This window comes from Bos taurus, chromosome 10, assembly GCF_002263795.3.
Source record: "Bos taurus isolate L1 Dominette 01449 registration number 42190680 breed Hereford chromosome 10, ARS-UCD2.0, whole genome shotgun sequence".
NCBI lineage: Eukaryota > Metazoa > Chordata > Mammalia > Artiodactyla > Bovidae > Bos > Bos taurus.
In genome coordinates, this window is record NC_037337.1 from 21,887,846 (window position 1) to 22,026,335 (window position 138,490).

The 138,490-nt window shown below is 47.8% G+C and overlaps 8 protein-coding genes and 1 non-coding gene across 52 annotated transcripts in view; 4 read left to right on the plus strand and 5 right to left on the minus strand.

Annotated features, from left to right (window-relative positions):
• The window catches only part of HAUS4 (HAUS augmin like complex subunit 4), a 9,286-nt gene extending 934 nt beyond the window's left edge, over positions 1–8,352 (plus strand). For 5 of the 7 annotated variants that reach the window (XM_005211388.4, XM_005211391.5, XM_005211390.5 and 2 more), the window contains exons 2-10: positions 916–1,000; positions 3,509–3,651; positions 3,743–3,874; positions 4,215–4,349; positions 5,754–5,850; positions 6,771–6,916; positions 7,182–7,312; positions 7,665–7,733; positions 7,875–8,346. In XM_005211388.4, the coding sequence (XP_005211445.1) occupies positions 946–1,000; positions 3,509–3,651; positions 3,743–3,874; positions 4,215–4,349; positions 5,754–5,850; positions 6,771–6,916; positions 7,182–7,312; positions 7,665–7,733; positions 7,875–8,058 (1,092 nt within the window). In that variant the 5' untranslated portion in view covers positions 916–945 and the 3' untranslated portion in view covers positions 8,059–8,346. Of the gene's footprint in view, positions 1–551; positions 567–913; positions 1,001–3,508; positions 3,652–3,742; positions 3,875–4,214; positions 4,350–5,753; positions 5,851–6,770; positions 6,917–7,181; positions 7,313–7,664; positions 7,734–7,874 lie in introns of those variants that run through there. The other 2 variants (NM_001206190.2, XM_059890628.1) reach the window with 2 other exon arrangements.
• Positions 8,353–27,708: 19,356 nt separating this feature from the next.
• TRNAR-ACG (transfer RNA arginine (anticodon ACG)) lies at positions 27,709–27,781 on the minus strand. Its single transcript has one exon. It is a non-coding gene; the product is annotated as a tRNA-Arg (tRNA).
• Positions 27,782–27,944: 163 nt separating this feature from the next.
• Positions 27,945–35,826, plus strand: PRMT5 (protein arginine methyltransferase 5). Of its 4 annotated transcripts, none has more exons than XM_015473033.2 (17): positions 27,945–28,043; positions 28,910–29,028; positions 29,339–29,424; positions 29,582–29,716; positions 30,069–30,181; positions 30,514–30,563; positions 30,770–30,933; positions 31,378–31,539; positions 31,715–31,792; positions 31,885–31,943; positions 32,031–32,153; positions 32,236–32,411; positions 33,255–33,364; positions 33,612–33,705; positions 33,887–34,003; positions 34,307–34,371; positions 35,279–35,826. In XM_015473033.2, the coding sequence occupies exons 2-17, from the start codon at positions 28,926–28,928 to the stop codon at positions 35,429–35,431; spliced, it is 1,788 nt and encodes a 595-aa protein (XP_015328519.1). In that variant the 5' UTR covers positions 27,945–28,043; positions 28,910–28,925; the 3' UTR covers positions 35,432–35,826.
• A 1,231-nt stretch (positions 35,827–37,057) lies between these two features.
• RBM23 (RNA binding motif protein 23) lies at positions 37,058–85,229 on the plus strand. Of its 17 annotated transcripts, XM_024997464.2 has the most exons (16): positions 37,058–37,244; positions 39,679–39,709; positions 40,600–40,675; positions 41,245–41,402; positions 41,875–41,922; positions 42,052–42,225; positions 42,472–42,525; positions 42,676–42,793; positions 42,890–43,042; positions 43,127–43,264; positions 43,795–43,860; positions 45,311–45,506; positions 45,593–45,724; positions 45,811–45,895; positions 59,565–59,632; positions 84,981–85,227. In XM_024997464.2, the coding sequence occupies exons 3-16, from the start codon at positions 40,610–40,612 to the stop codon at positions 85,181–85,183; spliced, it is 1,659 nt and encodes a 552-aa protein (XP_024853232.1). In that variant the 5' UTR covers positions 37,058–37,244; positions 39,679–39,709; positions 40,600–40,609; the 3' UTR covers positions 85,184–85,227.
• On the minus strand, positions 46,813–58,532 carry REM2 (RRAD and GEM like GTPase 2). Of its 5 annotated transcripts, XR_009496051.1 has the most exons (7): positions 57,353–58,383; positions 56,874–57,215; positions 56,584–56,657; positions 55,660–55,867; positions 54,351–55,269; positions 52,666–52,848; positions 46,813–50,525 (listed from the first exon to the last, which is right to left on the minus strand). XR_009496051.1 is itself a non-coding variant. In XM_059890457.1 (6 exons), exons 3-6 carry the CDS (start codon positions 57,112–57,114, stop codon positions 54,974–54,976), a joined length of 819 nt encoding a protein of 272 aa, XP_059746440.1. In that variant the 5' UTR covers positions 57,115–57,215; positions 57,353–57,438; positions 58,430–58,509; the 3' UTR covers positions 54,228–54,973. The 5 variants fall into 5 exon arrangements, 3 of the variants coding, with proteins under 3 accessions (XP_059746440.1, XP_059746439.1, NP_001179637.1); XR_009496050.1 differs by having other exon boundaries at positions 46,813–52,848; XM_059890457.1 differs by lacking the exons at positions 46,813–50,525; positions 52,666–52,848 and adding an exon at positions 58,430–58,509 and having other exon boundaries at positions 54,228–55,269; positions 57,353–57,438.
• Positions 62,207–68,018, minus strand: LRP10 (LDL receptor related protein 10). 2 transcript variants are annotated; one of them, NM_001100371.1, is given in 7 exon segments: positions 62,207–63,322; positions 63,419–63,548; positions 63,900–64,917; positions 65,033–65,223; positions 66,341–66,476; positions 66,971–67,015; positions 67,418–67,885. In NM_001100371.1, coding segments are annotated over 7 exon segments (2,139 nt in total). In that variant the 5' UTR covers positions 67,449–67,885; the 3' UTR covers positions 62,207–62,734.
• Positions 81,405–89,884, minus strand: MMP14 (matrix metallopeptidase 14). The gene is given in 10 exon segments (NM_174390.2): positions 81,405–81,739; positions 82,100–82,215; positions 82,661–82,811; positions 82,934–83,072; positions 83,453–83,613; positions 83,889–84,050; positions 84,600–84,907; positions 85,252–85,374; positions 85,640–85,788; positions 89,724–89,884. Coding segments are annotated over 10 exon segments (1,749 nt in total). The 5' UTR covers positions 89,829–89,884.
• A 1,725-nt stretch (positions 89,885–91,609) lies between these two features.
• On the minus strand, positions 91,610–96,530 carry MRPL52 (mitochondrial ribosomal protein L52). 6 transcript variants are annotated; one of them, NM_001110180.2, is given in 5 exon segments: positions 91,610–92,160; positions 92,526–92,590; positions 96,165–96,232; positions 96,309–96,369; positions 96,480–96,515. In NM_001110180.2, coding segments are annotated over 5 exon segments (375 nt in total). In that variant the 5' UTR covers positions 96,508–96,515; the 3' UTR covers positions 91,610–92,007.
• A 5,274-nt stretch (positions 96,531–101,804) lies between these two features.
• The window catches only part of SLC7A7 (solute carrier family 7 member 7), a 37,269-nt gene continuing 583 nt past the window's right edge, over positions 101,805–138,490 (plus strand). Inside the window, exons 1-11 of one of the 9 annotated variants that reach the window (XM_059890248.1) lie at positions 101,805–102,082; positions 102,778–102,849; positions 104,921–105,032; positions 109,049–109,591; positions 133,481–133,606; positions 134,646–134,790; positions 136,213–136,336; positions 136,577–136,680; positions 136,952–137,048; positions 137,788–137,937; positions 138,145–138,328. In XM_059890248.1, coding sequence (XP_059746231.1) covers positions 109,093–109,591; positions 133,481–133,606; positions 134,646–134,790; positions 136,213–136,336; positions 136,577–136,680; positions 136,952–137,048; positions 137,788–137,937; positions 138,145–138,328 — 1,429 coding nt within the window. In that variant the 5' untranslated portion in view covers positions 101,805–102,082; positions 102,778–102,849; positions 104,921–105,032; positions 109,049–109,092. 9 annotated transcript variants of the gene reach the window in all.

Here is a 138,490-nt window from a genome sequence, read left to right on the forward strand (position 1 = left end):
ACAAAACAAATGAGTAGTTACTTTGATGTTACTCATAAAACCAGGAAGTAAACCAAATGTTCTGTGAACATGAAGTGTTAAATCCTAATAACCTATGTTTGTTATGTTTTGGGAGGCTCAGCTGCTCTTTTAAGAGTTTGATACGTTACAGAGAGGGGGGTTGGAGCAAAAAAGAAAAACGGGGGGGGGGGGTGGCGGGAATAATGTCAAGGGAAAAGTTTTGGCTCTAGAGTCTAAACTGTGCCCATCCTTACCTCCTCTTTGTGTAGCTGGCATTCTTTTCAGTGTACTCGGGGTTCTGACTAAACACTCAGGGCTGAGGGCTCACGTGTCCAGGCCTCAGCCACATGAACACACCTTTGCGTTCCTCTCCTGGCACTGACCTCCCTGTCAGTCTTCCTGTCTTGCTCTTTCCTCCGGGTGCTCTTTCCTAATGCTGTTATGTGAAAACCAGTTGTTTTCGTTCAAGTGTGGAATGATGTGTCACTCCTGAAGGATGTTTCTAGAGCTAATGATCAAAAGCTACCAACAGATCTCAGATGAAAGGACAAGTTAAAGAAGCACAAGTAACTCTTGTGGAATTTGATAGCTGAGTTATTTGGAGGAAAAAACAGACGGATTTCTCCCCCCTCCCCTTCCCCAGCTCACTCATAGCTAGAAAGCAGCGGCTCAGTTTTAACCTTAGACATAATAGTAGGGGGGTGGGGGGGGCATCCTTCTGTTTAGTGAATTGGAAAGTTTTCTTTCCCAAGGAGGCTTCTTTTCAGACAGGACCCAGGATGTGTGATATAGTACTTCCCTGTAAGAGGTGTTCCTCCTCCCCAGCTTGTAGACAACAGAAATTTGAACCCAAGGTAGTTGTCTCTCTGGGGCAGCCAAGCCAGTTTATATATCTTTTTGCTTTCTTTTACTCAGTTGAACAGATAAGAATCACCAGAAAAGCAGATGGCATCCGGCGATTTCTGCTCACCTGGAGAAGGGATGGAAATGCTACAACAAGGTAAGGGCAGTCATTTGCAAGAGGTTTGAAGAATTATCCAGAGAGGTCTTTTTTTAAGTAACTAATTAATTTCGGCTGTGCTGGATCCTCATTGCTGCACGTGGTCTTTCTCTAGTTGGGGTGCAAGGACTTCTCATTGCGGTGGCCTCTCTTGCTGCAGAACACAGGCTCTAGGGCACGCAGGCTTCAGTAGCTGTGGCCCATGGCTTAGTTGCCCTGTGGCATGTGGAATCTTCCCAGACCGGGGATTGAACCCATGGCCACTGCATTGGCAGGCAGATTGGTAACCATTGGACCACCAGGGAAGTCCCAAAATGGTGTTATCTAGGGTATTGTCTTCTATAATAAAAAGGGGAAATTCCTTGGTGGTTCAGTGGTTAGGACTTGGCACTTTCACTGCTGTGGCCTGTGTTCAACCCCTGGTTGGGGAAATAAGATGTCTTGAGGTGTGGCCAAAAAAATAAAAAGGATTTATAATGTTCACCAGTACGGTTTCTCTCACAGAAGCATAAGTTCCTAGGGAAACTAGAATCCTTGAAGATTCTTAAACACTCTTATTGAAAGACAGATTATACAAACGCCTGTTCAGTACCTGCTAGTGCAATAGACTGAAATTTCAAGATGTTCCCATGCTGTGTTGGCAAGCATATCCTGATGACATGGGTGGCCAGTGAACTTTTGAAAGCTGTATCTTGAATTTTCTCATATCTTACCCTCTAAAGTCTCAGAATCCTTCCATATTTGAATTCTTTGCGTATTGAAGATGTTTTCTGTATCTTGAGTCCTTTGAAAACGTAAATCTTCTATATTTTAACCATTTCCATATTGATTTTTTAATGCCTTGGGAGAAAAAAAAGAGACTTTTAATTTTCTAAAAGGACTTTGGTATGATGGTCCAGAGAATTAAAATGTGTTTGGTATGTGAAAGTAAAATAGAAGACCCCAGCAGAAAGCATGTGGGAAAACAGATGGAAAAAAAAGCCCCTTGAGCATATGGAATCTGGCTATGATAAACTTAGACAACATATTAAAAAGTAGAGACATCACTTTGCTGACAAAGGTCCATCTAGTCAAAGCTATTAGTCAAGCTACTGGTTTGTCCAGTAGTCATGTATAGATGTGAGAGTTGGACCATAAAGAGGGCTGAGAGCCAAATAATTGATGCTTTCAAATTGTGGTACTAGAGAAGACTCTTGAGAATCCCTTGGACTGCACGGAGATCAAACCAGTCAATCCTAAAGGAAATCAACCCTGAATATTCACGGGAAGGACTGTTGCTGAAGCTCCAATACTTTGGCCATCTGATGTGAAGAGCCGACTCAAAGACCCTGATGCTGGGAAAGATTGAAGGCAAAGGGAAAAGGGGGTGGCAGAGAATGAGATGGTTAGATAGCATCACTGATTCAATAGACATGAATTTGAGAAAACTCTGGGAGATAGTGGAGGACAGAGGAGCCTGGCGTGTTGCAGTCCACGGGGTCATAAAGAGTCAGACATGACTTAGCAGCTGAACAACAACCTGGCTTCTTGCACTTTTTCTCATGCGTGTACTGTTCTGCATCCACATGGGGTACTCAGTCTATTTACAATAAGGAGAATTTAGTTAGTTAATTTTTTAATTTATTCTTAAGAATATACCCTCTCTCAGTCTTGCTTATGCGACCAGAGATCACATCCCAAGTTGGAACTGTACATGTGTTGTTTTTTTTCCGTCCCCCAAAACTCTAGTTATTATGTGTGAATGAGGCATTTTAGGTAGTGTGATGAGTCCTACCAAAGAGTCCCTTATTCTTGATTCTCTTTGTCTAATATTTTCCAACTGTATTTCCATTTTCTAGGCTCTTAGCTTTTTTTAAGGCTTGTTCTCTAATTCTTGGTTAACGTCCTTGTATATAATATAAATGCTTGTTACTTTGAGAACTGCCTTTAGTTTATTTGTGGATTTTTAAATTTTTTACTTGTGCCACAAGGCTTGAGGGATCTTAGTTCCTTGACCAGGGATTGAACCCCAGGCCCTTGGCAGTGAAAGGATGAAGTTCTAACCATTGGACTGCCAGTGAATTCCCTATTTTTAAAAAAAAATTTTCATTTGATTTAGAAAACTTCCCTATCAAAAACCTAAGGGTTTTTTGGAAGTGAATATTAAGCTGAGAGTTATGCTCAATTATGGGGACTTCCCAGGTGGCTCAGTGGTAAAGAATCTGCCTGCCAATGCAGAAGCCTAGGGAGATGCTGCTTTGAACTCTGGGTTTGGAGAACCCCCTGGAGTAGGCAATGGCAGCCCACTCCAGTATTCTTGCTTGGGAAATTCCATGGACAGAGGAGCCTGGCGGGTTATAGTCCATGAGGTCGCAAAGAATCCTCATGACTGAGCATGAGTATGTCCACTGAACATGGACATGACTGAGCTACTGACCCTTACCTTCCCATATCTTATGCTCGATTATATAAATTGAATCCATACTACTATCTTTGCTTTTTGGTCCCTATGGGGGACGTCTCATTAAGTGTGCAGCAAACAGCTTCCTCCTTGTAACCTGAGTGAAGAGGACCTGTTACAGAACCCACACTTCAGCCAACTACTGCTCAGTCTCTCACAACACGTGGACGAGAGTGGTTTAAGCCTCACGCTGGCAAAGGAGCAGGCTCAGGTAAGGGCACTGGGAGAAGGGCTGACTGGGAGGAAGAAAAAAATCATCTGAGAGAGAGGGGCTCCCACCTGGGATTTTTTTGGTTTTCCAGGCGTGGAAGGACGTTCGACTGCATAAGACAACATGGTTAAGGTCTGAGATTTTACAGAGAGTCATTCAAGAGCTACTTGTGGACTACTATGTGAAGACACAAGATGCAGATTTAACTTCTGAGGACAGAAAGGTGAGGCAGGAAGCAGGAAGTGAGCGCTGGGAGCAGCTGTAGGAATGACGGGGACAGCTGTGGCTTCCTTTGATTCTATGATATGGGGGAAATAGGAGTTTTGAGTAACGGGTATCAAGAAAGACAGGGACTGTAGTTATGGGGAAAGAGGTGAGTGTGTTGTCAGGGTTTTGAAAAGGAGGATTGACAGGAGAAAGCACTGGCAGCTAGAAAGTTGCCAAAGGGGATGACATGTTTGAGGACTTTGAAGATATGTGAAGAACTGCTCGTGAGGGTGGAGGAGGTGGAATGGGGCAAGTTTTATAGTAAATTCTTTTTTGCTTTTTATTCTCTCTCCCAGTTTCACGAGACCCTTGAACAGCGGCTACTCGTGACTGAGCTGACACGGCTCTTAGGTCCCAGCCAGGAGAGGGAGGTGCCCCCACTGCTAGGGCTGGAGAAGGCGGACCTTCTGGAGCTCATGCCACCCTCAGAGGTCAGAGGCTGGGGGGATAGATGTTGGGACCAAAGAAGGGAAATGGCTTAAATTCTCCCATGTATTGAAACATTTCGTGGTTAAACTTTCTGTGAGAATGACACTTGTTCATGGTGGTAGAACTTAAGTAAATAAGAAAGAAAAACATTACAAGGAAGAAAGTAAGAGCTGAAATACTAAGTCTAGAAATAAATGCAGTATTAGTATATATAACTTGAAATATTGGGTTGGCCGAAAAGTTCATTTGGGTTTCTCCATGAGATGTTGCGGAAAAACCTGAACAAACTTTTTGGCTAACCGAATAAATGGTATTATACCTCCTGTGCATATATAGAATATAATCTGTTTTCACTCAATATATTTTGGGCTTATTTTCAAGTATATGGTTATTTTCAAATATATATTACTTTTCAAGTTACTCTAAACAAGATGATATCCTCTAAGGCACTCTTATTTTTTCTTTTTAATTGAAGTATAGTTGATTTATAATGTGTTAGTTTCAGGTGTGCAGAAAAGTGATTCAGTTAAGCCTTATATATCAATTCTTTCTCAGATTCTTTTCCTTTAAGGGTTATTATAAAATATTGGAGTTCCTTGGGCCATATGTAGGTCCTTGTTGGTAATGTATTTTATATATAGTAGTATGTATATGATAGTCCCAAGATCCTAATTTATTCCTCTCCCCTTCCTAAAGCACTCTCTGCACAGTATCCAGGCATATAGTTAGTGCTCGTGTCCTTATTGTATATCACCAGTTTTAATCACAGATGGATTTCATTGTATATATGTAGCACAATTTGCTCACCCTAATTGATGGATATTAATTTAAGGTTGTCTCCACATTTTTGCTAGTAGAAACACTATGATAGGAATGTACTAGTTCATATGTGTCTTTGTATGATTATTTCTCAAGTGTTAGTCCTTAAAGTGGGATCGCCAGGTCACAGGCCACACACATAGAACACACTGGTACATATTGGCAAACTGCAGAGAGGCGCTTCCAGTGCCCTAGGTCCCCACATTTTCATCAGCATGGGATCTTGACAGCCACTGTAGTCTTTGCTAACATTAATCTCCCTGGTGACTTGAAATTAAATCTCCCTGATGACTCTCGATGCATTTTCTTTTTTTTAAATTTTATTTATTTATTTGACTGTGCCCATTCTTAGTTGAGGCATGCAAGATCTTTAGTTGCAGCATGTGGGATCTAGTTCCCTGACCAGGGATTGAACCCAGACCCCCTGCACTGGGAGCACGGAGTCTTAGCCACTGGACCACCAGGGAAGTCCCTCGATGCATTTTCTTTGGTTATCACTGAGATTGTTATCATCACGTATTCATTGACTGGATCTTCCAAGTTCCGGCTGTCTGTCTGCATCTCCCCCTTCTCTTCTGTGGCTGCAGGATTTTGTATATATGAGAGCCCGGCTCCCACTGGAAGTGGAGGAGCAACTCAAGAAGAAATGCTTCACTGTGCTCTGCTACCACAATCCCAGTTCAGGTGCGTGCTGGCTGTGTCCTGTTCACGGCTGGCCTTCAGGGTTCCTGGGCTGCTCTTTTGAGAATAATGTGTTGAGTTTTAGATTTGGGACAGAAGCTGGGAAGCATTGGAAATGCTTACTTTTTTGTTCCCTTGCTGGTAGAATAAGAGTGAGGAATTTTGTGTGGATTCCCTTCGTTTGGCCAGTGCTGAGTGGCAGTGTCCTCTTGCCACACGGAAGGATGAGTTCTTCTTAAGAGAATCAGAATGAAATAGGGAGGAAGGTTCAGGCTAATAGGTGTCCACCTTGTCTTTGTTGTTAAGTTGCTAAGTCGTGTCTGACTCTTTGCAACCCCAAGGACTGTTGCCTACCTGTCCACTTCTCCTCTGTCCACTTCTGTCCACTTCTCAGGCAAGGATACTGGAGTGGGTTGCCATTTCCTTCTCCAGGGGACCTTCCCCACCCAGGGATGGAACCCACATCTCCTGAATTGGCAGACAGATTCTTTACCACTGAGCCACCAGGGAAGCCTCTTGTTTTGTCTTTATTTCTGTGATTTAAGAATCAAGGGTTAAAAAAAAAAAAAAAGAATCAAGGGCCACATCTGGAATTCAGAGTGAGAGTGAAAGTGAAGTCACTCAGTTGTTTGCGGCTCTTTGTGACCGCCAGGCTCCTCTGTCCATTGAGTTCTTCAGGCAAGAATACCCTTCTCCAGGGGATCTTCCTGACCCAAGGATTGAACCCCAGTCTCCTGCATTTCAGGCAGATGGAGAGAACTTAATTATGAGAACTGGGCTGTTTTTATCAGGCCATCAGAAGAAAACCTGTAAGGAAGACAGAATCTGTAGGGCTGGATGTAGGAGAGGGGTACTGAGACATGGCTTTCAAAAGGCAGGAGCAGTTAGGGTTTTCCCATCCAGCATTCTGTTTCTTTGCCCAGATTTGGACAGTGAAACCCTGAAAGCAGCAAAGGTGTGGAACCTCGCCGAGGTTCTGGCAGGTGAGAAGCAGCAGTGCCAGGCTGCCAAGAGCCAGCAGGAGGAGCAGATGGTACTGCTGGAGAAGAAGAGTGCCACCTACTCCCAGGTCTGGCAGGGCAGTGGGGCAGCCTCCCTTCTCTTCTACCCTGACCCCAGGGGCCCCTCTAGGGAAGCCAGGGATTTTTTTTGGTCATACCGAGTGGCATATGGATCTTCCTCAACCAGGCATCGAACCCGTGTCCTCTGCAGTAGGAGCACAGAGTCTTAATCACTGGACCGTCAGGGAATTCCTAAGCCAGGGATTTCTAATCTGCCTTCTTTTCTGCTGTCTTTTGTGGCTGCCCTCTTCCTCCTGCCTCCTGGGGGCTCAGGTGCTACTCCGCTGCCTGGCCTTGCTGCAGAGGCTTCTTCAGGAGCACCGGCTGAAGACTCAGTCTGAGCTGGACCGCATCAATGCCCAGTACCTGGAGATCAAGTGCAGCGCCATGATCCTTAAGCTGCGGTGAGCTGTGACCCCTGTGGATCTGAGAGACTCCGTCTCACACCCCACCCCTCCAACCCTCTCCCTCATCGCTTTCCTCCCTGCCGTGCGTGACACCCTGTGGGTATGCAGTAAATGTCACATAGCCCTGTTAGCCTTTGGATTAATCTAAAGCTGTCAGCATTCTTGGGTCTTTCATTTTAAAGCCTTCTGAAATAGGTGCTTTGCTGTGAGCTAAATTGCTCAGGAATTTGGAATGACTGCTTGTCACTGCTCAACCCATACGTTGACCATGGGCAGGTCCTGTGTCCCATTCCTAAGTCTGCTGCTGTCTAGGATCCTCAGCTTGACATTTCTTTCCTCCTCTGGTCAGGATGGAAGAGCTAAAGATTTTGTCTGACACTTACACCGCTGAGAAAGTGGAAGTTCATCGTCTCATTAGGTGAGAACTCCCAAAAGCCTGATACAGCTCTTCCACACACCCCATACCCTCCAGACTCATTCATTTTTGTGCCTTCCCAGTTTTGTGTATTTTCTGAGGAGCCAGATCCTTATATTGTATCTCTTGTGCCTGGGTTCTTAGGGACCGTTTGGAGGGGGCCATTCGCCTACAAGAGCAGGACATGGAGAAGTCCCGACAGGTCCTGAACACCTATGAGGTCCTCGGGGAGGAGTTTGACAAACTGGTGAAAGAGTACACCCAACTCAAGCAGGCGACTGAGAACAAACGCTGGACCCTCCAGGAGTTCAACAAGGCCTGCCGCTGAGGGTGGGTGGGGCCAGGAGGCTTGGCTTCTGCAGAGGAACCATCTGCTTGTCTTCCTACTGAAAGGACCACCTCCACCAGAGGCCACCTTCACTCAAGGGCGTGTGGGGACCCTTGTCCAAAACACTATAGTCCTTTAGGCACTCTTCTGGTTTTTCTTCCTTGTTTATAAGGACTGAGTCTCTTCTAGAAAATGTAACAGATTTGTATCATTTTATGTACAGTGATTTGTGTCAGCCCTGTATCCTATTTGATTATCTCCTAAATAAAGTGGTGATGTTGTACCTTAGGACTTTAGTCATTTTTGTTTGGACAAAGATAGAAAAAGAACATCAAAGTCTATATGGATAAGGAGGGAGACTTGAGTGCATGCAGAGATGGCTCCCTAATGCCTACTGGAAGGGTGAGGGGTAAAAGGGCCAGCCTGGCATGTGGGGTTTTAGAGGCTTCATTCTTAGACAGCAGAAGTGGACTAAAACTGGGCTTGCTCTTGAAGAATTCGTCTCCAGACTAGTAGTAGACGCTCAGATGGATAGGAAACTATTCTGTCACTATGGCTCTAAGTGGGGCAGGTATGATAAAGCTGCTGGGCACCCAGCTAGGTTACAGGAAGGGACACAAGGCATTTGTGTTCTCGCTTCCCTCTGATGTGGTTTGAGGGTGACTTCTTTCTCTGAGAGCAGAGGGTGGGCGAAGATTACCCTGAGGAACCAAGTTCCCTGGTCTGTTTAGCTTAGAAAAAGGCAGGGCCCTGACTGGTGGGGACCACAGGGGACTTCCCTGGTGGTCCAGTGGTTAAGACTCCATGCTCCCACTCTAAGGGGCGTGGGTTCAATCCCTGGTGGGGGAACCCACTTCAAAAACAATCTGAACAGGAAAAAAATGTCAGCTTTAAAAAAATGCTGAGGTTGGGGGTTGCTACAAGCAGAAGCCCAAGACCACCCTCATTTAGAAGGCCCTACTCAGCTTCTCAAACCACTTTCCAGGGAGACTGTCTCAAGATGCTCTTTTGCTAAGATCATATAATGATGGTTTTGGATTGATCATAGTAAAATTAAGGTCTTTGACTGAGCTTTAAATTTTTCTGTACATTGTGCTTACTTCCATTTATCTGTAAGTGCTGGCCCACACAAAATGAACAAGCAATTATGTTGTATGGTCAGGCCATTCAAGATAGCTGTTCTCTTGCTTTCTGTATCTTCCCTGCTTGACCAGTCCCTGCTTCACCGGCACCCGACTCATATGAACCTGCTTACCGTTTAGATCAGAAGGGCTCCGCCTGCTAGCTTATTAAAGAAAAACATCTGCCTTTCTAGGTTGTTAACCTGAGGGGCTGGGAGGGATGTGGCCCAGCTACTGGTTTCCCTGGTAACTGATGATCCAGCCTGACTTAATTCCCCCTATAAATGGTAACCTCCTCCTCCCCCAAGTAGTGAGGACTGCTGTTATGTCCGGGCTGCCCTCTGCCATTGCAGGGGTGGGGGTGTTTCTCTGCCACCCTTGGCTGTGGATATGTAAAATTCCCTGTCCAAGAAGCCATTGATGTCTCTGTCACTGTCTCTGGGCTCTTTCTTTGGTTTCAAGGCTGGGCTACTATGAGGCTTGCAGGCCTGTGAGGTCAGCCCAGTATCGATTAATGTAAAAACTCTCAAACAGTCCACATTGCTTAGTTATATGTATAATTTTTAACCTGTTTCAGGGAAATGTTTTCAAACCTACAGAAAAGTTGAAAGAATATTATGGTAAGCACCAGGATACTCTTTCTTCTTCAATTTTTTAAACTTTTAAAATGTTTTTTTATTTTTTGGTTGCTCCACGTGGCATGTGGGATCTTAGTTCGAACCTGTGCCCCCTCCATTGGAAACAGGGTCTTACCTGGACCACCAAGGAAGTTTCTGTCTTCAGTTTTTAAGTTATAGTTGATTTACAATGTTGTGTTAGTTTCAAGTGTACAGGAAAAAGTGATCCAGCCTTCCTGTTCTATACAGTTGGTCCTTGTTTTTTATCTATTTTACACATATCTGTTAATCCCAAACTCCTAATTTATCCCTGCCGCCCTTTCCCTTTGATAACCATATGACTGTTTTCTACATCTTTGAGTCTCTCTGTTTTGTAAATAAGTTCATTTGGATCACTGTTTTAGATTTCACAAATAGGTGATATCATGATATTTGTCTTTCTCATTCCAACTTACTTCACTTAGCATGATAATCTCTAGGTCCATCCACGTTGTGACAAATGTCATTTTTCATTCATTTTTTTATGGCTGAGAAATATTTATATGTATATATATATGTCACATCTTTATTCATCTGTCGATAGACATTTACTTTGCTTCTACATGTTAGCTACTGTAAACAGAGTTCCTATGAACATTGGGGTACATGTATCTTTTCTTTTTTTTAATTTATTTGACTGCACTGGATCTTAGTTTCAGCCCTCGAATTCTTAGTTGCGGCACATGGGGTCTAGTTCCCTGACCAGGGATTGAACCCAGGCCCCCTGCATTGGGAGTGTGGAGTCTTAGCCACTGGACCACCAGGGAAGTCCCACATGTATCTTTTTTAATTAGAGTTTTCATCTTTTCCAGATATATGCACAGGAATGGGATTGATGGATCATATGGTAACTCTATTAGTTTTTAAAGGAATCTCCATGCTTGTCTCCACAGTGGCTGGTATCAATCTACGTTCCTACCAATAGCACAAGAAGCTTCCCTTTTCTCCACACCCTCTCCAGCATTTATTGTTCGTAGATTTTTTGATAGTGGCCATTCTGACCGTGTGAGATGATACCTCATTGTAGTTGTGGTTTGTATTTCTCTAATAATTAGCAATATTGAGCATCTTTTCATGGCACCAGGATACTCTTAACCTATATTCAACAATGACTAACATTTTGCTTTTCTTTCTCTCTCTCCCTCTTTTGTCTCCTCCCTCCTCTCTTTTTATGGTGGTTTAGTTGCTAAGTTGTGTCAGACTTTTTGCAACCCCATGGATTGTAGCCCACCAGGCTCCTCTGTCCATGGGATTCTCCAGGCAAGAGTGCTGGAGTAGGTTGTGGGTTCCTTCTCCAGGGGATCTTCCCCACCCAGGGATTGAACCTGGGTCAACTGCATTTCAAGCAGGATTCTTTATCAACTGAGCCATCAGGGAAGCCCACTCTCTCTTTATAGAGTTATGTAGACTTTTTTTTTCCTGAACCATTTTATAATAAGTTGAAGACGTCCTGACATTTCATTCTGTAAACACTTAAGCAGCCAACTCCTAAAAATAAGGGGACTCCCTGTATAACTAATAAAATGGTGGTCCAGTGGTTAAGATGCTGCACTTGCACTACAGGGGGCTTGGGTTCGATCCCTAGTTTGGGAATTAAGATCTTGAGCACTGCAGCCAAAAACTAGGGAAAAAAATCAATAATTTCATAATAGTTATTATTCAGGCCATATTCAGATTTCTCTAGTTTTTTTTCTTGGTCTAGGTTCTAATAAAGATTCATACATAACATTTGGATATTCAGTTCAGTTCAGGTGCTCAGTCGTGTCCAACTCTTTGAGACCCCATGAACTGCAGCATGCCAGGCCTCACTGTCCATCACCAACTCCCTGAGCCTATCCAAACTCATGTCCGTTGAGTCAGTGATGCCATCCAACCATCTCATCCTCTGTCGGCCCCTTCTCCTCCTGCCTTCAATCTTTCCCAGCATCAGGGTCTTTTAAAATGAGTCAGCTCTTCTCATCAGGTGGCCAAAGTATTGGAGTTTCAGCTTCAACATCAGTCCTTCCAATGAACACCTAGGACTGATCTTTAGGATGGACTGGTTGGATCTCCTTGCAGTCCAACGGACTCTCAAGGGTCTTCTCCAATACCACAGTTCAAAAGCATAAATTCTTCTGTACTCAGCTTTCTTTATAGTCCAGCTCTCACATCCATACATGACCACTGGAAAAACCATAGCCTTGACTAGATGGACCTTTGTTGGCAAAGTAATGTTTCTGCTTTTTAATATGCTGTCTAGGTTGGTTATAACTTTCCTTCCAAGAAGTAAGCGTCTTTTAATTTCTTGGCTGCAATCACCGTCTGCAGTGATTTTGGAGCCCAAAAAAATAAAGTCTGACACAGTTTCCACTGTTTCCCCATCTATGTCCCATGAAGTGATGGGACCAGGTGCCATGATCTTCGTTTTCTGAATGTTGAGCTTTAAGCCAACTTTTTCACTCTCTTCTTTCACTTTCATCAAGAGGCTCTTTAGTTCTCTACTTTCTGCCATAAGGGTGGTGTCATCTGCATATCTGAGGTTATTGATATTTCTCCCGGCAATCTTGATTCCAGCTTGTGCTTCTTCCAGCCCAGCGTTTCTCATGACGCACTTTGCATGTAAGTTAAATACACAGAGTGACAATATACAGTCTTGATGTACTCCTTTTCCTATTTGGAACCAGTTTGTTGTTCCATGTCCAGTTCTAACTGTTTGACCCGCATATAGGTTTCTCAGGAGGCAAGTCAGGTGGTTTGGTATTCCCATCTCTTTCAGAATTTTCCACAGTTTATTGTGATCCACACAGTCAAAGGCTTTGGCATAGTCAATAAAGCAGAAATAGATGTTTTTCTGGAACTCTCTTGCTTTTTCGATGATCCAGTGGATGTTGGCAATTTGATCTCTGGTTCCTCTGCCTTTTCTAAAACCAGCTTGAACATCTGAAGTTCACGGTTCAAGTATTGCTGAAGCCTGGCTTGGAGAATTTTGAGCATGACTTTACTAGCGTGTGAGATGAGTGCAATTGTGTGGTAGTTTGAGCATTCTTTGGCATTGCCTTTCTTTGGGACTGGAATGAAAACTGACCTTTTCCAGTCCTGTGGCCACTGCTGAGTTGTTCAAATTTGCTGGCATATTGAGTGCAGCACTTTCACAGCATCATCTTTCAGGATTTGAAATAGCTCAACTGGAATTCCATCACCTCCACTAGCTTTGTTCATAGTGATGCTTCCTAAGGCCCACTTGACTTCACATTCCAGGATGTCTGGCTGTAGGTCAGTGATTACACCATCATGATTATCTGGGTCGTGAAGATCTTTTTTGTACAGTTCTTCTGTATATTCTTGCCACCTCTTCTTAATATCTTCTGCTTCTGTCAGGTCCATACCATTTCTGTCCTTTATTGAGCTCATTTTTTTTTTTTAATTGAGCTCATTTTTGCATGAAATGTTCCCTTGGTATCTCTAATTTTCTTGACGAGAATTGACGAGAATTCTAGTCTTTCCCATTCTATTGTTTTCCTCTATTTCTTTGCTTTGATCACTGAGGAAGGCTTTTCTTATTTCTCCTTGCTATTCTTTGAAACTCTGCACTCAAATGGGTATATCTTTCCTTTTCTCCTTTGCTTTTCGCTTCTCTTCTTTTCACAGCTATTTGTAAGTCCTCCTCAGACAGCCATTTTGCTTTTTTGCATTTCTTTTTCTTGGGGATGGTCTTGATCCCTGTCTCCTGTACAATGTTAGGTTTCTTTAATTTTTTTTTTAAATAGATCATTCCTCCCACTTTTTTTTTAAATAAAATTAACTTTCTGAAAAAATCCAAGCCAGTTACCTTATAGAATGTCCCATTGTCTATTTCCTGTGGTGGCAAAGTTGTTCCTTTCCTGTCCAATATAGTAGCCACTAGCCATAAGTAGCTATTTAAATTTAATTAAAATGAAATAAAATGAAACTTTCAGCAGGTTGGTGGTTACTTTATTAGTGCAGACAGATAACATTTACATCATTGCAGAAAATTCTATTGGACATAGTGCTATAAGCCTACATTTCCTGTAAACTGGAAGTAGGTCTTCAGGCTTTATTAGATTCACTTTAAACATTCTTGCAAAGACTACTTAATAGATGATATTATGTACTTCACATTACATCATCCTAGAGCCACATCAGGTCAGAATATCTCACTATTACTTATGCTGAGTTTGATTCTTGGTTAAGGTGGCAACTGCTGGATCTCATAGATAAAAGCACATTTTCCTTTTGTAGCTAGCATCTGGAAATGAATATCAATAATCTCAAAACAGTTATTCATGATAATTTACTATGGCATTCAGCATTTCCTCATTTAATTATGTGTTCATCTTGAACCATACTAGATTTAGGTATTTGAAATAATAAAGATAATAATGAAACAAGAAATGGACCCTGTGTCAATATTCATAACCTATAGACAATAGTAGACACACAAAAAACACCTAAGGATATCAAGTAACAGAAAGTGCAAATAAATGTCACTAAAAACCAAGAGAATTGAATCAGGAATCATAAGGTAGAGCCATGGTAGGGAAAGGCAGATTTGATTTGGATTTATACAGGCAAGTTTGGGATAGAATTTTAGAAAAACTGACAAAGATGAAGAAAAGGGAAGGAGTAGTATGTGAAGGCATGGAGTTAGGAATGAGCAAATCACGTACCAAAGAAAGCCTTGTTTGTCATCTTAAGTGAATAAAATTCTAGAAACATGTCCCATGGCTTCAATCAAAACTCTGGAAAGCTGGTGTTGGAGAAATGTTTAGATACCCAACCGCCTGAGAAAGCAAACTGGCTTCTAAGGCAGTTGTTCCCAGCCTAAGCTCCCTAAATGGCATGGGGATGGACAGTCAGGTGTTTCTTCTGTTTCTAAAAGCCTGATGAAAATTCAACATTCGCCTGCAACAGGGGTGCATAAGCTACTTACAAAAAATCTTCATAGGCTGAAAAACAAAAATACTGTGCTTTGAAAAAATTTTTTTAAAAATTCAAAACAAAAGTATACAGGGACTTCCCTGGTGGTTCAGTGGTCAAGAATCTGCCTTGCAACAGAGAGCTGTGGGTTTGATCTCTGGTCTGGAAATCAAGATTCCCACATGCCCCAGAGCTGCTGCTGCTGTTGCTAAGTCGCTTCAGTCGTGTCCTACTCTGGTTTAGCTAAACCTGTGCACTATAACTATTGAGCCCTCAAGGATCTCGAGTGCTGCAACTAAGACCCGACACAGCCAAACAAATAAAAGAAGTGTACAGCGTAAAAGACTGAACCACACCCCCACTAACACACACACACCCCATTACTCCTATCCACCTCCTTAGAGCAACCAATTTGGTGCATATAGCACCAGACTTTTTCTAAAAATATGCAAACAAACATACAGAATTATCAGCTCATATTACTGTTAAAGTATGGCTGTATCATAATTTAACTTCCCTTCATGATGGATATTTAGATTGTTCCCAATTTGCTCTATTACAAAAATGTTTCACTGGATATCATTGCATATGTATCTTGCTCAAGCGCCTTTGCTTTTTTTGGTATTATAGTAAATTGGTATATTAATTCTAGCTATTTCATGAAAAAGTAAATTAATTCCTGAACTTACGAAGGTAATTTGGCAGAAAAAGTCTTTCAAAACAGTTGCATGGTTTGAAGGGACACAAAGCCGGAAAGGGGCACAAAGAGTGTTCAGTGCTCCTGAAGGGAGCCCTCTACGGTTTGTCTTGGCCCTTTCCTTCTTCACAGCGACTGGAGGTTAGTAGGCAGAAACTTCTCTGTTGTGGAGGTGAGAGGGGAGGGCAAGCAGAGAAGCTGAGTGAGAGCTGAGGGTTAGCATCTTGGACCTTCTTTGCACCTCTCCCCCTCACACTTTTCGGAAAAGATTTGCCTTTACAGTCTCTCCTTCATTCTCCCACACCTCTGTCTCTCTTGACTTGTCTCTCTTCCATCTGATCAAGAATCAAGGAGTCAACTTATCATGAATGAGGTTAGTGAAAGTGAAGTCCCTCAGTTGTGTCTGACTCTTAGCGACCCCATGGACTGCAGCCCACCAGGTTCCTCCCTCCATGGGATTTTCCAGGCAAGAGTACTGGAGTGGGGTGCCATTGCCTTCTCCGATTTTACATGCAAATTACTCAACAAAGATTTTTAAAGCACATCCTGTATTAACAGAACAGGTCCTACAAACCTGTAAAAATAATTTACCCTAAAGAATCTTTTATATTCAAGTGGCCAAGGTCCAGCCACAAAGTGGTTAAGGCCTGGTCTCAGAAAAGTACAAGTGAAATGTAGAGAAACCTAAACATACTATGCCTGCTGAAGAGAGAATGTAAAGCAAACGTAAATGATTAACCCAGAGTTTAGAAGAGGGTTATCCAAAGAACAAGATCGGGGCTCTCCAGAGACTCCAGACCACCCAGCTGGAGCCAGGCCCTGAACCAGAAGATCTCCCCAGAATCCTGCCACCTTGTGAGACCTGTCGGCATGCCTAACAGACACCCTTCCCCTGCCCCTGCCCTCCCACCCCGACTCAGGTCCTCATTCTGTGCCCCTGCAAATTGTTCTAACTCTTCCTCCTCTCATACAACACTGCCAAGTTAATGTTTATGATTCTGATTTGCTATTCACAGGTAGTTTGTGATTTGCACTTCATGTTGTCATTTCTCTGTTGAAACTATATCAGGTCACTCTACTGTGTACCAAACATAGCACACATGGCTGAACTGGGGATTCAAGCCCTCACGGTGCAGCTCGACTTTGCAAACTTTTCCCACCACACACATTTTCTGCTCACCCTAAGTCACCTCCCCAGTGGGCTTACTCACCCTTCCATGCTTTTCTGTGCTTGCTATGGTTCTACCTACCTGGCTGGTTCTATCCTCTGCTGGAAAAATCCTATCATTTTGGAGGCCCACCTCTAGTTCTGTTTCCCCATTATCATTCCAACTAGAAAAGGTCTCCGTGTCATTTTACATCCACTTCTTTAAGGTGCCTGTCGTCCAGACCTTGAATTTCATCACCCTATTGGGCAGCATGTTTAATCTTATCTATAACATCAGAGAGCCGCTGGTTGTAAAGCATGTGTCCTCAGTCTTTGTGGACTCCTTTACTCTCTATGATTTTTAAGGACACCAAAAGAGATTTTATTTATGTTAAGCCTTATGTATAGATATTTATGATATTAAAAATTAAAACTGAAAGACTATCATCAGTCTTTTCCTGAAGGATATCAGGGAAAAAAAAATTATTCGGTTTTACTAAACACAGAGGTTTTTTCAATATAATTCTTTGCCGAGACGGAGTTAGGCAGTATCTGAGCTCTAGTTAGTCACAACTGCTTTGATATTTAAATATGATCTTGATTAGATCTCAGTTTTATAAAAGCAGAACTCAATCCCTAGTGGCAAACATAGAACTGAAAGTGCTCTATAAAAAATTTTTTTTATTGAAGTATATGTTGTATTAGTTTCAGGGATACACCACAGTGATTCATACATATATATAATATATGAATATATATACTCATATAATATATGAATATATATATAAAGAATGTATATATACATTCATATATTGTATATATATGTACACACATTCTTTTTCAGAGTCTTTTTCCTTATAGATTATTAAAAAATACTAATATTTTGTAATATTACAAAACAGTTCTCTGTACTATACAGTAGGTTCTTGTTATCTGTTTTATATATGGTAGTGTATATATGTTAATCCCAAAGTCCTAATTTATCCCCAACCCCCTTCCCCACCATAAGTTTATTTTCTATGTCTGTAGGTCTATTTCTGTTTTGTAAGTAAGTTCATCTGTATCTTTTTTTTAGATTCCACATAAAACGATATCATATGATATTTGTCTTTCCAAAAGAGCTTTATGAACATGTCATACGTAAGGAGGCAGCAAAGAGGAAGGCTTAAATGGTTTTCTAATATTCCTTGAAATTTTATTTTCCTCCTCCTACTACAGATAAAATGCCACTGAGTAATATCAAGTAAATGAATTAAAAGCCTGTCTTTTTAAAAATATATATTTATTTATTTGGCTGCACTGGGTCTTAGCTGTGGCATGTGCGATCTAGTTCCCTGACTAGAGATCAAACCCTTGCCCTCTGCATTGAGAGTGTGAGTCGTAGCCACTGGACCACCAGGGAAGCCCAGGACTTAAGAATGGGAACTTTTTATTCAGAAAAAGTTGAAGATAATTGCTGGAAGTTTACTTGAACGTTATTTTTAAAACTATTTTAAAGACTGAAGAGATGAATACAATATAGAATGGTTTTAGTTGTCCTTGTTAGAGAAAAGCAAAGAAAAAAATCCAGGTAAATTACATTTGGCTTTGAAACGTGGTTTGACATTTACATGTTGAGATGATGTATCTGACAGTCCAGACATTCACAATATTTAAGCAGCTGAATATTTTCCCGATCAAAAAAGGTTTCAAAAACTGAGAAAACATGCACCCCAGTGTTCATTACAGTATTGTTTACGATAGGCAAGACATGGAAGCAACCTAAATGCCCATCAACAGAGTAATGGATAAAGAAGATGTGGTACTTTCCAATATCCAGTAATATTAAATGGAAATATTACTCAGCCATCAAGAAGAATGAAATAAATGAAATTATTACTCAGCCATTAAAAAGAATGAAATAATGCCACTTGCAGCAACAGTGGACCTAGAGAGCATCATTCTGAGTGAAGTAAGCCAGAGAGGGAAGGAGACTATCCTATGACATCCCTTACATGTGGAATCTAAAAAGAAATTACACAAATGAATTTGCTTATAAAACAGAAACAGACTTCCAGACTTCCAGAAGGAGCTAATGGTTACAGGGGTTGGGGTGGGGGAGAGGATGAGGGGCAGGGATAGTTAGGGAGTTGGGATGAACGTGTACACACTGCTATATTTAAAATGATGACCAACAAGGACCTACTGTATAGCACATGGAACTCTGCTCATTGTTATGTGGCAGCCTGGATGGGAGGGGAGTTCAGGGGAGAGTGGATACATGTATATATGGCTGAGTCCCTTCACTGTTCACTTGGAAGTATCACAGCATTGTTTGTTAATTGGCTATACCTCAGTACAAATAAAAAGTTTTTAAAAAATTAAAAATAAGTAAATAAAAACTGAAAAAATTTTAAATATTAATTCATTAAAAAAATAAGTCCATTGCGTGTTAACATTAAATAATACATTTTAATTAAAAAACTGTATTTTCCAAATCAAAAAGAATGTATGAGAAGAGTGATATTGTTTTATATTTTTGCAAATCTCCTTGGTATCTGACTTAATAGAAGACGGCTGGATTCTCATATCTGCTTTCTGTTACAATAAGTGGCTCTAACTGAATAAAGTAAGTCAAATCTCACACAGACATGGAGGAGATCCTCATACACTTCCTAAAAGAGTCTAAGAGAGCCCCAGGGTCCTTATACCACATTTGGGGAAACATCATATTGTAAAAGAAAAAGCAATGGGTTGAGAATCAGAAGAAATGGATTCTTATTCTGGCTCTTCCTATATAGCTGATGCATAACTTTGTTCAAAACACTTAACCTCAGTTTTCTATCTACAAAATGGGTATATTAATAAGTTCTAGTATGTCCTGAGCATTAGGTGAGATAATATATTAATATGTTAATACTGCATGTGGTAGAGCTTAATAAACATTAATCTGTCCAGAGAAAGACAAATGCTGTATAATCTCACTTATAGGTGAAATCTAAAAAGCAAACTCATAGGAAAAGAGATCAGACTTGTGGTTGCCAGAGGTGGAGAGCAGGAGAAGGCTGAGTTGGAGGAAGATGATCAAGAGGTACAAACTTCTAGGGGCTTCCCTGGTGGCTCAGTGGTAAAGAATCCAGCTGTCAGTGCAAGAGACAGGAACTCAATCCCTAATTCGGGAAAATCCCACATGCCTCGGAGCAACTAAGCCTGTGCGAAACAACTGTTGAGACTGGGCACCCTAGAGCCCATGGTCTGCAAGGAGAGAAGCCTCCCCAATGAGAAGCCTGCACACCACAACTAGAGAGTGGCCCCTGCTTATCACAACTAGGAAAAAGCCTTCGCAGTCACGAAGACCCAGCACACCCCAAAAATACATAAATACGATTATATGTTTAAAAAGAGAAAAAAAAAAGAGGTACAAACTTCCAGTTATAAGTTATTACTAAGGATGTAATGTATAACATGGTGACTACAGTTAACATTGCTGTATGATATATGCTATGCTATGCTAAGTCACTTCAGTGGTGTCCGACTCTGTGTGACCCCATAGACAGCAGCCCACCAGACTCCCCTGTCCCTGGGATTCTCCAGGCAAGAACACTGGAGTGGGCTGCCATTTCCTTCTCCAATGCATGAAAGTGAAAAGTGAAAGTGACGTCGCTCAGTTGTGTCCGACTCTTCGAGACCCCATGGACTGCAGCCTAACAGGCTCCTCTGTCCATAGGAAAAGTTAAGGGAGTAAATCCTAAGAGTTCTCATCTGAAGGAGAAACATTTTTTCCTTTCTTGTTTCTTTTCTTTTTACTGTATCTATATAAAGTGATGTTAGCCCAACCTGCTGTGGTAATCATTTCACAATGTATGTAAATCAAACCGTCATGCTGTATGCCTTAAACTTATACAGTGAGGTATGTCAATTATTTCTCAATAAAACTGGAAAAAAATGAAAAACAAACAACAAATCCAAAAATAGTAGCGTGTGGAGGAGGACTGTTAAGGTATTGCTATGAGTGAGACTGACTACTGAAGATCGGAGAGCTAGAGGGTCCTACAGAGGAGAGAGACCTTTGATAGGTCTTCAAAAGAAAGAAGACTAGAAACAAGCAGAAAGACCAAGGAAAGATCACCGATTTTATACATACTGGAAAAAAATGTTTCCCATATAGTAAAAAACATGCTTACTATAGAAAACTGAAAATACATTTTCTCTGCACATACTGACGTTATTCTGTATCATGAACATTTCTCCATATTATTAAATTTTCACTGACAACATTGATTTTAATGGCTGCTTAAGATTTCATTGCATGGATGATTTATTTGACCATACTCCTATAAGATATCCAACTTGTTTTACATTTTTTGTAATCAGAAAAATGTCACACTAAGCATTTCTCTTAATGACTCTTTGTCCTCAGTTCAGTTCAGTTCAGTTGCTCAGTCGTGTTGGACTCTTTGTGACCCCATCAATCACAGCATGCCAGGCCTCCCTGTCCATCACCAACTCCTGGAGTTCACTCAGACTCATGTCCATCGAGTCGGTGATGCCATCCAGCCATCTCATCCTCTGTCGTCCCCTTCTCCTCCTGCCCCCAATCCCTCCCAGCATCGGAGTCTTTTCCAATGAGTCAACTCTTCGCATGAGGTGGCCAAAGTATTGAAGTTTCAGCTTTAGCATCAGTCCTTCCAATGAACACCCAGGGCTGATCTCCTTCAGAATGGACTGGTTGGATCTCCTTGCAGTCCAAGGGACTCTCAAGAGTCTTCTCCAACATCACAGTTCCAAAGCAACAATTCTTTGGCGCTCAGCCTTCATCACAGTTCAACTCTCACATCCATATATGACCACTGGAAAAACCATAGCCTTGACCAAATGGACTTTTGTTGGCAAAGTAATGTCTCTGCTTTTCAATGTGTTATCTAGGTTGGTCATAACTTTCCTTTCAAGGAGTAAGCGTCTTTTAATTTCATGGCTGCCATCACCATCTGCAGTGATTTTAGAGCCCAGAAAAATAAAGTCTGACACAGTTTCCACTGTTTCCTCATCTATTTCCCATGAAGTGATGGGACCAGATGCCATGATCTTCGTTTTCTTAATGTTGAGCTTTAAGCCAACTTTTTCACTCTCCTCTTTCACTTTCATCAAGAGGCTTTTTAGTTCCTCTTCACTTTCTGCCATAAGGGTGGTGTCATCTGCATATCTGAGGTTATTGATATTTCTCCTGGCAAAACTTGATTCCAGCTTGTGCTTCTTCCAGCCCAGCATTTCTCATGATGTACTCTGCATATAAATTAAATAAGCAGGGTGACAATATACAGCCTTGATGTACTCCTTTTCCTATTTGGAAACAGTCTGTTGTTCCATGTCCAGTTCTAATTGTTGCTTCCTGACCTGCATATAGGTTTCTCAAGAGGCAGGTCAGGTGGTCTGGTATTCCCATCTCTTTCAGAATTTTCCACAGTTTATTGTGATCCACACAGTCAAAGGCTTTGGCATAGTCAATAAAGCAGAAATAGATGTTTTTCTGGAACTCTCTTGCTTTTTCCATGATCCAGCAGATGTTGGCAATTTGATCTCTGGTTCCTCTGCCTTTTCTAAAACCAGCTTGAACATCTGAAGTTCATGGTTCAAGTATTGCTGAAGCCTGGCTTGGAGAATTTTGAGCATTACTTTACTAGTGTGTGAGATGAGTGCAATTGTGCGGTAGTTTGAGCATTCTTTGGCATTGCCTTTCTTTGGGACTGGAATGAAAACTGACCTTTTCCAGTCCTGTGGCCACTGCTGAGTTGTCCAAATTTGCTGGCATATTGAGTGCAGCACTTTCACAGCATCATCTTTCAGGATTTGAAATAGCTCAACTGGAATTCCATCACCTCCACTAGCTTTGTTCGTAGTGATGCTTTCTAAGGCCCACTTGACTTCACATTCCAGGATGTCTGGCTCTAGGTGAGTGATCACACCATCGTGATTATCTTGGTCATGAAGATCTTTTTTTGTACAGTTCTTCTGTGTATTCTTGCCATCTCTACTTAATATCTTCTGCTTCTGTTAGGTCCATACCATTTTTGTCCTTTATCTAGTTTGTGAATATTGTCTAGGATAGCTTTCTAGAAGGAAAATTAGAGATGGTATGTCTTAAGGTTAAGATTAAAGGCTCTGAGTCAGTTGACCTAGGTTTGTACCCCATTTAAACCCCTTCTTAGAGGCACAAGTCACTTAATCTCTCTAAGACTTAGTTCCTTTACCCATAGATTAACATTTCCTACATCACCAGGTTCTTGTAAATGTAAAGTGCTTTTCATAGAACCTGACACAAAATAAGGGCTCAATAAATGTTAGCTGTTATTATTATCATAAATTGAATTCATATATTTATCACACATATATACACAAGCAACTGGTCTGTTTCTAGACTATTAGTTTAGCCTTTTTATTCTGTCTCTTCTTGTACCCACTGCACATCGTGGCCTTTTATTTATTTATACATTGCTTGTCTCATAAAGGGTTTGAAGTAATGGACTAAAAATGAAGAGCAAATTCCCTCTCCTTCCTCCTCTTTATAAAAATTTTTCTTTGCTTTCTTGTCTACTTTTTTAAAAAAAAACAACAACAAGTGAATGTTTGTATGCTAAGTCGCTTCAGTCGTGTTTTGACTCTTTGCGACCCCATGGACTATAGCCTACCAGGCTCCTCTGTCCATGGAATTCTCCAGGCAAGAATACTGGAGTAGGTTGCTACTTCTTGCCAAACCAAGGATGGAGCCTGCATCTCTCACATCTACTCCATTAGCAGGCAGGTTCTTTATCAGTAGCGCCACCTGGGAAACTCAGCAGTGAATGGTAGAATCATTTAGTAAAGTAAAAAAAGATTCCACTAGAATTGTGATTAAATGTAGAAAAAGTGAGAAACTATTAGGAATTGACATCTTTATAAGATTCATTTTTTTCTAAGAACATGGCTTGTCTTTCCATTTTTTCAGTCTTCATATCTGTCAGCAAAATTTTAGGTTTTCTGTATATAGTTTATTCATATTTTCCACTAAGATTATAGCTAAGTATTTTATGGTGATATTATTGTTACCTCTGTGAATGGGTAAGAAACTAATCACAATAGCTAATGTATATTGAAAGCTTCCTATGTGCAGAAAGGTTCTAAATGCTTTACAATATTAACTAATGTAATGTTCATCATAGCTTTATAAGATAACTATAATTTACATTTTTGTTTTGTAGATGAAGAAACTGAGGCCAGAGGAGTTAGTTCAAATGGTTAGTAAATGGATAAATAGGGCTTTAACCTCTTGCCACCTGGCTCTACCGTCTATGACCTTAACTACCATGTTATTGGGATACTTTTATTAGTTACGTCTTTTAACTGGTTATTCTTAGTTTATAAGAAGGCTAGGATATGTTTTATATTTGTCTTGTATCAAGTGGTGTCTCTGAATGCCATTATTAATTCTCATCATTTTTGAATTGGTTCTTATGGATTTTCTATATACACAATCATATCATCTGCAAACAATGATAAATTTGCCTCTCTCTTTCTAAAAGTTATAACTCCTTTTTGAAAATTTCCAGGCTTATTGTATTGGATTTTTTTAGAATAATATTAAATAACACGGTGATGAGATAAGACATTCTTGTATTATTTTATATTTACATGAATTGTTGACTTCATACACATATATATGTGTTTATGTATAAAGAATATTAAGACTATTAAGAATGTTTTAGAGGGACTTCCCTGGTGGTCTAGTGGCTAAGACTCCGCATTCCCAATGCAGAGGGCTGGGGTTCAATCCCTAGTCAGAAAACTAGATCCTGCATGTGGCAACCAAGACCCGGCCCATCCAAATACATAAATCAATAAAAATAATTTAAAAAAAAAGAATGTTTTAGAAAATGGAAATTACTTGCCATGTTCTCTTTGATGACTATTACAAATGATCAAATGTTTTTCTTGTTTGCTTTACTTTTGACTTATCATATAAATAAATTTCCTAATACCTAACCTGTGTTAATTCCTGGGATAAACCCTGTTTCTGGTATATTATTATTATGTTAATATACTATTGACATTTATTGTTAATCTCAAATATTATAGGATTTTTACATTTATATTCCTAAGTTAGCTAAGTCTATAGGTTTGCTCTTTTGGAAGGTCCTCCTTCTGACAGGTTTTGATATTAGGTATATTCTGGCCTCCTAAACAATTGGGTAGTTTTCCGTCTTTTTCTATGTTCCAGAACAGTTTCTACTTTCTATTCATTTTGACAGATAAATACTGTATAATAGAGATGACAAGGAAGAGAATGCAAATTGGCACAGATTATTTTGCCTCAGTAACTCTGCCACTTTCATAGCTGGAGGACAGCCTTGATTGTGAAGAAGCAATTTGGAGCAGTAGGAGGGTCAAATGGGCCATTATTTTGGGGTTGAAGAGTGCGGCTGGCTGGGCAGGCACAGAGGTAAGTGAAGGTGGGCCTGGGGAGGGAGACCAGTGTTGAGGGAGGAGGAGAGCCCAAGAGAAAGTGAAAGGAGAGTTTACAATTCACTGGCAGTATTTAAACAAGGACAGAAAAACAGGAGCAGGTAGAAGGACTGGGCCTGAAGATGCGGAATGCTGGAGGATTATCTGGAAGTGGGTACTCCTTTCCTTCCAGAAATGTTTCCAGAGCTCTGACCTGTTAGTCACTGGCTCCTGGAGAAAGCAACATTACTTCTCACCCACCAAATCCCTATCTTCATTCCAGCAAAGGCCTACATGCAATAGCGTAACAGTGACTCACATACTTCTGAGCCCAAAAGTTCAGAATGGAGAGCAGAGGAGAGGGAAGCAGAGGATAAGACAGAACTGATTAACTCTGACTTTATGCCTAGGGCCAAGCCCTTTAAAAGGTTCTCTATTTCTTTTTCATTCATTCCCTTTTGCTCCTCTGTAGCTCATATAGACAGACCCACAGTCTGTGCTGTTCTTTAAGACAAAGCAAAGTGTTGTAGAAGAGGTGGAGAGCAATGTGGTGTGGAATTACCTGGAACCGTTCGGCATCATGCTTGCCACACAGTAGAGATCATTTCGAATGAAAAAACAAAAACATCTCAGATGAATGAAATTCAGCCAATCTAAACTTACTTTAAGGTCAGTCAGAAATTCTAGGCTCTTTTTAACACAAAACCTTTTGAAAATTATTTTCGCTGATGACAAAACTGACATTACGATTTCATAGATTTTCCTCTCTCCCTTTCACCCATGGATGGGTTAGTTAACAATCAACAGAACAGCCACCAGCCAGCTTGACATCAGGAGGAAGATGCTAGGAACACAGATGGTCCACAGCCCAGATAATTAACTTTTTCTGAAGACGAACATCTCATAAGTCTTCTGTGAATATAGAGTTTGGTTGGGCACAGCTGGGGCAGAGAACAACAAGCAGGCTTTCCCAACAACTCTTCTTCTTCTTATAATGTCGGCAGAGAATCACCCACTTCCCGTCAACTCCCTACTCTTAAGATCTTCAGGGAAGAATTCAAAGAAATACTGGAGACACTTCACCTTAAAGGAGGGAAGGAATAACTCCCTTCTCCTTAAGTGTGGAATGCACACAGTGACTTCCTTCCAGAGTACAGGATGGAAGGGGTGGGGGGGAGGAGTGTAATTTTTCAGTAGAGAAACCTGATAAACACTAGTTCTACCAGGTCATAAAGGTCAATATTAACAGTCAAAAATTATGTTGATGATATGTACTCTTGATATGATGTGATGAAAATGGCCACTTTACCTCTGTGATCTTCCTCCCCCAAACCCATAACCCCAGTCTAATGAAAAACCCCATCAGACAAATTCCAGTGGAGAGATGTCCTTCAGTATACCTAACCAGTATTCCTCAAAACTATCAAGGTCATCAAAAATAGAGAAAGCTGTAGGAAGACATGAGAGAGCTGGCTGTGCTGTACTACCTGCTCAATATTTCTATAATTCTAAAACTGTTTTAAGAAATAAAGTCTAGTTAATAAGAAGAAGATAGGATAAAAGTACCTCCAATTCTTAAGCTTCATAGGCATTTTCTTATTTCTTTAGTTTTCTAAGCTTTATCTTTTGGGGGCACGCACTAAATACATTGCACCCAGGGCTCCTTATAGCTTATCCTATCCATACCCATTCCGTATTTCTCAGAACTCTGATCCCCCACGGGCTACGGTCATCTCAACCAGTCTCGTGGCTAGTCACTACCTCTCTTCTGGCGATTTCCAAATCTTGTCTGGTTCAGGATCACTATTCATCCAACTCTCTGTTACACAGCGCCCCCTAGGCGTCAAATTCAGCATTTCCAAACCGAAACCCTGATTCTCCCTAAAAGAGCTTCTCACTTCCTGTAGCACTCAAAGAGGCCAAAATCTTGGGCTTCACCCGCAGACTTCCCATGTCAGGCTTCCTGTCAGTCGGTCACTAAGTGATCTCCTGCCTCGGGCCTTTCGTATTGTGTTCTCTATCCATCCTCGCTGCCAGGCCCTCAACACCGCTGGGCCCCTGCCTTCAGGTTCTCTTTCTCCTCCCTATATCTTTCTTTGCTTCATTCTTTTCCTTCTTTTCCATCCCTGTAGCAGCTGTTCACAAAGGAAAATGTAGAGATTCTCTCAAAAGGAAAATGTAGAGATTCTCTCAAAAGGAAAATGTTGAGATTCTCTCAGGTCTCCGCCAGGCTGTTCATAACTCCTCTCCACTGTAATTCCTCACCATGAGTTTGTTTTTTTTTTCCTTCCTATCTTAGTGTGTGTTTAGATATTTATTTATTTTTTGTTTGTTTGAAATATAGAATAGAAAGGAATTGGTGGCTAAATTGCCACAATCTATTTTAAAATATACTAAGGCCCATACAAAGCCCAGTTTAGTCATTACCTTAATTTTCTCAGGATTTTGAAGGACCTAAGTAGAGACACAAGAACCACCTTTGAATTAGGCAATGGAAAAAGCTGACATAAAATGGCTGCAGAAAGCAATAAAATTATGAGCTAAAAATGAGGGTAAGAGGAGATCATAAGGAAATTTAGAAAGGGAAGAACGGGAGACTTTCAAAATACTGCTTATGACAGTATTGCATGGGATGCAACAAAAACGCACGCGTCCCACCGAGCCAGCCAGGAGTCGAACCTGGAATCTTCTGATCCGTAGTCAGACGCGTTATCCATTGCGCCACTGGCCCCGAGACGACTTTGGTGGCCCCAATGATGACACTTCAAGCTTATACTACAGGGCTTCATGGGACGTGTAGTCTCTGCACGGAGTTCTACGAGTACACGAAGCATTATGGGAGATTAAATTCGTCGAGAACTAGACCCTGAGATTGGTGATTTTTCCGAAGCCTCGACGTACGTCACTGTGCAGCCCGCGGATTGGCGAGAAGAGCCACTCCCCACCCCTCCTCCTCCAGCTCCAGAGCCGTGGGAGACGCTCTGGTTGTTAAGGTGAAACGTCCCGCCTTCTGGGGGCTTTTTTCCGGCTTTGTGATTGGCTGCTAGCTTCAGGGAATCTCGGCGTGGATTGCGCGAGGGAAAAGATGGCGGCGATGGCGGTCGGTGGTGCCGGTGGAAGCCGCGTGTCCAGCGGGAGGGACCTGAATTGCGTCCCCGAAATAGCTGACACACTGGGGGCTGTGGCCAAGCAGGGGTGAGGGCCTGGACCTCTGCGAGCTGAATGCGGGGTCCGAACTCGGGGACCGAGAGGGACAGACCAGTCATCCCCGAGAGGCAGGCGTGAGGGGGTCGAAGTGGATGAGACCAGGGCGGGAGAAACCATTTAGTCCTTCGGGATGAGAAGCCTCGGGCCCTGGAGCTTGAGAGGAGGGCGGGAAACTTATTGGGGGCGTGTGGTTACTGAACCCCAAAGTCGGAGGAGTTATCAGGTAAACTCAAAAAGGGGGCGTAGAGACCTCCCGGGCCCTGGAGAGCGAGATTACCGTATGAAATTGGGAGAAATAGGAGGTTAGGGAGAGGAGAGCTAAACCTTGAGGGGGGATACTTGGGCAGTACTGCTGCCGATCTGGATGTGACAGTCTCGGAAAACCAGTGACAGCAGAGTAGAAAGTCCACGTGGTGTGGATATTCATCTTTTCTCTTAACTCATCTTTTCCATGGCTGTGTCCTGGCGAGAAATTGAGGCACAGTACAGCGGAAGTGATATGCCCCAAGGTTGGCTGAATTCAGCAGTCTAGTCGGGTCGCTGGTGGCAGCCGAAAGGGTTGTGCAGAATCAAGAGAGCCAGTCCAATTACTTGGATCTCTGGGCACTGCTGCTGTCTTTACATGACGATTCTGGGTCTGTCGCGGTTGTAGGTTTGATTTCCTCTGCATGCCTGTGTTCCACCCGCGTTTCAAGAGGGAATTCACTCAGGAACCTGCTAAGAGTCGGCCGGGCCCCCAGACACGATCAGACCTACTGCTGTCAGGAAGGGGTAGGGAGCATCCCACATGCCCCTTAATTATTAGAGGCAGTAACAACTTATGCTTTATCAGTGCCTTCCTCCTCTTCCTTTCTTGACTTGGATATATTGGTTCGCCCCACGGATATAGATAACTCGTGTTCTCTCCTTACCTGCCTACTAAAAGCCTTAGTTCCCTGTTCTGTCAGGCTCTCCTGTATCTGTGATAGAAAAAGTCTTTGTCTTTCATCTCTAACTCTATTCCCTGTTAAGAACTAGAAATTGAATGAGTAAAGTGCTGAACCTTATTTAGTCTTTGTCTTTCTTGGGTGGGGGAGTGCAGACTGGAATACACTAATTGTGGGAAAGCTTTCTCCATGGATTCGTCCAGACTCAAAAGTGGAGAAGATACGCAGGAACTCTGAGGCGGTAAGACTGACCTCTTCACTGACTCTAAATACCTGTAAACAAGCTGGGTGGGGAGAGCACTTTTTCTCCACTCTGTAACTTAGTAAATTTGATATAATGCAATTAAAGCTATTTGAGCTGCTAGCTCTTAACTTTATCCTTTTAATCTCTATTCCAGGCTATGTTACAGGAGCTGAATTTTGGGGCATATTTGGGTCTTCCAGCTTTCCTGCTGCCCCTAAATCAGGAAGATAACACAAACTTGGCGAGAGTTTTGACCAATCACATCCACACTGGCCACCACTCCTCCATGGTATGGCGAGGGCTTCCTTTCCTGCTGCATATTATGATAGTCAGGCTGTGCTAAGTATCTTCTTGTTCCTAGCCATTCAGTAAAGGGTGCATTTGGGAGAATTGAAATGTCAGTACTGCCTACCCACAATAAGAGTGGTAAGCAAAGTATTATAAAACGTACAGAATATCAGTTATTTCCCGCAACTTCCAGAGATAAAAGACAGCATATAATCACAACTTGGGAAAAGGATATAAGGGGATTAGCTTGAAATCTGGATCAAGATCTTTTTAATTGAAGGAAGCTTTCTGGACCTAATGGGTTCAAAACAATTCTAAATAGGGTGTTGAACCTATTTATTATTCATGTGCAGTTCTGGATGCGGGTGCCATTGGTGGCACCAGAGGACCTGAGAGATGATATAATTGAGAACGCACCAACTTCACACACAGAGGAGTACAGTGGAGAGGAGAAGACATGGATGTGGTATGTTTCCTTTTGCGGCTGTACCTGGGGTGGAGGGAAGTACAGAGTGGAACCTGTAGGAAGGTCTCCCTGAGGTGTGGTGATTGGTGGGCCATATGTATTTGATGGGCTTCCCTGGTGGCTCAGACAGTAAATGGTCTGCCTGCAATGCTGGAGACCTGGGTTCAATCCCTAGGTCAGGAAGATCCCCTGGAGAAGGAACTGGCAAACCACTCTAGTATTCATGTCTGGAAAATTCCATGGACAGAGGAGCCTGGAGGGCTACACTCCATGGGGTCACAAAGAGTTGAACACGACTGAGCAACTAACTTCTGTGTTTTGACTCTGCACAGGTGGCACAACTTCCGGACCTTATGTGATTACAGCAAGAGGATTGCAGTGGGTAAGTCCACAAAGATCCTGGGATAGGTTATCCTTCTCTGAAGTCCTGTGACTAAAAATCAGGAGTCTCATGTATACTTGGCTGCTGGGGCATACTTTCTCCATGCTTTAGTCTGCCTTCCTTAAGGAGGAGACAGATCTTGCACAAAAGAGCACGCAAAGATTCTGGCCTATGTGATTGACAGGTCTTTGTTTTCCCTTTTGTAGCTCTTGAAATTGGTGCTGACCTCCCATCTAATCATGTCATTGATCGTTGGCTTGGGGAGCCCATCAAAGCAGCCATTCTCCCCACTAGCATTTTCCTGACCAATAAGAAGGGATTTCCTGTTCTTTCTAAGATGCACCAGAGGTTGATCTTCCGACTTCTCAAGGTGTGTAGTGGAAGGGTTCTAAAGGTGTTCCAGCTAATCTTGTTTTACTCACACATGTGTGATGGGATTTTTTTTTTTTTTTTTTTTTCCCTTTGTGGGGCTGACTCTTCCTCTCTAATTTCTGGAGCGCAATTTCAGCAAAGCTGGGGGCCTTGAGAGCAAAAGAACAAATAGCAGTAGAAGCCCCAGAAACATTTCAAAAGGAATCGGGTATCATGAGAACTTTGCAGAAAGTTTGATCTAAGAAGTTCCAGCAATGATTCATGGGGTCCCTTGTGCCAGGTGATGCTTATGTGGTATAGGAGGGCTCTTGGTGCTTTTGTTGGTGTTCAGAGGTATTTGGTGATCTGGGCCTTATTTTATGCTGAAGCTCTTTGACCATAAGCTTCAATAATACCCTCTTGGTTCAAGGACTGTGTCTGATGGCCTTACTTATTCTCACAGTTGGAGGTACAGTTCATCATCACAGGCACCAACCACCACTCAGAGAAGGAGTTCTGCTCCTACCTCCAATACTTGGAATACCTGAGCCAGAACCGACCTCCACCCAATGCCTACGAACTCTTTGCCAAGGGCTATGAAGATTACCTGCAGTCCCCACTCCAGGTGGGTCTGGTGTCCACTAAGAGGATGGGGGTGGGGGGAGGAAATGTATCTTGAGAGCAGGTACCATAAAATCTCACTGGAGCTCAGGGGACAGTGGGAAGGTTTTGGTATTCTGGTGCACTGTCCTTGCCAAAAAGTGGCTAACTTACTCTGTCTTTTTCCTCTCATTCATCAGCCACTGATGGATAACCTGGAATCTCAGACATACGAAGTGTTCGAAAAGGACCCCATCAAATACTCTCAGTACCAGCAGGTACAGTATGGGTCTCAGTATCAGGCAAAGGGCTGGGATGACCTGGGTGAAGATGGCATTACAGCCACAGGGTCTTCCCTCCTGCCCCCCAGGCCATCTATAAATGTCTGTTAGATCGAGTGCCAGAGGAAGAGAAGGACACCAATATCCAGTGAGTGCTCTCTGCCTGATTCCCAGAGATGTGCATGCCTGCCTCTCTACATGTACAGTCAGCTTGACTGCTCCCTCTGTTTCTTAGAGTGCTGATGGTGCTGGGAGCAGGCCGGGGGCCCCTGGTGAATGCTTCCCTGCGGGCCGCCAAGCAGGCTGACCGGCGGATAAAATTGTACGCTGTGGAGAAGAACCCAAATGCTGTGGTGACGTGAGTGGCAACCTTGATGCTGGGAAGTTTGGCCCCAGTGCCAGTATTTCTTTCTCCTCCTGACTCGTTTCATCTGTTTCAGGTTGGAGAACTGGCAGTTTGAAGAATGGGGAAGCCAGGTGACAGTAGTCTCATCGGACATGCGGGAGTGGGTGGCTCCAGAGAAAGCAGATATCATTGTCAGTGAGCTTCTGGGGTCCTTTGCTGACAATGAACTGTCACCTGAGTGCCTGGATGGAGCCCAGCACTTCCTAAAAGGTGCCTCCAGGCTGGGGTGTACTGAATAAGGGGATTGGATTATCAACTGGGAAGGCTCCTGGGTTGGGCAGGGGTGGGTATGGCAGCATCTTAGAAGAGGTTACAGAGTTTAGGGGAGGCAGGGCTGACTTGAGTCAGTGCCCTTAGCCAGTGACACAATCTCCCTGAACCTCGGGTGTGGGTGTTCACATCTGTAAAATGAGGGGAGTGGACCAGAGCAGAAACTTAAAAAATATTTATTTAGTCATTTATGGCTGTGCTGGGTCTCCGTTGCTGCATGGACTTTTCTCTAGTCGGGGAGAGCAGGGGCTACTCTCTAGTTGCCGTGCATGGGCTTCTCATTGCAGTGGCTTCTCCTGCTGCAGTGCACAGGCTCTGGGGCGCGTGGGCTCAGTAGTTGTGGTACATAGGCTTAGTTCCTCCTCTGCATGTGGGATCTTTCCAGATCAGGGATCGAACCCATGTCTTCTGCATTTGCAGATGGACTCTTTACCACTGAGCCACCAGGAAAGCCCCCAGAGCAGAGATTCTTAGTCTGAGATCTGTGGACTCCCTGAACTGCCATGACATGTACCTTGGATTTAGCTTTCATCACTAGCTCAAAGGAAAGAAAGTTAAGGACCATTAGATTAGAATACTTTGGGTTCCTTCCAGTTTTACTCTTATGTGACTCTAAATTAACCTGGAAGTAGAATGCTTTAGGGCATGAGCAGGGGGCAGGGTGGCCTGGGAATGTGACAACATGGAGCTGCCTGGTCTTTTTTGATGTGGGAGGTCTGGGCCTTCAGTACAGATACACCATTTCCATCCGCTGGGAAGTAATGTGCCCCTTCTGCTCTGCAGATGATGGCGTGAGCATTCCTGGGGAGTACACCTCCTTTCTAGCTCCCATCTCCTCCTCCAAGCTATACAATGAGGTCCGAGCCTGTCGGGAAAAGGACCGTGACCCTGAGGTAAAGAGCCACTCTCTTCTGGCGGTCTCTTCTCTCTTTAATGCTTTTCTTTTTCTCTGTCAGCATAACTGTTTTCTTCCACTGGAGGAGATGAAGAGATGAAGGAGTTGGGGATGTGGGAAAGTAACTGAAGTGAAACTACGTTTTTATCTTTGTCCGTGTCGTTAGAGCTTGGGCTGTATTCCCTGAGGAATTAGGTAGTGCTCACCTGTCTTCTTCAGATATCATTTTCTCTGTTTTGGCACAGGCCCAGTTTGAGATGCCTTATGTGGTACGACTGCACAATTTCCACCAGCTGTCTGCACCCCAGCCCTGTTTTACCTTCAGCCATCCTAACAGAGGTGGGTTCCTGCATGGCTGTCCTCTGACTGAATGGGGAGCTCACCTCCCTGGTTTCTTCCCTTGCTGTCCTGGGTCTATCTGGCCTCTTATCTAGGCTTCCTTTCCTGGTTCCTGCTTATGCTTTACCAAGCTGTCTACGGTTTCTGGTTCCTCATCACCCACACAGCTCTTCCCTGACAGATCCTATGATTGACAACAATCGCTACTGTACCTTGGAGTTTCCTGTGGAGGTGAACACAGTGCTGCATGGTTTTGCAGGCTACTTTGAGACTGTGCTTTATCAGGACATCACTCTGAGTGAGTGTCTGGGGCAGTGGATGGGGGTTGAAGAGTATGCTACCTGGGCAGCTTATGTATTTAATACATGTTGCATTTGGAGTCACAAGGAACTGAGCAATCAGTGAATGGAGATCTTTGATGACTTGTTTCCATGTTTACAGATGAGACTGTCCTCAACCTAGGCAAAAAACAGAGTCACGGAGACCTTGTTTTGTTGTTGTTGTTAATTTTTATTGGAATATAGTTAAAACAATGTTGTGTTAGTTTCAGGTGTACAGCAATCAGTTATTCTCAATTTTTATCATTATTTTGTCCACTTAGGTATCCGTCCAGAGACTCACTCTCCTGGGATGTTTTCATGGTTTCCCATCCTCTTCCCCATTAAGGTAGGTTTCACCTTAAGGCTCCTTGGGTTAAAAAGTAACTTATGGCATTGATGTTTTGCCCCTTTCCTCCTCCCAGGATAACGCTTGGCTGTGACCCTTGTTCTGCTGCTCTCACGTGCAGTTGTAGATGTTGGGATATTTGCAGTGGCCTTCCACCTGGCTTCCCACATCTACTTAGGCTGTTCTTCTGTCCATTCTGTACCTGGAGCAAGAGTCTTCTTTTAAAAGCACAACTATGATCCTGTCTCTCTCTCCTGCTTTTAAAACCCTTCAATATCTTTCCAGTTCCCTTAGGATAAAGTTTGTTTTGGCACATAGCATGTGGGATCTTAGTTCCCTGACCAGGGATTGAACCCACGCTCCACACAGTGGAAGTGCAGAGTCTTAACCACTGGACCACCAGAGAAGTCCCAGGATAAAGTCTTAAATCTTCCTTAGACTTGGTGTGATGTAGTTTTCACCTGCATTTGCAGCTGCTGTCCTTTGTTTACATTGCTCAGTCCTTGGACCTTCTTTTGGTTCCTCTAATACCCCATGTTCTTTCCTGCCTCAGGGTTTTTCACACCTTTGTCCTCTGCCTATAAAGTTCTTGGCTCATTTTCTGACCCAGGTGACTTTATCTTCCAGGTCTTATTAGACATTCTTATTGTCAGATAATTTTCCCTGACCTCATAGACTAGGTTAGCATTACTTTTCATAGGTACTGTCCCTGTTCACAGCATTCATCCTACTTTTGATTATTTGTTCAGTGTCAGATTGTTCAGTTCTGATTATTTGTTCTGATAGATTTCAAACTTCATGAGGGTTGGAATGTTACGTTTCATCATTATCTCCACACTTAACTTAGTACCTTGCCACATAAAATTCATTAGCTCCACCCTGAACCTCCCTATCTTTCTTCTTATAGCAGCCCATTACGGTGCGTGAAGGCCAGACCATCTGTGTGCGTTTCTGGCGATGCAGCAACTCTAAGAAGGTGTGGTATGAGTGGGCTGTGACGGCACCGGTCTGCTCTGCTATTCACAACCCCACAGGCCGCTCTTACACCATTGGCCTCTAGCCCTGCCTGCAAGTGTCTGGAAGCCTTGGAAGCAGCTGCAGATTCTGTTCCTGTAGCACAGAAGGTGCAGTACACCATGGGCTCTGATTCGCTGTGCCCATCAGAGAGGAACATTTCAGTCTGCTTTCCTACCTTACGTCAAGATGGCAAAGGAGAATTGTGGGGCTCACGCCACCAATCTGTGAAGACTTCAGGCCTGAGCATGAGGAATTCATGTTGGATCTGTGGCTACTCCAACAGGCATTCAGCCTCAAAGGCTCCCTGGGATAGCTCTGAGAACATGTGTATTGAACAAATTTTCAGCCCTCTTCCCTGTCCATCTCTGTTCCTATTTTGATGGTTTTGTGTAAGGAGGAAATACAAATAAAATGAGGTTATGGTCTTTCCTGCTCCAACTCTGCTGCCCCCTGCCTCTACTTCTTCAACTATTACTTACACATATTCAGATCTATGCTCTTATCCAATACTTGAAGGGGCCTAGGTTTATTTCCTATCTAAGAAGCTTAGTGATGACTCTTGGACTCCCAGGTACAAGCCTTTCTGACCAGCTACAGAGAGGTCTTGTCCTTTAGGACCTGATTAGGTTCTTTTCTGGGGAGGAGGCATGGAGTTTGCTGCCACGGAGAGAGATGGGGTAGTGAGTGAAGCCAGCTTCCCTTCCACCTTCCTGAGCTGCTGCACTACCAGCTCCTCTGTTACCTCTTGGGAGTGTTAACTGGAAGTCATCCACACTTCTCCAGCAAGAAGCCATTTATTTTGTTTGGATAAAAACACAGGATTAGAGTTTGAAGTCCTAAGAGGTAATCTAGTTCAAGTTTACATTTTTACAGAAAAGGAATTGGTATAATGATAAAAAGTTAATATTCAAATCAGTACTCAAACGGTTCCTGTGAGTTCATGGCCGTCTCCCATGTTTTAATCAGCTACGTTTTTGGCAGCTATATTAGGCAGTTGAAGTATCTGGGAGTTCTGGAGGCTCCTGGAATGTGAGGGTGGACGTCAGATAGACGGCTGAGTACAGCTGCACCCAGTCACCTGAGACACTGCCTGAAGTTTACCCTTGCAGTGGGAGCTGTAGGGGCACTGATTTCAACTGAAAAGTATGTGAGATGTGGAAGAAGATAAACCTGTCACAGACTTGAGGTTCAAGCACTGAGGGCAGGAGGCAGCGGTTGGGAACGGGGGATGTGGAGCTCAACACCCCTCCCCTAGGGAAGTAACTGCAGTTGCTCTCCACAATGCTGTTCTGGATAAGCCCGACTTGAGCTCCTTGGCAAATCAGTAAGGATGGGCAAGGACCTCAACTGCACCTCATTACCTTGCGGTGTTGGCCCAGACTACCACTGTGCTGGGAGCTGGAAAGGAGGGTTCTGTCTCAGTTCCCTCACCGCTTTCCCCGCCTTCCGCAAATCGTGAAACCAATGAGAGCAATAGGCGGGTACCTAAGGACTTTTCTGCTTTCCTTGAGTCTCGTCAAGGTTAACCAATCAATGGGAACTTGACTGTTGCTAAGAGACCTTTGAGTTTGGCTCCACCCACACTCAGGATTTTAGCCAATGAAAATCTGTACTTTGGACTGTTGCCGCGAAACCAGTGAGATAAATTCCAGCGGCCAAATGTCTCGGCGCCTGCGCAGATTGGGGAAGGTTCTGGAAGACAGTGGGGCTGCCGCCATTTTGCGGGAAGAGGAGCGGCTCCGGCTCTAGTGCTGCTTTTACTGCCGAGTCTCTGGAAGATAGCGGTGTTTCGTGCACCCCGCCACACCCAAAGGAACAGGGGGAACCGGGACCCCCGCTGCGGGGACCCGGAACTGGTAAGAAACCTCGAAACCGGGTTCCCCCCGCAACGTCACCTATGCGTGACGTTGCCGCGCGGCCCCTCCCCTTGACGTCACAGGCAGAAAATGGAGTCCGGAGCAGAGTCAGGCAAACTTTTAAAATAAAAGAAAATTAAAAAAAAAAAGTTTTTGCTTATTTTGACCTGGAACTGTTCGCTGCCTAACTAGTCACTGGCACGATTTTAGGAATCGGCACCCTCGTGGCTGTATCCTTAAGCGATGAAGATGTTTCAAGGATTCGAATGACTGGTCTCTTGGTCCCCGTAGCCCTGACGTTCAGGGTGTGCCACACTGTGGAGGGAGCTCGTGGGATCCGTTTTCAACCCCTAGTGGCGCCAGAGAGAGATGAGGGAATTGAGCTTTCTTCCTCAGTCTTCCGTATGTGGAAGACTTAGGTTCACTATGTTGGCGGCTCTGCCCACATACTCCGTGGTGGTAGAGGAGCATACGGGGGGCCACATAGGAGGTTTTAGCATCGGGACGCTGGCCCTCACAGAGATGCTGCCAGTTACTTACTTGTAGGACCGTTTTTCGAAGCGTGGCGTTGGTTTGTTACACAAGGGAATGTTTTTGTCTTTCTCACTGTTCTTGTTCTTAATTAAGCTGTCTTCAGTTTGGAGATATTTGTGCCCAGCTCAGTGACCAGACCCAGGAGGTGGCGCTGCCCCTCACCCCTGGGACTCCAGCGTTTGGTGAATGAATTCTGTCTGATTGGGACTATTATTTTCGCTCTCCTGTGGCCCGGCTGCCTTGGGGCCTAAGTGCTGCCTTGGGTCTAGTCTGTGCTGTGACAAGGTCCATGCAATATCATGATGGTGGGTCCCTAATGCAATTTTTGGAGCAGGGTTGGAAGAAAGCAGTATAATGTTTTAAGGTATGGTATTGAATGGATTTTGACCCATAAGTTAGAACTTAAAGAGTTCGAAAACTCCGGACCTGAAAGCGCACAAGTGTTTGGGACTTTATGGCAGCCCACTCTAGTGTTCTTGCCTGGAGAATCCCAGGGACGGGGGAGCCTGGTGGGCTGCCGTCTATGGGGTCGCACAGAGTCGGACACTACAGAAGCGATTTAGCAGCAGCAGCAGCAGAAAGATAGACTAAACCCAGCAAGATTCCAAGTTTTAAAGTGTGCTAGTGTTTTATATATGTGTGTTTCTAAATATATCCATTCATTTGTTTCTTAGGTCTGAAAACTTTATTCCACACGTAGGGGTTCCTTTGTCAACTTATGTGAAAGTTGTTGCATATCTTAAGTTATCCTTGCACAGTACTAGCACTCAACAAAGAGCAGTTCTTGAAACTAGAAAGGCAGGCTATAAAAAACGAAGAGGAGTGTTATGACACTTAGAAAATTTGTATAGACTTGGCAGTCAAATGACTGAACAGTTTGTAGATCAAAAACTTACTTATAGAACCATTTTTTCCCCCACCATAGGTCAGATAGCATATATTAAAATCAGCCTGGTTCCTAATATTTTGAAGCATATACTGTATGTGTTTTTTTTTTTTTTTTTTTTTGAAGCATATACTATTGCGAACTGGTTATCTCTATAAGCCACACAATAAGATGTGACTAATGAGACTCATTCTTTTCATATACCTATAAGGACATTAATTCTCCAGATGAGTGTATATTTAAAAATAGACATCTTGGCATGCTGTGTACTTTTTTTTTTTTTTTAAGAAATTTCCTTTTAAGTCTAAGTTACAAACCACAAGAGAGAGTGGTAACCTGAACATTAGAGTCAGAAGACTTCTGATCAAGGATCAGCTCCTCCATTTGAGCTTTGTGACTTTGGGCTGTTCACAGAACCTCCATTTTTTCATCTGTGCATTAGATCCAGTATTGCCTGTAGCATATGTTACCATTGATTTCTAAATAAATGTAAGAGATTGAGTTCACTGGTTTTTAGACACCTATTTGATTTTGGTTTGGTTTCCATTTTAAGCCTTAAATTTGGGTCCAACTAAGTTTAATGTTGGCTGCTTCCAAGAATCTTATCTTTGTAACATGTTTAGCATAGTGCCCAGCAATGTCAGGTACTACAAATGATAAATATGATTACTTTTATTAAATCATCAAAATAGGCTGTGGACTCTGTCTCCAGTCAAGACAGCATGATTGGATGATGCATTAGCTGCTTTAAAAAGCTGGTTTTACATATCTTGTGTATATGGAAAGTCTTTAATTATAATTAGCCTCTCTGCATAGAAATTCTTCAGATTAGTTTTTTTTTTCAGTTTTATTAAGATATCAGTGATGTAGAATAAAACTGTACATGTTAAGGTGTACATTTTGGTGGGTTTTGTTATGTACTAACACCCATGAAACCATCGCCCCCCTCAAATTCCAAAATGTTCTTTTATACTCTTTTCATCCTGGCCCCTCCCCACCTGTTCCTATCCCTAGGTAACCACTGACCTGCTTTCTGTCACTACAGGTTAGTTTGCATTTTCTAAAATTTTATGTAAATGTACATCATACAGTATGTACTTTTTTTTGATAACCTCTTTCAGTGTAATTATTTTGAGATTTATCTGTTACATATTTTGATAATTTTGGAGCAGTAATCTTTGAATAATTTATCCTGTTGATTTCGTTTGGTGTCTTCTGTTTTTATTATTTGACAGACCTGTGACAAACAGACTTGAGAAAGACCATTGCTAAATATGAAAGCTTGGGGTAGGCGAGAAGTCCTACTGTATGTCTAGACAGAAATGCTTCAGAGTGGGACTGGTTAAGCCATCTTAATCACAGTCTTTTTGAAGTACCCAAACTCTAGTTGGTGTTGTACAGAAGATGCTTAATGATGAATCCCCTCATTTTTGTGTGTTTGGGTCAGGGATGTGGGGAAAAGCTTAGGACAAATCTGCATTATTCTGGTATTACTTTGTCTTGCTTTTAATTTTTATTCTTGTAGTCTTACCTTTTTAATGGAATATGTGCCAATTTAAGTTTAAAGCAATTATTTATTCAGAATTTTGAATAGTAGAATGGAGGCCAAGTGCCCACTATAAATAGTAAGTATGAGTACCTGCATTTTCTTTTAACAGGAAAAGGAAGGACCATATTATATTTTGTCTCTCCCTAGATGTGTGATTTTCTTCTAGACCCTGACCTTTTATAAGCCACAAAGCAGAACTAGTTCAGATCTGCAAGATGCAAAAATAAATGTAGGGTAAACAACAGCTGGTAAGATGTTTGCTTTGGAGTTCGAGAAACAAAACTGTATATTCTGATGTCTGTTTCTTCAAAGGGGGAGGGAATGTGGGGTGCTGGAAGGGGAGAAAAAATATAAATGAGGTTCTTATGTATCGATATCTTCCCCAGATCTGCTACAATGGCATCCGATGACTTTGATATAGTGATTGAGGCCATGCTGGAGGCTCCCTATAAAAAAGAGGAGGTAATATTCCCTAGCTCACTCTTGGAATTGGGTTAGTAAGAAAAAGCAGTCGTGGCTCATCAGTTTCAATGTTTTAGGAATTTTCTTTCCCTGTTCATTTATTATGTACAGTGGCTATTCATGAAAGGTATAATCTTTCAGTAGTCACTGCTAGAGACCAGTACTCAAGGCCATACTTGCAGAAAGGGCCCCGAAAATTGGAGGTGAGGGGGCAACATAAAGTTGGGATGGGAACCCTTTGCTCACAGCTGTCAGTGACACAGAAGAAAGTTGCTACATCTCAGACGTAACTCATTTATCACTCTCCTGGGAAATAGGTGTTAGTGGAACGAACACATGTGGGATAACTAACGTTTGACATTAAAATCTCATCTCTTCTTTTTGGGTAGTTTCCATCCTTCTCTTACTCTCTTTGTTAGGAGATCTACGTGCTCAGAAACTGTTAAGATAATTGAGAGTTTTAATTTCATGAGCTTTCTTCCTTGTCCACTTTTGTTCTTTCCTTGCCCAATGGAATTTGTGTGTCTGCCACCTGATGCCTTGTGTCATTTTCCTGGTGAACCCCTTAGGATGGGCAGCAAAGGAAAGAGGCTAAAAAGGACAGTCCCAGCAACACGACCAACAGCACCAGCAGCATTGACACCCGTAGCTGTGGTACCGATGGGAGCAGCGTCACTGATGGGACCAGTGCCGCCAATGGGAATGGCACGAGTGGGGAGGCAAGCAAGTAAGTGTGGCATGGGGAAAGTGGGTTGGCCGCTTGGGGAGGGAAAACAGCTTTGTCCATTATAGAAACAGCTGGAACAGAGAGGTGGTTGTTCATAAGACTTTCTACTTTAGTAATGGCTCCACTGGGTCATGGGAATAATGGTGATTTGGTGTAATGATCTTCCAGTGTAGACTTGTGGATCAGTCCTAGTTTTGATGTATTTCATTTGAATAAAATAACAAGAGGATCTCTGATTTGAAAACACCAGATACTGTTCTGTTCCATGGAGGGGAAATGGCCATTTCATATACCTGACAGTGTTCAGGGCTGTTTGTAAACTGATGTCATACCATTGTCATGAACGCCTGCCATACTGTCTTCTAGATTTTGGTCTTTTGCTGGTTTTTGTTTCACCCTAGCCTCACTGTCATTGGCTTTCCTTGGGAGAGAGAATGAAACCTCTGTAATAAGAGTTGATACTCTCTCACAGGAAGAAGAGGAGTCGGAGCCATAGTAAAAGCAGGGAGAGAAAACGCAGGTCAGTCATTCTGGGGACACTTGGGTTTTGAGAGTTATAAATGGAAAGATACCAGGGAAAGCTATATATGAAAGGCCAGAGGAGGTTGGTTGGTTTTTTAAGGAACTTAATATTCTTTTTTATCCATAGTCGTAGTCGAGACCGGGATCGTCACAGGCGGAAAAATAGTCGGAGCCGAAGTCGAGATCGGCAGCGTCGCCACCGCAGCCGTAGCTGGGATCGTCGACATAGTAGTGAGTCACGAAGTCGAGACTGGCGTCGTGAGGATCGTGTGCACTACAGGAGTCCACCGCTTGCCGCTGGGTATCACCTTCTGCTAATAAGATCACCTTTGTATTCTGGGTAAAACCAAGTGCACCGTGGTCCCTGCCTAAGGGTGCCTGTGTCCTGTTGTTGGGATGGGCAGGAGACCCAGTTACTGGAGGGGTGATAACTCAGAACTTGCATGTGTGATGAGATGCTGTAATCTTTTTTCTTGTGGTGGAAGACTCAGCACTGGGCCAATGTCAATAGAGGTGGTTTTCAGTTTTGTTGTTCTCTGTTCTGTAGGCGTAGGTATGGACACAGTAAGAGTCCTCATTTCAGAGAGAAGAGCCCAGTCAGGTGAGTTGATAATGAGCACTCTTTCAGGGACTGTGAATTATGAATAAAAAGTGGTTTGAGGCAAACCATAGGAATGTGTAGATCTTGAGGGCAGCTGAAGAAAGATGACCAAGTATTGGGAGGGAAGGTCTCAGCAGTTGTGCTCTGCAGGGAGCCCGTTGACAACCTGAGTCCGGAGGAGCGGGACGCCCGCACGGTGTTCTGCATGCAGTTAGCTGCCCGCATTCGGCCTCGAGACCTGGAGGACTTTTTCTCTGCTGTTGGCAAGGTAACCCTCTTCTCCCTCTTAGTTAGCTTGGGGTAGCCTGTCTTCTATCCATCCCCCTTTATGCCCAACTCAGGATTTCCGTTCTGCCCTGGATAGGTTCGAGATGTCCGTATCATCTCAGATCGGAACTCACGTCGGTCTAAAGGCATTGCCTATGTAGAATTCTGTGAGATACAGTCTGTGCCGCTGGCCATTGGGCTGACTGGGCAGCGGCTGCTAGGAGTGCCTATCATTGTACAGGCCTCACAGGTGAGCAGCCTGAGAAATGGACTTGAGAAGATGGAGTTGAATGTGGTAGGTGTGAGCGTAACCTATCATTTCCTCCTTCCACAGGCTGAGAAAAACCGCCTGGCAGCCATGGCCAATAATCTGCAGAAGGGCAGTGGTGGACCAGTGCGCCTTTATGTGGGCTCCCTACACTGCAATATCACCGAGGACATGCTCCGGGGCATCTTGGAGCCCTTTGGCAAAGTGAGTAGAAAGAGAGGAGAACCTCTGAAGGGAGTTGGGAAAAGTGGGGAGGGTGAGTGTACCTCCTCATCTGTCTGATCATGGTTAACCCATTGCATGTTTCATAAGGGCCATGTGGGTCCCTCCTGGGAAAGTTGGCTCCATCTCTGTATTCTTACTGCTCAGGAGATAAATTAGGCACTGTGAAATCAAATAGTGGGGTCCAGATTAAGTAAGATGAGTCAGCAAAAGTGTTTTAGAAAGAAATGGCTTTTGTTTCTCTTTTTAAAATGATTTGGAGAGACATAATAGGTTGGTTAGAAAGATAGAGGTGTTTAGAACAATCTAAATAGGGGACTTTCCTGGTGGCTCAGTTGCTAAGACTCTGTGCTTCCACTGCACAGGGCACAGATCACAGATTCCATCCCTGGTGGAGAAACTAAGGTCCTATGTGACGCATGCTATGCATAGCACAGCCGAAAAAAAGTCTGGGTAGGAAAGAGCAAAGGTGTGGCTTAGCCAGAAGATTGTTATTTCTCTTTATTTTGCAGATTGATAATATTGTCTTGATGAAGGACTCAGAAACAGGCCGCTCCAAAGGTTATGGTTTTATTACGGTGAGTCTCTAGTCTTTAACTTGTAATTTTAGTTTAGGTTTGTCCACTTGTCTGATTTTGTAGCTCAGCTTCATCCTCCTCCCATAGGAACGGTCTTAATGACCCATAAACCCTGCTGCCTGAAGCTTGGACTAGCCTTCTGCCCCTTGAGATGAATGCATTGCTTGAGATCTTGGCTTTGCTCCCACACTCTGTCAGTGGCACTGGTATGGGGTGTCCAGGAGTTCAACCAGCCTCCCTGGTGCTACAACTTGCTCTTTGGGTAATAGTAATAATTCCAGGCTGCAGCTGAGGTTGGGGGATGAGGGAGGTCAGGTATGGGCTTTATTGTAGATGTGTGTTATAGATTTGGTATATTTTCATGATGAGGTGGGAATAAGAAGTTATATACTTCCTTCTGTTGCTACCCTGATTGAAGCAGTTTCTCCACTGAAAAATACTTAGTGAGGCCACCTAATAGTGGGCAAGTCTCACCTCTTCCTGACACTCCAACAAAATTGTCTCCCATAACTGGTTCTTCCATGTGACTCCAGGCTGAGGACTGGTTGCCAGCCACAAAGTCTGATAGAAGCTGCTATGTTCTGGGCTCAATCCAGGCAGCCTACACCCCCACAGTTGCCTGCAGGGCAGAGGGGAGGTAGGTTATGTTCTACCATGGGAATTGCTCATCACAGAAGTATCCAGTAAAAGCAAGCCACCTACATACACCACCTGCCTAGGAACTGTCATTACCACGTGCCAGGCCCTAGGGCAGGTAATACCAGAGTAAATAAAGTCAGCTGTGAGGTTCACGGTGGCAAGTACCTTTTTTAGCTCCACACGTGACTCAGATTCAGAAAGGTTCCTCTGGCATCTTTCTTCCCTTGTGTTACTGCCTTTTAGGTCAACACCCTTGACACATAAACAGCAGATTAGGAATCCTCATTATGTCAGGCTGCTGCTGAAAGGGACTAGAGAGTTAGAGGCCCTATGGCCAGTAGGCCAGAGAGGTGGGGTGGGAGTGGGAATGCAATCTTGCTTTCAGTACCAGGCTGTGTGCCCTCTTGAGGCTGTGCCTTTCCTAGTTCTTGACTAAGGACTGAAACTTACTAGTCCTGAGGGCTGAAGTGAAACTCAGGAGCCTTGGATCTCAGCCTGTATTACTTCCATCTGATATATACCAATTTGTGAAACAGCCAGTCAGGCGAGGTTCCCTACAGATAACACACTGTTAGGTTCTTAGTGGAGCTGGAAGATTGAAAAGTGATGGCCCTTGAGTCAGCTGGAAAGGGTTCTTTTCAGAGAACCATTTGGGAGGATGGGATCCTAGGTGACATTCCTTGGGAAAGAAAAGTTTGAGCCACAGTAAGCATGCGATTTTCTTGGGACATTAGGACTAGGGAGTGTTCGTGGGGCTTTGAGAGCATGTCTGTGGCCAGGAGGTACCTGATACGGCCTGGATTTCTTGTAGTTCTCTGACTCAGAGTGTGCCCGACGGGCCTTGGAACAGTTGAATGGCTTTGAGCTTGCTGGTCGACCTATGAGGATTGGCCACGTGACCGAGCGACCGGATGGTGGCACAGATATCACTTTTCCTGATGGAGACCAGGAGCTAGACCTGGGATCAGCGGGTGGACATTTGCAGCTCATGGCCAAGTTGGCAGAAGGTAGGTTTCTTTGTGGAGTGAAGAACGTGGGGTTGAGTTTTACATTGGGGGTTAGGACTTAACCCCATCTCTTCTTTCCCTCTGAGGCTCTGGAATCCAGCTGCCAACCACCACTGCTGCTGCTGCTGCTGTGGCCCAAGCTGCTGCTGCTCAAGCTGCTGCCCTGCAATTGAATGGAGCAGATCCCCTGGGCGCCCTGAACCCAGCGGCCCTGACTGGTAGACTTGAACTTGGGGAAGGGAGAGAAGGGTTAGGCCTGGAAGGCAGGAATACTCTGCTAACTCTCCGTGCCTCTCTGTTCCAGCTCTGAGTCCGGCCCTGAACCTCGCCTCCCAGGCAATCGCCTCCCAGTGCTTCCAGCTTTCCAGCCTCTTTACCCCCCAAACCATGTGAGTCACAAGGCCCAACTCGCATCGGTGTTTATAGTTATTTTCTTTCCTTCAGCTTCCTATTTACATCTTCTCCTTGCCACAGGTAAATTAGTGGCTCGGTCCACTGCCTCCCTGTGCCTCTGGGTCCTGCCACTCCCTGCTCCACATCTACCCTTCCATGGCCCCTTCTCTCCGTTTTGTGGACCAAGCCATTCTGAGGGCATGAACACTGACGGTGGGGGAACTGGGGCCCCCCTTAGACACCAAGAAGGGCTCCTACCCACCACAGCCCTGGTGGGAATAGACTCTGCTGATCAAAGCTGCTGATCGAAGAGAACAGCATCTTCATTTGCATTGAACATCTGTTTCTCTGTGTTCATCATCTCCTGGGATGACCTTCATTGTCCTTCCCAACCACCTCTTACTGATTCTTCGATTCCTACCCCTTTGGGAAGGCCATAGGGCATTAACTGAAGAAACTAACTGCTCTCCTTCTGTACCTTTATCCTGCAATCTGTCACAGAAATCCCCTGAAACCTCTGGTTTGTGAGGACTTTGGAGTGTGAGGGGTTGAACCGTGCTGCTACAGGGCCCTGGAAGGTAGTGCGGACGTGTGCGTTGGGAAGCCTGCCTTAGACCTCACCTTGGGGCCAGAACTGCTTCTGTGGGCTCAGGATCTTGCTGGGAGGTGCGGGAATAATCTGCCAGCCATTTTGGATGTCTTTGGGGCATTCAGGAATTTAATGAAAGATAGGGTACCTTTCTGGTACCATCCAGCTTTGTGTAGTTGTCTTTTCCTTTGGCCCAGGGTGGGAGTATGGAGGGGAGACTGCTTCTCTCCACCACTTCCCTGGGCCTCTGGAGACTGGGCTCAGCCCAGCTGTTAAAGCCACTCTTGTCCCCTCGCTGGACACACATGAGCCCTTGTCACTGGATTTTATACTCTGTGTCTATGTACATAAATATAAATATATATATATATATATATATAAACTTTGTACAAAAGGCATGTCCCACTGTTGTGGCGGCTGCTGCCCATATGTGTGTGGTCTCAGTCTGTTAGTGTGTCTGTCTGATGTTAACTTCTGAGCCAACACCACAAATGGTTCTTGGGATATAAAATATTTGTAATGTCATTGTGTTTTCTTTCCTTAATTTAAAAAAAATCAGATCTTTTGGAAGAAAAACAGACAAGACACACACCCTGTCTGTATCTGCTTTATACTCCCATGGTCTTCATGCCCTGTGGTCTCCACCTGTCTTTATCTTAATTATCTCTAAACATACGTGCCCATTGGACAGACTCTCCAGCTCTGGCTCTACCTGGGGACAGATCTTGTCTTTCCACCAGATGGCAGTGTGACAGTAGCACATGCTGCCCTTCTTCTGGGGGTGGGGTGGGGTTGGGTGGGGGGGTTGTGATCCTGAGAAGCGTAAGTACTAAAGAAGCCTCCTCAGCTCACCATTCTTACCCTGTGGCCTGCCTTTGGACCTCTTTGTGTAGAAATCCAATCTAGTATCCAAAGGGGTTTGGGCATTATACATCAGGGCTCCCCTAGGCCTTAGGTCTGTAATTGTTCGTCCTTTCAGTCCCCTCAACTCTTGCTTCCCGTATGGCTCAGCCTGGGACAACACAGGCCTGGGCTGATCATGCATTCCAGGGAGCTGTTCTAGGCATGGCCTTACCAAAGGTGAGGCACACCTTCCTCTGCCTGCTTTGTAAGGCTTAGGACAGGGGGCAAGCCCAGAGCCTGGGTCACCAGCTGCGGACCAGCCAAGAGAAAAAGGTCTGAGGTTCCAGGGACAGAGCTGAACCTCAGACCTGTCTTCCTCCTGTGGGCCGCCTCCATTCTTTACTGGTCTCTATGGCAACAATGTTAAGGCTTTATTGTCATGCTAAAAATATGGATAATTGCTGCTAGGTTTTTTAATTTGTCAGTTAAGGCTTCTAAACAGAGTGCTGGTTTTTTGGTGGTGAGCTTCTGAGGTTGCTCTTGACACTGAAGTGTTAAGTACATGAAACCTACTTGTGGCACAGAATGCCACTGGGACTCCGGAGGGATTTCTAGACTGCTGCAACCTCACCCACTGTCACCCCTACCCCCTCCTTATCCTTGTTTGCTCTCTGGACCTGAAGAAGGGAAGGAGGCTGCATTATTTTTAGGTAGGAGCAGCTGGCTGTAGCCCAGTCCCCATGTAGTTATTGATTGGGATGCTAATGCATCCTGAGCTCAGTACAGACTATTTGTATACATCATCCTAAGGTTGTGGACCAGGTCTCCTCATGGCAGTCTCAAATGCCTTCAGACTACAAGTACGCACAGGCCTTGCCTCCTGCCTCAGGTGGCCCAATCACTACTCAGTTTCCTTATATTTCCATGCCTGGCTGTTTTGCCTTCCTGCACTGTGGGTCCTTCCACCTCAGTTCTTCCTTGCTCTCAGATCCTCACGTAACATTTTGCAGGAGAAAGACAAGGATGAAAGTAAGGGGATGTCTAAGACAACTTCTGTTCTAGTGTTAACCCATATAAGGTGACAGCATCTAATGGGTGACAGTGTCACTGCCTGTGACTCAAGGCCTTCTTATTACTCATAACTCTATAGGAGGTGGTTGGAGTGTAGAGAAGGGGGCAGTAGATAACCCCTTAGCTCAGCCTAATGTAAAGAAGCCTCCCTCAACCTCCTGCCTGAGCATGGTGGCTTAAGGTGAGAGTAGAGATGAGACTGTTCAAATCCGTTCCCAGTGCAGTTACGATTTCCCCACCAATCCTCAGCTCTAAAGGGGATTTTCATCTGACTTTTGGCTTACAGCTTCCACTTTTGTCTTCTCTGAGGCAGCCCTGTTCTTTAAACTGCTGTATTCTTGACATTGGGATTCATCCTATTTCCTTCTTAGACTCTAACCACTCCTAGATGTGAGCTACCATGGAAGCAGTGCTGTGACTTACGAACCTTTAGTCTTCGCGTTTTGCACTTACGAAAAAGGGAAATGAACTAATAAAAACTTAAAGGAAGATACTCTGTCATAGCCTCTCTTTTCTCTTAAAGTCTGGTGTGAATCAGGAAGTGTTACTTGGACAGTGAGAAGAGGCTGTCCTGGCTCTGAAAAGTGAGTGGTGGGAGGTGGTTAACAATAATGAGAATTTATATTTATGCAGCATTTATTGTGGGTTAGGCATTGCTCTAATCATTTTAGTCATTTAATCCTCACAAGGACTCTCTGAAGTATTCTTTTATCATCTTCACTTTGTCACTGAGGAAACTGACACCCAAAAGGTTAACTAACTTGTCCCTCGATGATGTAATTAACAAGTTTGGGATCCCAGTCCAGACAGTCTAGCTTCAGATCCCTTGATCTTAACCTGCTTCTCAGCATCACTGTGAAAGCCAAAGCCTTGGAGTCATGGGGAAGTGTCACTTGTTCTGTCTCTATATCCACACTTCTCAGTATGTCTTGACTTTTTCCACCTCCACGTCTACTGTCTTGTTCTTTCTTGTCTTACACTGTCTTATTCTTTCTGCTGGTCAAAAATCCTGTCCTTTAAGATACTGATGTTTTCCTAGTTGAAATTTATTTTCCTTTCAGTATTCTTGGTCCTATTATAGTTCTTATTCTGACTTTATTTACAGTTCTTTGTAAACTGTTACTTGGTGGTTATATCTTGATGAAGTCAACCTTAGGTGTGTTATTTTCATTATTGTTGTCTTTGCACATAGTTTATATCTGTTGAGTTAAATTAATCCCCTCTCAGTTCAAGTCAGACCTAGGCTTTCCAAAAGCTATCCCCTGTAGCCTGCTTAGCTCAGCAGCCTCTTTCATTTCTTCCTCACCCTTCTAAAAGAGAAGGCAGCTTTACTCTTTTTGCGGTTACCATGGTAGCCTATGATGCTTTCTGTCTAAAGTGCTGCTACCGCCATCAGAGACTGACGTTTCCTTGGCAACCAGGTGAAGTCAGTAGGCATGAGCTGAATGCAGGAAAGGAACTCTGGTCTGAGAAGCTGTGTATCTGAATTTTCTGGCTTCAATTATCCCCTCTTCCCTCCCAACTTTTATACACTGTATCCAGAATTGATTGCTCTCAATATGTGTTCTTGATTGAAAGAGCTCTGTGTGAGGTGAAGTAGACCAATTAACTCAGGTCATGTGAGGAGATGGAGGCAAGAAAAGATCTGATCAAAGATCACTTTTAAAAGTTGGATGAGTTTTCTTGGCTTTCCCAGATGATCTGCTCTCAAGAGCCCTTAAGGAGTTGGCTGGAGTTACTGGAGACCCATTAAGCAGTTATTTTTGAGGGCAATGGGTGGATGAGGTGCATGAAGATTGTAAAGGAGCCAGTCAGTGCTGGATTGCAAAAGAAGGGAAACAATGACCTTGGAAATCAGAGAACTTGTCAGATTTGCCAGTATTCCAGAAAGGATGGGAACTTCAATCAGCTTTCAAGCATCTTGAAACCTGCTTGTTTAAAATGAGTGGTGCTGAGAATCTGCCTCCTCCTCCCACTTCCTAGACCTGACCAAGACAGGGTACCTCCACCCTGCAGCAGAAATAACATACCGTGGAACACCACCATGTGGTTCAGATCTCTCTTCTGCCACAAATCAGCTGAGTCAGCTTGGGTATTACTTCACTTCTGCAACTCGGACTCACCTGTAGAAAGGAAATGATTACAAAAGTTCCTGTCGCAGGCATGTCCTGAGGATTCAGTGAAATGATGCATGAAGAGGGCTTAGAACTGGCTGGTTTGTCCTCATTCCCATTCCTGGGAATGTCTCCACACTTGGCTTTCTACCTGCTTCAGCCTCAGAGAATGCTCGAGATTTACAGGGGGGTGATAGGGCCCTACCGATGACAGGGCAGTGATTAAAATAAACCTGAACTGTTCTGGGCTTAAGTACCAGGCTCACAAGGCCCCGGGTCACCCACAGTCAGGCTAGCTTTCAGGAAAACCAGTCATCCCACTGGCCCAATCTCCTTTTATACTTGAAACTCTACAATGGGATTACAACCAGATGGCTTTGGAAAATCAAGGTGAGCCCCTCAGGTACCTTCAGGCTACCGAGCACCCTCTGCTTGGTCTGGCTTGGGAAAATCCCAGAGCATTCTCTCTTACCGTCCTTTGCAAACTGCCCTCCTAATCTCCCCCAAGCATTCCTATAGCACCTGTCTGTCTTGGTTTCCAGAGCCTAACTCTACCTGCTCTGGCAGTTCAGAGTAAGTATTTTAAATCAGCATTGGTCCTCTGCCTAAGGTTATAATTTGAACAGAAAAATGGGAAACTAGTATAAGACCATCCTTAGGCTTCAGTTGCCAATCTTCCCCTCAATACTCCCCAAAAAAGAAATCCAATAATGGGTCTCTTGAGTCCTGTGGGAGGTATGTTGGACTCTGTGGACCGCAACTTCAACGTGTATGCCCAGAGCAGGCTATGCTTTGAGAGATTCAAACATTACATGGTGCCTGAATAAGGGGCCGGACACAGGTTGCCAAAAAACATGACTTCCCTATACTCCAATAAAAACTTTAAATAATAATAATGAATTTTTTTTTAAAAAAAGCATAACTTCCACTGCTCACTTGTTTATTTATGAAGATATTTGCATTTTATCTAGCCTTCATCACATCTGGTAGGATGTGGGATCTTTGTTCCCTGGCCAGGGATTGAACCCATGCACCCTGCAGTGAGAGTGTGGAGTTTTAACCACTGAACCACCGTTATCCTCATTTTAAATTGGGAGAGCTGAGGTTCAGAAAGACAGGAGAGGTTAATAGTGACTTTCTCCATAGACTTCTGAGTGCCAGCTGAAAAGGCTTGCATAGCCCCATTGAATTTGTATTCACACCTGGAGTTTACATGGTCTCTAGGTTGTAAAGGCATGACATCAAGATTCAAATTCCTTGAGTATATCCATCTGAGAGCCCCCGGATGATAGAGGACTCAGAAGCAGGATGCTCTTAATCTGGCTTTGGGGCCCTTTTCCAACTTGGATGCACCATCCCCCCAAATTGTGCTCTGTCCTATACAGTGAGGGTCTCTGCCTCATCATGTGGCAGGCTGCCCACCGTTTCTTTTGTGCATTTTCTCAGGTGGTTTTGCCACAAGGTGTTTCTTTCCCTTCTCCCCCTTCTATCTACAGCCTATGTATAGCCTTCAAGGCCCAGTTCCTAATATATGTCTTCCGAATGTTCTGTTTCTTTCATTCAGACTTCTTAGAGCACTTGTTACAGCTTGCAGTTAGAATGTGTACTTTGCTGCTGCTCCGGCCGTGTCAGTGCTTCCTCCGCCTGGTCCCTGCTCTCCAGCACGATTGTAAGCTGCCTGCGGGCAGGGATAGCGTCTTGTTTTCTCCATAGGGCCCACCGCAGTGACTTGCATATACAGCACTTGAGTGGAACAAGCATTTGTAGATTAAAGATTAAAAAGTCCAGGAAAATTTTACTTAGACTGATGCAGATTGGAGTAATGTTAGATAAATTAAAAGATGTATGTGTGGATGGACTTTCTGGGATTGAAGATTTAACCCAGAAGACTTATGGAGTGTCCTTCCAGAGCTCTGGTGGCCTTTCAGTAGACAAAAGCCCTTGCTCCAGTCTCTAGAGGAAAGTTAGATGTAGCAGGGCAGAACTGTAAGCACAGGCCTAGAGCAGAGTGCTCTTGGCCAATGAGGAGGCCTTGTGGGCCAGGGTGGGTGGGGTTTGTAGAGATTGGGCAGGGGCTGGGCTAAGGGAGCAAAGACCCCAAGATAAAATCACAGTGGTTAAGAGGATATGAGGGCAGAGAGGAACTTACCTGGTTCAGGCAGCTCGGCTCCAGGCCCCTTTGCTGGTCTCTAATGGCAGCCCAGGTCAACAGCCTGCTCTTACTTGGCCTTGATCAGAGAGGATGAAGAGTTGGCCAGGCTCTCAGAGAAGACCCCATCTCTCCGAAGTCTGGCAGGAGCAGGGCTTCAGTTTCCGTCTGTTCTGAGCTCTTCTGTAGGCGTTTGGAGGGAACACACAGATGGGTCGGGCTGATGGAACTGGCTGAGTTGGGGGGAGGGAAGCTTGTAGCGTGTGTGGCTCCCTTATGGGGGAGGTCCTGCCATCATCATCTTTAGAATTCTACCACATGAAAGACACTAGGCCTTTCAGTTCCTCACTCTCTCCTCCAGTGACATTTGACTACTGGTAACCCTCCTCCCTGGGCAGTGGCCACCACTTCTTTGGCAGCTACATCCCTACTGTGCTTCATCTGCCTGTGCTCAGGACACTCTTTGGTCCCTCTTTTTTGGAACAATGAAGCTTTGTTTTGTTTAAAATTATTTAGTTTATTTAGCCATAGGTAAAAACTCAAAAGGCAGAGAAAAGAGCTTACAATGAAAAGTAAACCTCGGAACCTGTCCTCCCCCTACCCGTTTCCCCTTCTCAGTAGTAATCAGTACCATCCTGGCTGGTGATTTGTTCTGTCACAGACCCCTTTGGAAATCTGATGAAATTCATGAACCTCAGTTGCAAAGTTAGATACAATCACCATTAAATATCAAGCAGACATGAGTGGAATCCCAGTTCTATTGCTTATTAACCTCAGGCAAGTAAAAGAGGTAGTAACACCTTATAGTCATTCAAGAATTGAGATAAAGTGAATAAAGTCCTAAGATCATCATCTCACCACCCGTGCTGGGCTGGTTCCCCTTGGCTGCTCCTCAGCTGCAAGGACTCAGACATCCTTCTTTCCATCGAGCTCTGGGAACCTGGGTAAGGTGGAGTGGAGGCCTGGCCCCCAGATGCTCAGGTAGCTGTATCCTCTGTGTAGGCATGAGGGGAGTTGCTGCCTCTGCTCTTTGTTCAAACTCATGGCTCAGGCAGCAGCAGGCGTGGGCGTCCCCAGGAGAGGCACTGACAGCTTCAGTACTCACACGGGCCTTGCAGGTGACAGCTGGGGTGGTGGGGCCCTGCCAGGGAAGGTGCAGGACGACCCCATTAAACCCCAGCTGGTGGGCCTCCCTGTTGGAGGTGGGCCCCACCTTGAACCATCCCAGGTCACAGCTGAGAGTAGTTCTTGGCACACAATGTAGCCTCCAGCCTGCTCCTTGCAGGATTAAGGGGTAAGGAAATGGGGACTTGATCACTGAGTTACCGAATTATTCTAGCAGGTCCCTACTCCTCTCCAGGCCTGTTTTTTCACTGGCAAAGGGACAAGTTGGACTCTGTTCTCTAGGGACCTTTTTCGCCTTGTCATGGACTACTCAGACTAAGTTCCGGAGCCTCCCTAGAACTGTTAGACAAGAAAACTTAGGCTCATAGGTGCAGGGAACCTAAATCCATCCATCCCTTTCTTGGGAGCTTTGAGAACAGAGAGTCAAAGTGAGCAAGTGCAGTAGAAAAATTCTTTATTGAAAAGAGAAAGGTGGTCCCCTTGGTGGTGCCTCCTGGGTCCTGGCCAAAGGCAGGTTGCCACCCCTCAAATCTTCAGGCAAAAGTCTCTGCGCGCCTTACCTTTAATAACCTTAAAGGGGAAGTGCCGTGGTGCCACGGTAAGTCCCAGAATCTGAAGAACACCGGTTCCAGGCCCTTGCCTTTAAGAACTTATTAAGGGCAAAGTGGGCAAGTGCAGCAGATCAGAGACGGGACGCTGTAGGAAAGTCTCAAAGAAGAGGCTCTGTGACTTTAAGTATCTCTTACGATGAGGCATGTTCGCGCTGAGTACAATGGTGGGAAACTGTAAAGAAGTCTAGTAAGCTCTCTTCCAGTTTTTGCTTTTAGCATCTCTTTACAGGAGAGGTGGTCAAGCGCGAATTAATAAAAAAGAAAATCCCTTACAAAACTACTTCCCCCCCCGCCCGCCGGAAGCCGCCCCGCCCACTGGCCGCGGCTCGCCCTCCGCGGGTCCGCGTCCTCTCTTTCCAGGAGCCTCGAAGCCGGGAGGTAAACGGAGAGCGCGTGGAGCGGGTGGGGCGACGCCCGCCGGGGTCTGGGGGCGGGGGGTCCGCCTCCCGCGGTCACAGCAAGGTGTCCCGGCAGTTTTTGGTTTCCTAGACGGTCTTCTTGGAGGAAGCCGGGCGACGGCGGGGCGGGGCTAGGGGGCGGGTAGAGAGCGCCGTGACCATGGCGACCACGGCTCAGAGCACGGAGAGGTCGTGGCACGATCTGGAGCGCTGCTTAAAGAACTTGGCGTTGCGCGGCACCAGGTTGGCAAGGAAGCGCTTGGCCTTCTTGGTGAGGCTCTCGCGACGCGCAGGCGGAGCGAGGCCCTCGGGGCTGCCCCACTCGGGCCGCGGGCCCCCGGCGCCATTCCGGCCCCGCCGCAGCCGGATCTGGCGCACCGCTCCTTCGAAGAGCTCCCTCGTGTTGTGGTGCAGCGCGGCCGACGTCTCGATGTGCTTGCAGCTCAGTGTCCCTGCCAGATGGCGGCCCTCTACAGGAAGGGACCTCTTCAGGCGCCCGCCCGCCCACTGGGCTGCGCTGGGCCCGGGATGGGGGCGAGGCTGGACCTGGGGGCTCCAGGGCGTGCAGTGAAAAGGGATTGGGGCAAGTCAATCGCTTGCACAGAGGGAACAAGCAAGGATCAATTGGAGGGCGATGGTGATGCAGAAGGGGAGGGAGTAAAGGGCCTTCAGAAGAGGTGAGGGGGAGTGAAGAGAGGGTCTCAAGCCCTAGGCGTGGGCATTGAAAGTCTGCCCTTAACCTGGGGCCAATTGCAATTTTGTGCACCTTGGAGGGTAAAAGGGCCTTATGGAGAAGAGATGACCTGGAAAGGAGAGACTCCTCTGAGATTACAAATATGGATGAGGTTCAGGGTACTCACCCTCCAGTGAGACCTCCCGGGAGCGGGCCAGGTCACTCTTGTTTCCAACAAGGATGACAGGCAGATCGTGGTGGGGCCTCCCAGCCCTGAGCCGAAGTAGGGTCTCTGGAACTTTGGAGAAGCTTCGTCGGTCGGTGACTGAGAAGACGATGAGAAAGGCATCCCCCGTCTGAAGGCAGTGGTCCCGCAGCCACCCCCCTGCATCCCCCTGCAGATGGGCAGAGAGTTGTGGGATGTCAGGGCTGGGGGCACAGAAGAACCTGCCCAGCACCTGCACCTCAGGGATGAGGCACCAGGATGTGAGGGCAAAGCCATCTGCTTAGGACACAGAGCATTCTGCCAAACACATCCAGTACTGAGAGTGTGTTTGTGGAGGGGGGAGAAGTTTGTAATACGAGCCCCACATGGGCAAATGGGGGACATAGGATCCTAGACTAGGGTAGTCCATCCTACTTTCTTATGCCTAAGCTCTTCAAAAGTGAATGCTATTCAAGTGTATGCAATCTGGCCCCTCATTTCTGCATAGTAATCATTTATGTCCATATAGTCACAGGGCCTCACTTTTTCTTCCTTCCCTGACATTACAAAGCCCTGAGCTCCTGTCCTGTCAGATCAGTCTCTTCTAGGCTAAAAAATGTACAGAGTGGGTCTATTTCAGGGTTTCCAGCCTGGCTTCCAGCTGCAGAGTTTGTCAAATTCAGATCCTAACATTCCCTCTGGGTCAGAAGATCCTGGAAACCAAACAGCAGTTCTCAATGCTATGGTGTGTACATGGGTGTCAGCCTTTGCTGTCTGAGACCATATATATGAAGGGTCAGGTTCCATTACTGTTAAAACCAGGGTACCAGCCTTTAGCCAAGACTTTGCCCCTCCTCAGTTCTTCTAGGTTTCATCATCTGCTTGCAGCCACATATTAGTTCTTACCTGTTCCCAGATGTCATAAACAACTAGAGTCACTTCCTCCTTATCCACCATGATGCGTCTCTCATAGGTGTCCTCTGTTGGGAAATAGAGACAAGGAACAGAGCCCATTAGGAGGCTCCCCAACATCTGTAAGACCTAGTAAACAGGGACCCCCTCCAGAGAGGTTGCCACAGAAAGCATTGGAACAGTTTCTAGGTTCTGGGCTCCAGGACTGCACATGCTTTGAGCTCTTCCATCCCTGACTAGGGCTCCAGAGGTGCCCTCAACCCTTGCAGGGCTCCCCCAAATACCTGGGTTCTCCAGCTCGTGAGCACTGTCTCCCTGGAGACCACCGAAAGTGCCTGCTAGGGTGCTCTTGCCCACGCCGCTCTCCCCCACCAGCATGACCTTGAAGATGCCATCCTTTTGGGTGGGGGCTGCCTCCCCTGAGCCCAGGGAGTCAGAAGAGCCAGAGGATGAGGCTTGAGGTGGCCAGTCAAGTTCATCTACAGCCTGGGCCCGCCGCAGCTGGTGCTTGTAGGGGACAGGCATACTGCCTCTTCGTCTGGGGGCCCCTAGGGCAGGGGGTGGCCTGCCCCGGTCCAACCCTGCCAACAGTTTCTCTGGCTTCTTCAGCAGTGTGGCATCTGCTTCTGGGGGGGGGCAAAGAGAAGGAAGCTATGAGTGGGGTAGGCCTAGCCATCTGCAGCAGGCTCAGTTCTGGCTGTTCCAGCCTCAGAGGCCCCGTCGATGACCATGACCCAGAAGGAGCTGATAATTTTAGTCTGACCTCTTCCATAGAACACCAGAAGCCTGAACTGGTGGGGCTCCCAGGAGCTGACCTGAAGGCTTGCCCAGCGTGGTTCCAGCCACAACCTGTTCAAAACATGCCTCATGCAGGGGAGGCACCTGTGCGCAGGCTCACACACCCACTCACACTTCACACTGACACACAGTCACACCCCCAGACTAGGCCTCTGGCCGGGTTGGGGAGAGGGGCTGCCAGTCCTTCCACTGAGAGGCCCTGCCCTCTCCCGCTTCCTGCATCGGCTGATCTCCACACTGGGGAGGGGCCCAGAAACGAGCTACTGCCCTGGTTCTGGGGGTGGGTACTGACAAGAGTCAAAAACTTTGTGGGGAACCGCTTCCCAAGGAAGGGCCTTTTCTTTGAGAAGTGTGTGTTGGGTCTCCATGGGTGTGTGGGAGGGGCTGCCTCTTCCCATGGCCCTGTAGGGACGTGCCCCGGTGCATGGCTGTGTGTGAGTCCTACTGCACCCCTGGCTGTCCCTGTGAGTCCCAGACAATATTCTGTTCATGGCTAGGTGGAGGGAGGGAGGGAGAGAGAGAAATAGCGAGAGAGCGGGAGCAGGGAGAGTGACAGTGCACGGGTCAGGGTAACTGGAGGAGGAAGGAGACACAACAAAGGGGGATGCAGAGAGGCTGGAAATAGCCCAGGATCAATACTTGACTGGCAGCCAGGGCATCCAGGAGCCAGAGAAACCCTTACAACAGGTCCCCAGGGTAGCCCCCTGCCCGTGATTCCCAGGCTTGTGGGCTGGCTGCCCCTTGTCTTTCCCCTTTCCCTCCTGCCCATCCCAACCTCTCAGGAATGAGGCAGACGTAGGGGCTAAGTACCAGTTTCTCCAGCAAAGCCCTGGGTGATGGGTGAAGGGACATTTAGGCAGCCCCCCCTCTACCCCCGCTACTTAGCCCAGCCCTAGTGTAGGCAGGTGGCTCCCTCATTTCTCCAGTGGCTCTTCCCCTCTTGTTGGGTTCAAGCTCCTTCAACCCCTAGTTCTGACCTCCCCACCAGAGCTTCAGCTACCACCCGTATGGTTTCAGCCAGAAACTGCAGCTTAGCTCTCACCTGGTGTGGGTGTCTCTGGAGGAGAGGCCTGGTGGCTGCTGGAGGGGCAGAGTGCTGTGGTTTCCGTGTCGGTGTCCATGTCGGTGTCGAAGTCCGTATGCATCGTTGTGCGTGTGCAGCCCGGCAGCTTGCAGCACCCGCTCGCTCACTCAGCAGTACTGTCAGCTTTTCCCTTTAAATACCACCCCCCCGCCCGCCATGCTCACCACCCCCCCACACCTGGGGAGATAGCCCCGCCCCCTGATGAGGTCACATATGCTAATAAGCCGTGATGTCAGCGGGATTCCCTCCTTTCTGCCCCCCCTTCCTTTGTGTAGCTTCCTTCTGGGAGTACACCCACAGCGGAGTCTGGTTAACATGTGAACAGAACAAAGTCAGAGGGGCAGAAGAGACAGGTTCAGATAAGTGGGGAGAGGGGTTATGGGTAAAGGAGCTGAGGATGGGAGGAAGCAAGGATCCAGGACCTGGGTGGTCTTTATCCAGAAGCTAGGACTATGTGTCATTTGTCTGCATATCCCAACCCCTTAGCCCAACGTTCAGCCCAGAGTGGGTGCCCAGTAGCTAGATGGTGGGGCTAAAGGAAGAAACCAAAAAGACAGGGACAGGACAGCCACCCTGCCACCAAGCTTTCCTGACGCCCCCTCCTTCCACCTGTCGCCCCTTCCGGGCTAAGACCCACAAAAGTACCCATTTCCCAGCCTGGCCGCTAGGCAGATGGGGGCTTTGAGGAAGGAGACATGGCGCTTTGTTTGGGCAGCTTTGGTTTTTTACTTGGTTCCAGTGGGTACAAACCACTGTGGAGACTTCCCACCTGTCCCTCCGTGCCAGGCCCACCTGCTCCTGTTAATCAGAGCAGGAAAAAGGGGAGGGGCAGCTAGCCATCTGGAAGTTCCCAGTCCGGAGGCAGGCAAGCCCCCTCAGTGCTCTCTGGAACAGCCCTAAGCCTTCTGGGCTATACCGGGAGGACACGGTGACACCCACCTCTCTGGGGGAAGCCAAGATAGAGGCACCTCTCTATTGCGCCTTTTCTGCCAGGGCCCTTTCACTTTAGGCTCCCGCTCTTGTCTTCTGACATCCTCAAGGACCCAAACACACATTTCGATTTACTGGCCCCTTCTCACCCCATTTTTTTCAGATGCTGTGCTAAGCACCTTCCTGAATTACCTCCTTTCATCCTCATGATCCTGAGGCTCAGAGTGATAGGTGAGTGGCCTGTCCTCCAAATCAATCATGCAGCTGGAAAATGGGGACACCATGATTCCCACCCAGATCCTTCCAGTGCCAGAGACTATCTTTCATCTCTGTCTTTGTCTTAAATATTCCAGCTGTTTCCTATTATTGGGAACAATCTTTATTGCCATCTTCAGTGGATTTTTCCGACTGAAGCAAATAGTCATATGGGGATTACTAGTGCAGTATGTGGATGGAGGTCAATTACAGGGCAACAGAGTAGGGTCTAGCGGAAGCAGAACTATTAAGCAGCTACAATCCTCGTGTACTTCACTGGATAGACTTACAGTCCTCAATCACAGCCTACTTGTCCTTAACTTTATTCACAATTTTAATGTTCCACCTGTGTTCCTGTACTTGAAGATTAGAAGTACATCTATAGCAGCTAGTGACCCCTACAGTAGCTAATAGTAAGAGAAACAACATCACAGAAAACTTTTAAAGCAGTCCTTTTAAAAAGTGGCCTAAGGTCATCATCTAGCATTAAGGCGAATAGCTTTTCTGACACTGTTCACAGCTTCTGAAGACATTGCTGCAGAGTTCTTTGGTTTCTGAGTGATCCTCAGCTATCCAGAAGGATTTATGTTATATTGCAGATGTGCTGAAGATGAGTGTAATGTTTTAGAATGACTTCCTTCCAAAATGAGTTTTTTAAAAGTTTTAAATTACAAAGGGGTGAGCTTTATATATCTGGAAAGCTCATTTAGATGGTAGAATTCATTTCTATGATACTAGATAAGAGTGCCAGTGTCTGCAGAGCCCAGCGAGGACTCTTGACCATGACTTCTGCTGGCTCTCAATCTAGCCTCAGGCCACAGATGCAGGCTGGGTTTCATCTTGAACCATCATCTCTCTCATCCCACTGGTAAGTGGCTGTGCACTTGCCCGGCTTGAGGCTCCCTCAGGAATTGGAGGTTCTGTATAATAATGGGACAGACTGAGATTTGAAACTGAGCGGATCCAGGTTTAACTCTGCCTCTCTAGAGACTGGACCAGTCTTGTAATTCTTCTGAAGCTGCTGTGACCTGTGAATTGGGGCTGTGGTATCCATGGCACAGCTTCATTGTGAGGGTTAGCTACACCCGATAAAGGGTCTGATATGCAGCAGGTTCCCCTGCCATTTGGTGCTCCACAGCCTCAGGCTGTGTGGCTGGGTATCCCTCTCCCTTCCCAGCGCGGCCTGGAGCTTGCTTTAGGCCCAGATTCTGCTCCTTAAGAACCAAATTCTGGTATCTGCTCAGATTGTCTGATTCTCAGGCTGATTCCCATCTCATAACTATCACCTCCCTCCTTCCCACCAAGGGCCTTTGCTTGAGTCCCATGCCCTGGTACAGGGTATCTTATCTTGACAGGATTTGGAGTCACCTCATTTCTTTTTCCTTGGGCCATGGTGAAAATAAACTTGGGTGACAGCCCCCCAGTGTCTCACCCTTACCTGGATATGAGCCTGTCTTCATATCCCATTATGCCAGTACAAGGTCAACCCTGTCTCCCTGCCACTGGGGCTTCCCTGGGCTCCTGCTTGCTGGAAGGAAATGCTGAACAATTAGTGCTGGGTGTGAGGACACTGACAGGGTGTAGGCAACAGGGCGCCTCCAGCAGAGGGGTGGGGATAGGCCAGGCCAGGCAGGAAGGGGAAAATGAACCTAAGGGGGAGCCCATTTCTCTGGGGACTGATTCTGTTAGGGAATGCCTCAGCTCTGCTTCTGTAGGCATCACACCAACTTCCATAGGCTCTTTCTACATCCTTTGTCCCCATTAATTTTCCTTTTAAACTCTGGGACAGCTCTGTCACCTTGCTTACCACAGACTGGTTCTTACCACAGACCAGTTCTCACTGGTCATTCCCTCCATTACCCTCTCCAGCTCTTTGGGGCCCTCCTACAGCCCTAGCCCTCACTGTCTGCTTAGTTTGCTTATCCTGTGGCCTCTCACCTTGCCTAAAATCCACAACTCTATTCCAACTACTGACAGCATTCTTTAGCATCTAGTTTGGACCCTCTTCCAGAAAGACCTCTTGGATTTGGCCAAGGTGATGCTAGCATCTTCATACCCTGAATGATGATGATTTTTCTCTGGACGCATCTTTGTCTGCTTTGGGGCATGCTGGACAAGAGTTCATCTGTCTTGCTTAGGACAGACTGAAATGCTTGGTGGGGTGGAGGATGGGGGGCAGAGTGCTTCACCAGGGACAGTCTGCTTCTGTGATAAGTGATCTGAGAGTTCTCCATAAATGGGAAGTTTCCTAGCTGCAGGGCCCTGCTGGCTCACGAATTCTGAGAGCCTGGCAGTAAGGAGGCTTGGTGCTCACTGCTGGTGTCAGGCACTATACAGATGGGCCCCTGGCAGTAAGTGGAGATAGAGAGGCTTACTCTTGGGGTTCCTAGAATTTTCTTACCCTCTGAGTGGTATAAAAACTAAGGATGGGTGATCTGAAGATAAACAGGAAAAGGGCAGAGAAAAGGCCTTTATAGCAAGGAGCAAGGTGAGGGGAGCATAAGCTGAGCTAGGTAGAGAGGCGGGGCCCAGCACAGCTCACTTACAGGCTGAAATTTCTGATTCCTTTATTTTTCAACCTTGGCTTCCTGGGCAACAACCTAGCTATGGGACAGAAGCATTTGTTGTGCTCTTTTTATGAGCCAGGCCTTGTAGGAGGGATCACTGTTGGCAAAACCTCAGGCCCTGCCCAAATCCTCCCTTGGGGGCTGGAGGTCTCCAGCCAGTTGGCATTCTGGTGCTTAAGGCCACTTTTGGATGGGTTTGGCAAGGATGGAGTGTCCAGGCCCATGACCCTTTAAGAACTTTACTTTTTAAAAACAGCCACCAACCGGTGGCAGTGTGGGGAGAGGGTGGTGGTGGACTGTGGTCTCTGGCCATGCGCAGGGGGAGCTCTGTGAGGGCCCTCTCCCTGTCTGAGGGACACCTAACTTGATAGCAGCTACCTGGGATCAACAGGAGGCCCATCAAGTCCCCTCAGACTGAGGGACAAGGAAGGAAGTAGTGGATGGGAAGCTGAGCTGCCCTCTATAGGGTTGCTGTCCCTGTGAACAGAATGCCCAAGGGAGCTAGGTCACCTCAGGCCAGCAGTGGCTCATCCTCCGCTTCGACCACCCAGACCCCAGGTTCAGCCAGTGGCACCAGCAGCACATCGTCCTCATCCTCTGGGGACAGGACTGTTGTGTGGGGTCCAGGTGACGCCCGGGTTGGTCCAGGGGGCCGCAGGCTGGGCAGGAGGCGGCCTCGCAGGGCCTGTACCACTCCAGACAGCAGTGATGGCTCCAAGGGCACCGCAGGCAGTGGCCCTGGGGCTTCAGGGACAGTAGGACAGGCTGGGGATGTGCTGGCAGGTGGCAGTGGAGCCTTGACAGGCAGCGGGGGTGCCTGATCCCCATCTTGCCCACCCACTGCCCCGCCCTCATGGGCTGGACCTGTGCTGCCATCTAAGGTCTCAGGAGGAGCAGTGGATGGTGTGGCCTGGGATCTGGTTTCAGGGGTCCGGGCTGGGGGGTTGGTTCGGGGAAGCAAGCCCCAGCGGCGAAGACGGCGCACCAGGCGGCGCATAGAGCGGCCCCGCTGGCGGCGGCGGGCACCAGAGGTGCTCCCTGGAGTCATGTCCTGGCGCAGGATCTGTAGCAGAGAACGCAGATTGCCCAGAACAGAGTTCTGCAAGGAGAGGAGGAAGACATCAGAGTTGGAAGGGGTGGGAACAGCCACAGGGGTCTGGAGCGGCAGGTGGTCTGGTTGGGGAGGGTGACTTACATCATTAGGGTTCTCTGTAGGGAAGTCCTCTACAGGAGGGATGGCGCCCTGGGCAATGAGCTGCCCGTAGGAGGGAGGCGCCTGCTGCTGCACAATCTCGGCCTCCATCCGGGAGAGGGGGGCGAAGATGCTGGAAGGCATGAGGGCTGCTCAGTCACAGGTGTCGGTGACCAGAGCTGCCTATCCCAGCCCAGACAGGCCTCTTTACTCCACACCCAGGCCAGGATACCCGGCATTATGCCCTGGCTCTCCAAAATCATCTGAGGTCTCCCTCCTTCCTTGAGGTGGCTTTCGAGATCTAGATCTGTCCCTCCCTCAGGGGAGCACACCTGCCCCCAAGTGAGACAGCCCCAGGAGCGCAGCCAGCAGCTGGCCACAGAGCCTGTCCCCCACGTGCGCATCCTCAGGCCTCCTGTGGCCACACGGGCCCTGTCCCACCCTCAGGGCCCACTTCTCTACCGCCAGCTGCACTCCCACTGACCTGTACTCCTGGGTGCGAATGGCATAGAGCTTGCAGGTGCAGCCCAGGGCGATGACCAGCAGCAAGCCGCACACAAGGCTGCCAATGACGGCAGCGGTAATGACCTTGCGGGGCAGGGCGTAGGAGCAGTCCCACTCGTCACTGCCATCAGCACAGTCCGGCTGCCCGTCGCACACCCACGTCTCATACACGCACTTCTCATCCCGGCACCGGAAGTTGCCTGGCTGGCAGTGGCGACAGCGTCTCTCATCTGCTCCATCGGCACAGAAGGTCTGGTAGTTACAGCGGTCAGTGGGCAGGTAGCAGGCTGTGGCCCCAGGGGTGCCGGCGGCCCCACAGGGGTAGTGTCCAGGTGGGCAGCTGGGGCAGTTCTCCTCGTCCGTGCCATCTGCACAGTCCCATGAGCCGTCGCAGCGCTGTGCCTCGCTGTAGCAGCGCTCGCCGAGGCCTTCGCTAGCCCCCAAGCCAGAGCTTAAGCCGCACGGTCGGTCCCAAGGCAAGCAGTAGCCCCGCACATGGTAGGTGGCATTGAAGCCCCGACCAGTGCTCCAAGGGACTGTGCGGTAGTCCACTGTGGCCTGGCCAGACAGCGTCTCCACAGTGACAGCCTTGCCATTACTGAAGCGGGTGAGGCTGCGCAGCAGTCGGAGGGTCTCGAGGGGCCCCGCGCCGTCATATACACGCACTGCATCGTCATAGCCTAGATCCAAGGCCGTGAAGCGCACTGCCAGGCGCCGGCCATCACGTGGGTCCAGCAGCCAGCGGCAAGACTGGGGGTGGGAGACTGAGGCCAGGTGTGAGTATCCGAAGGAGGAGAAGACCCCATAGAAGTCTTCTAAGGTGTGATTGCAGGGTGGGGTGAGGACAGGGGCTAGGGCCAAGTCAGGGAAGGGGTCTGAGCTGCAACCTGCCTCGTCAGAGCCATCGCCACAGGCGTCGACCCCATCACAGCGCTGGAGCAGGGGCACACAGCGGTGGTTCAGGCACTGGAACTCCTCCTGCAGGCACATCAGCCAATCTGCAGAGGCACCACGGAGAGGGGCTGTGAAGCACTGGGGTGGGCCGGATCCTCCCCTCCTCCCTGGGGCTTCCATTGCCTGTTCTAAGTGCCACATCAGCCCTGTCCAGCCCACCTTGGCTGTAAGAGAGCAGGAAGCCCTGGCCCATGGGAGCTCTGGCCCCGACATAGCTGTAGGTGATGGTGACGTTGCCTCCAGGCAGTTGCAGAGGGCTGGCAGGTGCCTCGCACAGGGAGATCTGCGGCTGGATGGGGGAGCGCAGGGTTAAGCGCTCTGAGCCACAGGCCAGATGCAGTTTTTGGAACCTACAGGGGTGAAGGAGAGCAGGACGTAAGGTATTCCTGACCGCTGCTGGCTTCTTCCTCCCCCAACAGTTGTCAAGCCTCTTCTACGCCAAGCAGCACAAACACCTGCTTATCCACAATCCAAACGGTCAGATGAAAATGCAGTTAGCCAAATTCCTTTGTAATCAAGGCAACAGCCCTAACAGAGGCCCATGGTACCTGAGACCATGAGTACATCTTAGAGCCTCTTCGAAAAACTGCCTTGTGCTCTGGACCGAGTTAGATTCATTGCTTTCCTGCTGTTGCAGCACTGTCACCCAAGCATGGTGCCGGCGACTACTGTAAGCTTAATTAACCAGAATTCACCATCCCTCCCAGTGCCCAGTGGTGAGACCTGAGATCACTGTAGCATTCTGATCCCTCTGCTCTAACAAGCTCTCCCCAGACGGCCTCTCTTTTCCCTTATTCTTTTCTGGGTAAATCTATGGGAAGTGAACTGTGTGAAGCAAACAGCCAGGTACTTAACGTGGGCCCCAACCCCACAGCCCAAGGTTGGAGGAGCCCAGGGAGACCTGGACTGTTTAAAAGATCTGAGGAGGCTGAGGAAGGTTCTGGAGTGACTGTTGTCCTTCAGAGATGACAGGACCCAAGCTAGATGTCCACTCCAGTCCACCTGCAATTCATTGTGTCTGGCCCCAAACAAGCCAGGCTTTTAGGGCAGATGACGCCAAATCTAACTCTCCTCTTTCCCGTGGACAGGATGGAAGCTCCATGGAGAAGTGCTCCCTGAAGGCTTCTCCCTGGTAAAGGCGCGGGAGTAGGGGAAAGGTCGGAGAAGGCAATGGCACCCCACTCCAGTACTCTTGCCTGGAAAATCCCATGGATGGAGGATCCTGGTAGGCTGCAATCCATGGGGTCGCTAAGAGTCGGACACGACTGAGCGACTTCGCTTTCACTTTTCACTTTCATGCATTGGAGAAGGAGATGGCAACCCACTCCAGTGTTCTTGCCTGGAGAATCCCAGGGATGGGGGAGCCTGGTGGCTGCCATCTATGGCATCACACAGAGTCAGACACGACTGAAGTGACTTAGCATAGCATAGCATAGGGGAAAGGTATAGGGTTGTGCCCGCACTCACCTGACCGTTACCGTCTGCTCCTTCCTGCCCAGGATGAGCCAGGTACAGTTGGCAGGGGAGCTGCGGCTGTCCCGGCCCACAGGCCTCTGTAAGGTGCCTTGCACTTCCAAGAGCACCGCTGGTGGGTCCTCACAGGCTAGAGAAAGAGAGGAATGTAGGGGCATCAGTCAAGAGCCCCTTACCATCACACCCCTGCCCAGGCTTGAGGTCTTTGAGGGCCTGGGCTCTTTGGAAGGATCACAGACACTCCCCCGCCCCAGCCACACACACACTACAGGCATAGTCTTCAGGCAGCCCCCTCTCTTCCCTCATCATAATTCCACTTTACGTATCAACACCACAAACAACATGAGGTCTGCTCTGTGCCAGCCACTGGGCCAGAAGGAACAGGAAATACTGTTTCTATCCTCAGGGAAACTACATTTTGGCTAGGCAGATCAAGGATGGATATTTGGGGGAAAAGAAAAAAGTACATTAACTACCAGTTGAGGGCTTACGCTGGGTCTCAGTTTCCCCATCTGTAAAAAAAAGAGTGGATGACGTCCACTCTAAAACTATGGTAACTACTAGAGGAATTCAAGGAAGAGAAAGTCTTGAGTTCTCATTACCCCTGGGGCATCCTCTACTCACCAGGATTCGGGAAAATAATCCTATCTGGGTGGGCCACAGTGCCTCCTAGAGGAAGAGCGAGAAAGGGCAAGAGTCATGCTTCCGAGTTTCCTTCACCTGAGCAAACTCAAGGAGGAACAAGAGCCTTTTGCGGCTTCCGGGTAGTTTATGGGAAAGGGTGGTGGAGCAGAGGAAGACAGCGGTGTGTGACCTCGAAAGAAGGTCTGGCAGCACGGCCTATGGAGTGGGTACAGTGATTTACGGAAGTCAGGGGGAGACTGGGGGAACGGCTGGAGATTTCCCCGAGGCTGGGGCAGGCAGTGCCAGGGCGGCGGCAGGGGGTGGAGGGCACGACCGGGCAGGTTCAGGTGAGGAGCCGCGTAGCAGGAAGGGAGCTAGAGCCCTCTGGGCCCTGTGAGAGCCCTGGGAGCGGGATGCTGGGCGAGTAGACTCGTTTCGGTTTCTTACCCAGGAAGAGGAGAAGGATGGCCGGCAGCATCGTGAGCCGTCCGGAGGTGCAGGAACAGTCCCGGAGCTTCCGTCGTTTATTCAGTGGGGAGGCGGCGCCGCTCCGGGCGTCCTGGCTCCCCGGTGCCGCCTCCCCGAGAGGGCTCCATGGCCCAGGCTCCCCGACCGATGCTCTAGATGCCAGGGCTGGGGACGGGTGGGGGGAGGCAGCGGCCCGGGTGCAGGGGCGGTGCCTCTAGCCAACTTCTGAGTTGTTTTCCCCGGCCGCCGCCGCGCTCTCTCCGAGGCCAGTCCCCGAAGCCGCGGAAATCGGCTCGAAGCCTGACGCTGGGGCGCGCCCTCGCCTAGAGCCCGCCCGCAGGCCGCGAGCGCTCAGGTCCAGGCCTGGCCGCCACCTGCCGGGGCTTGAGGCCACTTCCTCTTCGGGCCAAACTTTACCGACTGTCAGCCCCCAGGGCCGGCCCGGGCGCTGCTCAACTTCTCCAGCGCGTCCAGCTCGCGGAACGCGGCAGAGGAGTGGGGGAGGGGTCAGGCGACTCCGTCCAGCGCCCAGTCCCTTGCCCAGACGACACCCCCGCCGGCCCTAGGGTTGGAGAAGCCCGGGCGGAGGAGGGGGCGGGTGACTAGCCTGGCCACACCCCTGCCAATCAACGCGCGCCCCGCCCACCCACCCGTCTTAACCCTTTTTCGGTTCTGCCGAGTCTTGTCACGCTGGCTTTTAAGGTGCTCACCCCTACTTTTAACTCTGCTTTGTTTAGTCCTTTCCGTGTAACGTTACAGTACACGTTTGTCAGAGGGCCACTGCTTATTCTGTAACTGTCATGTCTTTCCTTTGGGTCCTTAAACTCTCGGTGCTTCTCTCGTCCCAATGTCTGGGATCCGGTAGCACTTTTTTTTCCCGTGCGCGTCTATTACAGCAATTACCACACCGTGTTATAACTATTTGTTTACTCTTTCCTGACCCCGCCCCCGCCCCGCCCCGCCCCTTCTGTGGAAACTGAAACTTCCTGTAGGTTGGGGCCTAGACTGTTTACCTTTGTACCCACAATGCTTCTCGCCTGCTGAGACACAGTAATTCAACAAACGAATAAATGGTGCCTTCTCTACTTGCTGTCTCTGTGACCTTGAGAAAATTGTTTAACTTCTCTGTGCTTCTCAAAATGGGGTTAATAATGTACAATTCAAAAAAAAAAAATAATAATGTACAATTCCCTCTTAAGGTTATTGTCAACATTTAGGGAGGTAATGGAACTTGAACATCTAGGAAGTGCTTCATACCTGCTAGCAATTATTATTAGTCACAAGAGAGATATCTAATTTATGTGGGCTTGGGATTGCTGATTTCCTATGGCACTTACAGGTAATAATAGTAAACAATAAGAATAGCAGATAGTTTTTGAGCTTTTTTGTACATTTCAGCACAGATCTAAGCACTTTTCAAGTATTTCCTCTTTTAATTCAGGTGGCCAGAGTGGTAAAAAAAAAAACCCTCCTGCCAGTTCAGGAGCCATAAGAAATGTGGATTCGATCCCTAGGTTGGGAAGATCGCCTGGAGGACGGCATGACAACCCCACTCCAATATTCTTTCCTGGAGAATCCCTTGGACAGAGGAGCCTGGTGGGCTACGGTTCATAGAGTCGCACAGAGTCTGACACGACTGAAGCAACTTAGAACATATGCATAGTCTTGTGAGGTACTTATTATTGTTACTCCCATGTTACAAGTAAGGAAACTCTGGCACAGACAGGTTTGGTATTGCCCAAGACCATGGATCTAGTAAATGCTGAAACAAGGGTTTGAACCTAGTGTACATTCAGAACCTCTCTACAAATGGTACAAACAGTTTTCTATTTGTGACATTTGTTGTTGACATCAGTTTTGATGTATTCAAAACTGAGACCTCAGCAGGGCCTGAAGCCATAAATTTGGGCATAAAAAGGCCCTTCTTCCACTTGGATCTTGGTCCCATGCCAAGGAACTTGGTTCCTTAGTCTCTCTATGCTCCCTACTGCAACCCTTGGGATTATGATAGGTGAAATTGAACCCTAAATGTGGGAGGATGGTGTTGAACTGCAGGGCAAAGAGGCTGGGGAAATTAAAAATATTTAAGTTCTGAAAGTGATCATGGAAGTTTTAGTTAAATGCTGGCTATGTTCTCTATGCTGGGTACTTGGCAGATGCCTGGAACTTGTAAGACTTTAATGTCAGGGAGCTTACAGTCTAGTTGAAAAAAGAGAGGTCAGACACATAAATTTAAAGTCAGACAGCCATGGTAAGTACCCATGGAGGTATACTTGTGGGAAGTTTAGAAGTTAATTTAGAAGTGAAACAGGAAAAGTGATGGTGAGATGGGTAGAGTTTTAAGGGGCAAGAGGAGGAGGAAGAGAGACCATGGTCTGTGATACTGAATAAACTAAGAGTTGGAAAAAAAAAATCAAGATCTAGGCTGTTGGGAGCAGTCATCATCAGAAAGAAAGAAATGGCACCAAGTTAGAACAAACTTTCACTCTGTAAATATTTATTAGAGTGCCTTCAAAGTGCAAGGCCCTGTGCTAGCCATGAGGATTAATATTTAAGAGTGAATTTGAGCCAAAAGAAGATGAGAAGAAATCAAAGAGAACCTAGGTGCTTATAACGAGTTTAAGCTTTAATTTGATTAGTGAGTTGAAGTGTTCACGCCCCTATAAATCCCCATAGATCATCAAGTACATTTAGAAATGGATCTTTGTGGGGAGGGAGGAGGGAGGGGGGTTCAGGATGGGGGAACACATGTACACCCATGGCTGATTCATGTCAATGTATGGCAAAAACCACTACAATATTGTAAAGTAATTAGCCTCCAATTAAAATAAATTAAGAAATGAGAAAAAATACAAAAAAAAAGAGAAATGGGTCTTTGAAGATGTTCTTGGAATACTTTCAGAAATTGTGAAAAATAGTGGAAGTACTGAAAAATGGGCAGATTTCTGGTTTTCAAGATGACAATATCTAACTTTGAAAGAGTACTCACCATACGCTTGGCACTGTTTTCATCACTGCACATATATCACCTCATTTAATCTTCACCAAATCTCCAGGAAGTAGGTATTATTTTTGTCCTCATTTTATAATTGAGGAAACTGAGTAATAGATAGTCATAAACTAAGCAAGTCATTAGGTAACTTGCTCAAGATCAAACTACTAGCATGTGCAGCAGCCAAGATGCTCGGGTCTGATGTTCACATGTTGATTTCCTACCCTCCAAAGATGATAGTGGACATCTTGGAGATCAAACCAGTCAATCCTAAAGGAAATCAGTCCTGAATATTCATAGGAAGGACTGATGCTGAGCTGAAGCTCCAGTACTTTGGCCACCTGATGCAAAGAATTGACTCATTGGAAAAGACCTCGATGCTGGGAAAGATTGAAGAAGGAGGAGAAGGGAACGACAGAGGATGAGATGGTTGGATGGTATCACCGACTCAATGGACATGAGTGTGAGCAAGCTCCAGGAGATGGTGATGGACAGGGAAGCCTGGCGTGCTGCAGTCCATGGGGTTGCAAAGAGTCAGACACGACTGAGCAACTGAATTGAACTGAACTGAAAGATGGTAGTATTAGGGGTCGGGCTTTGGGGGATGCTTCCTTCTGAAGGTGGAGCCCTCAGAGTGGAACTAGTAAGAAAGGCTCTAGAGAGATCATTAGTCCTTTCCATCATGTGATGAAGTTCTGGCTGTGACGGAATGTCCAGAAAGCACTGGCTGTGAACAAGGAAGAGAGCCCTCACCAGAAGGTGACTATGCTAGCACCTTGATCTTGGTCTTCTCAATCTCCAGAACTGTGAGCAATAAATTTCTGTTATTTATAAGCTACTCAGTTGGTTGTATTTTGTTATAGTGGCCTAAGACCAAAACTTGGTACTACAAAGCTGGGATGCTGCTGTAACAAGTTCATAAGAATATGGAAACAGCTTTAGAACTGGGTGATGGGCAGAGAATGGAAGACTGGAGGTGCATGCTAGAGAAAGCCTATATTGCCATAAATGGACTGTTAAAGGTGATTCTTATGAGGGCTCAGAAAAGAAAAGCTATTGAGAGAGCCTCAATCCCTCAGAGAATACCTAACAGGATGTTGGTGTTGGAAACCGGAGGAAAGACGATCTTTAATAAACAGGCAAAGAGCTTGGTTGAATTGTGCTGTGTCCTAGTGTTTGGTGAAAGGTATTAATAGAACTTGTGAGGAATGAAATTAGATATTTGGCTGAAGAAATTTCTAAGCAAAGTGTTGAAGAAGCATCCTGGTTTCTCTTGGATGCTTATAGTAAAAATGATTTAAAGGTGCAGTTGTTTATCAAATAGGATTCAGAACTTAAAAATTTGGAAAATTCTTATCATTATCTAGCATACTGTATTTTACTCATTTATCATGTTTGTTCCCTGCAGGCTCACAAGAATATAAGTTCCGTAGGGGAGACTTCCCTGGTGGTCCAGTGGTTAAGAATCTGCTTTGCAATGCAGGGGACACAGGTTTGATCCTTGGTCAGGGAGCTAAGATCCCATGTGCCACAAAGCAATTAAGCCCGTGCCACAGCTAGAGAATCCTCCATGTGCCAAAATGAAAAATACTTCATGACGCCACAAAAATCCTGGATACAACCAAATAAATATGTTTTAAAAAGAAAGAATTCTTAAAAAAAAAAAAAAAGAAGTAAGTTCCATAGGGGGCAAGGGCCTATTCATTTACTGGTGAATCCCCAGTGCCAAAAGCAATGTCTGGCATAAAACAAATACTCAATAAATGTTTGTTGAATGAATGAATGAATAAGTGAGTCGTGACTGCCAATCGTAGGCATCACATAGGTTATGTCTTTTAACCCACTCAACTACCTTTTGAGTTATTATTTTTTTTAACCTTTTGAGTTATTAACCCCATTTTAAAGATGAGGAAATTGATGCTCAGGGAAGGTACATAACGTGCTGAGGGTCACCCGACCAATAAGTCATAAAGGTTGGATCCTAACCCGGATTATGTAACTCCAGAGTCCTTGTCCTAACCGCTGTGTGGTACTACTTCTCTATGAAGGTACGCTTTTAAAGACTGATTGGTGATAGGAATGGTGAGGGGGTCTCTAAGCTACTTCATGTGAAAGCTGTTTATGGGACGAGAAAGGCTTTTCACCTATAAAAAGCTTAACTTCAGTGAGCGTTTGTATATATGGAAACTACACCCAAATATTTGAAGAGCTGTAGCGTGGAACAAGAATTTGTTTATTCTGTACAGTCTGAAGGGCAGAAACTAGAATTAACAGAACAAATAAAGACAGTCCCTGAGCAAAGTACAGAAGCTGAGGGCGCAGGTAGGGTTGAGGCAGAGGGACACAAGTCCTGGGCTTTCAGGACTCCTTGACAACAGTGTGATTCATGGACTATAGGATGGCAGAACTTCTCAGAAGACAGGGGCATAGGAGCTTCTTGAAGCAAGTCATGTTAAATGCTGATACAAGGCCAAAGAAATGAAAGCAGAGAATAGGCCTGGGGTTAGAAGAAAAGGGTCATCATGAGGGCCTTTTCGGGAGGTTTCAGTATATTTCTGATTGGGATGCAGACGCAGAGGTTGGATTAAAAAGAAATGACAAGGGGGACTTCCCTGGTGGTCCAGTGGTTAAGACTCAATGCTTCCAATGCAGGGGGTATAGGTTTGATCCCGGTTCGGGGGACTAAGATCTCACGAGCCACTAAGATGTCACATGCCACACAGCCAAAAAATTAAAGAAGGAAAGAAAGAAATGACTGGGGAAGGAATGCAGATAGCTTTTGGAAAACTTTGGCTTGAGAGAAAAGGGGAAAATGAGAAAAATCATTCAAGACCGCAGCAGAATCCAGGAGAGCTTTTCAAGATGGGGAAACCTCTGTGTTGGAAGGGAGTAGGGATTAAAGACTCTACCATATGGTGTCAGGAGTAAGTTTCCTTGTGCTTTGGAAAGAATGAGATGCAGGGTTGGGGACACCCCTTGGAGGTTTGAGAGAAACCTCAATCATGTCCATTTAGACTGCCTGTGGCATATTAAGAAATTTAAAAACTAAGATTGTTTTGAAAATATTTGGTGTATTTTAAATGCTTATATTTAATAAATGAAAATTTTTAGCATAAACAGACAAGAATAGAGTGATATTCACAATATACCTCCAGGCATTTTTTTGAATTAAAAAATTTAAGACTTTTATCAATGTAAGACAGGAAGTAAAGGAGTCCTGGCTCCAGAGTGTGGATGACTTTGGAAGGATGGGTGCAGGTCAGAAACCCCCCTAGAAGGCTTGGGCATGACCTCCAAAAGCCTCAGAGAAGTGGTACAGAAATGTCCCACTCTTACAGGAGTCGCAGAGGCCTGCTTGCCTTGGCCATAGGCGGTTCTGTCCTAGCATCCTGAGATCCAGGAGTGCAGCTCCACCTGCCGCTGACCTGAAGAGGCCGGGGCCAGGCATCCTGGAGGGGTCAGTGCCTGCGGCGTCCACAGGAGGGCAGTGTGGCAACTCAGAGGCCAGGACTCCAGTACCCCCTTACTTTCTCTATCAGAACCCTTCTCCTGCAACCCCTCCCCTCCCTTCTTCCTTCCTGGAGTTATTCCAGGGCTGTTCACCAACCCCCATAAAGGGGCAGACTACGGAAGCTCTTGACTTTTCCCTCTCTGCAGCTGGAAGACTAAGGCTTGTCATCCTGTCGCACCCATAGTCCCACCCGTTTAAGTACAGGTGGCCTGGGTGGAAGTGTGGAAAGTGCGAAGGGGAAAGGGACTGGGCGGCGGTATCCTTGGCCCTGAGCGTGGCAGGCTTTGCCTCCGCCTCTCAGTTCTCCGGGCTTGGTTTGCAGTGCCAACACCTGGCACGAGGGGGCGCTACCACCCTGCAAACCCTGCCCAGCCGGTCTCTGCTGCAGTTTGGGCTGCTCCTAGCCTGAGAGGATGGGGTGGGATCCTCTGGTCCCCTTCTCCAGCTTTCTTCCCTCCAGAATTTATGGGCAGTTTTGTGCAGGCGTATGGTAGTTGGGAGGACCTCTGGCGCACAGGTCAGTAGAGTGGAGAAGACACTCTGAGGACACCTGGGATGAAGCTTAGAGGGATGAAGGGAAGAGAGACCTTCCTGCCGGTGCTCCAGGGTCCTGGTGCCGGCTGTCCTGAGTGTGCAGCCTAGAGGATTGGTATTTCCAGAAGAGCTGGGCTGACACAACCCAATACCAATCATCCTCCGATTAAGGGCAGGCTGTGGGGTTAGGGCTTCCCTGGTGGCTCAGATGGTAAAGAATCTGCCTGCAATGCGGGAGGACCTGGGTTCGATCCCTGGATTGGGAAGATCCCCTGCAGGAGGGCATGGCAACCCACTGCAGTATTCTTGCCTATGGACAGAAGAGCCTGGCCGGCTGCAGTCTACGGGCTGCAGAGTCGGACACAACTGAGTGACTAAGCACAGCAGTGGGTAGGGTTGGCACATAAGGAGGAGGTTTGTAGGGACAGAGCAGCTGTTCTGGAGATATGAATCTCTTCCCTCAATACAGTTTCTTTCTTTTTTGAACCTTTTAAAGATTGAGGTGAAATATACAGTAAATTTTCTAAAAATGTAATAAACGTAAGTGCTCATATAGGTTTTGTAACCTGTATATTTACTATGTCACATACTTCTTGCATATGTATAGAATACTTATGTATTCACAACTACAGCTGTTTTTTTAAAAAATATTTATTGAAAACTTTTTATTTTGTATTGCATGTGCACGTTAGTTGCTCAGTCTTGTCCGACTCTGCAACCCTATGGATTGTAGCCCATCAGGCTCCTCTGTCCATAGAATTCTCCAGGCAAGAATGCTGAAGTGGGTTGCCATTCCCTTTTCCAGGGAATCTTCCTGACTCGGGGATCAAACCTGGGTCTCCTGCATTGCAGACAGATTGTTTGCCCTGGGAAGCCATTTTATATTGGGGTAGAGCCAGTTAACAGTGTTGTGATAGTTTCAAGGGCACAGCAAAGGGACTCAGCCATACATATACAATATTTATGTATTTGACTGTGCTGGATCTTTGTTTCGGCACATGGGATCTTGAGTTGTGGCATGCAGGATATAGTTCACTGACCAGGGATCAAACCTTGGCCCCTTGTACTGGGACCACGTAGTAGTCTTAGCCTTGGGACCACCAGGGAAGTCTGTAACTACAGCTGTTTATGTATGTACATCACAGCTCTCACTGGCAATTCAAGTCAGCCAACTTTTATTAAGAGGGGCTCTTGTGTACCTAGCACCATTCTACTCTTTTCTAAGGAGGTGAGAACAGAAGGTTTGTCCGGTGGCTGTGACGGGATCAGCGGTGTTAACGGATCTTGGTCATTCCTCCACAGAAAGGGCAATGGCTGGCTGTATGATCTACCCGAAGTGCCCGTATTCTTGGAATCCAAAATGGGATGAAATATCTGCTGTGTCTGAATATACAAACTCATGGAACCTCAGGAAGATATTGTGGGACCCAGGGTATTGGGTCAGGGCAGCCACGCTCCTAGCACAGAGCCAGGCACTGAGCGGCCCAGGAGAGTGTTTTGAGGCATTGATCTTGCTTGCTGGCCTGGGGCTACATGTCTCTGGAAGCTGGGTGCAGGGTGACGTCTTTGACCACAGGCTGGATCGAGATGAGCTGGAGCCTGTCGCGTGTGTGTGAATCTGCTGGGCCCTTCTGAGGCCCCCGTCTTTCCCCTGCTTTGTGGTCAGGCTGGCCTTGCGCTGCCCAGACCCCATCCTGCCCCAGAGCAGGGAAGTGGCCCTAGCGGGAAATCAAGTGAGGGTGCAGGAAGTGATCCATGGTGAGGCAGCTTCCAGACCTGGCCCGGTCCCTGAGTCAGTGAGCTACTTCAGGCTAAGGACGTGGTTCCTTCAAGTCACTACAGTGTGGTCACCTCTTCTTTCCCCCCTACGGCCCCTCCAGACTATCCTCACGCCTATCCAGGTGTGACTCTTTGGGAGCAGGAAACTGGTCTTTTCCTCTCTAAGCCACAAAGTCCCATTGGAGTTAGGGAACCTGGGGAGACCTGGCCTTAGTCTGGAGGCAGAAAATCTGCTCCCTTGGGGTTTGGTGGCAGCCCCGGGCCTGGGGTGCCCAGTCCTGTTGTGGAACCGCAGGGTCCAGGTCTGGTGAGGGATAGGGGAGGACAGAGGGGGCTGGGCCTGGCTGGGGAAGGCTGGCCTGGAAGGCACCCAGCCACGGCCCTGGGCCAGGGTGGAAAATATGTGTGTGAGCTCATTTGGAAGGTGGCTTCTGGCCAGGCAGGCCTGCCTCCTTTCCAAGCCCTGGCTGCTCAGCCTCCTCGAAGAAGGCTGCCTCTGGGTCTCCCCAGTTTCCCAAGACTGTTTGAGGGAGGCAAGCAGAGACTTGGGGGGTGGGTTAGTGGGGGTATGGGGACCACGGAACAATGGAGCAACCTCACCTGGGGTTTCCCTGGAGCCTCAGGGTATGGGAACCACCCTGAAGGCCTCCTCCTCCCCCTAGGCTCCTGCCTCAGACTCTGACCTCCCTCATCCCTCCCCCACCTTCAGCACAGGAGCTTCGGGAAATGTAGGTTCGATCTATCTCTGGGTCAGATGGATCCCCCGGAGGAGGAAATGGCAACCTGCTCCAGTATTCTTACATAAAGAATCCCATGGACTGAGGAGGGCTGCAGTTCATGGGGTCACAGTGAGTCAGACACGACTGAAGTGACTTAGTACACACACACATCCCTCCCCTAGCTGCTGCCTTTGTCCCATTCAGTTCTTCTGGCTTCTCAATGCTATGCCTCTTCCATTCTGTCAGAATACCTGTTCTTGCCCCTAAGCAGGAAGATGACTCCTGGCCAAGCAGATTCCTGAGGAACAGCCCTTCTGCCCTGTGCTCCTATGACATCGCACAGCAGACAAGCACACATATGCTGACAGATTCCACAGAACGCACACTGCCATGCCCATGCCCAGCTACGTGGGGATTCACACTGGAAGGGACACCAAAGAGACATGGTCAGAATCTGCTTGTATAGGAAAAAAAGTCAGACAGGACTGGGTTTTAATTTTGGACTACCAAGCTGGGAGCTTGAGCAAATCTTATCTGGGCCTCAGTTTCCACATATGTAAAATGGGGGCAATGTCAGTGCCTGTGTCCTTGAGTGTTGTGTGAGGACCTCAGCAAGTATTAGTTTCCCACCATCTCCTTTTAGCTGGAAAAGGAAGTGGGGATACAGAGTAGAGAGAGGACTGGGAAGTCCGTCAGACTGTGGGGAGATGGGGGCTGGCGGGGAAGGACGGGGAAGGACCAGCCCAGCTGCCAGATTGTGTGTGGGGGTCACTTTGCTCAGTCCCCTCTCCTCTAGAGAGCTCAGCTCCACTTAGGGCTTCCCCTCTCTTTTCCATCCCATGGACCCAGCGCCTGGCTGGCAGCCTTGGAGGCATAGGCCCAGATGATGGCAGGAACCTCCAGGAGGGAGGTGATGCCAAGGGTGTCCGTGGCTCCCCCGGAAACGTGTGGGGTGCTGTGGTGGGCAGAGTATAGCCTGTGTTCTGTGTTTGCCCCCAGTCCAGTCTCCCGAGAGCCTGCTACCCTGGGTTTTGCCCAAACCTCCTTGCAGATTCCCCTTGGCTCCCTTCTGGCTGCTCTAACTCACATGTGCTGCTTTCGAATAAAGGAACTTGGAACCACAGAAACTGGGTCAGGCCCAATGGACAAAGCAGGGTAGGGCCAGTGAATGCAGTGTTTGCAGGTCTCTCGGGAGCCACGGGGCCTCTGGTCTCCCCTCACCAGCCTGAGCTGATGGTTCACTCAGCTGGGGCCGGGTGGGGTCCCCCAGCTGCCTCACTGGGCTGGATCCCTCAGACCTAAGGCACGTCAGAAGCACGGGACTTGCGGCCTCCACCCTGCAATTCTCCCTGCTTGCGAAGCCTCTTCCACCTCTTCCCCCTTTGTCTCTGGTCCTCCATTCCATCTCTCCCCCTTGGCTTCAGAGAGCATCTTGTGATTCCAGAATCAGGGCCAAACAATTTCCTCGTGATGGGGAAACCACAGTCCAGCCACGGGAGCCCCAGGCTCCCCCCGCTCTTCCCTCTGGCAGTCCCCCACTCCCCGTGCTCCTCTGCTGGCTCCAGCTGTGTTTTGCAGAACTCCCACTGGATAACATCTGTAATTGCCTCCAGATGTGAGCCACAAAAACACAAAGGGGCCATGAGCTCATCTTTGAGCTCCTTGCCACACGCATGGGCCCCACTGCCCCCAGACGCCCCTGACTTCTCAGGGTCCCCATCCCCTCTGGTGAGGGTGGCAGGGAGGTGGTATCCAACCCCACAGAGATGCACAGGCCATGCCAAACAGCTGTTGGCAGGAGAGGCGCAGGAGGCCAGGCGTAGGGTCAGGGTTCCTGGCTGGCAGGAAGGTGGGGTACCCCTTCTGCCAAAGCAATCACACCCGCCAGCCCTGAATAGCAGCTGGATAGAACGCCTGGCCTAGGTGGGGCCCGGGCTCTTGGAGGCAGGCCGTGGAGGGGGCCTGGGCTGGAGCCCGGGGAGGGCCGGGCTGAGGCAGGAAGGGAAGGAGGGAAGAATGAGCGCTGCTCCCCTTCAGCTGAGCTGACTCAGCAGCTGATTCTTCCCTCCAGGCTGCTTTGGTGGAAGGGTGGGTCAACAGCCTGGGAACCCTGTCTAGGGCATCAGTTTCTAGGGAAAGAGGAAACAAAGCCTTGTCATTCTGCTCTTCCTATCTGACCATCCTGCCTCTCCTGGGCAACTGGGGTGAGATTCTCATTTGGCCAGATAGGCTGCTCCTAACTGGCCATGCGGCAACCTTCTCCCTTCTTGACTCTTCTGTCCCTGCTGGGGAGCCCCGGGCCTGGTAGAGGCTGAGGTCCTGAGGGCTGGGGAGAAGGGCCTGCCCCGGAGCCTTAGGCTGACTGTGACGGGGGATCCCCCAGCAGCCAGCACGAGGCCTGAGGAAACAGAGGGTCTGCGGCTGGGTCACACGACAGGGTAACGCAATTTAGGAAGATTTTCCGAGTAGCCTCAGCTTGGCCACTTCCTCTTGCCTTTGTCGTCCTGGGCCTGAGGCCGCGTTAGGGTACAGTAGCTTTAGCTGGCCTCCGTGGACCACTCCCCTGCCCACCAAAAGCATGCCCGCCTCCCCCCCAGCTCTGGAGCCTGCATCCCTTTTGTCCACTGAGAATAAACATATTCCTTTATAAAAAATACCAAAATCCCGCCTCACGGAAAACACTGCAGGCCCCCCCCTGCTTTCCATTCCCCTCGCAGCCACATCCCAGGCACACAAACTGCAGCCACACAAAGAATGTGAAACACTGTTTATTCTTCGTGGAAAGGTTGAACAAGGTCAAAAATGTCCTTAGAGGGCAATGACCCAGCCCCGCCCTGCAGGTTCCTGGGGTCGGATGCCTCTGCCCCCCACCCCCACCCCACCCCATGCCCCTTGTTAACAAAAAGGAACGATTTGAAGGGAATTCATATATAATAATTATAATAAAAATATACATTAAACAAAACAAAAACCCCAAACAAGACAACTTTAGCCGAACTGCCAGCACCGTTCACCCCATTTCTCCCACCCCCCTGCCCCCCCACCCCTGACATCCCTTTCCTCTCACTGCCCCACAGGGCCTCTCATGCTCCCGAGTCTCTGGTACCATGACCACCCTCGGTGGCCGAAGGAGACTTCAAACAGGTGGGCTGGGTGGGAGTGGGGCAGGGCACCTGTAGGAAGGGCCGAGTGGCGGGGGGCATCGGAAAGCGAGGGGCTAACCTGACGGAGACGCGCAGGCAGGTGCCCTTTTGCAGAAGATGGCTGAGGCAGGCTGATCCTCGGCTCCCTAACGAGGTGGCTGCTCTCATAAAAAGTCCCAAGTCGCCGATCCCCGACGGGCACCCTCTCTGCCCCTTTCTCTGGCTGCCTGCCTTGCCCTCCATGCTGTCTGATTGAAGCCAGGGCACCCAAACAGAAGCAGGTGTGCCTCTCTCGAGCCCTTCCTGAGAGCTCCAATGAAAAGTGCCCTCTCCCGGGTACCACAGCCCACCCTGTGGCGGCCCTGCCTGGCCCTCAGCCATCCACTCCTGCTGCGCCTCCCTGGTTCGCCTTTTGGTCCTGCCCTGTCCCCTCTGACTACTCTGCCCCTGGGTCCCTACTCCAGCTGCCTGCATTATGAGCGAGGTTCTTTCTCTGTGGCCCCCAGGCTTACCCCCTGGGGCTCGTGGGCCCCACCCCGGTGGCTGCACCCCTAGTCTAAGCTCTTCCAACCTTGACATCCCCATCCGAGGCTAAGGTAGGGAGGGTAGGGCTGTCAAGGGTTTCTGCAGCCCCAGTTTAGTCCTAATGGCTCAGGCTCCTTCTGTGGAAGTTCTCAGGGGCTGGTGGGGCAGAGGCAGATGTTTGAGGAGAGGACTGGCCCTCGCTTAGCTTTCCTCCCAAGGTCTTAGGGTGGCTCTGTAACCCACACTCTCTCACTCAGGGTCACCTCCCACCACAATAGGATTAGATTTCTTTTAGCCAGAGAGAGTGGTGGGAGGCTGCCAACTGGGTACACCTAGGGGATTGCGGGGCTGGAGTGCCCAGAGCCTCCTGAGGTCAGAGTTCAGAGGTTAAAGGTATGTCAGGGAATGGAAAAGGAGCAGATGACCCCATGTGACCTTTACCAGCGAGGTCTGAGGGTCCTGCCTTCAAGTGCAGAGCCCAGACATTCAGATGGGGCTGAACACACACCAAGCCATGGGGGCCCCTGAGGGGCAGGGTCTGGGAGGGCGGCCCCTGCTCAGCCCCTGGGGGGACCCATCTAGGGAAGAAGCAATGCCAGCGTGGAGGGTGGGAGAGGCCAGTCATGGGACAGAGAAAAAGGGACAGGGGGAGGCTGGGGATGGGGCTGGGGCCGGGCGGGAGCAGCCCACCCACCACCACCTGCTGCCACTGGCCTTCGGAGGCAAAGTCCTCGTGGTAGGAGTGGGCGGGCGGCAGTGGGGGTCAGACCTTGTCCAGCAGGGAGCGCTGGCAGTAGAGCAGTCGCTTGGGGGTCCCGTGACGTCTGAAGAAGAAGACGGCGAGGCCCACCGCCAGCACCAGGAGCAGCAGCAGCACGGGGAGCACCACGGCGGCCGCGCTCACTGCCCCGCTGCCTTCCTCGTCCACCTCGATGATGATCACCTCCGTCTCCTCCTCAGTCCCCTCATCCGGCTGGCCCCCCGATGATGGGCAGCCCATCCAGTCCCGCAGGGCTGACTTGGGGTAGCCCGGCTCAACCTTCAGCTTCTGGTTGTTGAATTTCCAGTACTTGTTCCCCTTGTAGAAGTAAGTGAAGACTGCAGGGTCAGCAAGAGGGTGGCATGGAAGCCGCGAGGTGGACGTGGTGTCCGGAGAAGAGCCAAAGAGAGAAGCAGAGCGGAAGAAAACTGTTAAGTGTGCAAGCTCGCTGAGTTCATCTCCTCATCTTTCTGAGCGCCCGTCTCCTCAGCTGTGAAGCCGGGTAACTATAGCACCAGGCTGAGAGAGCGGGGCAGATCGAAGAGTCTGAAGTGCAGGAAGCACTTAGGGCCTGGCACAGGGCTCCCCGGTTCTCAGCACATCCATTTTCTACCCAACACTCTCGGTCTTTCGTCCTGCTCTTCCTTAACTCCCTGTTCCTGTCCTCCCTTCACTGACACCTCCCGTACCCCTCTCACCTTCGTCACTGCCCATGAATGACCCTCTGGGAGACTCAGGGATTCCTTCCCAGACCTTGATGTTTTTGGGGTATTCGCTTTCCACTATCCTGAGCTCCTCGTTGAAACGGTAGTACCTAGAGGAGAGGCGGGGAAAGGAAGCGGCTTGACACTGGGCACATCCTCCAAGGGGAGTGACCTGGGACTGGATTCACCAGTGAGCAAAGGGTGGGGGACAGGGGTTTTGACTAATGAGGGCCTGCAGCTGAAAGCAGCGGAAGCTGGGGGTGGAAGGGAGGGCCCAAGCTGCAAGGAGCCACCAGCAGCCCTTAATGACAGTGCCTGGCAGCTGGGGCGGAGGCATGGTGCTGGGGGCAGGAGGCGTCAAATGACCAGGTCTAAAATGATGGTGACCGGGTCATATCCCACTCACTCAGCACCCGATGGAGGCTGCCTGTTGCTAGGCAACAGCAGAGGCTCAGCCAGTGCCTTCTTCAGGGAGACATCTCGGGGGGCAAGTGGGTCTTCCACTAGAATTGAGGGAATCTGGTGGGTGGTGTATGGAGGAAGGCGAAGTCTTACTTGTTTCCTCGGAAGAAATAGGTCTTTCCATTGGGCATCCAGAAGAGAGCAGCATCAATCCTGTCAGTAGGCAGTCCTCGGCCCAGCTCCTTAATGTGCTTGGGGTAGCCAGGCTCCAGGGAAGCTTCGTCAAACACCCAGTGCTTGTCTCCTGGGGCGGGGAGGGGAGGGCAGGATCTCATTCCACCTGGGGTCTTTGGAGGAGCCAAGTGGAACATGCTCCTCCAGGGAGCCCCGCCCACACCCAAAGACTATGGCAGAATGTCTGGTTACCTTTGAAGAAGACAAACTTGCCATCCTTCCTCTCATAGGCAGTGTTGATGGATGCGGGCAGGCCCCGCCAGAACTGGCCGATGGGCATGGGGTATCCGTCCATCACCTGGTTTTTCCTTACGCGCCAGAACCAACGCTCCTGGGAGGCAGTTCATTCAGTCTTTAGCTTTGTCCTCCAGCTCAGTCCCCAAAGCTCCCCCACTGCCTCAGTTTTATAGGTTGACTTCCCTGGTGGCTCAGATGGTAAAGCGTCTGCCTACAATGTGGGACACCCAGGTTCAATCCCTGGGTTGGGAAGATCTCCTGGAGAAGGCAATGGCAACCCACTCCAGTATTCTTGCCTGGAAAACCCCAAGGATGGAGGAGCCTGGTGGGTTACAGTCCACGGGGTTGCAAAGAGTTGGACACGACTAAGCGACTTCACTTTCACCGTGTTTTGTCCTCCAGCTTTGGTGTCCACCCTGCCACCCGGTCACAGAGCCCTTTTGTCCCCCACACCAGCCCACTTCTTCCTCTTACCTTGAAGACAAACATCTCCCCTCGAAGCATGGCCACGGTGTCAAAGTTCCCATCACAGATGTTGGGCCCGTAGGTGGGATTTTTGGGCTTATCGGGGACGGAAGGCCTGGAGGTGGTCCTGGGTTGAGGGGGCATCTTAGTGGGGGATCCTGACTTACTCCCTGGAACATGAGGGGCACTTCAGACTTTGGCAGAGAAGGAGGAAAGGACAGACACATGGGCAGAAAACACCTTGTGGGGAGACTGAAGCAATCAGCTGGGAAAGGACAGAAAGGGTGGGGTCAAAAGTGGGGGCGATGGAGGTGGAGTCATGGGGTGGGGGTGGGGGAACAAGAAGACTGTAGGGCATGAGGGAGGGGGAAATGCCCAGGCCAGAGAAAGCTGGAGGAGACAAGCAGCAGAGAGAAAGGAGCAGATGTGGGCATAGGTTAGTTACCATAAAGTTGCTGGATGCCCCGGCGGTCGTCATCAGGCAGCACGAAGTTCTCTGTGTCCATCCACTGGTAAAAGGGTGCCATGATGGCCGAGGGATCGTTGGAATGCTCAAGGCCCAGGGCATGGCCCAGCTCGTGCACAGCCACCAGAAAGATGTCATTCCCTGGAGGGACGGGACTGGTTATGATGGCAGCCTGGGTCCCTCCCCTCAGACTTGCGCTTCCCCATCAGAAGTTTCACAGTGAAGCCTGCCTGCCAAATTTTCTACCCGAAGTGACCAAATCCTGAGTTCCAGCCTCATATCTGGCAAATGAGGCACAAAGCCAGTCAGCAACTCTTCTGGGTAGAGGAGAGACTGGCCGGATCCCAGTTCCAGCGAGGGTTGTGTTAAGAGAAGCTGAGGTCCTATCTGGGCCTCAGTTTCTCCCAGGAGCCAGACCCGACATTTGCCTGGAAAAGTGGCTGATGCAGATGCTTCAAAGTCTTTGACTGGGAAGTTAATTATTGGGCGAGAGAAGGGACCAGATGTAAATAGGTCAAAACAGGATTCCTGCCTTCCTTGGAAGTCAGACCAGGAGATCTTTGTGGTTCCCAACAAGCCCTGTGATTGGGGGTGGGGGGGTGTCTGAGGTTTGGGGAGGAGGCCAGAGAACCCGCATGCAACGACTCTTGACTCTCGGAGGCATGAGAGACCCAAGGCTACCTCGCTCACCATTTAGATCCTCATTCCGGACAGTCCAGGGCTCGGCAGAGTCAAAGTGGGTGTCCCCTCCAATGTTGGGGCCTGGGAAGTAGGCATGGGCCAGGAAGCCACCCTCGCCGTCGAAAGGCGTGCTGTCACCATGGAAGCCCTCAGCAAAGAAGATCATGATGTCGGCCTGCTTCTCGTGGCCCTCACGGATGTAGGCATAGGGTACCTCTCGGAAGCGCAGTGGCGTGGCACTCTCCCACACTCGGAATGCCTTGCGGATGGCCTCAAATGTGGCATACTCGCCCACCTTGGGGGTGTAGTTCTGGATGCTGAGGTCCAGCCACGTGGGGAGAGGATGAGAGTGTGTTAGGGGCAAAACTCTCCTTCCCTGTACTCTCCCAGGTCTGACTGAGCCGCCCAGCCATCTTTGTCTGACCCGGCACTTCTGCCGTCTCACGATGCCTCTGCCCCAGGAACCAAGGGCCTTCTGGCCATGGAATATACCCTCCAGGGACTGCACCTCTCTCCAGGATGGGAGCCATTTTCCTCCCTACTCCCAAGGATGCTTTGCAGGAACAGGGGTGAGTACGGAAGGGGGCCTCTGAGTCTCTAAGCATCCCTGATAGGGAAGGGTAACGTGATGTGAGAAAGGCCGCTTGCCTGTTGGACTCACCAGAAAGTGATCTCGTTATGCTGCCATTTGAGTCCCTGGATGGCATAGCGCTTCCTTCGAACATTGGCCTTGATTTCAGCCCCAAACTTGTCTGGAACACCACAGCGGGGGCGCCTCATGGCCCTGGGGTGGGTTGGGGTGTGGGGATTGTGGTCAGGAGTGTGCATGAAAGAACAACGTTGGTCTTCAGAGTAGAGGGGGAATGTCTGGCCTCAGGGTCCGTGTGGGGAAGAGTTAAGATCATGAGGTTCGGGTGAACAGGAGAGGGTCAGGATCATCTTGTGGGGATAAGGTACACGGGTAGGGTTAGGCATTTAAGGTGGCAACCTCTCTGCTGTGTCATGTGGGTGGGTGCTGGGCAGAATTCCTGCCAGGTTCTAGCACTTACTTCATGGTGTCTGCATCAGCCTTGCCTGTCACTCGCAGACCATAGAACCTCTGCATGGCAGCAATGGCAGCTGAGAGGGACTGGGGTGAGCGCTGTGTGTGGGTCCGCAGGTCTCCAGGGGGCAGGTAGCCATACTGCTGCAGCCAGGCCTGTGGGGAAAGGGGTGTGGCTTGGAGCATCCCCACCTGGCCCAAGGGGAGCCCCTGCCTCCTCACGGCACCTGGAACACACGCCTGGCTTGGCGTGGAAAGGGCCATGAGCTCCCAGCCTGGCTCTGGCAGTGGGTCTGGAAGAACTCCCAGGCTGGACCCAAACTCTGGCCCAGGTCCTAGAATGGCTGATCCTCTTGGAGGGGTGGGGAGCCACAGCTCCACGCTTTGGCTGTAACTCTTTTGATGGGAGCCCTGGTGGTTTAATTGAGTTCTAGGATGTCTTCTAAGAGCCGAGATCCCTTCCAGCTCTTTCCTCCTCTGTGTCAGTGTTCTTGTAAATACTGCATGTTCTACCTGAGGCTGGGGTATGTCCCATGGTAGATGGAGAAGGGAGAGGCTGAGGGGGCTCCACTTTGAGGCCTGGCATGAGGTTCTCCTGGGACAGGCATCCCTCCAGGATATACACAGCTCTGAGATCTTTTTGGAAGGAGGGCAGAAAAGAAGCTAGGGCTCAGGCTGACTGCTGAGAGAGGAAGCTGGGGTCTTTGGAGGCGGTGGGGATGTGACTAGACAAACAGCCAGGATCCTGCCACTGTCTCTACCCAGGCAGCAGGAGACCGAGGACTTGGGACCTAATATCCCATTTAAGGTTCTCAAAAGAGGGAGTGAGAGATTGAGGTGGTGGTTAGCATTAGGGTTAGTATTTTATTTAGTATTTTGGTGACTGTAGTTTATTTCAGGTATGGTTTGAATTGTTCATAATATAAAGGGTGGCATATTGCCTTAACATAACGTTATATTTTTGGTGTTTGATTGAAAGGTATACACACTGCAAAACCCTGTTGAGGAAAAAGTCAGCCTTTATTCTAAGAACAATAGAGTGTTTTCCTAAGGTTGGAAAAGTAAAAATGAGTCAAGTTATATATGGAACATAAACATGCTCAGAGCCTCGATGGGGAGATACTTCTAACCCTAACCCTAACTCTAGTCCCTGCTCCAGCTTTGCCTTCTTAAAAGAGTCCAGGGTGAGGGGCTACAGGTTCCTGGGATGCGAACTTGGAGCAGAGGTGCATCCCCTACTCCAGGTCATTAGGATGGCTCTACATGTGGCCCTTGCCTCCAGGGCCAGGCCTTAGGGATGGAGCAGTGCGCTTGCATTGGGGCTGGGGGTGATTCAGGAGCAGCTGACGGGACCTGAGCCCGCAGGGGCAAGAATTGCAACATGGTTCTGGGAAGTGATCCCCCAAGGCTGATGACGGGGAGTTAGGGATCAAGATGTAAACAACCCAGCTTTTCCTCAGCCAACAGGCCTGGCCAGAACAACCCCAGCACCACCCGCTCTGAGAGCCCCTCCTCGGGGTGGGGGAGGGGGAGCAAAGTTTAACCTCTGGGGAGCAGAGCAGGAGGCTCTTATCCCAGGCTGCTCTCTGGGGAGCTCTAAACCTGCCCTGACCTGTGCTGACTGATGCCACAGCTAGTGCCTGCAGGAGACCTGCTGTGGCCCTGTGCCCAAGTATGCAGGAAACTCCCTCTGCCCCTGGCCTCACCTGTAGGGTAGTCACACCCCTGGGCTTATGCCCTCTGTTAGGGGAGCAGCTGCTTTAACTTTGAGAAAAGATGGGAATGGCCCACTGCCGTTGGAGCCGGCAGAAAGACGGAGATCAGGCCCCGAAACCCTCAGGGGGGCAAAGCTCATAGGGCAGGATGACAGAAGGGAGGGCAGCAGAGAGGTGGGGGAAACCCACATCCGGGAGCTCTGGGATAAATCCCTCTTCGTGAAGAGTCTTTCAAGCAGGCAGACAGGTCTGAATATTCACACCCACCAACCTCCACCCCATCCATATGCAGTCGAGAAAGGTGGGGACTTAGTCAAGAAAGGGACTTTCTGGAGTCGAGTGAGCCGCAAGTCCTGGAAAGGAAGTGCCCCCCATTCCTCTCCTCCTCCCAGGCCTAGGCTCTGAGCAAAGCAAGAACCACAGAGGAGACTATGAGGTCTGAACCACAGAAGAGAGGACTCTTGTGTCTGCGGCCTAGTGGGGGAAGGGCCAAGTGCCAGATTGGCCAAGGGGAGGAGAGGGCTGTCCATCCGGGAGCTGGTGCAGGACTCCGGAGGTGCTAGAAGGGAGCTGGCGGCCTGAGACCTTGGGCCACCCCAGCTCTCTCTCCCTCCAGATAGGCCCGGAGAGAGAGCAACTAGGTAGGATCAGAGAACTCAGTTGGCTGGCTTTGTCTTGAAAATTGAGAGGTGCAAGGTATTCCCCTAGGGGGAAGTCAAGGACAAGGAACCCTTTCCATTCCTGGGCCCACTTCTCTGGCCTTAGCATCCTGGAGAGGAGTTTGGGGGATCTCTGGCTCTTCTGCAGGCCCCTGGATCCCAGCCTCTGGGCCTGCTCCTCCCTCCTTCTGCCTCCCACCCCTCCAGGGCTCAGAAGCAAACGGTGGTTCTGGCATTGCGACTGCCCATGACCCACTTAATACAGAGCCAGGTCTGCCGCCCCTCCTCTAGGGGACCTAGTGGGGCAGGGGAGGGAAGGAAGGCAGGGCTGGTGAAGTTGGCAGCGGGAAGCCCCCCAGATGCCCAGGCTCCTTTTGTTAGGAGCTCTCCTCTTTAGGCCTCTGATGAAGACTCCAGGCCTGGAAACAGGGTGCCTCCTCCTGGACCAAGTCAGGCTTAGCCCGGGCAGATTTTCACTCTCCCTGGTCGCCCCCCTTCCGAGGGCCACACTTCTGTCAGCCTCAGATCCCTTCAGGACAGAGAGAGTGTGTTCTTTCTGGAGAGGTTTCCTCCGGGGGTGGGACCAGGGCCGGGACCAGGAGGGAGGAAGCCAAGTCCAGATCCCCTCCCCCTGCTCAGGGGCCCTTCCCTGCCCCTCCCGACCGCACCCAGGCCCTGGCCGAGCTGAGTGGGCTGGGATGGCCCAAAATAAGAAACTGATCAAATCCGTCTCCCACCTTCACCCCAAAATAAAAGAGAGAGGAAAAACTTCCTCAGACAACTCCCACGCGGCTTCCGGTGGGCCCGGTGGGCCAGCTTCGGGGAGGAGAGGCGGGGGGCAACCGAGTCAGCGAAGACCTGTGCGGGCGCCCTGGACCAGGCCCTCACCCCGCTCCCCGTACAACGCCCCCAAGTCTCCGTGCAATTAACATAAAAAAGCAATTAACCAAAACGCCTAAAGGCGCCGAAGGGGGAGCGGGGTGAGGCGGCGGCGGCCGGGTCGAGCCCCCAGCTCACAAGGAGAGCTTTGTGTGTCCGGAAACGCGGGCCAAGGCGCCAGCGCCGTGACCCTCGACGCCAGGGCTGCGGGCCGGGACGCTGAAGGACCTCTCGGGGAGGCGGGGGTGGGTTGGGGGCCGGGGCCGCTCCGCCGTCCACCCCCGACCGCACCTGGCAGCCGATGTGTCCGAAGAGGGTCGGGACTGCCCGGGAGGCGGCGGCGGAGGGCGCAGCGTGGGGGGCCCGGGCCGCGATCCCCTGAGCCTCGCGGCCGGCCGAGCGCCTGCGAGCTGGAAAGTTGAAGGAACAACAAACTAGCACAGGACAAGAAACCAGGACAGCGCGGGCTCTCAGCAGAGTCCAGATATTTATCAGGCTCCCGACCCGTTCCAGAACTGAGCTTAGAGCCCAGGGGAGCTGGGGAGGGGTCGGGAGGGGGCTCCGGCTGGAAAGCTCTTCCAAGGAAAGGAACGGGACAGAAAGTCGGCAGCGCGCAGTGAGTGGGGTAGTGGGTGGTTGGAGGAGGCAAAGTCGATGGACTTGAAAGTTTGGAGATGAGGACGGAAAGGAGAGGAAGTGGAGAGGAAGGGGGAACCTGCAGGCCGGAGGAGCCGGCATCCCGAGCGCTCGCCCCTCCGATCCGGGGCTGCTCTCTCGGAGACCCCCGGGCTCGCCTCCCCCGGCGCGACTCCGGATAGGGCCGGAGGAGCTCACTTACTTCGGGGCTGAAGCTGCTCTGGGCAGAGCTGAGGGAGGCGAGCGCGGAGGCGAGCGTGAGCACGGGGAGCAGCAGACTGCAGGCGGGTCGTGGGGCGGGAGACATGGTCCGCGACTGTCCGGGCAGCCGGGCCAAGCGGGCTCCGCGGCCGGGCCCAAGCCCTGGGGTCGCGCCGCCACTCCCTCGGGGCGCCTTTGTCTTCCGTAGGCACTGAATCTGGATTCCCAGAGCGCTGTCCACGTGGAGATGAGGGGATCGGTCTTGAAGGCGCCTGTTTGCTCGTCCCCTCTTTCCCGTTTTTTGATCTTTCTTCTGCTTAGTCGGCGAACTGGATTGCGAGCCCTCTCTTGCTCTCTTCTCTGGTCCCTCCCTTCCACAGCCTCCCTCCGCCCCCGCCCCTATGCCCTCCTTTCCCAGTGCGGACGTGGTTGTTTCAGCCTGAATCCAATTACAGCCAAAAGTCGGGTTAAAAAAAAAAAAAAAACTCCTAAATTGCCTTTCTGTGGTGGAGGCTGCCATCTGCAGGGGTTGAGGCCGAGAGCGGGGGGCTTGGGGGCACTCGGGACGGGATGTGGGACACTTTTTCCTTCTAAGCATATTTTGGGTGGCTTGATTCCTCTGCTTTCAGCATTTGTCTCACTTCCGTGGGAAGTGCTAGGCTCAGTGGTGGGGCAAACAAGGAGCTGGGTCTGGGATGGTGGTGGTGGGGTCTTCCATGTTCAAGAGACCTGGTTTGGGGGTTTTGTCTGCTGGGACCTGTGGCTTGACCATATCGAATTTTTTGTCCCTTATTCTTGACAACCACCTGTCCCTCCCCTGCAGGGCGTCGTGGGGGGGGGGGGGGAATGCAACAATAACAAAATGCAACTACCCACTGACAAATCCCACCACATTGGATCTGGAGGTCCTGTTTGTACAAAGACACATGTGCTCCTTTTATTATTGTCCTTTGTGATCTTAAACTATTGCCCCTTAAACTACAGCGGGAAAGGAGTGCAAGGCCATGGCATCTGAGGAAAGACAAATGAAATTTGGTAAGACTGCAGAAAAGAGGGGCTGGGAGTCAGGACTATGGGGGTTCCACCTCTACACTGGAAAAGGAGACGGTTCCTTAGAGAGCATACCCTCCTCCTTCAAGGGCGGCCTAGACTCTGAGAACAAAAGATGGAGGTATGCAGAGAAGGGGGCTGGGCCGGCCAGAGCAGGCAGTGGGAAAGGGAGACAGATAAGAGGTTGAGGGCTAGATCTGGAAAAGCAACACAACAGAAGCAGGAAAAGTGTGGGAGACAGAAAAGTTGACCATCAGCAAAATCTAAGATCCAAGAATTGCACTGGTCAGCCAGAGAGGAAGGAGGTAGTGGGGGGTGGGGGTGGAGAAGAGGGGAGGGAAAACAAGGGAAGGAATAAAGGAGGCTGGACATAAATTATTTCAGGTAGAAAGTTCCATGAATCCTAGAGATCCAGGAACTATCACATTTTGCGGCAGGAAAATGGAAAAGTCCAGTACTCTGTACTGTCCTTTTTCTCTCAGAAATCCATGGGAGCCATGACCAATAAAATGAAAGGTTTCCTGGGGCCTGTGCAGCTAAGGGACTTATGGAAGTACATGCTGGCTACTAGGTGCCCATTACACAGTGACTGTTTGGGCACTGAGCACCTCAGGGCTCCCCTACACAAATGGGAGTCGGGAAATCTGGACCAACCAACCTCTGGAATTCAGTCAGAACCACAGAAACCTCAGGATCCAACTCTTCAGCAGAACGTGCAACACCCAAGTTGGCTCTTCCCATGTCCGCCTTCCCAGTGGGAGTATCTTCTAGGGCCATCTATCTGAAGTGTAGGAAAACTGATAGTATTTTCTTGCCAAAAAGTAGATCTCAGCTAGAAAGCTTTTCATAAAAATATTTATTAAATGTATTACTGCATGTGGCCTCAATTGTGTATGGGCTGTTAAAGGCTTGAGTGCCTGGCTAAAACCAGGAAAACTGTTGCCCCCTTTTTCATGTTTGTAGAGCAGCTACTACTGCTCATAGTTGGACCAGTATGGCTTGTAAAAGAGGGAGTAAATACTCCAGAGCAAGATTCTGCTGAACTGGAATGGAGCTGGGGGTGAGGGGACTGAGTCAACCCTTCCAGGCAGTGGTTTTATAGCCCGTTCTTCTTGGTGTCCACCCTTTTGCCCTGATGGGGAACATAAGGCTTTCTTCTGGCAGGGAAGACACATCCAGGTACTAGAAAAGAAAGCCAGAGACAGGCTTGGGAAGGGAGATAGGAGTTGCTTTTTTTATTGACTTGGTCCTGGGTTTTGTAGTAGAACCCCTTTGGGTTTAAGAGCATTCTGCTGCTTCCTTTTTTCTTCCTGCAACTTCTCCTGCTGTCTGAGCTGCCATGCCTGTAATCCAGCATCCATTTCCTGTGACAGCAGTACAACTCGTCTCTGAAACAGACAGGAAAACAGTGTGGATAACATCTGGGGCTTGAGCTCTGCACCATATATCCTTTCATTCACAGATCAAAGTCAGGTTTCGGCTGGAAAGTGACACCACTGACTGGGGAAGGGGTGGAACCAGGTCCTGGGCTGGCAAGCAGGAGGAAGGAAGCAAAGTGGGTGTCTATCATTGGTTCCTGCCTTAGGAGTGCCCCAGTCTATTCTCCCTTCTCACAGTACTGTTAAAACCTTCAGTGCATAAAACCTCCAAGTGAGGGGTACGTGTCAGCTTAGGTGCCAACTCAGGACAAAGTACAATTTAAATGTTCTCCAGCCAGTTACAGTTTGTCCTGGCTGGAGATCTAGCTACTCACCGCAAACTTTTCCCTTTGGGCTTTTCTTCGAAGCTGGCCTTTCATTGGAGGAGCAGGGCGGCCATCTGCAGATAGAAGTGAAAGGAAAGGCAAGTGTTAGAGCCTACAGTACCCTGGCCAAGTGGCTGTGACAGCAAAAGAGGGAAGAACCAATCTCAAGCTCCTCTCTTCTATTTCATACCCACTGTAGCTTCATTCCCCTAGAACACTTCCTTCATCTTCAATGGTGAAGTATGCCAGAACCACCGAGAATAAGCTCCAAGGCATGTTCCTACTCTACTTACCCATCATTAGCCTAGAATTCAAGGTCCTTTGTGATGCTGAATCTCCTGTTTTATCTTCAGATACACTCCACTCAAGCAATTGGATTACTGTTCTACTCACCACTGAGTCCTTGCTGAATTCTATCTCACTCCATAATGAAATATCCTCTTTTCCTTTCCTTTCAGCCAAATTCTCATTCTTAGGCCTAACCCCAGCCCTACTTGTCCCAGAAACCCTTCTCTAACCTCTTCAACTCTGTCACTCTCTTCTGAAAGAAATGCATCTCCATCATTTAATATTTGTCTATTTGGGGACATTTAAGGACTATATGTAGGTCAGGAAGCAACAGTTAGAACTGGACATGGAACAACAGACTGGTTCCAAATAGGAAAAGGAGTACATCAAGGCTGTATATTGTCACCCTGCTTATTTAACTTATATGCAGAGTACATTATGAGAAACGCTGGGCTGGAAGAAGCACAAGCTGGAATCAAGATTGCAGAGAGAAATATCAATAACCTCAGATATGCAGATGACACCACCCTTATGGCAGAAAGTGAAGAGGAACTAAAAAGCCTCTTGATGAAAGAGAAAGAGGAGAGTGAAAAAATTGGGCTTAAAGCTCAATGTTCAGAAAACTAAGATCATGGCATCTGGTCCCATCACTTTATGGGAAATAGATGGGGAAACAGTGGAAACAGTGTCAGACTTTATTTTTTTGGGCTCCAAAATCACTGCAGGTGGTGACTGCAGCCATGAAATTAAAAGACGCTTACTCCTTGGAGGAAAGTTATGACCAATCTAGATAGCATATTCAAAAGCAGAGACATTACTTTGCCAACAAAGGTCCATCTAGTCAAGGCTATGGTTTTTCCAGTGGTCATGTACAGATGTGAGAGTTGGACTATGAAGAAAGCTGAGTGCCGAAGAATTGATGCTTTTGAACTGTGGTGTTGGAGGAGACTCTTGAGAGTCCCTTGGACTGCAAGGAGATCCAACCAGTCCATTCTAAAGGAGATCAGTCCTGGGTGTTCATTGGAAGGACTGATGTTGAAGCTGAAATTCCAATACTTTGGCCAACTCATGTGAAGAGTTGACTCATTGGAAAAGACTCTGATGCTGGGAGGGATTGGGGGCAGGAGAAGGGGATGACAGAGGATGAGATGGCTAGATGGCATCACTGACTCAATGGGCATGAGTCTGAGTGAACTCCGGGAGTTGGTGATGGACAGGGAGGCCTGGTGTGCTGCGATTCATGGGGTCGCAAAGCGTCGGACACAACTGAGCAACTGAACTGAACTGAACTGAACTGAAGGGCTTCCCTGTAGCTCAGACAGTAAAGAATTTGTCTGCAATGGAGGAGACCTAGGTTTGATCCCTGGCTCAGGAAGATCCCCTGGAGAAAGGAATGGCAATCCACTCTAGTATCCTTGCCTGAGAATCCCATGGACAGAGGAACCTACTACTTGGGGACATTTACTGTACTACTGATTATTTTTAGTCTTATTTATCTATCTCAAATTCTTCTGGAAAGGGGCAGAGCATTGAAATATTAATTAATCTTTAAAATATCATGCTTTGTTTTACCAGCTCAGACTTTAAGTTCCTTAAGATCAAGGACTATATCCCTTACTTTCACTGTAATATAAATAGTGTAGGCACATAATAAACATCTCATAACCATTTGCTGGAAAAAAGAAAAATGCAATATCTTCATCTCAAGTAGTTTATAATGGAGAATAAAGGGATACTTTCTACAAAGAGAGTGAAAATGCTGCCAAAGTTCAAAGGCAAGACAAATAAGAGATATTATTCATCAAGAAAGGGAACCAATACTGTGTACATCAGGTGTTTGACATTGGATGTTTTATTTTCTCCTTACAAGAACCACCTGAGATAGGTATCCTTTTACAGAAGTGGAAACTGAGATACAATTAAGTAACTTGTCCAAGACCATAAAGTTACCAAGTAGAGAAGCAAGCCTGGATTAAGAATCAATTGTAGGACTTTCCTGGTGGTCCAGTGGTTAAGAATCCTATTTCCAATGCAGGGGACACGCTGTGGGACAACTAAGCCTGTGCTGTGCCACAAGAGGAGCTAAGATCCCACGTGTCTTGAGGCCAAAAAACAAAAACAAAAAAACCGCCAAGACATAAAAAAACAGAAACAGTATTGTAACAAATTCAATAAAGACTTTAAAAATGGTCCGCATTAAAAAAATCAATTCCAGAGTCCTTCCAATATCTCAAGAAATCCTAGACTTCCTACAGTAAATAACAAGTAGAAAAAATCACCATCCTCCGCAGCCACCACATATCTGATTAACCCTGATTAACCCACCACATATCTGATTATATAGGTTTATATCCCTATAAATGGCAACCCTCTTCAGGACTCTTGCCTGGAGAATTCTAAGGACAGAGGAGCCTGGCGGACTAGAGTCCATGGGATCGCAAAGAGTGAGACAAGACTGTGCAACTGACTTTCACTATTTCTTTTTCATACTCCTATAAACTATACTCTGTGCTGTTGAAGGGGGCCTGCCTGGTCTCTGCCCAGTTCTAGTCTTGGCTTTGCTATTACCTAGCTGTGTGCTCCCAGGCAATTTTCCCACCTCTGAACTGAAGTTCCAATGGAGTGGGGAATGGCTTCAGCTTTTCTAAGGTCCTTCTTTTTTAGGGCGTTTTTTTTTTAAAGGAAGAAACTTTTTCCAAAGGGAACCCACCATGCTCTGCCCTCACTCTTCTAAGCCTCTCTCAGAGGATCATTTAGGCAGCCTTTCAAAGAGCTCTCCCTGCATTTGGTAACAAACTCTCAACAATGTACTCCCCACACAGAAGGGCAGTTCTTTGTAACTTTCTAAAAATTTTTATTATTTACTTGGCTGTACCAGGTCTTAGTTGTGGGTGGCCTGCGGCATCTTTAGCTGCTGCAGGCAAACTCTCAGTTGTGGCAGGTGGGATTTAGCTCCCCGATCAGATCGAACCCAGGCTCCCTGCATTGGGAGCACGGAGTCCTCACCACTGAACCACCAGTGAAGTCCCCTTCCTAACTTCGAAAAATTCACGTCCCTCTTTGACAACACAAAGTCTTGTCTCTCCCCGGTGACCCCCTAAATGAGAATTATTTTCTGCTTATCCCCACAAGCCGAGAGGTTCCGTCCAGCTTTCCTTTCCACAGGTGTAGTTTAATTCAGAAAGTAAACAGCAGGGCTTCTTCCCTTTCAACTCCAAACATAAAGTTCATTAAGCTGTCCGTTCAGACACACCTCCACTTTGACACTCCTTCCCCCCACTCCCAGCTCCGCTACGTCCAGGGGCGTTCCCTCAGGGTGAAAATCTCCGAAGTGGAGTTAACTGTCAGATCAGCGCTCACCCGCGTACGACCAGTCTGGGAGCTCCGTGAGGGGCCCGTAGCCGGAGGGGTTGGCAGCAAGGCCCTGCCTGGATGGAGAAAAACAGTTCGGTGAGGATTCAGGCCAACTTCTGGCCCCCCAGTTTCTTCCCGACGGGCACTCACCGGAGTCGCCACTGGCTGCCTGCCCGAGCCGCGGAGCCGCAGTGCAGTCTCCGGACACCTGCTGGGAAAACGGGGCAGAGCTGGGAGAGAGGCCGCGCAGCCAGCCCAGGGATCTGCGGCCCATCCCCACCCCGGGAAACTCCGGAGCCCACCGACCTCACACACACTTACTAGAGAGCAGCATACCCAAAGCGGCCATGCTGAGGCGCAGGAGCCGGAAGTGGGCGTGGCCTCGTTGGCCACGCGCGAAGCTGCGCGGGAAGCAGGAAGTTGCCATCTTGAATCTGGTATTCAAACACGGGCCCCGCCATCTTGGCTCATCGTACGGAAAAGAGGGGCAAAATTGCTTCCAGGGTGTTTTGGAGGAGAGCGGTTGTTCTGAGTATGTGTTCATAGTGTTGGGTACAACTTTGTGGAAGTCGCGTCCTCTCAGACGAAACCGTTCTGAACTGTCTCCCCACAGCCTTCTGTCTCCTTGCCGCGGCCACTAGTCCTTTGAAATTTATCTCAGTTGAGTAACGTCCACGTGACCATGAGGTCTTCTAGCATCTGTCTTCTAGCATCACTGTAACATGTTTTCCTTAGCCAGAGTGAAATCTACAGTGAATCAAAATTAGGGTTTCAGTTCTCACTCATTTATCAAAGTTGAAGAGCTTACATGTGAGGAGCACTGTAGTCAGTGTGGAGAGCAAAGCAAAGGTCCCTCTGCTCCAAGTCTAGAGAAAGAGGACAGTAATCATACACATTACAGTAATATTACAGCTGAGATGAGTACTGGGAAGGGAAGTAGGTGTTGCTTGTAAGCTAATGAAAACTTGATCTGGAGTATAGTGTCAAAGAAGGCTTTCTTGAGGAAGCCGAATTGGCGCTAAGCTCTGATTACATTTTTATAAAGCTACCACCACACATTGTGTAATATCCATGCGAAAGCCTTGTGAGGCAGGTACTAGTAAGTGGCAAACCCAGATCCCGTGGCTTCTTTCTTTTTTTATTTTAAATCACTTACAGACATACTTTTATTGTGCTTTGCAAGTACTGCATTTTTTACAAATTGAAGGTTTGTAGCAACGTTGCATAGAACGTCTTATCAGTGCCAGGTTTTTCAAAGAGCATTCATTCACTTTGTGCCTTTGTGTCATGTTTTGGTAATTCTTGAAGTATTTCAAGCTTTGGTATTATTGTTAAGGTGAACTGTGATCAGTGATCTTTAATGTTACTCTTGTAATTTGTTTTGACATTTTTTAGCACTTTTTCAATTAGTGTTTTTTTTTTTTTTTTTTAAGACATAATGATAGGGAGAGAGTGATGGACAGAGAAGCCTGAAGTGCTGTAGTTCACGGAGTTGCAACAAGTCGGACACGACTGAACAATAACAACAAATGCTGCTGCTGCTGCTGCTAAGTCGTTTCAGTCGTGTCCGACTCTGTGCGACCCCATAGACGGCAGCCCACCGTCTGCCAGGTGGGCTCTCCCGCCCTTGGGATTCTCCAGGCAAGAACACTGGAGTGGGTTGCCATTTCCTTCTCCAATGCATGCAAGTGAAAAGTGAAAGTGAAGTCGCTCAGTCGTATCCGACCCTCAGCGACCCCATGGACTGCAGCCTACCAGGCTCCTCCGTCCATGGGATTTTCCAGGCAAGAGTACTGGAGTGGGGTGCCATTGCCTTCTCCAAATAACAAATGCTAGTCACACTTAATAGACCGTAATATAGTGTAAATGTAATGTTACATGTACAGGGAGACTGAAAAATTCATGTCATTCTCTTTATTGTGATATTTCTTTTATTATGGTGGTCTGAAACTGAACCTGAACTATCTTGAGGTATGCCTGTACTTACCCTGGGGAAGTCATTTATCTTTAATTTCTTCATTGACAAAAAAGCTGAATATATCACATTTATGAAAACATTTAGAAAATGATAACGTAAGTGAAAGTGCTATAAAAATGGTGAAGCTTTTACAGAAGTGTCCATTACTCTTGTGCTAGGCTAGACACTTAAATACATGCTGACTGGGGAAACCTGAGGGAGTGGTGTAATGGTCTATCTGGAAGTTTATCATTTCCTCCTGCAAGACTGGGAAGTTTTTCCACAGGAGGTGGCTCTGAACTGCACTTTGAAAGAGGGGAAGGGTGGATCCTGGTTTAAGAAGTAAATGGCAGCTGTTTGGATAACAATAAGAATGGTACAGGGGAGGGCTGAACTAGAAAAAAGGATGAGAATAAAATAACCTTGGCTATAAGCCAATGGATGGACCCAAAAACTTAGCAAGGAAAGTAAGACAATAGAGTACTACTACCATTTTACATTTGTACACTTAATTTTCAGTTATCAAAACACTTCTGTATAAATGATATAAGCACTTCTATTTAAAATTTCATAATAAACCTATAAAGTAGATAAGACAGATCAGGAAGCAGTCACTATGGAGATTGCTTGTAATTTTCAGAGATCAGGAAATTGAACCAAAATGTGGATGTGGATTTATTTTACAGTTGCAACAGTGACTGAGTAACACCTTTCCCAAGCCAGCCTCCATGTGTCTTTGACTGGTTCTGAGAGGCAGCTGAGGCAGACAGCACTGAAATCCCATTACCTAATTTACAGTTGGAGAATCAAGTAGTAGAAACCAAGGACTGGAAAAATAAAATCGGTGTTAACATTCAAGATTCATAGGAAAGCAGGCTGGCACTACCATCAACACTATATAAAGAAGTTAAACCAGCAATACTCCTGTCTTCTAGTAACTCATACACTATGGGTATAAAATCATAGAAAAGGCCACATGCATTAAGGTGAACTGATAATGTAGATGATAATTTCTCCAAAGACATATGGATAGCTAATAAACACATGAAAAGATGCTCACCATCACTCATTAGAGAAATGCAAATCAAAACTACAATGATAAATCATCTCACACTAGACAGAATTGCCAAAATCAAAAAATCCACAAACAATAAGCCCTGGAGAGTGTGTGGAGAAAAGGGAACCCTCCTGCGCTGCTGATGGGAATATAAATTGATATAGTCGCTATGGAAGACAGTATGGAGATGCCTTAAAAAACTAGGGATAAAACCATCATATGACCCAGCAATACCACTTCTAGGCATGTACCCTGAAGAAACCAAAACTGAAAAAGACACCCGTACCCCAATGTTCATTGCTGCACTATTTATAATAGCTAAGACATGGAAGCAACCTAGATGTCCTTTGACAGATGAATGGATAAAGAAGTTGTGGTACATATACACAATGGAATATCACTCAGCCATTAAAAGGAACACATTTGAGTCAGTTCTAATGAGGTGGATGACTAGAACCTATTATACAGAGTGAAGTAGGTCAGAAAGAGAAAAATATCATATATTAACACATAGATATGACTTATAGATGGATGGTACTGATGAAACTTCTCAGAGCAGCAATGGAGACACAGACATAGAGAACAGACTTACGGACAAGGGTGGGGGAAAAGAGGGAGAAGGTGAGATGAATAGGGTAGTATGGAAGAATATACACTAACAGATGTAAATAGAAAGCCAATGGGAATTTGTTGAATGACTCAGGGAACTCAAACTGGGGCTCTGTAACAACCTAGACGGGTGGGAATGGGCAGGAGGTGGGGGAGAGATTCAAGAGGGATGGGGCATATGTACACCTATGGTTAATTCATGTTGCTGCTGCTAAGTCGCTTCAGGTGTGTCCGACTCTGTGCGACCCCATAGACGGCAGCCCACCAGGCTCCCCCATCCCTGGGATTCTCCAGGGAAGAACACTGGAGTAGGTTGCCATTTCCTTCTCCAATGCATGAAAGTGAAAAGTGAAAGTGAAGTCGCTCAGTCGTGTCTGACTCTTATCGGGGGACCCCATGGACTGCAGCCTACCAGGCTCCTCCATCCATGGGATTTTCCAGGTAAGAGTACTGGAGTGGGGTGCTATTATGTTAACGTATGACATAAATCAAATTGTAAAGAAATCACCAAAGATAAATGTTAGAAAAAAATGTAGACAGTATGAACTCCACATGCAAAAGTGAACACATGTACTAGTTTAATAGCTGAGGGAGTCGAGGAGCCAGGGCTGGAGGATTTCAGGGCAGGATGGGAAGCTAAATCTGAAAAACTGGGGAATGCGGGGGGGTGGGGGAAAGGTCTTTGGAAGGAAGATAAGTTCAGCCTTTGACGTGGTTAGAGTGATGTGGCAGGGGGACAATCTGTGGGTTGTAAATAGCAGGAAATAGGTGTCAGGATTTTGAGAGGGAGAGAGAAAGAGAACTCCAGGTGCTGACAGCTAACATCATCAGCATTCTCAGGGACCTTATGGAACACTGTTGGGCGGAGAGGGGTTTGGCACTTGGACAGCACTCCTCAGTGACTTCACCAGACTCTAAGCCACAGGAAAGCGGCTTCATCATCCCCTAACTCAATGTCTTTCAACCTCTGGACTTCATCTGGCAAAGGCTGGAGGTAACAATGGTGAGAAATATCAGGAATTTGAGCTCCGTGTCTTGCCCCTTAAAAGTCCTTTGCCTCTCAAGGGCATCACACCATGGCCTGTATTTGGCGTTAACATTTTGTTTAACCACTGATGTTTTTGTCCAACACATTTATTCAAATATCGTTGTCAGGTCTGTATACAGTAATTTCTGTACAAGTGCACTGAGAATTTTGGTTCTTTTTAAACCGTTGTGATAAGTAATGATGACTTTGGAGAAAAAACATAAGTAAGGCTGACTCTGGGTGGCTAATTCCACCTCATTTTGTAACCTCTTCCCCTTTCAGCATTCGGTGACTAAATTCTAAGATTGAAGAAGAGCGAACTACTTGGGAAGTGTCTTGTTTCACATTCCTTCTTAGGACAGCTCAACAAAGATCTAAATCACTGTCACTCTATGCAAGAACTGTGGGAACGGACAGTTATAAACCACCCACTCACACAATACATAGCTTTGCGTATTGTTTCCTTATTGCTTATATAATCTATCGTAACATATTCCTTTTCTTTTACCTTGCTGTCAAATCCTTGCTCATTCAGTATAGGCTAAATTGTGTGTTAAATGACCCAGCTTCAACATGGGTAAATTATAACCTCAGGGCTACACTTTTTTTTTTTTCCTTGCCTTGTCCCTGGGAAGTCTCTTATATGTGCCTTTCCACCAGACAGGTCTTGAAGGTGGTTGGTGCGCTATGAATCTCTGCAGCGAATCTTTGGCTTTAAAAGATGCCAAAGCTGGACTGTCCATAAGGTATACAAAAGGAAATTTTATTATTTACAAGTCATCTTTTAGTTTTAATACGTGGTGAAACATTTCCAGATTCCTTTCCTTGAATTAGCCCAGCAACTCCCTCTTTTATTGGGTCCAAGAAAGGTGCGATGGGGACTCCAGCCTCTGCTCGGACATCTTTGGTTACGTGCTGCCTCCTGGCGGCGGCTCTACGGCCTGACACCTTCCAGCCGGGTGGAGACCACTTGCTTTAATTTGGGATCTCGAAGCTGACGCAACAGCTTCCCCGAGGGGGCGGAGAGTTGAGTCGCCCTTCCGGGAGACCCCCTCCCCTGGCTCCTAGCGGGAACGTCTCCCTCCCATCCCCCACGGGGCTTTGCGGTCCAGAGTCCCTCCGGAGTTTCAGCCGAAAACGTCTCGGGGCTGGAGGCAGGGCTGCCAGGGTTTGGGGCTCTCGCCCAGACCCACCTTGGGCCGACGAGCTCGAGCTGGATTGGGAGGGAGGGAAGAGGAAGCTGAGCGCTCGTGGGGCGGAGGACGCCTCTAAGGGTATCCGCGGTCATTTTCATTTCCCAAGGGCAGCGCAGCTCTGGCTGAGCCAGGACAGGGCAGGGGAGCGGGTTGCGAGGCCTCTCGGTTCTCGAACATTTGCGATCTTCGACTGCACCCACCACAATCTCCCCCACCCCACCTCTAGCGCCTCCTGCAGCCCGGGGAGGGGCGAGGGCTGCTTGGCCAGGTGGAGGGAACGAAGGGGTCCAGGTGTAGTGAGGCCCTGGTGCCCCAGCGCAGAGCCCGCCTCGGCCTCCGCAGCCAGATCTGGACACCGGGTGCTAACCGAGCTCTCCAGAGGGCTTTGGGGACTGGCGGTGGCTGGGTCGGGGTTGGGAAGGCGAGACCTTGGGGCTGCAGATACGGAACTGTGGGCCGAAAGAGGGAAGTAACGGGAAACGACTGGGACGACGTCAAGGGGCGGGGCCGGCGAGCGAGGCTGGGGGGCAGAGTGGGAGACCCGGGCAAAGGTGAGCGCGGCGCGCCGGCCCGGCGGGGGCGGAGGGGAGAGGGGGAGGGGCACGGGGCTCTGCGGGGGCGGGTCTGGGAAAAGAGTTCCCGCTGAAGGGTTTGCGGTTCCACTCGAACCCACCTGCATCTGCGTGAACCTGAGCACTCGCCTCACTCCGCCTTCGTCCCCTCTGCCCTTTCACCGCTTCGCGGACGTCGCGCCTTGTCCTCGCCGCGCCCAGACCGGCCACCTGAGCTGGGTGTGGGACTGCAGCACAGAGCTTCCGATCGATCGGGGAAGGCGCGTTAATGAGGTGCTTTTTGTCTTTGTTTTCCCATTGATGAAACAGAAAGTCCCTTTCAAACCATTCTAGGCCTCCCAGTAAAACTGAGAAAACTATACTTTTTCCTTCCCTTCAACCCATTACTATCAAAAAGAGCAGATACTTTTCAAAGTTGCTTGGGAGCCAGGCCAGCAGCAGCATAGGAGGGCCTGAAGAGCAAGTGCAAGACATTCCCGGAGTTCAACTTGGAAACCAGTCTAGGAAGAAAGGCATCATTCATCCAGTTATTCTTCCAGCAAACCCTTTTTTGTCTACACGGACCCTGCGCTGGGGGTACCGGTGAATGAAGACGCTCTGGTGGGGGCTGCGTTCTAGTGGGGGAAGCGACAACAAACAAACTCCAGGTGGTAGCCAGTGCCTTTGAAGAAAAGTCAGGCATGGTGAAGGGGATGGAGATTGGCTGAAGGAAGAAGCTACTCCTTCAGAGACTCCTCAGGGAAGGTCTCTTGAGAGTGCTGTTTAAGCACAGACCTGAATGGAATGAGAGAAGGAGCAATATCATGGGGAAGAATGTTCCAGGCCAAGGGAACAGCAAATGCAGACGCCTTGAGATGTCAGGGCTTGTGTGGCAACAGCAAGGGGGGCCAGCATGGCTGGAGTGAGGGGAGGAAAGTAGGGGCCAGTGTCAACAGGGGCAGCCTTAGGACTGTCTTCCTAGCATTTCCCTCATTTACAACTTGTACCTGAATCCAGGGTGGGATTAAGGTGCAGGCCAGCTGGGCAAGCAGCCTGGGTCTAAAAGAGCACTGAATTATCCTGGAGTAATTCAGACTTTTGGAGCCAATGAGCTCTGATTTCTGTCTGTTGGTGAAGTGTAAGTTGGCTCCCTTCCACTGAAGAATCCTTGATGACTGCTTACCTAGACCACCTGTCTCTAGAATAATTGTTAAACATGCAGGTACAGGTATTAATACAAGTTGCCTAAAGGCAGTGGTCACAGCTGGAATTTGGAAAATGCTGCACCTCGCTGTGAAGTGCCACTCCCTGAGACTTGTGCTATTGTCTACATTCAAAATCATTTGATATGCCTACCAAGAAACTGCTTCAGAAAACTGCATGTAATGAATTCATGCCTTAAACTCTACTCTTGAATAGAAAGAATGAGGCTTCCAATTTTTATTCCGTCGGTATTCCCCTACTTCTGCTAAGTAAACATTCAACAGATATTTAAATAATCTTGGTTTGAGGGGGTGCCAACTCATTAGATTGCCCAGGGTGCCCGGGCTTACTCTGGTCCACTTGCCTGGCTCTTACCTGGGTTGCCACGTATCACCTGAATCAGTTGGGGACCTGTGGTGTGAGTAGGTTTGCTTAGTGTTTGGGTGTGTGCGTGGCTGTGCCCCCTACAACTGACCTTCCTTGGCATGTGTTGCCTTACATAGGGATTGAAGTGGCTGAGGCTTTTGAGATGGGAGCACAGAGTTCTAATGCCCTAACCATGGATCTTGTGCCTTCCACAGGACCAAGGATAGTATGTGAGTGGGAGTTGAGCAGGGAATGGAATGAGGGGCTAGGGGAGTTGTAAAGGGCATCAAGGGGCTTCCCTGGTGGCTCAGTGGTAAAGAATCCACCTGCAGTGGAGGAGACACAGGAGACATGGGTTTGATTCCTGAGTTGGGAAAATCCTCTGGAGGAGGGCATGGCAACCCTCTCCAGTATTCTTGCGTGGAGAATGCAATAGACAGAGGAGCCTGGTGGACTACAGTCCATGGGGTCACAAAGAGTCTGAAGCCACTGAGCATGCACGCATGCAAAGGGCATCAAGAGAGTACCCTAGGTCACTGGGAGAACTTAAGAACTCAGTAAATGTAGGACAACCAGGTAGTTCAGGGACTGAGGCAGGTGGGGGGGAGGAACTGAGGCTCTGAGCAGAGAAGGTGCCTGGAGGCAGGCAGCCATTGAGGTCCTCAGGGTCTGAACAGGCATTCCCAGCTCCAACTCGTTCCCTGGCCCCTCCCCACTGCCGGCCAGAGTCACACATGTGTTTTCCTGTTTTCCGTTTCGGTCCCCGGAGTCACCCTCTGCCTTTTCTGCTCCTCAGAGTCAACAGTTACTGGAGCTTGAGCCTTACCCCTTGTTCCCTTTCCCAGCACCGGCCCCTCTTCCAGAGTGCTGGTAGCTCCTCCTTGCACCTGCCCAAAGGTCTCAGACAGGTAAGTGATGGGATGGGAGGGACAATGGGCAAGAGGGAAAGTCTTGCTGGAGGAGAATGGAGTGAGTCCTGAAAATTGCTTGTTTCCTAGCCTCAGCCCTCCACAGTCTCAGTCCTCTGCCCTGAGACTTCAGCCCTATGTTAGTGGAAGCCATGGTCATTGAAGTAAATCCTTTTTTGCTTGTTGCACTTTTTTTTTTTTAAGGGACTGTTGTAGTGGAATACAGAAAAACAAATGGAGAACTGGGAAGGGAGGAGCTGAGCTTCCAGTTTGGGGAGATGGGGGGAATTCAGCTGTAGCAGAGTGTGTGTTTTCTGTTTCTATTGTTTGGGGAGTCAGCACAGTCCAGTTGGAGCTAGGATGGCAGGACATGGTATCTGGGGGAGAAAGAACCTTCTCACCTTAGCAACCTGAGCTTGACTGAGGAACTGTATGCTGGTTCCTGGAGGAAGTGTGTTTGGGTTTTGCCATTCACGGGAGGGGTCAGGGCAAGGGGCTTCACTGGCTGCTGTGCCTGGCACTGCCTGCTTTGAGCCCTGCTTCTTGTGCTCCCTGAAGCCCTGAATCTGAAACTTCTGTTGGATGAATGTGTTGTCCTGTAATCTCCACTAGGTCCTCAGAGATGTATGCACCTCAGGAATGGTGGTTATCTTCTGAGGTTCTAGACTCTGCAAGATTCTCTTGTAAAGCCTGGGGTAAGAGAACAGTTCAGGGCAGGTCATGCTGGTCCCAGGGTGCCTGAATGGTTGGAGGCATTACCCTGAGAGCTGGGGTCTTAGGAAGGAATGTGAACCACCAAGGATGTGCCTTCCTGCCCACAGAGCTGGTGCTGGGTAGTAGCTGTGAAAAGATGGGGTATCTTTTCTCTCAAGTTAGCCTCTTCTGTGGAGTTTGTGCAGGTTTATTGAAGAGTAGGCTAGGAGGAGGATTCTACTCTTATAGCATTTCCTGGTGAGACCACTAGGGTGTGCTGTTTGCTGGAGTGTGAGTTTCACCCCCAGTGAGTGATGAAGATTTCACTTTTCAGATACCACCAACCAGGAACTAAACCCTGCACACGTCTCTCCCCACTTACTGTCACAGTTTCCCTTTCCCTCGTCTCCTTCATCCCTTTCCACTACGTCCCATTAGGCCACATGCCCATCCTTGGTGCCAGGGAATTTGATCTTAAGCCTGGCATCATGATGTGTTTCCGTGTGTTTTGTTTGCTTTAGAAGTGGGCACCCTAGCAATAGCAGCACTGCCAGGAGGACTTGTAATTGCCTCTCATCCCTGCAAAGGGATGAGAAAGGGAAGAAGCAATCAGGAAGGAGATGGACAGGCTTTGTTGGAGTCTTTAGCCTGGACTTCAGGCTGAAGGATGGCGGAGACTTTCTTTTAATCTAATCACATCCTCCTCTAGATAATTCATTAGGGAGCCATCTAAAGTGCTTTCTTGCCTAAGAGGAGGGCTAGAGACTGGGCAGGTCAGAGTGGGTGGGGAGGCTGAAGAGACAGAGCTTGGGCTGTGTTGGTTAGCCTGCCCACCTACCTTGCTACTTGGGCATCCTGGGAGGTGACTTAGTGTCTGCCTTATGGGCTGCTGGAGGAATTAAATGAGACAAGGCATGTAGATGTTTAGCAGTGTTTCTGGCTCAGGTAAGTGCTCAATAAATGACAGTTACTGTTATAGAAGCATTTAGCGGGAAGCTGGGAAAAAAGGACAGTCTTCTGGATGGATTTCAGGATGTTTTTGTGAGGGTGGCTTGGGAGACATGTGATCTCTGGGGAGTCTAACAGCAGAATCAGCTTCCTGGGGGGGAAAAAAAAAGTTTAAGGGACTAGCTTGGGAAGTTGTAGGGTGGAGATAAGGCCCCTTGGGGCTTTTTAGATCTTAGTTCTCTGATAATAAGGAAAGAGGATGTGAAAGGGCATGAGAAGGGGTAGAAAGACAGTTCCATTTCAAAATGAACACATTTCTATTGGTAAAAGAAACCAGGAATACCAAATTTAAGTAGCCCCTAAAAACAGAATTTTTGCTTTCCCCCAAATGCTCAACTTCCTCTGTTTTGGACCTCTCCAGTATAGCTCTGGAGAGGTTCTTTCCAGAATAAAATTCTGGAAATAAAAATTCTTTCCCCATATTTTTAGGAAATTTGAGTAAACGTATTTGGGGAAGGTGTTTGTAGGACTTTATGCAGAGATCCTGGTATGTTTTCTCAAGGATGAAAGGACGTGTGAGTGGGCCACAGATGCAGCCAGAGGTTTGAGTCTCATATTTTGATCTTGGAAGCAGCCTGGGCCCAGCCCTCCAGTCATGGCACAAATTTCGGGCAGCCACTGTCACTGTATGTGGGGAAGTATGCAGAGTTCTCTTAGGACACTCGATCACGAGTTGGACTGTACTTACACTTCCTCTAATCTGCATGTGAACAAACCTCTGTTCACAATGTGCCGCCTTCCTGCCTTTCTTGTGGGGGGTGAGAGAAGTGGGGCTAAGGTGGGGCCTGGAGGACCGAGAGAGGGCTGTGCCTTCCTTCTCGGCCACAGCCCTGTCCTCAGCTGATTTGCTCGGGGTTGGCAGCTGGCGGTGGGGGTTGGGGGGAACTTCCCTGGGGTTGCAGAAACTGCACTCAGCTGACCATTGGTCCTTTCTTCTGGGCCCCCAGTCCTGGAGCAGAGCTGACAAAGGAGATTCCTGAGAGAGCGCCTTCTTATCGCAGAAACTGCTGAGCCAAGAGCTCCTAGCCTTCCTCTTGAATATGCGAAAGGCCAGTGAACCTTGGACCCAGACTGTTGCTTAACACCCCTCTCTCTTCCTCCCTCCTCCCTTCTTGACTTCTTGATTTGACTTAAATCCACAAGCATTTGCCTAGCCTTTCCTTTTACTGAAACGCAGGAGGGATCAGACCACAGCTCCCAGAGGCTGGTCTCTGTGTGGTTGGCTGCTGCTGGGGCCCTGCTTCCTTCAGGGCTGGGGAGTGAGTGTGCTTCCCCGCTTCCTCTTAGCCCTCCTCATCTTGCCCAGTCTCCCTTTACTGCTCTGCAGTGTCCAATCGCTTCCTTTCCTGAGAGCCTCTAGCCCTAGAATCTGTCCACTTGCTTGGCCAGCCTGGCCTGTCTTCCTCCTAGCTTTTCCTGCTCTGAGATGCCCGGCATTTGCTACCCCTTCAGCTGTTTCCTTGCCTCGGCTTTGGTGTCTCTGCAGCGGCAACACCTGGGTGGGGAGTGGTCATCAGCAGCCTCCAGTCATCTCTAGCTGGGCTGTACATTTGGAGGACCAATCTCTCATCCATACTTTTTTTGGGTGATGCAACTATGCAGGGATTTGATGGCTAGAGGCCTGCAGTACTAGGGGTTGTGGTATCTGGGAAAGGAAAAGCATGGAAAAGAGAAGGGCCTGTCTTCTTTCTGGATGGGGCTGGGCTGCTTGGGCTTTGCTAGGACTGAAGAGTTCAGCGGATGGTTGTTAAAGGATGCTCCCTGAGCAGGGACATGGCTCTGAGTTTACAGAGAAAGAGATCTCTGAAGCTTTTAGGTTTGCCAGAGCCAGGGTCCTTGGGTGAAAAGGGCAGTGTTGTGTTGAGAACCCACAGGTTAGCTGCTTGCAAGTTTGGTTTCCAAGGCTGCATCTCATCACGTGACAGATGAGGCTGAAATTGGAGGGAAGACAGACTTTTAGGGGGTAAGGCTGAAACACAGGCTGACGTCATGATAGTGACACCTTGGAATTGCCAAATTGCTCGTCTTCCTGTCTCCAGTGAGCTTAGATAGAACCAGGATTTAGTTTTCTATTTTGTAAATCAGGCGGGAAGCACCAGCCTCATGAGAAACATGTTTTCTCTCTGGGGGATGAGTGCCTTTCTTTCAAGATTCAAGTTGGGGTCATTTCGATGAGCCAGATGGAGAAGAGATTCCATTCAGAGGCAGAAGGTCCCCAAAATGGTGGGCGTGGGTGGATTGCCTATGCTGGCTTCTGGGGCGCAGAGTTCTCTGTAATTGCCAACCTGATATATATCTTTATCTTTCTTCCTTAGAGGGCAATGCCAGGAAGCTGGTAAAGGCTTTCTTCTCCTCCACCATGGTTGATGACGTTCAGTATGAAGTGGCCTCCCAGCATGAGAGGGACGCCACCCCCTTGGCCAATGAGGCCAGCCCCAAGCCGGAGCAGGTGAAGCTGAAGAAGGAGATCTCGCTGCTGAATGGCGTGTGCCTGATTGTGGGGAACATGATTGGTTCGGGCATCTTTGTCTCCCCCAAAGGTGTGCTCATTTACAGTGCCTCCTTTGGCCTCTCCCTGGTCATCTGGGCAATCGGGGGCCTCTTCTCTGTCTTTGGGGCACTTTGTTATGCAGAACTGGGCACCACCATTAAGAAATCTGGGGCCAGCTACGCCTACATCCTTGAGGCCTTTGGGGGACTCCTTGCCTATGTCCGTCTCTGGACCTCGCTCCTCATCATCGAGCCCACCAGCCAGGCCGTCATCGCCATCACCTTTGCCAACTACCTGGTGCAGCCCATCTTCCCAAACTGCTTGGCCCCCTATGCTGCTGTCCGCCTGCTGGCTGCTGCCTGCATCTGTAAGTGGGGCTGGGGCAGGAGGGATGGGGTGTGAGTCAGCTTAGCTGATAAGGAACTGGAAAGGAATGCCTCGGACAAACACTTTTGTTGTTGTTCATTAGTGTGCTAAGTGTGAAAATTCAAAGGGCTTCAGTGTCCAAAAAAAAAAAAAAATCCTTTCTTCCAACTTCTCACTGTAAACATCATTAACAGTCTCTGCCCTTGCTGACCTTTACCTTCAAGAGATATAATTTTGTTCTGTTTTACAAAAATGGGGTTATAGTACACATATATTTCTAGTTATTTTTTTCCCAGAATTTATCAGTAGTTTTCTTTTCGACATACAGATCTACTGGAAAAAAAAAGCTTCAAGTTATTCCATGTTAATTTTAAGGCTATATTGTTTATTTAACCAACCAGGCCTTTGTTAATGGCCATTTCAGTTGGTTCCAGTTTTTCAATCTTACCGATAACACTCCCATGAATATCCTATTGTGTTTGCATGAGTTTTTTGTGGGCTAGATTCTTTTCTTATTTTCAACTTATTTTATTGAAGTATGATTTACAGGGTTGTGTTAATTTCTGCTGTACAGCAAAGTGATTCAGTTATACATACATATACATTCTTTTTGATATTCATTCCCATCACGGAATATCACAGGTATTGAATACAGTTCCCTGTACTGTACAGTAGGACCTTGTTGTTTATCTGTTCTATATATAATAGTTGTGTGGGTGCTAAATTGCTTCAGTCATGTCCAACTCTTTGCAGCTCTATGGACAGTAGCCCACTAGGCTTCTGTGTCCATGGGATTCTCCAAGCAAGAATACTGGAGTGAGTTGCCATGCCCTCCTCCAGGGATTCTTCCCAACCCCGGGGACTGAACCCACATGTCTTACATCTCCTGCACAGGCAGGTGGGTTCTTTACCACTAGGGCCACCTGGGAGCCCATGTATAATCGATGTCTGCTAATCCCAAGCTCCCAATCCTTCCCTCCACTCCCCACTCCCTCTTGGCAAACACAGGTCTTCTCTTTGAGTCTGTTCATTTGTGTTGTGTTCTGGATTTTGTATATAAGTGATTCATATGTTATTTGTCTTTGTTTGACTTCACTTTGCATGATAGTCTCTAGGTCCATCCATGTTGCTGCAAATGGCATTCTTTCATTCTTTTTCAGGCTGACTAATATTCCATTGTGTATATACACCGCATCCGTTCGTCAGTCAATGGACATTTAGTTTGTTTTCATGTCTTGGCAGTTGTGATAGTGCTGCTATGAACACGGGGCTTCGCGTATCATTTTGAATTACAGTTTTGTCCAGGTATCTGCCAGGAGTGGGATTGCTGGATCATATGGCAACTCTGTTTTTAGTCTTTTTTTGAAGAACCTCTGTACTGTTCTCCATAGTGGCTGTACCAGTTTACATTCTTTGTGGGCTAGAGTCTTCTTCTTTTTTTTAATATTTATTTATTTGGCTGAGCCGGGTCTTAGTTGTAGCATGTGGGATCTACTGACCAGGAATCGAACCCTGGCCCCCAGCATTAGAAGCAGAGTCTTAGGCACTGGACCACCAGGGAAGTCCTTAGATTCTTAAAACTATCATTTCAACGTACCCTGGCCTTTTCTCTATCTCATAAATATTATTTAAATTTGTACATTTAGCAAAGCCACGTGAGGGTGCCCAGGGGCTGATCCTCTGCAGCCCCATCCCTCAGCTGCCTCTGCTCTGGAAAAGTGACCTCCCCGCGTGGGAGGCCCGAGGACCTTGGAGACCCTTCCCTGCCCCTGCTGTGGGGAAGCTGATTTGGGGCAGCCATGGGGCACCACTGAGTGTGTGCCTGGTGGGCGTCAGCTTGCTGGACCAGCCTCAGTCACCCTCGTGAGCTCTTCCCTTTCAGGTTTTCCGCCGCCCCATTTTCCTCCTAGCTTCCTCTCCAGCCTCCCTCCTTTGACGGTTGTGCAGAGAGCCGCTGTGCTCTGTGGGGCCTCCTGCGCTGTGTGTGCCCCTGGTGGGCTTGGGCTGTGTGCGGGGCGGTGTGTCATGCTGGCAGTGCTCAGGGAGGGGCAAAGCCACTGCCCCGTGTTGTAGGACGGAGTTTTCCCTTGAGGTCTTAAATGCGATCTGTAGTTTTCTCTGGCATCATTTACAGATGATTTGGTAGGATGACTTACTAATAAAACTAATTTTAGGATCTGTTGGGCTTGGAGTCCCCTCAGACGTGGGCATATAGTTACATATGTTGTGTAGAGTAAGGATTATTCCACCTAAGATTTCCAAGACGGCTGCATTCCTTTAAGCACCGGAATTCTACTTTAGCTGTCTTGATTGAAATCTCTTTCAAACCAGCGCTGTGTGTTCTTGCCTGCATAATGTGACTCTTTTGTGTGTGTGACTCTAGGTCACCCCGCTGTACATGTCAAAGCTTATATGACAGAGGCCTTTCCAGGCCCCTGGGTGGGGATGAATATTTGCTTCTTCAGTGGCCTCAGAGGACTGGCTTGACTTCAGGGCCTCAGGTTTTCTCCTCTCATGATTTTGATCTGTGTCTTCTCTGACAGCTATTTTTCCTTGATTCTGACCTTGGGCCTGCCTTCAGTAGTCTTCTTAATTTGCTGCTTCTAATTTGGGAGTAGGGAGGTACTCAAACTCTTGTGCACTAGGTACACATATGCACACATGTGTGTCCTCCTCAGAATACATGTTAAGTAGCCACAGTTATGATTAGTCTGGACAGCTCCCTGGTTAATAAAAGACAGAGCTTTGTGCCTGGATTTATGGCATATATTTGAGATAAGCCCGATAGAGTGAAAAGCATACCAGACTTGGGTTTGAGGCTGGCTCAATAACTGTGTGTAGTGACTTGTTACTTCCAAGGTTCTAGGAGCATGACATGAGATTCATTGAAAAATCACAGATCATGACTCAAGTGTACCGTTTTAATGATTGTGATGTTTAAAACTGCCCTCTCCCGGTTGCTTCTAGGACTTCGTTCTATCTCTGTGTTCTATCTCTAATAATCTTCAGAGGCACATAGAGATCTGCAAGAAGGTTCAGAAGGGCAACTGAGATTGTAAGTAAGAATTTAGGGGCATATGATTCATGAGTTTCTTCCTTCAGCTCTTGTTTAATGAGCACTCAGTACAAGTCAGTGGAGTAGGAAATGGCAACCTGCTCCAGTATTATTGCCTGGACAGTCTCATGGACAGAGGATCCTGTCAGGCTACAGTACATGGGGCCACAAAGAACTGGACACGACTGAGCAACTGAACACACACACTGCAAGTCAGATGTTAAGACATTCTGTCCAGATAGCATCCAGGCAGTAATATGTCATTTATCTAACCATGACCCTTCAGGAGGGCTTCCCTGGTGGCTCTGTAGGTAAAGAAACTGCCTGAAGTGCAGGAGGCCTGAGTTCAATCCCTGGATCGGGACGATTCCCTGGAGAAGGAAATGGCAACCCACTCCAGCATTCTTGCCTGGGAAACTCCATGGACAGAGAAGCCTGGCAGGCTACAGTCCATGGGGTCGCGAAAGACTCAGATACGACTTAGTGACTAAACAACAACAATCCTTCAAGAGAAAACCAAGAAGTAAGGAGAAGAAAGGGTTTACAAAGCAGCCAGGAAAGAGACATTCTAGGAGCAGACAAGATGGCTTTCTTCTTGTGGGGAGGAGTGCTTAGAAAGATAGCACAGGGACTGTGATGTCTGCACTGAATTTTGAATATATACATAGCTGTCTCCTCAGACACTTCTCACAGAGGGAACTGCGTGTGAAGGTAGTGGGTGCAAAAAGGCACAGAACCAGTCCAGGTTCAGGAATTCCAGATGGTTGATGTGGCTGGAATGTGGGTAGAAGGGTGAGAAGGGAGAGCCTGGGAATGTAGCCTCAGGGCCAGCTCCGCGGGGGCGGTTTGTGCTGCCTAAACAGGTTAGACTTTATCTTGAGAGCAGGCAAAAACTTTTGACTTTAAGTGGAGACATGAAATCAGAGTTGCTTTGAAGAGGAACTCTGACTTTGTGGAGAATGTTTTTGAAAAAAGTGAGGGATAGAAGGTAGGGAGACCAGGTTAGGGAGCTGAAACCTGAAGAGTGGTGATGGCCTACACTGTAAGGGAGATGAAGGAATAGATAAAGAAATAGTCAGAAGGCAGAATTTCTGATTCTGGTTGTGGAGGACATAGGAGCTCTCAGAGATGATGCTAAGAATTCAGCCTTGGACAGATGGAAGGTTGATGGGGTTACCTTCTGAAATAGGGAGGTGGGCAGTCAGTCATGACTGATGGTTGAAGGGGAGTGTCTGGGGCTTCTGCTGAGCTGTTCATATGCCCTTTCAGGAGCCATGCCTTTGTTGTGACGCAGAGTTGTCGTTTTCCCACCAAGTCACACTTACCTGGGCTTCCCTGGTGGCTCAGTGAGTGGTAAAGAATCCACTTGCCAATGCAGGAGATGTGGGTTTGATCTCTGGGTTGGGAAGATCCCCTGGAAAAGGAAATGTCAACCTGCTCTTTTATTCTTGCCTGTAAAATCCCATAGACAAAGGAGCCTGTTGGGCTACAGTCCATGGGGTCGCAAAGAGTCAGACATGACTTAGCGACTACACCATCACCACCACACTTTACTAAAAAGAGGCTGATGTGTCCATGATGATGTCAGCCTATTAGTGTACATGGTGAATGTACCTGTATGGTTTCTAATGATCAGAAGTCATATGTTCATGATCAAGATACCCCTTTCCTAATACTATAGTCACTGGGGAACCCATCTATTAATTGTAATCTGGGAATTGTTTGCAGGGCATGTAACCAGAACAAAGAAAGTTTTGACTATTTGAGGAAAATTTACTGAATGTGGTGGGTTCTGTAAAATATGGAGCTGAAAGCTAAGAGCCCTTCCTTCCCAGAGCTCACAGTCAGTGGACTGGAAGAGCAAAAGTAGTCAGTTGTATATGATGAGTGCTGGGAATGGGAGGAGTGGGCTAATGAGTTCTGGGAGTGGGAGATGAGATCCACTCTCAACACTGAAGGATGGAAAGAAGTCAAGGGGCCCATGAAACACCCACTCACCACAGTCCACAAGGCCAATGCCATCTGACAGTAACTTGCCTCAGACCTCTTGTCCCCACTCTCTGCTCCAGCTTCTGACCTTGCTTTTCTTCCAGTTTGCCTGGAACGTTCCTGCTTCAGGGACTTTGTACTTATTTTTCCTTTTTCCTGGAAGACTCTTCCCCCAGATACCCTTAGAATTTATTCCCTCACTCCATTCATGTCTTTGCACAAATATTACCTTGCTGAAGGCTTGCCTTGTCTAAAATGCTTACTCTCAGTCTTCTAGCTGGTTTATTTTTCTCTGTAGAGGTTTGTTTTTTTTTTTGGTCGTGCAGTGAGGCATGCAAGATCTTAGTTCCCTCAAACAACAATGGAACCTGTACCCCCTGCAGTGGAAGTGCGGAGTCTTAACCACTGGACCGCCAGGGAAGTCTCTTGTCTATAGACTCCTTACCACCTGACATTGATTATGTTTTTGCTTATTGTCTCTCTCCTTCTAGAGTATAAACATCATGAGAGTAAGGACTTGGTTTTGCTCACTACTGAGTCTCTGGCACCTTGATCAGTGCTGTGTACTGATGTCTGCTAGGTACTTAGTAAATATCTGTTAAGTGGAGAAGGGGCAAGGAATTCTAGGCACAGGGAAAGGCAATGTAAAGGGATAAGGTGAGAAGAAGTGTCGGGGTGTGGGGTATGTGTGGGCGACTTTGGGATGTGAGGGCACTAGGGGTGTAAGGGGTTAGTGCACAAGGCCAAACCTTCCTAGTAGGTTTAGATTTTCTTCCGAAGCATACAAGGAGCTGTTACAGGATTTGAAGGAGGAAGGGATGCAGTCGGGGTGGGACATAAGAGCAAGGCTGAAGGCAGAGACACGGGTTAGGAAGCTCTCTTAAGAGATCTAGGCAAAACTAGAAAAGCCTGAACTAGGGCAGTGGTAGGTGAGGTGTACAGGATAGATAGGAGAGTATTAAGAAATTATAACTTGTGCAACCAATAACTCTTACTGGAATGTCTAGCGTGAGAGGCAGGTGATGAGGAAAACATCCACAAGCCTGTGAGTCTGTGCCACAGGGGCTGAGCCTGTCTTATGATCCACTGTACACCCAACAGTGAAACAGAGAGGAGCTTGATACATACTTCTTTCAATGACGAGATGAGGTTTCTGGTTTGGGCAGCTGGTAGACAGTGGCATCACCTATGGGGAAGGGGAGGAGAGAATCATGTTGAAGTTGAAATTTGTAAAATGGTAGGTGGATGTGCCCTTTGGGAGCTCAGGGAAGAGATGGGGCTGAGACTGAACATTCAGCAAATATTCATGAAACACTTGCCATTTCCCCAGCGTTGATCATTGTTTTTATGAAGGTCTCAGTGTGTGTTGTGCTTGTGTGTATACAGGATGGGTAACTCAAGATTACAATAGATCATGATAAGTATTGTGATTTTCAAGGCACAGGGAGCTACAGGAGGAAAACTGAACTAGCCTAGGGGTTTGAAAACTCTATAAAAGGAAGTTTAAACTGGCACCTAGATAAAGAAGAATTAACCGAGAGTAGAGAGGGAAGACGGAGAAGGCAATGGCACCCCACTCCAGTACTTTTGCCTGGAAAATCCCATGGATGGAGGAGCCTGGTAGGCTGCAGTCCATGGGGTTGCTAAGAGTCAGACCTGACTGAGCAACTTCACTTTCACTTTTCACTTTCATGCATTGGAGAAGGAAATGGCAGTGTTCTTGCCTGGAGAATCCCAGGTACGGGGAAGCCTGGTGGGCTGCCGTCTATGGGGGTCGCACAGAGTCGGAAACGACTGAAGCGACTTAGCAGCAGCAGCAGCAGCAGAGAGGGAAGAGGGGCATCTCAAGCAGCAAGAACAGATGTATGAAACCCTGAAGACAAGAAAGGACATCTCTGAGACACTGAAAGGAGTTCAGGTTCAAGTTTTTTGTTTTTGTTTTGGCTGCTTGGCATATGGGAGCTTAGTTCCCTGACCAGGGCTCAAACCTGGGTCATCCTCTGCAGTAGAAGCTTGGAGTCTTTTTTTTTTTTTTTTAAATAAACTTTATTTGTTTACTTTTAAAAGATTTTTCTTTATGTATTTTTGGCTGCACTGGTCTTCGTTGCTGCACCCAGGCTTTCTCTAGTTTCTGTAAGCGGGGACTGTTTTTCATTGCAGTGTGCAGGCTTCTCACTGCGGTGGTCTGTCTGCCTGTGGAGCACAGGCTCTAGGTGTGAGGGCTTCAGTTGCCATGGTGCATGGCCTTAGTTGCCCCGAGGCATGTGGGATCTTCCCAGACCAGGGATTGAACCCATGTCCCTTGCATTGGCAGGCAGATTCTTAACCCCTGCACCACCAGGGGAGTCTCAGGGGTTCAGATATTGAGTTTAAGGTAGGAAATGTTGGCTTGTAGAGGTAGATGAAAGTCTTTCAGATAAGTTGTTCAGGTCTTTATAAACTGTTCCTGTTTTTATCACTGTGTAACAAACCACACAAAACTAAGTGACTTCAAACAGTCATTTTATTCTTTCATGGTTCTTCTCAGGAATTTGGAAAGAGCTAAGTGGGGGCATTTCTTTTCCATGGGGATGGTCTTGATCCCTGTCTCCTGTACAATGTCACGAACCTCATTCCATAGTTCATCAGGCACTCTATCTATCAGATCTAGGCCCTTAAATCTATTTCTCACTTCTACTGTATAATCATAAGGGATTTGATTTAGGTCATACCTGAATGGTCTAGTGGTTTTCCCTACTTTCTTCAATTTAAGTCTGAATTTGGCAATAAGGAGTTCATGTTCTGAGCCACAGTCAGCTCCTGGTATTGTTTTTGTTGACTGTATAGAGCTTCTCCATCTTTGGCTGCAAAGAATATAATCAATCTGATTTTGGTGTTGACCATCTGGTGATGTCCATGTATAGAGTCTTCTCTTGTGTTGTTGGAAGAGGGTGTTTGTTATGACTAGCGCATTTTCTTGGCAAAACTCTATTAGTCTTTGCTCTGCTTCATTCCATATTCCAAGGCCAAATTTGCCTGTTACTCCAGGTGTTTCTTTACTTCCTACTTTTGCACACCAGTCCCCTATAATGAAAAGGACATCTTTTTTGGGTGTTAGTTCTAAAAGGTCTTGTAGATCTTCATAGAACCGTTCAACTTCAGCTTCTTCAGCGTTACTGGTTGGGGCATAGACTTGGATTACTGTGGTACTGAATGGTTTGCCTTGGAAATGAACAGAGATCATCCTCCCTGCCGCCGCCCCTGGCCTCGGGCGTGGGGTTGGTCCTCCCAGCCGCCGCCCTTAGCCTCGGGCGTGGGGGCGTGGGGTAGCTCCTCCAGCCCACTGACCTGGCCTCGGGCTTGGGGCGTGGGGTATCTCCTCCTGGCCAATGCCCCTGACCTCGGACGCGAGGTAACTCCTCTCGTCGCCGCCCCTGACCTCGGACGCGGGGTAACCCCTCTCGTCGCCGCCCCTGACCTCGGACGCGGGGTAACCCCTCTCGTCGCCGCCCCTGACCTCGGACGCGGGGTAACCCCTCTCGTCGCCGCCCCTGACCTCGGACGCGGGGTAACCCCTCTCGTCGCCGGCCCTAACCTCAGATGCGGGGTAACCCCTCTCGTCGCGGCCCCTGACCTCGGACGCGGGGTAACCCCTCTCGTCGTGGCCCCTGACCTCGGACGCGGGGTAACCCCTCTCGTCACCGGCCCTTACCTCGGACGCAGGGTAACCCCTCTCGTCGCGGCCCCTGACCTCGGACGCGGGGTAACCCCTCTCGTTGCGGCCCCTGACCTCGGACGTGGGGTAGCTCCTCTTGGCCGCCGCCCTTCGGGCATGGGGTCCTCCCGGCTTCTGCCCCTGACCTCGGACGTGGGGGTGCCTCCTCTCGGCCGTGCTTTAGCGCGCCCGTCGCCGCCGCCTGCGCTTTAGCGCGCCCATCGCCACCGCCTCCGCCTTACAAATAGCTGTGAAAAGAAGAGAAGCGAAAAGCAAAGGAGAAAAGGAAAGATATAAACATCTGAATGCAGAGTTCCAAAGAATAGCAAGAAGAGATAAGAAAGCCTTCTTCAGCGATCAATGCAAAGAAATAGAGGAAAACAACAGAATGGGAAAGACTAGGGATCTCTTCAAGAAAATCAGAGATACCAAGGGAACATTTCATGCAAAGATGGGCTCGATAAAGGACAGAAATGGTATGGACCTGACAGAAGCAGATGATATTAAGAAGAGGTGGCAAGAATACACAGAAGAACTGTACAAAAAAGATCTTCACGACCCAGATAATCATGATGGTGTGATCACTGACCTAGAGCCAGACATCCTGGAATGTGAAGTCAAGTGGGCCTTAGAAAGCATCACTATGAACAAAGCTAGTGGAGGTGATGGAATTCCAGTTGAGCTATTCCAAATCCTGAAAGATGATGCTGTGAAAGTGCTGCACTCAATATGCCAGCAAATTTGGAAAACTCAGCAGTGGCCACAGGACTGGTAAAGGTCAGTTTTCATTCCAATCGTACAGAAAGGCAATGCCAAAGAATGCTCAAACTACCGCACAATTGCACTCATCTCACACGCTAGTAAAGTAATGCTCAAAATTCTCCAAGCCAGGCTTCAGCAATATGTGAACTGTGAACTTCCTGATGTTCAAGCTGGTTTTCGAAAAGGCAGAGGAACCAGAGATCAAATTGCCAACATCCGCTGGATCATGGAAAAAGCAAGAGAGTTCCAGAAAAGCATCTATTTCTGCTTTATTGACTATGCCAAAGCCTTTGACTGTGTGGATCACAATAAACTGTGGAAAATTCTGAAAGAGATGGGAATACCAGACCACCTGATCTGCCTCTTGAGAAATCTGTATGCAGGTCAGGAAGCAACAGTTAGAACTGGACATGGAACAACAGACTGGTTCCAAATAGAAAAAGGAGTACGTCAAGGCTGTGTATTGTCACCCTGTTTATTTAACTGCTATGCAGAGTACATCATGAGAAACATTGGACTGGAAGAAGCACAAGCTGGAATCAAGATTGCCAGGAGAAATATCAATAACCTCAGATATGCAGATGACACCACCCTTATGGCAGAAAGTGAAGAGGAACTGAAAAGCCTTATGATGAAGTGAAAGTGGAGAGTGAAAAAGTTGGCTTAAAGCTCAACATTCAGAAAACAAAGATCATGGCATCTGGTCCCATCACTTCATAGGAAATAGATGGGGAAACAGTGGAAACAGTGTCAGACTTTATTTTTCTGGGCTCCAAAATCACTACAGGTGGTGACTGTAGCCATGAAATTAAAAGACGCTTACTCCTTGGAAGGAAAGTTATGACCGAGCTAGATAGCATATTCAAAAGCAGAGACATTACTTGGCCAATAAAGGTTCGTCTAATCAAGGCTATGGTTTTTCCTGTGGTCATGTATGGATGTGAGAGTTGGACTGTGAAGAAGGCTGAGTGCTGAAGAACTGATGCTTTTGAACTGTGGTGTTGGAGAAGACTCTTGAGAGTCCCTTGGACTGCAAGGTGATCCAACCAGTCCATTCTGAAGGAGATCAGCCCTGGGATTTCTTTGGAAGGAATGATGCTAAAGCTGAAACTCCAGTACTTTGGCCACCTCATGCGAAGAGTTGACTCATTGGAAAAGACTCTGATGCTGGGAGGGATTGGGGGCAAGAGGATAAAGGGACGACAGAGGATGAAATGGCTGGATGGCATCACTGACTCGATGGACGTGAGTCTGAGTGAACTCCGGGAGTTGGTGATGGACAGGGAGGCCTGGCATGCTGCGATTCATGGGGTCGCAAAGAGTCGGACACGACTGAGTGACTGATCTGATCTGAAGTGGGGGCAGTTCTGGCTTAGGCTCTTACTCTTACGTGATTGTAGTTAGATGGTGGCTTTCTCAGGTTGGGTTGGGGCTTTTCCCTGTGGTCTCTCTTTATGGACTATGATGAGCTTCCTCCCATAATGACAGCCTCAGCACAGTCAGACTGTTCTACTTGTGACCGAAGGCTTTAAGAATGAGTATCCAAGCAAGCAAAGTGGAAGTTGCCTTGCTTTTTATGACCTAGCCTCTGAAGTTGCATGGTATCCCTCCTGCTACAGTACTATGTGGGTAGAAACATTCACAGAATACCATCCAGTTTCCAAAGAAGAGGCACAGACCCTGTCTCTTGATGGGCAGAGTGTTAAAATCACAGTATATGAAAAGCACATGTGGATGGGAGATATTGCCTTGATATCTTTGGAAAACACAATCTATAGCACATGCTTTATTAAGGAGTTTGGTGAGTTGCCTCTTTTTTTTTTTTTTGATGTGGGCCATTTTTTAAAGTCTTTATTGAATTTGTTACAATGTTGCTTCTGTTTTATGTTTTGGTTTTTTGGCCACGGCTGTGAGGGATGTTAGCTCCCCAACCAGAGACTGAACCCATACCACCTGCATTAGAAAGTGAAGTCTTAACCACTGTATCACCAGGGAAGTCCTAAAAGTTAGGGAGAAATTACATCTTTTTCCTGGACCTTAGTTCCCCACCCAGGGATTGAACCCGTGCCCCTTGCATCAGAAGGCAGAGTGTTAACCTGTTAACCACTGGACCACTGGGAAAGTCCCTTAGTGGGCTTCTTCTAAGGCAATGAAAAACCTCTTTGGGTTTTCAAAGCAGGGGAGTGATATTTGTGATTTAGATTTTAGAACTTGTGATTTTTAGAAAGATTATTCTGACTTTGCAGGATGGAAAGCAGGGAGACCAGTTAGGAAGCTGTTGCCATGATCTTGAGAGAGATGAGAGATGATGCGGTGAGAAATGATGGTGGCTTGGACTGGAGTCATGTTTTAGGGATGAAGAGACTGGTTAAGACTTGGATACTGATTAGATACAGGTAGAGGTTGTCGATGATAAGATACCTCGATTTGGCATCTGGCTTGGGCAACTGGGTGAATGGTGTTGCCATTTACTTATGGGGGAGCACTGGAGGAGCAGTAGGTTTGCTGGAAATTGTTGGGATCAATTTGTGCCTGGTGATGCTGAGTAGGTGGTTGGATATTCATAGGTATCTGGAATCATGACAGTTGGGCTGGTGATATACTTTTGGGAATGCTCAATGTATAGTTGAAATCACATTAGGAGATGAGATTATCCTAGGAGAGAATAAGAAAGGGAAGAGAAAAGGGCTTAGGATATACTCTTAGAATTCTTCGAAGAGGAGAGCAATTTGAGGAGTCAGTGGCTGACAGTGTCCAATATGCTCAGAGGTCAAGCTAAATAGGACCAGGTGGAGTTGAATTTATCAACATGAAGATCACTGGTGACTTTGGAGAGGGAACTTTCAGGGCAATGAGGGTAGAGTTAGATTTCAGACAGATGGTTTATTCATCCTGCAAGATTTATTGAGTATCCACTCTATGCCTAGTTCTGGGTTAGGGCCTGGGGATACAAGGATAAGTGTGACCCAGTGTCTACCCACACAGAGCTCACAGTTGACGGGAGAGACAGATATGTCAAGTGTTCAGAAGAAAGGCAGCGCTCCCAAGAGAGGTTGGTTTGCACTCAAAATTAGTCTTTTTTGGAGGAACTGGTAAGTAAGATAAGGAGCAGAACAGCATTAGACTTGGGAAGAAGGAAGTCAAGGAGCACTTTGGCAGTTTTTTCACTGGGGTCATGGAGCTGCATTGTGGAGACAAGGGCAGGTGAGGGAATGTAGGTGTGCTTTCTAAAAGATGGACTCTGCAGGCAAGAAGAGCAGTTGTTAGAGGCAGGGGCTCAGGCTGAGGGAGGAGCTTATGGGAAAGACAGGCCTGCCTTATGTTGGTTTGGGGGTATATTTCTCAACTTGGATAAAGTATTCTTAGCCTACAATGAGGTTTTCTTCATTGGAATGCTTGGGCGCCCAGAGTCAGCATCTCTGCCCCTTGAACCGTGCAGAGCATCCCCTAACCCCATTAAGAGGTAGTGGTGCATGATGGGTAAGAGCACGGAATCATGCAGGTTGAATTTATTAGCCTTGATTTCCTCATCTGTAGAATGGGATTCTACCTCTAGAAGCATGATGTATATTTCTACCATACTTTCATCCTTTTCATCAGTGACAATTTCGAGACAGCAAATAAAGATTTTACTTCTTTTGGGGTGGCATGTATTTCCTTTACAGGCATAATCTTCCTTTAAAGCTGCTGATGAACTAACTACAGCCCTAGATAAGCTAGTATTGCAAATAGATCTTGGAATCATTGACCGATTATTGCATAAATAAGTTGTTGGTATGCATGAGTGACTCCACTTATTGCTGATTTCATTGTTAGGGCAAATACACGGTGCTCCCTCTGCCAGGAATTCCGCGTCCCTTCCCTCAACCCCAGCATGGAGCCTCTACACTCAGTCCAGGTAGCAATGGCCCTGGTGTCTGCCTGAACCCACTTTGCTGCCCCAGAATGGGTAGGTTGCCTCTCAGTGACTTTCACAGCACCTGATTCTTGCAATTGTCCATGTTCACTTTTCTGGGAAGGCTGGAGACTGTTTTTATTTTTAATATTTTAAAAACTTATTTACTTGGCTGCGCCAGGTCTTAGTTGCACCATGTGAAATCTTCAGTCTTCCCCATGGCACGTGGGATCTTTAGTTGCGGCATGCAAACTCTTAGTTATGGCATGTGGGATCTAGTTCCCCAACCAGGGGTCGAACCCAGGCCCCTTGCATTGGGAGCGTGGAGTCCTAGCCACTGGACCACCAGGGAAGTCCCAGGGCCCTGGATCTTAAAAACAGAGTCTGCACAGCTTCTGGAATATAGTGGGTTCAGGCTCAACACATGCTTGTTGGATGGCTGGATCCATGGGGGAATGAATGGATGAGTGGATGAATTCTGAGTTCTGAAGGAACCTTGCTGTCCTGTCTAGGGTGCTGTAAGTGGTTACTTTTCCCAACCAGATGGGTGTACATTTGGTCCCTCCTGAAACTAATTACTCTGGCTTCTAGGAGCTCTTTGAGGATTGCTCCAGTTCTTTGCAGCCAGAAGCCCTGATACCCCAGAGGGCAATAGTCCCACCCCCTGGCCCACATCCTTGCATGCAAATAGAGCATATGGTGTAGTGGAACGTGTACAAGCCTTGGAGCTGGCCAGTGAGTAGCCTCAGTTCCCTCAATTGTAAGCTGAAGATAGTAAACCTACTCTGTTTGATTAAATTAGATAATGTATGTAACAATGTTGGGATTTCTTGGTGGCTCAGACAGTAAAGAATCTGCCCGCAATACAGGAGACCTGGGTTTGATCCTTGGGTCAGGAAGAGCCCCTGGAGAAGCAGCCCACTCCAGTACTCTTGCTTGGGAAATCCCATCAACAGGGGAGCCTGGTGAGCTGCAGTCCATGGAGTCGCAAAGAGTTGGATACGACTGATCAACTCACACACATGCACACATGTAAGAATGTGAGTGACCCAACACATAATTGTCAGTCAAAAATGGTATCTATTGCTGCAAGTTATACGCACAGTCATATACATCTTATTAATTTCTAAAACCTTGACTTTCTGTATTCTGTCTTTAGATGATTAAAAGCAGTTTTAATCTTAAGTAGCTTAGAGATCAGCAGGGATGGCTGAGACTCCTCTTCCTCTTTGCGGGGGAGGTGGAGGTGGCGTTGTTAGGATGAGGTGTCCAGAAACCCAGCTCCACATGGCTGACTGACTGCCCTGACTGACTGCCCTTTCTTTGGAGCCAATGTGCTTTGGTCCATTGTTTATTTATTTATTTTGATTTCTGGCTTTTGGGAGTTCCCCACGCAGGGATTGAATCCGGGTCAGGGCACTGAAAGCGCTGAGTCCTAACCACTAGACCCCCAGGGAACTCCCTGCTTTGGCCCATTGTTAGCAGCCCTGGATGCTTCTGCTCCTGTTTTGCCTACACTCACCCTACCTTTGACCTAGTTTTTTTGGTCTAGATCCTTGCCTTTGGTCAATGGGATGGTTTATCTCCTGTGTGTTCTGTACTGGTCGGTTAGCAGCACACATGTGGGGCTGGAGGGGGAGCTGTGAACAGACTGCTCTTTAGTATCAGGTAGTCTTGGTGTCCCTGATGCTTGACCCTTGTGATTTGTGTGTAGTAAGTGCTTTTCTCAAGAGGAAAGGGTTATATGTATGCATATAGCTGATTCCCAGGTGGTGCTAGTGGTAAATGCAGGAGACATAAGAGATGTGGGTTCGATCCCTGGGTTGGGAAAATCCCCTAGAGGAGGGCATGGCAACCCGCTCGAGTATTCTTGCCTGGAGAATCCCATGGACAGACGAGCCTGGTGGACTACAGTCCATGGAGTCCCAAAGAGTTGGACATGACTGACATGACTTAGCAGCAGCAGGTGCTTTTCAGTGAATGTTGGCTGGAGGAATAAACAGAAGGTCCGGCTCCATGTTCATCTTGGCAGAGAAGGGCATTGCCTGCTCTTGGCTCTCAGGGTGCTGGTGGGGCAGATGGCTGCTGTGGGCTGAGGGGAGGGTGACTGCTTGAGCTGCTTGTGGACTCCTGAGGACCTCAGATCTCTGAGAGCTTTGGCCCCTGCCCTCGGGCAGCTTCTTCTGGTACCAGAACCACTGACTTCATGTCCTTGCGGCTAATGAGGTGGAACAGCCAGACACTGGGCCCCCAACTGCCTATTGCCCTTTGAACTTTCTACTTGGAAGCTGGTTGCCTCTCCCAGAGGGGTTTTCCATTGTACATTAAGGGAGAGGAAGCTTACAATTCATGTTCCACATTGACAGCAACACAGGGACTAGAGTCGTTCTGGAAGGGCGTCACCATGGACCTTGGAACAGACTCATCACCAGCAGGGAGGGCTGTGGGGCTCTGTGCTGGCCTGAGCCCCAAGGCTTTTCAGGGGTTCACCTTTATCTTTTTTCCTGTTCTCTTTCTTTCTGTCTCAGAAGAGGTTAAGGAAATGGCCTAGAGGAGGCTGGTAAAGGAGCTTGGGCCCCAATCTCAGCTGAACATTGGAGTCACCAAGGGGGTTTAAAAAAACATTCATGGCCCCTTCCTCTCCCTCTCTTCTTCATCAATCAAATAACTCTGAACCACTGGGTAGAAGAATGGGAATAGACTTGGAGGACAAGGCTTGAGGAAGCAGAAAGTTGCTGCTGAGGAGAACTAACTGGGGCCTTGGGAAGAGAGGTTATCAACTGGCAGCTTTAGAATCACCTGGGGAGCTTTAAAAACATACCGATGCCTGGGCTCGACTCCAGAGCCTGGCTTCTTTGGCCTGGGTGGGGCCTGAGCACTGGACTTTGTTAAAGCTTGTCAAGTGATGCCTGTGTGGAGCCAGGAGAGCTGAGCTAAGCAGTGAGGGTTTGGGCTTGCCTTGATCTGGGTAGTTCTGTATGTGATGATTTTGTTTCATGAGCTAAGGTAGCCTGAGGAAAGCAGATAACCAGGCTCCCCCAGGGGACCCCCATCTCAGCCCTTCTGAGAATTTCAGAGGTGGAGACCCAGAGCTGTAGGTTCACATTTCTTGGGCCATTCTGATGCTCACTCGGGCTTGGTGTCCCGTTTCTTAGAACCTGAACTGGACCTAGCTGAGCAAACCAGTAAGAATCCAGTTCACCAGGACTCACTAGCTTCAAGATGAGAGCTGATGGAGTGGTTTAATAGGCGAGCCTGCCAGTTTGCTTGCTCTATTGGGCGGTGCGGAGCCACGGCGACTGAAATGCTGAGTCCAGTAGGCAGAGTGGGAGGATCTGATCGAGTGACCCATGGGGTTTATGCTCTGTGTGTCTTCCTGCCAGATGCTGTCACACATGATGCTGCAGTAAGCAAAATTTCTGTAGCCTGTAAAGGTAAAAGAGTCTGAGGGTCATCTGTTATCTGGGAAATACAGCGGCTCCTTGGAAGGAAGAAATAACCCATCAAGGAAGCTAAGAAGAAAAAGGGATTTTTGAGATCCAGAGAGAGTCCTAAACCACCATCAGACAACAAAAACCAAAACCAGCAGTGGTGGGACTTCTGGGGGTCTGGGGGTTAGGACTTGGTGCTTCCACCGCCATGGCGCTGGGTTTAATCCCTGGTTGGGAAACTAAGAATCCCGCAAGCCATGTGGCACAACCAGAAAACAAAACAAAAAACAAGCAGTAGAGAGAAAAGAGGGAAAACTTGAAATGTCTGGCTTAGGGCAGCAGATCTGAGGTTTTTTTGGAGAGCTTACATCTGGTCCTCCTGAGGACACACGGTGGTAGAGTACCCTGGAGGCATCTGGGGTTTGCAGGTCTGGATGTTCCACCTAAGGGGCTAGGCTGCTCTGTAGCAGTTGACTGACTACACACAGCCTGGCCTAATGCAGAGATGGGTGGTTTTTCTCGAGGACCATGTGACAAAGAGCTTGCTCACCCCAGTTAAGCCCAGGGACTGCTATCCTGCTGATGACCGCTGAGGAATGAATAATTTCACCAGTCAGAAGACATGTGAGATGTGTCACCACTGACTTTGAAGTTTGAGATAGCAAACTGAGTGGCAGGTGGAATCTTCATCTCTGTCATTTGAAGGCTGTGAATGTGGAAGAAAAAGAACACGGAACTGAGTGCTGAAATGTAAATGCTAAGACACCCAGAAAGAGACATTCTGGTGAGGAGCAGATTTCATAGAGATTGGGAGAGGTACATTTAATAAAACTTTAAACTGAAATTTTAGAGGAAAGGAGAAAAATACACAGATAAAAGTATTCATCTGGGTATTTTGGAGGCTATGAGATATTATAGGGAAAGAAGAATAAAGGTGAAAAGTTGCTCAGTAATGCATTTGTAGAAGCTAGAAGACTGGGAGTGATGCTTTTGGACTCATCAGCATTCAGTGAGGCTAATAAATACATTTGCTTTTTACTTTTACTGTGGGAAGAAGCAATTTCATATTTGATAAGAATATGACAGTGAAAGAGCACGTGTGTATGCTCAATTGTATACGCCTCTTTGAAACTCAATGGACTGTAGCCCACCAGACTCCTCTGTCCATAGGATTTTTCAGGCAAGAATACCTGAGTTGCCATTTTCTCCTCCAGGGGATCTTCCCAACCCAGGGATCAAGCCCACGTCTCCTGCTTTGGCAGGAGGTTCTTTACCCCTGAGCCACCTGGGATGCATACCTTGTTCAAAAGTGATGGACCTGTAGAAGAGCTGAGACTGCTGTAGTATATCAAAGAGAGGTACTTGTATGAGGATCTGCTGTAATAAGGGATGCCTGCTCCCTCTGGGATTGATTGCAGTGAGAGGGAAATTTCAGGACCAAGATTCAGAAACCTCTGGAGAGGATTTTCCCTCTCCGTTTTCACTTTCCCCACAATGTAATGGACAATACTGTCTCTATTGCTTCCAGTTCTCTCCCCGCAGGAGGGCTGCTCCTCACAAGTAAGCAGGAGAAGTCTCTTTCTTCCTCATACAGATATGTGGCCCATCTCTTAGAAAGGGTGCCAAGGGCCCGCCCTCTGTTAATCCTGTCTGCTTACCATGGGAGGAATTACTACATGGTGCTATTAGAGGGCTCTTGGGTTTTACCTAGGAATTTCTGCTGAAGGTTTCCCTTAGGAAAGAGCATGGAAATAAACCCCTCACCCTAAAGGAAGAAGCATGGTAAAGAGAACAAGAGGACAAAAGCAAAAAGAAGTGGGAATGATGTAATTGTGGGAGTATACTGCACAGCATCAGATGAGAATAAATATTTTGCTTTCCTCTTAAGTACAAATCATAAAATTTGTACAAAAGGAAGATATGGTAGCAATGGAAACTTCAATTCCCTGAGCTTCTTTGGATAAAATCAATTGCTTTCTATCAGAAGCAGTACTTCTCTACATTAAAAAAATGATTTGTTGTGGAAATTTTCACATATACAAAAGTAGAGCAAATTATACAATGAATTCTCAGGGTTCAAACACCAGATCAGTGACTGTCACCACTGTTTTATCATTGTCTATGCTCCACCCAGTCTTTTATCACCCACCACTAGATATTTAAATCAAATCCAAGACATCAAGGTATGTAGTCCATAAAGACTTCAATGTGAATATATAAAGGATAAAGATTAATTATTATTTTCTATAACCAGGGGAAATGTGGAATCCTTGTGAGGAAGTGACTATGCCTTCTCAGAGTTGGTACTTCCCAGAAAAAAAAAAATGCTAAATTTCCTCCAAAATGTACTCTAAATTTTAGGCAAAGAGATTGCAGGAAAATTCAGGGCAAGGAATTATAATTTTATAGCCAGGGATTTAAAAACAAGAAAGAGCAGGAGTGTCTTCTGATAAAATAGTGACATTATCTTTTTTAGGAAGAATAGGAGAATCATCCAAAGAAGATGATGTGGTTGAACTCACTGATTTTTGATGACTTCAGATTTTTAGAAACAAGATATACAAGAGATAATGAGAGATGACATAATCAAGACTAAATAAATATAGGAGTGGCCCAGACCTGTGAGGAAAGTGTCCTGAAGGTTAATAAACTAAGACCTGAAGAAGTGACTAAGGTCAACAAAAGGTTCTGAGAGCAATGCTCAGAGTCAGAAGAGCAGGAGAAAGGCTGGATGCCCTAGGGTCACTTAGATCTGTGACAGTAGATGGTAGAGAGAAAGGAGACACCACAGTCCCACTTTTTCTCTAACTTTACCTGCAGAAGAATTGCTTACCTAGGAAAGGGTTCAATAAAAACCCAAGAAGCCAATAGATCTAGGCCAACAAAGAAACAAGACCAAGAGGGTTGAGGAGATAGTAATAAAGCATGTCATTGCCTTAAATGTTTTTAACTACCCACTTACAATGGACATGAACTTGGGCAAACTCTGGGAGATGGTGAGGGACAGGGAAGCCTGACGTGCTTCCGTCCATGGGGTCGTGAAGAGTTGGACATGACTTGGTGACTAAACAACTACCCCCTTCAAGCAAATGGAAAGGATTTATAATTAGTTGTGATGACAGTGACCACTAGGCATCTCCAGGATCTTGGAGAATAGGAAGGGTGTAAAAAGGAAGCTATTGAGTGATGTATTAGTTTCCTATTGCTGTTGTAGCAAATTGCCACCTATGTAGTGGTTTAAAACAACACAAATTTATTATTTCACAGGTCAGAAGTCTGAAATGGGTCCCACTGAGCTAATGTCAAGGTGTCAGTGTTGCCGTGTTCCTTTCTAGAGGCTCTAGGGGAGATTCCATTTTCTCACCTTTTCTAGCTTCTAGGGGCTGCTCAGATTCCTGGGCTCATGACCCCCTTCCCTCCTCAAAGCCAGCAGTAGCTAGTCAAGTCTTTCTCACTTCAGAAGTCTTTTGCTGACTCTTCTGCTTCTCAGGGTCACTACTATGCCCACCACAAGTGATAACCTGGCTTTCCAAAAAAAAGAGAAAGAAGTGGATTCTGAGCATTCTGTGCTGGTAATCTGAGGTTGATTCCTGCCCAAATTCTAGGCTCATCTGTTAAAACTGGTTAGCAAAATATGAAGGGAAGAAAGGGAGATCTTTAATAACCTGGATGGATTTGCTAAAAGCAAGCTAACCTCAATTTTAATTTTTTATTCAAGTGTATATATAGAGAAGAAACAGTGCACATTTTATAAGTGTACAGCTTGATGTGTGCTCAGATTGTAGAAAGCAGCCCCCTGAACCTTTCTTGTGTTCAAGTCACTTCCCCCATGCTCACTGTGCACAATTTCTAGTAGCATAGATTAATTTAGCCTGTTTTTATGTAAATGGACACAAAGGGTATGTCCTCTCGTGTCTGGCTTGTTCACTTAATGTTCGTGAAGTGTATTCCTGATTTTGTCTGTGGTTGTAGATGATTCATTTTTATTGCTGTGTGGTATTCCATTGTATTCATTTAGCTATTCTACTCTTGATTGGCATTTGAGTTGTTCTGTTCTGGATTAGCCCATGCAGGTACTCTCCTTGCTTTTAGTTCTAGAGTTGACGCTGGGCCTTATTGCTGGAACTGGCCTCCCTCTCTAGGTGTCCATGGAGACTAGGTTTCACGCCCATTAAGGAGCATCTCTTTAGAAATTATAGGAGTGACTTCTTCACAGTTGCTTCTTCCTCGAAAGCAGGGGTCAAAGCAGAAATGGAGGTGCACCTGAGTCAAGGGTCCGAGGTGATTTTCAGGCCATCTTCCTGTGGACTTGGCCCAGCACTGGGTGGAGACTGAATTGTACCTAGGAGGGTAGGGCATCCCTGATCCTTGAGGTTAAATGCCCTTGTCCTTATATTATCCTAACCCCAGGCCCCACCCCACCCACTTCCCTGCCTCTGAAGCAGGAGGTCAGGCTCCACTTCAAGAACAGTGCACTTGGCTGGGCTCCGGGGCCACCGGTCAGCTGTATCCGCTGCGGGTGGGGACGCTCAGTCAGCACTGCTGCCTGCAGGACCTGTTTCCTGCTCTCATGGCCAAGAGGCCCTGGAGGCAGCTGAGCGCTGGGGAAGATGAGGGCTGGCGCTCTGTCCAGAGGATTCCCTTCTTCATTCAAACGGAGCCTCCCATGCTCAATATAGAGAGCAGATCAGGGGGTGATGGTGGGTCCGTGGCTGAGGACAAAGGCTCAGGAGTCGGGGAGGAGGAAACACTGGTAGTCAAAGGAAGGCTATGAATGGATGGATATGGAAGTAGACTAGAGAAGCTGTAGGGATTAAAATGTAAGCGATCCCTGTATTTTCTTTTCAGAATTTGCTGTAGCAAAGGGTAATGGGTCGGCTTTTCCCTGTCCAGCTCCCTGGACAGAGCTGAGAACAGAACCTTGTGGCACATGGGTACAGACTGATTCAGAGCTAGAGCCAGTCCCCGCCCATCCCAGTTTGGTGCTGGCACCCTGGTGATGCTGAGGGCTAACCATGAATTTTTTTTTTTTAATAAAAAAATGTCTGTGTTGGGTCTTCGTTGTTGTGTGTGGGGGCTTCTCTCTAGTTATGGTACTCGGACTTACTGCCCTGAGGGATGTGGGATCTTAGTTGCCCAACCAGGGATCAACTCCACATCCCCTGCATCGGGAGGCAGATTCTTAACCGCTGGACCACCGGGGAAGTCGCTAACTGTGAATTTTAATTATGGGATCCTGTTCCTTTGTGAATGTGGCAGCTCCAGTTGTCCTGGTGTTTCTAATCCAGCCTGGCTTAAGTTATATTTGTGTGTCAGCAGCAGAGCCTGAGGGTAAGGGGTGGAGGTTACAAGATGGGGAGAAGTGGCATGAGGGCTGCTGAATGGCTGGAGGCAGATGCCAGTGAGGAGTGAAGGATGAGTGACTGGCTGAGGAGGATCAGCAGATCTGAAAGATTTGGCCATCTTGTGGGGGTGCTTGTGGCGACTACACACTCGTGTCTTTAATTATTAACTTAACACTGCATTGGCCTGGAGTTATGGGTGCATTTTTGCCCAGCCCTGTGATAAGGTTTGGTTGTTCATTGTCTTATTAGGCAGAAAGCCCTAATGTTTGTTTGGGACAGGAAAGCCCCCTTTCTGGAAGAACAGAAAGAGACTTAGGCAGTGAGGGAGGGGGAGACAGAAGGTGAGACGGCTTGGTTGCTCTTTCCTGCCCCTCAGGAGGAAGTAGTCCTGGGCCAGAGTGTGTTGAGACCAGGACACAAAAAACCAGGATGGCTGGGGACCCTAAAGCCCACACCACCGCCAGAAGGGAGACAGGGAGTCCCTGGGGCTGAGCTGGGGGCCAGAAGCAGGCAGGCCCAGTGCTTTCTCTCTGGGAAGGCAGCCCTCCTCCTGGTGCCCCAGTTGCTGAGCTGGGAAGGAGGAGCAGTACCGGGATCTGCTGTACCGCAGCAGGAGAGCTACAGGGTATGTGCCTACCTGCTTGTTTAAGAGGTTCGGGGTGTGGGTTGAGGGACATTCTGCTGAATTTCAGAATTGTTTCTTTTGATTTCCCCCCCTCCCCCTCCCCCCTGCCACCCCAGGCCACATCCTGGGGCTACTGGTTGACCTCACAGCCTGTGTGGGCTTCTGCTCTAGAATTTCTTCTTCTGAAGTAGCAGATTATAGGTTTTATTGTGGGAGAGGGATAGTGGATTTCTCTGATATTCTGATGGAAGTTATGGACCCGTTTTCTTAGAAAAATGCATATACTTTGGACATATGAACATAACACTTTACAGAGAATTCCAGGCCTTGTGGAAGCCCTAGGTTAAGAACCCTGGCTCTAAGGGCAATCCATGAACTTTGCTGGAGCTCTTCCAGGTAAAGAGTTTGCCTCTACCCCAGGGTGGAAGGACTTGAGGAATGGCCATGGCTCTGACTTTTGCATTGTCCAGTCAGGAAAAATGCCCCCTTCCTTTGTATAGGAACCTGTTTCAAGAATCTTTCCAAGCGTGAAAACAAGCAGCTGAACGGGCCAGCAGAGGCAGGAAGTCTGGACTCCAGCCTAATCCTGGTCACACATCCTGACCTGCTGGTCCAGACACTGGATAAGTTACAGCAAGGCTCATCAAGGTTAACAGTGATCCACAGCATGAGAGTGTTTATTCCTGGGCCCACATAAGGGGCTACGGGGCTGGAGATGGGGAGAGATTGTGACTTTTCAGAGCCAACAGCCAGAATACATCACTAATCCTGTTCCGCCGCCAGTTGCCTCCTATTGCTGTGAGCACATTTGTGTGTAAGCAGATCCAGTCACTTTGTATCTCTTAAGTGCTGAGTGTGTGTGTGTGTGTGTGTGTGTATTGCTGTGCACCCAGGTGCTCAGCAAGTGCCTTTGAATGATAACGGTGAGGAAATTTTGGGCAGAGGTTTCCAGTGCAGAGCAGGTCAGAGCCTAAACACCTCTGTCTTTGGCCAAAGGGTCTGTTTTTGTGATGGGTACTAGAAAAATCACTTGGGGTGTCTAAGGCCCTCTGGATGGTAGGGTCAGTCACCAATCAGCATTATTTTTCTTTCAGGTCTCTTAACCTTCATTAACTGTGCCTATGTCAAGTGGGGAACCCTGGTACAAGATGTTTTCACCTACGCTAAAGTATTGGCACTGATCGCCATCATCATCGCAGGCATTGTTAGACTTGGCCAGGGTAAGAAATAATAGTAACAGCAACTCATGTTTGTTAAGCATTTTCCACGAGCTGTACTCTTCTAAGTAGCCTTTGTGCATGATTTCATTTAATAGGTACTGTTACTATTTCCTTTTATTTAGGCCATGCCCCACAGCTCGTGGGATCTTAGTTCCTCCACCAGGGATTGAACCTGTGCCCTCTGCAATGGAAGCTGAGTCCTAACAACTGGACTGCCAAGGAATTCTCTAAAGTCCCTAGCTTAAGTGCATGCTGGGTGCTCAGTCCTGTCTCTTTGTGACCCTATGGATTGCAGCCCGCCGGGTTCCTCTGTCCATGGGATTTTCCAGGCAAGAATACTGGAGTGGGTTGCCATTTCCTTCTCCAGGGGATCTTCCTGACCCAGGGATCGAACCTGGGTCTCAGGCAGATTCTTTACTATCTGAGCTACTAGGGAAGCCCCAGCTTAAATAGTGGAGCTGAAATTTGTACCAGGCAGACTGACCCCCAAACCTGTCCTGTCGTGTCTATGCATGTTGCCTCCCAGGGGAGGTTGATCTTGAGCCAGCTTTTGCAGATTGTCGAGCCCAGTGCTGCGGCAGTGACTGTTCTCCCCCTGGGAGTGGGCATGGGCAGAAATGAACCTGTGGCACCCACTCCTCACCCAGTTTCCAGATGTGAACGCCTATAACTGCTCTGTTGACTGGGCACACTGATCCTTGCCCATCCTCCACTCCGTGTCAGCTGTGTGGTGTTAGGAGGGGAGCAGACAGAACTGCATCACTCCTGTTCTCTAGCCCTTGTGCTCTGTTGTTCTTTACCCTAGAAATTCACCAGGGTCCTTCCTGCTAGGATCCGGGTGCTGATCCCTGCAGTCTGGCCCATTTCTATAGGTGTCTCTCTTCTGCTCCCCATTCTTTCACTGGTACCCTTACTGCTAAGGTGTTCGAAACCACAGGCATTCTATTATCGTCGTATTCTTCCTCTCCTTTACTGAATCACCTTGTAGTTGGGGTATAGGCCACTAATCCTTCTGCCTTCTGTGTTCTCTGGGTTCCAGGAGCCTCGACTCACTTTGAAAATTCCTTTGAGGGTTCATCATTTTCAGTGGGTGACATTGCTCTGGCACTGTACTCGGCTCTGTTCTCCTACTCTGGCTGGGACACCCTCAACTATGTCACTGAAGAGATCCAGAACCCTGAGAGGTAGGTACTTCACTCTCAACTTTCCATAGCGATGACAGCTGTCATTTACTGAACTCCTACTATGTGCTGATGGCATACAACTGGTCAGTTTTGTCAGCATCATTTTGACAGGCCTGAGGCTGGACAAGTAACTGGGCTTTCCATGATCACAGTGACAGGGCTAAGAGGTGAACTTTCTTATACTAAAAAATTTTACAGGGCTTTTCACATTTGTTCTTGCATTTCTGCATTAATCAAAGTAGGCTGTATCATGTGTTTGTGTTTTTTTAAATTAAAAAAAGACTTTCCTTGATAGATTTTCACTCACCCTTATTCCTATGTGTATAACTTCAGGTCACAGACTACCAGAAACCTTTTCCTTCTGATCCCATGTTTCTCAAATTCCTAAGTGACTTAGGAATTTGTTTGTTTCAGGACACCACTGAATTGTCCTGTAGTCACAGAGAGTGACAAGAACACTGGGCAGGGAGTCAGAGGGCCTGGACTTGTCTTTCCACTGATTCGTTGGGTGACCTTGAGGGAATTCACTGCCATCTCTGCCTGCTCCCGATCTATAACTGAGGGGGTTGAACTATATGACTTTCAGAGCCTTTCCTGGCTCTAAAATTCAGTGACTCTAGGAACTAAGATTTGCCAGGAAATGAGGTTTCTGAAATTCTTAAGTTAAAATAATAATAAACTCCTTTTGGCTTTGAAAAACAAGAGTATTCTTGATATACATCTAGTGTTGCAACCCTGGGAGCAGACAATAGCTGATGGAGGCCTGGGTGGTGCTTCCACCTACTGGACAGAAGCTGAATGACTTGAATATTTGCCCCTCTCTACCCCAGCCCCGCTCCAAGTCTCACTGCAAAGAACATTTATAAAGATCATGGCTTATTTTGGGCCAGAGGGACTATACGCTGTCTTGGCCAAGGGCTAGGGTAGCACTCAAGGTTCTCAAACTGACTAAGGGAGTGGGGTGGGCATATTTCTGATTGCTCGTTCAGGTGTACGTATTGTTATTACTGAGGGCCTGTCTTACTCTCTAGAGAGATTAGATTTCACAATTTCCCTCCATAATTTCTTTTCTATTTAACCTTAAGACAAACTTTCCAGTGTTGATAATCTTGGAGAAGGAAGCCTGATACTAAGAAACCTCGAGTAAAACAAAACCTTCCCATGCTATTATCACACCGTGACATGGTTATTTGTTAATCCTTTCCCCTTTTTTGTGTGTGTAGGCCTTTCTCTGAATCTGATATTTCTTCCACCTGACGCTCTTTAGTTCTTGAGTTTAAGCCACTCTCCAACTTAAAGGCAAAAGCACTGGGGACTGCCTTGGAGGCCCCAGCCCTGGATTGGTGCGGGCAGTCTAAGAATCAAAGGACAATGGGGCTGAGACTGTGGGACTGATGGATGTACTGTTCTGTTTGGCTGCAGGAATCTGCCCCTCTCCATTGGCATCTCCATGCCCATTGTCACCATCATATACATCCTCACCAATGTGGCCTATTATACTGTGCTCAACATGAGGGACATCCTGGCAAGCGATGCTGTTGCTGTGGTAAAGGATTTTCACTAGAAGGGTGAGGGTGTGTTTGTGGGCTCTGGGGTATGATGTCGCTCCTCAGAGTCCCAGAAATCCGGTAGTCCTTGGAATACGCTTAGGGCACTGGGCTTGTCAGGTCCTGTTAGCCATGCTATGTAAGAAGGGTTGGGTTGCCAGCAGAGGGACCAGGGGGCATGCTCTTCCTTGCCTTCCATCTCTGTTGGCTAATGACTCCTCTCCATTTCTTCCCCTTAGACTTTTGCAGACCAGATTTTTGGAATATTCAATTGGACCATTCCGTTAGCGGTTGCATTATCCTGCTTTGGTGGCCTCAATGCCTCCATCGTGGCTGCGTCTAGGTATGAGTGTCTTCTTTTACTGAGGAGTATTGTGAAGAGATATGGCAGGGCCAGACTTACAGGATCCACTTGAGTCACCATGCTCCCTAAATGATAGTCAACCCTTTGGCCTCATTCCCATCAGCAGCCTCCAGTGCTCACACGTCTTGGTATTCAACTTCTTTCCAAATTAATCAAACCCTTTTGATGGAGGGAAGGACTTGTGGCACATGAACCCGGCCACACCCATGCTCCCCAGGTTTTTCAGCCTCTCCTATCTTACCCCAAATAGGCTTTTCTTTGTGGGCTCAAGAGAAGGCCATCTCCCTGATACCATCTGCATGATTCATGTGGAGCGGTTCACACCGGTGTCAGCTCTTCTCTTCAATGTAAGTGATCTCAAGGTTGGGCTGAAAGCCAGGTAATGGGGAAGCTTTAGTAACAGTAGATACAATTGTTCTAGCTTCCAAGAAGCTCTAAATATTCTAATAGAAAAACTATCAGCAGACCGTTCACCATGGGCAAGGCACTGTGCTAACTGCTGCGGTGGTTCTGAAGAGAATCCACCTTCTCTAACGAATGGTGGCCTCGTCGTCTAGGGTGAGGCATAATAGTCATGGAATACACTGTAATGGCTGCTGTGGCAGATAATGATGTAGTGTCTATGGGGAGAAATGGTCATTTCTGTAGGGGTAGAAGTGAAAGACAGACTTTGGAGAATTTGAAATGGGTCTTCAAAGTTTAGGGTTGCAAATATTGATGGGCTTTAGGTTAGAAAAATGGCATCAGCAGTCTGGAGGTGTGGAGTTGAGTAGTAGAAAGTAAAAGCTGGACGTATAGGTTGGAGCCATTCTGGAGAGGTTCTGGGGCAAAAGCTATTTGAGGAATTGTTTCGAGCTGTGTTGTATAGAGGATTAAGCTGGCAAGGATTTGAAGAATGGGCTGAAAAAGGCTACTGACTTGATAGGAAATGAATGAAGTTAAGGTGGCAAATGGGGTGGGAACAGAAAAGGACAGTTGGAGAAACTGAGGACTTAACAAGGGGGGTGGATCTGTGGGATAAAGGGGACTGGAAACTGCTTTGCATGACAGAGGCTGACAGGAGCTGACATGGGCTTGTGCCTACAGGGTCTCATGGCGTTGATCTATTTGTGTGTGGAGGACATCTTTAAGCTCATTAACTACTACAGCTTCAGCTACTGGTTCTTCGTGGGGCTCTCTATTGTGGGTCAGCTTTATCTGCGCTGGAAGGAGCCCAACAGGCCTCGTCCTCTCAAGGTAATTCCTCTCCATCCCACATTTGCTGCACCTGCTCCAGGGATTCTGACACCTACTTAGAAACCTTGGCCCAGAACTGTGGGTGGTACTCATTGAAATGAAGGGGATGACAGGAAGGCTCAGCACTCTGCTCTACAGGAGTGGGGGGTTATTGTGGCTGTCCACCCTGACCTGTTTAACCTCCAATCGTTTCTTCTGGGCCCTCAGCTCAGCCTGTTCTTCCCCATTGTCTTCTGCCTCTGCACCGTCTTCCTGGTGGCTGTTCCACTCTACAGTGATACCATCAATTCTCTCATCGGCATTGGCATTGCTCTCTCAGGCTTGCCCTTCTACTTCTTCATCATCAGAGTGCCAGAACACAAACGACCTCTTTGGCTCCGCAGGATTGTGGGTAAGCCTTGGATCCTTAAGTCAGCTCAGCTGTTGTACAGCTTAGGCTTGGTTTTTTTTTCTTTTGCAACTCTTACTCTCCCAAGCCACCTCTGCCATAGCTCCTACCTGTTGTTGAAGTTTAACTGAAATTGTCCCCTTGGGCCCAGCCCCACTCAGTGCC

Coding starts and splice junctions, on each gene's coding strand:
- RBM23 (XM_059890343.1), top strand. CDS start 40,568: ATGAGGTTCTTATGTATCGATATCTTCCCCAGATCTGCTACAATGGCA. Junction 43,265..43,794: donor TCTTGGAGCCCTTTGGCAAA/GTGAGTAGAAAG, acceptor TTTATTTTGCAG/ATTGATAATATTGTCTTGAT. Junction 45,507..45,592: donor CATGGCCAAGTTGGCAGAAG/GTAGGTTTCTTT, acceptor TTTCCCTCTGAG/GCTCTGGAATCCAGCTGCCA.
- REM2 (XM_059890456.1), bottom strand. CDS start 57,458: ATGAGGCATGTTTTGAACAGGTTGTGGCTGGAACCACGCTGGGCAAGC. Junction 57,216..57,352: donor TCTGGTGTTCTATGGAAGAG/GTCAGACTAAAA, acceptor GCCCCCCCCCAG/AAGCAGATGCCACACTGCTG. Junction 55,868..56,583: donor TTTATGACATCTGGGAACAG/GTAAGAACTAAT, acceptor GCCCATCTGCAG/GGGGATGCAGGGGGGTGGCT.
- LRP10 (XM_059890369.1), bottom strand. CDS start 67,448: ATGCTGCCGGCCATCCTTCTCCTCTTCCTGG. Junction 65,224..66,340: donor GAGCAGACGGTAACGGTCAG/GTGAGTGCGGGC, acceptor TCACCCCTGTAG/GTTCCAAAAACTGCATCTGG. Junction 63,549..63,899: donor ATTCGCACCCAGGAGTACAG/GTCAGTGGGAGT, acceptor CATGCCTTCCAG/CATCTTCGCCCCCCTCTCCC.
- MRPL52 (XM_005211291.5), bottom strand. CDS start 96,507: ATGGCCGCTTTGGGTATGCTGCTCTCTA. Junction 96,367..96,479: donor TTTGGGTATGCTGCTCTCTA/GTAAGTGTGTGT, acceptor TTTTCCCAGCAG/GTGTCCGGAGACTGCACTGC. Junction 92,161..92,525: donor CCCAAAGGGAAAAGTTTGCG/GTGAGTAGCTAG, acceptor TGTCTGTTTCAG/AGACGAGTTGTACTGCTGTC.
- PRMT5 (XM_024997503.2), top strand. CDS start 28,273: ATGCGGGGTCCGAACTCGGGGACCGAGAGGGACAGACCAGTCATCCCC. Junction 29,425..29,581: donor TACGCAGGAACTCTGAGGCG/GTAAGACTGACC, acceptor TCTCTATTCCAG/GCTATGTTACAGGAGCTGAA. Junction 31,793..31,884: donor AATACTCTCAGTACCAGCAG/GTACAGTATGGG, acceptor CCTGCCCCCCAG/GCCATCTATAAATGTCTGTT.